The sequence below is a fragment of the Amphiura filiformis genome, chromosome 16, assembly GCF_039555335.1.
Source record: "Amphiura filiformis chromosome 16, Afil_fr2py, whole genome shotgun sequence".
Taxonomy (NCBI): Eukaryota; Metazoa; Echinodermata; class Ophiuroidea; order Amphilepidida; family Amphiuridae; genus Amphiura; species Amphiura filiformis.
This window is the reverse complement of record NC_092643.1, coordinates 18,459,003-18,603,181: the sequence shown is the minus strand read 5'-3', so window position 1 is coordinate 18,603,181 and position 144,179 is coordinate 18,459,003. Positions and strand designations below refer to the sequence as shown.

At 37.5% G+C, this 144,179-nt stretch overlaps 3 protein-coding genes across 4 annotated transcripts; 1 reads left to right on the top strand and 2 right to left on the bottom strand.

Moving 5' to 3' along the window:
- Positions 1 to 49,882: 49,882 nt before the first annotated feature.
- Positions 49,883 to 72,186, bottom strand: LOC140135674 (alpha-ketoglutarate-dependent dioxygenase FTO-like). Its single transcript, XM_072157258.1, has 8 exons — positions 72,001 to 72,186; positions 60,523 to 60,597; positions 56,726 to 57,599; positions 55,307 to 55,503; positions 54,256 to 54,399; positions 53,118 to 53,237; positions 51,405 to 51,523; positions 49,883 to 50,051 (listed from the first exon to the last, which is right to left on the bottom strand). The coding sequence occupies exons 1-8, from the start codon at positions 72,061 to 72,063 to the stop codon at positions 49,898 to 49,900; spliced, it is 1,746 nt and encodes a 581-aa protein (XP_072013359.1). The 5' UTR covers positions 72,064 to 72,186; the 3' UTR covers positions 49,883 to 49,897.
- An 18,368-nt stretch (positions 72,187 to 90,554) lies between these two features.
- LOC140135677 (solute carrier family 66 member 2-like) lies at positions 90,555 to 99,583 on the top strand. Of its 2 annotated transcripts, XM_072157260.1 has the most exons (5): positions 90,555 to 90,948; positions 91,952 to 92,085; positions 93,673 to 93,726; positions 97,414 to 97,630; positions 98,994 to 99,583. In XM_072157260.1, the coding sequence occupies exons 1-5, from the start codon at positions 90,686 to 90,688 to the stop codon at positions 99,205 to 99,207; spliced, it is 882 nt and encodes a 293-aa protein (XP_072013361.1). In that variant the 5' UTR covers positions 90,555 to 90,685; the 3' UTR covers positions 99,208 to 99,583. The 2 variants fall into 2 exon arrangements, with proteins under 2 accessions (XP_072013361.1, XP_072013362.1); XM_072157261.1 differs by lacking the exon at positions 93,673 to 93,726 and having other exon boundaries at positions 90,560 to 90,948.
- A 24,869-nt stretch (positions 99,584 to 124,452) lies between these two features.
- Positions 124,453 to 130,828, bottom strand: LOC140135673 (transmembrane protein 64-like). The gene is made up of 3 exons (XM_072157257.1): positions 130,269 to 130,828; positions 126,227 to 126,385; positions 124,453 to 124,904 (listed from the first exon to the last, which is right to left on the bottom strand). Exons 1-3 carry the CDS (start codon positions 130,797 to 130,799, stop codon positions 124,614 to 124,616), a joined length of 981 nt encoding a protein of 326 aa, XP_072013358.1. The 5' UTR covers positions 130,800 to 130,828; the 3' UTR covers positions 124,453 to 124,613.
- Positions 130,829 to 144,179: the final 13,351 nt, after the last annotated feature.

Here is a 144,179-nt window from a genome sequence, read left to right as displayed (position 1 = left end):
GGTGGTGTATTTATTCAATTCAAGTTCTAATCCACCATGAATTATTTTGTGAAAAGCACATAAACGTTGCTTTTCACGTCTCTGCTCCAAAGTGTTCCAATTTAAGGTTTGAAGCATATTGTTCACACTTGATTTTCTTCCATAGTCTCCTAAGACAAAGCGTGCAGCGCGTCTTTGCACCATTTCGAGGAGTTTTGTGTTTTCTTTTGTGACTGGATTACATGCTATCGAGGCATACTCGAGGTGTGGTCTAACCAAGGTTAGATACAGCTTCTCTTTAACACCTTTGGAGCAGTTATAAAAGTTCCTCCTGATGAAATTGAGCACTTTTGTTGCCTTAGTAGAAGCATGTTTTGTTTGCTTGTTCCATTTGAGATTGTTTTCAATATGCACGCCTAGATACTGATGATTTGTAACTTCTTGAAGATGTTCCCCCATCATGGTGTAGTTTGCACTCCCTGGAGTTCTTTGTCTTGATATTCTCATGACATTGCATTTTGCGGCATTGAACTTCATGCCCCATTTATCAGCCCAATTTACCAGGCTATTCAGGTCTTGTTGAAGAGACTCTTCATCCTTCTGGTCTGAGATGGTACGGTAGATAATGCAATCATCAGCGAATAATCTTGCCGTCGCTTTTACGGAGTCCGTGATGTCATTAATAAAGAGTATGAACAGGTGAGGCCCCAATACTGTGCCTTGTGGGATACCACTCAATACAGGCATCCAATCTGATGTTTTCCCATTCACAACAGTCCTTTGGTGACGGTTTGTGAGAAAAGATTCAATCCAGTTGAGCGTTTTATTTCTAACCCCATAGTAGTTTAGCTTCTGTAATAGCCTACGGTGCGGAACTACATCGAATGCTTTGCTAAAATCAAGTATAGCAATATCACAAGTCTTTTTGTCGTTGTGTGCTTCAGTCAGGTCGTGAATCGTGGCGATTAACTGCGTTTCGCACGATCTGCCACTTCTAAAAGCGTGTTGGAAATCAGTGATGATTGAGTTTGCTGTTAAATACTTCATAAGTTGGCTGTCCAGGATATGCTCCATCAATTTACAACACACGCAGGTTAGTGAAACCGGGCGGTAATTTGCAGGGTCACTCTTTGAGCCCTTTTTAAAGATGGAAGCTATATTTGCTCTGCGCCAGTCTTCTGGTAAAATACCCTGGTCGTATGATTGTCTAAAGATGAAGCTAAGAACAGGTGCAATTTGTTCAGCAGCCAGCTTTAAAGCTCTGTTTGGGATTTTGTCAGGTCCTGTGGCCTTTGAAATGTCTATGTCTTTTAGCAGTTTCGCGATTCCATTCACAGAAAAGTCAATATCAGGCATGTCCGGAAATGGGCTTTTTGCATACTAGGAATATCATTGTCCTCCTTGTGAAGACACTTTGGAATTGATTCGCTAAGGCTTCAGCTTTCCCTTGGTCGTCAGTCACAGTCTGGTTGTTAATCTTCAGGCTTTGAACACCAACATTATCTTTGCGACGGGTCTTGATGTATTTCCAAAATTCTTTGTTTCCTGCTTCAGAAATATCTGCGATATGTGCACGCTTGGCTTTCCTTAGTTCTTTGTTAACCTCGGTTTTGATTTTCTTGTATTTTTCCCATCTTCCAACACCTCCAAGTTTCTTTGCTTTATTATAATACCTCTCTTTCTTCCTACAAAGTTTTAGGAGTCTTGTTGTGAGCCATGGGACACGAGGATTGCCAGACACCATTTTAGTTGGAACATTTTCATCAATCAAGTTGCACATAAGAGTCTCTGAAGGAGCACCAATTTTCCTCAACGGACTTGGACTCTGGTTGAGAATTCAGAAATTTGTCTGCAAAGTCATGGGCGTCCTTCTGAAATTTTTCTTCATCCATTTTCTTCCACAGATGTATTTCTCTCGGTGGTTTTGATGGAATGGGTGCCTTAATATTGAATTCAGCAACAACTGCACCGTGGTCAGAAAAGCCAGAGTGCGGCTGAATATTCCTCACAAGTGACGGGTGCGTGGTGAAACAAAGATCTAAAATGTTTTCAGTTCCATTTGCAGCACGACGTGTGGGGAACATAACCAGTTGTTCTAATCCAAAATCATCAGCAATGTTTATGATCTCTTGTTGCAGAGAGTTGGTTGGAATGATGGGCGATTTCCATGTCATTTTGGGTAAATTGAAATCACCCCCTAAAATTATATGAGGGGATTTATTTTCTTCGTAAATCTTTACTAACGAGTCATTCAGGTTTTTAAAGTCAGTAGTCGCTGTCTGCGATCTATAATATGATCCAATGAACATACTGGTACCATCAACAAGCAATTGGCACCATGTTATTTCACCGTGACAGTTCTCTCCATTAAGATCTGGTCGTTCAAGTCTTGGTATGGTGTCTTTTGTTGCAATGAAAACTCCTCCACCCCTTGTGTTCTTTCTATCATTTCTGGTTACTTGGAAATGGCTGGGAAAAATTCTGCTGATGCAACACTGCCATCAAGCCATGACTCAGATCCCAGGATGATATCCGGGCTTTCAGAATTATCAAATGCAGCAAGGTCCGCGGTTTTGTTATTTATACTTTGAAAGTTAGCAATGACTATTTTAACAACATTACCAAATTTCTTTGGAGGTCTACGAGGATTTTGATTCACAGTACAATTGTCAGCATCACATGCGTTTTTTCTGTTTCCAGCATTACGCTTATTTTCAATGTCTTTTTGTTTAACTGTCTTCCTTGTCCTAGTCAGTTTAGGGCTCGAGGTTTTATTTGCAGAGACCGAGTTCGTCCCAGAAATTAATTTGGTATCAAACTCAGCTTCCTCCTCTAAGTCGCTCAAAATATCAAAAGGATTGTGGCTCAGGCTACATTCTAATGACACGTCTGGCAGAGCAATATTTAATAACTCACAGGTCGGGCAGAACCAAACTACCTCTGAATTGTTCATGTGGTATTCATAAGATGTATCAGTTACTCCCGTACAGCTGTTGTGAGACCAGTTATTACAATGGCTACAAAGCATTCCCTTGTCAGCATTTTTGACGGCACGATCACACATAGTACATGGGTACTTGGGCTTTCTTCCTCTTTTAGCTGGCCCTGGGTTTTGTTCAATATCACCTGCTAAAATGTTTACAATCAGAATGGCTGCATATGTGCCGTTTGGTAGTTTTGAGATAACATTTTTCGTGCGAAGACCCCTACCAAATCTCTGGTCGATAGCACAATAATATGAAATGTAATACTGGGTGGGTAGACTTATACTTGGTATTTCAACTTGGATAACATAATGGCTGGCGTCAATATCAATATAAAATGGAAAATTCCTACCGTGAAAGTGAGTTCCTACTTCATTCCTAGGGTTGGCAAGCTTTGAGGCAGTCAGTAAAAATCCAATGGCTGAATAAAATCCCGATGATAAAAACAACATGGCTTCCGGTAGTGCGTAAAATGGCGCGAAAATTTAAATGAGTGATCCTCCCAAGACTTTCAGATTTCCATCAAAATATAACCTCAATAACATCAAACAGTGCTCCACAATGTTCACAAAAGTAGATTTTACACGATAATTGTAAAAATAACGAAGATGTGCGAGTAAAAAGGGGAATTTAAGGCTGTGAAATTCGGATGATAAAACAACGCGACGTGACTTCCGGTAGTATGTGGTAGTGTGGCGCGAATTTCCGACGAATGATCCTCACAAAGTCTTTCCAATTTCCACCAAAATAGATTCTCAATAACATCAAAAAGTGCTCCACAGTGTTCACAAAAGTCAATTCCACGCGATAATTGTAAAACCAAACTAATAAATGCGAGTAAAAAGGGAAACTTAAAGGGGATAAAAGTCCAGCTCGGAGAGCTCTTTCAAAACACGTCCACTCTCGTCAGTGTCGCTCTCGTGATACGTAGGGCCTAAGCCACTGAAAACGTATAAAAATATAAAGAAAAAATGTTATAAAAAACAGTAAGCGTAGAAAGAAAGGTCCAAATAAATAAATAAATGGCCTACGAAGTAAAGCCTAAATAAGCATTTTTCAACGTGAGGGTAAAATACATCTTGCATAATAAGTACAACTTAGCCAACAATTTAACCTGCCCGTTTTGATCTTGACTTGCTTTTAACATGTTGCATTGTAAGGGCTCGGATAGCGATGTTTTTACGTATTTTTTTTTGTGGCACCTGAGAGCAAATCAGACACATCCTTCTGATATCAAATAATTTAGATTTTTATTAAGGGCTGGGGTATGAACGTTTGGACAGTATTTATTTTGGGACATTAGAGCACATCAGACATATCGAATTGCATTCTGAATATGAAGAATGTCATTCTGATATCAAATAATTTTGATTTTTGAAATTCGCAATTTAATACACATTTTATGGCAAATCATTAAAATTGATATTTTTGATATTTAACAGTACTTGAAGTAAACTTTATAAATCTGATGATTTATACTTTAAAGTGTATGTAGGTGGGATAAAAAGCCGACGATCAATTCAACATTTTGACCTTTCGTATTGAAGATATGGATTTTTTTCCCCAAAACACCCAAAAAAATTAGGTCTTTTGGGAAAAAATCCATATCTTCAATATGAAAGGTCAAAATTTTCAATTGACCGTCGGCTTTTCCTCCTGCTACATACACTTTAAGAATATATCATTAGATTTATATAATTTACTTCGAGGACTGTTATATATCAAAAATTTGAAAAATATCAAATTTTTATAATTTGTCATAAAATTTGTATTATATTGTGATTTAAAAAAATGAAAATTATTTGATATCAGAAAGACATGCTTCGTATTCAGAATGCAATTCGATAGGTCTGAGGTGCTCTCATGTCCCACAAAAAATACTGTCGAAACGCAATAAACGCTCATTTTGGATCCCTTAAATTCGCGATACTATACACATTTTATGGCAAATTATTAAAAATTGATATTTTTGAAATTTAACAGTCCTCAAAGTAAATTGTATAAATCTAACGATATGCAGTAAATAGTAGGAAGTTGGGTTGAACAGCCGTCAATCATATGAAAATTGTGACCTACATTATTAAAGATATAGATCCAAAACACTAAAAAATGTAGGTCTTTTTGGAAAAATTTTTTAAAGTTCAATATGAAAGGTTAAATTTTCAATTGAGTCGGCTTTTCATCCCAGCTACATAGGCCTATAGTTTAATTACATATCATTAGATTTATAAAGTTTACTTCGAGGACTGTTAAATTTGGAAAAATATAAAAATATGAAATTTTAATAATTTGTATTATATCGCAAATTTCACAACATCAAAATTATTATTATTATTAGATATAGGGACAATCCTCGTATTCAGCATGTAATTCGATATGTCTGATGTGCTCTCAGGTCCCATAACAATACTGTGCAAATGTTGCTATCCGCTTCCTCAATTTATTGTATTAATGAAAATCATTTTCTTCTTGTTTTTTCGTATCATTGTTTTGCATGAATGATAACAATACCGCACTTTTCGCAAATTTCAAAAGTGCAATTGATATTAACACTACATTCGTAAATGCCAGTACTTTTTCCCTGAAAAGTATTTGCTTTTCAGAGAAAAGAGAAAGGCATTTACGAATGGCGTGTTATTGTGATCATCGCTCCATTCGTGGAAAATAATGGAGCGGTGAAACAATAGCGCGACGTCATAGGTGTGTATTAACTACATGTGTTTGCTACTGGTATAGGTATTGATGAACTAAACATCTACTGCCGATATTGGAATTGCGGCGAAGTAGTAGCCATCTACTCCTGATATAGGTATTGATAAAGTAGCTATCTGCTACTGATATAGGTATTGACCAACTAGTCATCTACTTCTGATCTTGGTATCGATGAAGTAGTTATCCACTTTTGATATTGGTATTGAAAAAGTAGCTATCTACTGCTCACATTAGTTTTGGTAAAGTAGCTATCTGCTTCTGATATTGGTATTGACAAAGTAGTAATATACTGCTGATATTGGTATTGATGAAGTAGCTATCTACTGCTAACATTGGTATTGGTGAAGTCGCTATCTACTTCCGATGTTGGCATTGATGAAGTAGCTATCTGCTTTTGATATTGACAAAGTAGTAATATACTTCTGATATAGGTATTGATGAAGTAACCGTCTACTGCTGATATTGATTGGTATTGATGAAGTAGTTATCTTTTACTAATTATTGGTATTTGGGGAAGTAGATATATACTGTTAATATTGGTATTGATAAGTAGCTATTGACTTCTGATAATGTATTAATGAAGTAGCTATCTACTGTTGATATTGGTATTAATGAAGTAGCTATCTACTGTTGAGTTTAATATTGACGCTATCTACTGCTGATATTGGTTTTGATGAAGTAGCTATCTACTGCTGATATTGGTTTTGATGAAGTAGCTATCTACTGCTGATATTGGTTTTGATGAAGTAACTATCTACTGCTGATATTGGTTTTGATGAAGTAGCTATCTACTGCTGATATTGGATTTGATGAAGTAGCTATCTACTGCTGATATTGGCATTGATGAAGTAGCTATCTACTGCTGATATTGGTTTTGATGAAGTAGCTCTCTACTGCTGATTTTGGTATTGGTGAAGTAGTTATCTACTGTTGATATTGGTATTAATGAAGTAGCTATCTACTGTTGATATTAATATTGATGCTATCTACTGCTGATATTGGTTTTGATGAAGTAGGTATCTACTGTTGATATTGGCATTGATGAAGTAGCTATCCACTGTTGATATTGGTATTAATGAAGTAGCTATCTACTATTGATATTAATATTGATGAAGTAGCTATCTACTGCTGATATTGCTTTTAATGAAGTAGCTATCTACTGCTGATATTGGTATTGATGAAGTAGCAACATATATCTACTACTGATATACAGGATGTCCCTGAAAGGACTGTATTGTCGGAAACTTAATTTTGTGGGTATTTTAACGCTATAACCATAACTACATATAGTTGGCTTTTGCTATGAAAAAGGTGATAAATCCAGGCCCAATTACTGATAATTACCCCCTTTGGTCAATTACACTTCCAGCTAGACAAGCCCACCCCAATAATAAATCACAGCAGACAATCCAAAAGATAGGAAATTGTTATGTAATAATGTTATTATGATACCTGTTGGCACACTTTTTGATAGTTCTATAATGGGAAATCAGCAGGAGGTAATTGGAGGGATTAGTGGTTTTGATTTTTATTCCTTTTCATAGAGCAACCAGAGTATAACTGGTGTGGTTAAGGGAAAAAATCAGCAATCACACACTTTTTGAAGTTTGACAATCGACCACACCGTTCTTGAAATAAAAGAATTTTACAAAACTCCCTCAAAATATGAATTGATGATCTGTATTCGGAGTGCAAATCACTGCAAATCATCAGCGCACGAGTGGTCTATTGTCATTGATAGATATTTGATTCCGTGGGACTGATTGAAAATGAGGTAGTTTCATAAAATTCTTTTGTTTCAAAAATGGAGCAGTTAATTGTCAAAGTATGTGATAGCCGATATATTCCTCAACCGCATCAGTTATTTTTTTACACCCTTTGAAAATGTTACAAAATCATTTTGTGTTAACTTTATTATTATATGTAAATTCCTTTCTTTACTCTACAGATAATAAAACAGTTGCAATATTTGTAATTCTTGTAGTCTCTTTAGTCTTTATTGCACCATGTTCAATATGCATAAAAGTTACAAAGTATAATGCAGTTTATGAATTTAGCAAAGTGAGTAATATTTGTACATAAATAACTTAAAATTACATTTTTACATTTATACATCATGGATATAAGCAAATAAAGATGAGACTTTAGGACACTACAGACTTTTTAGTGGATGTAGAATATTTGATGTAACATATCTACGTTATTTAATATACTTCCATTCTATTTCCAGTAACAATTAAGTTCTAACGCATGTTTGATGATGTAAAATCAATAATATATTTCTACCAGATATTCTACGTAACATATTATCAATTTTACGCCATCAAACATTTGTTAGAACTTACATTACTGGTAATAGAATGGGGATAGATTAAATAACGTAAATATGTTACATCAAATATTCTCCGTTGAATAGTAAGAGTCTATAGCGTGTCGTACGCAAGGTACATTATGACAATAATCCCATCACCTTTTCAGTACCAAATCCCTAAGGTACGGTTTCCCTTAGGACAAAAAAAAATAGTTTGGTTGCCCTTCAAAGACAAAAATTTGAAGGGTCTATAGGTCGATGCCATGTATTTATCATGTTTACAATTGGACAATCAATGTCAACATTCAACACATTACATAAACATGCACAACCATGGCGGATCAAATAAGCTTTGGTTAGGAGCCCCCAAGGTCCGTAGGTACAAAAGAGTTAGACCTGGTCTAAAGTTAGACATGGTCTAAGTGGAATTTAGTTTCAGGAGAAAGGACATTTTCCTTTACATTTGCTTGAGTTATTTTGTATTATTTTTGAACTTTACATTAAAATCTTTAGAATTTGCTAGCTACTATTGGAAGGAAATAATAGTAAAGGACCATTCCTAATGGAACTAAATTCCACTTAGATTAGGTCTAAGTTTAGACCCGGTCTAACTCTTTTGTGCATACGGACCCAAGTGGTTACAAACTTGAACATCATAATAGCTACACTATAATTTCACCATTACACATGCCAGTTAGGGACCATTCACAAACACTTGTTGGGGCTGATGCAAAAAGGGGGGGGGGCCTTAAAAGTTTTGACCCTCCTAAGGGGGGCCTTGATAAAAATGACGACACATTTTCCTGGGAAAATTTAGTTTATATGATTTTTTATGGGATTGACCCATAATTTTCATGTCAATAAAGGGGAGGGGGCCTAAAATTATAGAGATCTAAAAGGGGGGGTGCCTGAAAAACTGTCACAATGAATTTTTTTTGCATCGGGCCCTCCCAACAAGTGTTTGTGAATGGTCCCTAAAGACACAAATACAATTTTTTAAATATTTATATTGATTTTAAAAGTGTATAATTGAATTGTACATTTTAATATCATCAAGAAGGGAGTTCCCAAGTAAGGGTGCAAAGGTTTTCACAGACTGATCTGAACAAACCGTATGATTCCTTGTTTGATTGTAGTTATCATTGAATATAGTTATCAATTCACCTTTTCGGTAAATCCCATAAGCCTTTGCGTGTACACCTGAGAACTTGTCATTTGATGTCACGCCGACTTGCAATGCGCAGTAACTATGTTCAATAAACGATGTGCGCATCGGTGCAGATCAGCGTGACGTCAAATGACGAGTTCTCAAGTGTACTCGTAAAGGCTTATGGGATTTACCGAAAAGATAAATTTCAGATCTTTTATAGTTTTTGGCAAGGTTCTTCAGTAGTCTGCCAATTTGGCACTGTTTACAGCGTAAGCATGCAAGTGAGGTTTTGATTGATTGAATCACATCATCATCACATCGGTACCTCATTCGCTGAACATCAATTTTCTTTTAATGCAACCATAAGGAAGAACAGTTGTGCACTACTGAAGGTCCTTGCCAAATACTATATTGAAAAAAAAAATCTAATTGCCCAAAATAATAAGGAACAGAATTAACACAAATATTATTGACCTCAACAATTACTGCATAGTGTGGCATAATTGATAATAACACAGGTACATAAAAAGAGGTTCCTCTCAATCAATGTGAACCAATTATTGTAACTGATACTTTGATCAAGGTCGGCAAATTACAAACATTCAAAACTATAAAAATAATCATTATCAATCCAATACTGAAAACACTGTTTTAGCAAATAAAAAACTTATTTAAAAACATTGCAATTAATTTTTCTAATTTAAAAACATTGTAATTAATTTCACAATACCAAAGACATATCATTGCATTACAAACAGGTACCCATTACAAATACATGACTAAGATCCATTTCACATTGTTAACATTTTATGCAAAAATGAGGAATACTGAAAAATGTTTCCCTGTTTCTTACAATTATTTCTGACTTCGGCAATTTTTATGACCATAAATGGGATTTTGCAATCTTGGCCCAACCGGATTGCTGGTTAAACACAAGTCTACCTTCAAGTTAAATTACCTTAATATTTCTTTAGGCCAGAGGGCATTTTTCGTTTTATTATTTCATTACACCAGTGGACAGTGTTTCCGTATTAGTTCTTTATATCCAAGGTACTTTTTCCCTGACATAGCCATATTTCCGGATACTACTATGCTCTTTCTCAAGCCTCAATATATACCCATCGTTTAATATAATCATTCTGTCCAACAGCGCCGATGCATTTCTAAGCATCGGACCTAGCCGTAAAATCTCTATCTGTTTATTTATTCGCGTATCAAACACGTACAAGAAATCATAGTTTCCGCTCATATCATGTGTACTCATTAATAAGTGTTGCTGATCGGGAGAAATTGCAATAGCACCGACAGTCAAGCCTTGTTTCACAGGATAGGTACCTTTGACTTTTCCAATTGAACTATCCACAACAGAGACTCCACGACTACCCTCGCTCACGTAAATCAATTCTTGAGTGTTGGTACAAATCTGCGCACAATTGTCCCATTTCTTGCGCATGCGCTGAACTTTGACATACCCAGCAGAGCATTCTTGAAATTCCAATTCCGATATCCCACATTTGTCTAAAACAAGCATATGACCATTTGGTTTTACCACAAAATCTACAGGTGTTCTCAAGTCGGCAGGCACGCCTAATTCAACACACACATTGTTAGTTGGCAAAACTTTAAAGAGTTTTTTTTGCTGCGGGAAGAAAATTAGCAAATTGTCTTGTTCATCACAGGTACATAGGGACACTCCCTTTAATGGCGTTGAGAATTTTCCAATAAAATTCCTACAAACGTCCAATTCTTTAACACATCCATTCACTTCCGTATCGGCTACATAGATCCGACCTGTACAACTCATAGTCATGTCACAAGGGTTTTTCAAGCCATTTTCATCTTGACTTGGGGGACTAAATTCTTCAAATTTGTGGACATGAATCTCCTCAAGTTTGTCCAATTTGGGACCCCAGTGTTCTGATAACATTAGGATTGTATGCTTTCCTTCTGTTCGTGGAACAAACTGGATTTTGAAAGCAAATTTCTGATTTGGGTCTTGACACACTTTGGCATGGAGGCAATGCTTATTTTTACTATACTTTGTAACACAAAACTGCCTTTTAAATTCACTCTCTTCACAAGCTGGAACCAAGAGTTTTGGAAATTCAACAGGCTCACAATTTTTATCTTCCATACTAACAGTTACGGTACAAACTCCCCCTATAACAGCTGTTTTTGTTTTAATAACATTCAATTTACAGCATGATATGACCGTGTAGCACTGCAGCGTACTTGTGTGTTTATCTCTGACAATTAAATGATAATCACCAAGACATTTTGGTGTAAACTGCAAGCCATACATCAATTGGTGTGATGATGAAGCTCTAGGTTTCACATCCACACGCTCCCACTCTGCTGGTCTTTTACCAGGATCAATTAGTGTTATAGTTACATCATCAAAGGGCATGCCATTAAGGGTAATAAAGCATGGGCGCTTACATATACATAAGCCTACATCAGCTTTGACCTTTCCCTCTGTTACCCAAACTACTTTCTGTATTTCTGCATCCCCTATTTTGACCTGAAGAACATGATCACCACTTTCCATGCTTACACCAGGGACAGATGTGACATGATAAGCATAAGTTTTCACATCAAACTTAACTTTACAATCGTACTCTATTTCTTGACCGGATCCCTTCAAGACGGCCTGTATCTTGTTTGCAAAGGGAAGCGAACCAGCATCTTTAATAATGAGTTTGGCACTCATGTTTTGTAGAGTAGAATTTACGATGGTAATTTCAGCATTTGCTACGTCTATTGCATACTCATACAATACTTTATCTGGGTAGTTACAATGAGTGAATTTCAGCACATATTTACCTGGCTCATGTGAGTAAAATGTCGCTGCAAGAGCAACTTTATGGGTTTCTGTTTTCCTAGTAAAATCACAATGAACTTCATTCAGACTAGGGTCATACACTTGCACTTTGATGCAATCTGAATCCTGAAGCCTGAAATCACCAATAGAATTGCAGAGTGCAAATTTCACTACGCACTTGCTGTCCCTGAAAAACACCTGTGAGGTCAAAGGTTGCACAGTCATGTCTACTACATGGCCAAGAGAAGAAAGGTGGTTACCAATAAGGCCATCGTTCCTCATTGATAGAAAGTGAAGGACGGTACTACATTCATGTTGGTCTACCTGAAAGTCTGTTTCTGCAATTTCCTGCAATATCGGCCCAAACTCTCTCTTAGCTTGTACAATTTCTAAAGAATTCCCTCCCTCGACAACGTTACTTACATACTCGGAGCATGTACCCATTTTCATGAAAGCAACCTCAACATTTTCTTTCCTTTCTTGGATCGGTGTTTTAATTTGTTTTTGTGCACTATCTAGGCTCCAATCTACTAACTTAAAGTGATCATCAAGTTCTGTTCGGCACTGTTCATACAATCTTTTGCTAGCCATTTTAGCGGTGTCCCTTTTCCTTTTGCAGTGCTCCTGTTGTTTCTTGATGGCTTGCAACAAGTTCATGATATCTTTTTGTTTCGATAATGCACTGTCAACTAAACAGTCAAGTTCTGCTTTGTCTTTTTCTGCTGCTACGGACAGATTGCATACGTCATGCCCCATGCCGTCATGTGACATTGAACATTTATCACAGATGAACTTATTACATGTCAAACAAACCTGAGTAAATTCTTCCTCATGATCCAAACATATTTTTTGCAATTCTCTCTGCTGCAATTGTTGTTCAAGATCCGGAGTTAAAAATTCATACTCGTGCCCCTCCACAAACTTCATTTTCTGTTTATGCGCTTTCAGACACACACGACATAAATATCCACATTCAGAATGGCACCATCCTTCAGCTGGTGCCCTGTCGCAACACGACTGGCATGTATGTGACGACGTCCGAGCCGTGCTTCTCGTAGGGGCGTAATTTCTCAAACGCTCTATGTGGAGACTAGTTTGTAATCCGGAAACACCATCTTCCGGTAGACTGTTAGTTGTCCTACATTCAGGACAAGGGAAAGTGTTTCTTTCTTCGGCATTCTCATCTTCTTCTCCTTCTTCTTCTTGTTGAAGTAATATGCCATTGATGCACTGTTCACAAACAGAGTGCTGACATTCTGGAAGATGTTTTGCTTTCCTGGCATCATCGTTAAAATGTTCCAAGCATACTGGGCATGTCAAAAGTGCTCTTAATTTGGTCCAATCAATGGAATCAGTTCCTCCTGCTGCCATTATTTATTTCACACTCATACTGCAAAATATGAAAAGCATAGTTTTATCACGCAGTGCCTAAAACCTGCTGCTTTAATTAGTGCACGTGGCAGTAATCCTGGTATCAACACTTTCACAAACTGCAGCCTGCTAGGTACTTGCACTATATGTCGATAAAGTCGATCACACACAATCAATCGCCCTTTCCTGCACATGCGAAATATTACTGTGAATATAAATAAATAATATTTGCTGCTCATACATGCATGTAACACAGATAATATGCTTATTACTAGGCAACCCAGTTCCACACGAAAATGTTCACAGCTGTAATTGTTCCTGTAGGCCTATACAGATGGCAAACCCGAGAGAAACACACAACATACCAACAGATATGTAACGACACAACAACCAAAATATAATAAAGCACAAAGAAAAAAACCCATTTCAGTTCATTCAAGCGATGTGAATAAAATCACAGCAGGTGCCGTCTCCGTCTATTCACTCATTTAACCTTGGTGTTTACTTTGACAAGTTTATACTTGTATTGGTGGGTGGATATTGTGAAATATTGTTTGTATTGCTAAACCTTTGTTCTATTCTTAGTTTTGGGATATTATGGGGATTCCCCACTCATGGGTACATAAATAACATCCATGCTAAATTTAGACCCTATATGCATATCAAGAGTTCACATGTCAAATACATTTTTCTCAACCTGAGATATAAGGAAACATAACTGATTAAATATAAAGAAAATAAAGAAATTACATTCTACTTTTATCACAATTTCAAAACGTACCCTTGGAATTTTTAAAGGAGAGTGTCAATTTGAAACTAGCATATAGGGCAGATATTGGTTGACTTAACCAAAAAACGTTTGAAAATGAGTTTTATTGGCTTTTACATCTGAACTCTTGTCATTTCAAATTATTGCAAGGCAATTTGTTAACTATCATTTACTTAAGCACCAATTATTAAACTGTTATTATATTTAGACAATAGTTGGGCTTTGCACAAAAGTCAACCAACAGGACAATGTGGTATTAATTTTTTTTCTTCGTCTTTTTACTGCTCAAATTAACCCAAACAAAAGAAAGCAAAGTGGTATGTACAATCAGAGTGGCATTTAGATTAGAACATTTTTTAAAATCTTTATTCTTTAAAGTTTATATTCCCTTGTTAGTTTTTCTTTGAAATTTTCAAGAAACCTTTTTTGAAACCTTAGAGAGGTCAGATTCTTCTTGAAACCTATCTTCATGCTTTTATGTATAATATTTTTTTAAATTTCCATTGCATCTTTAGGAAGTGACAACAAACAGAAAGTCACATTTCCTATAAACTCCAGCCCATTAAACTTCACGGAAAAAATTCGTCAGCAGTTCAACCTAGGTAGCAATTTGATTTACTCAGGTGTGTCCCTGCCAGTTTGAAGAGGACCCTACAGATGTTGCCAGAGCACGCAAACTGTCCCAGGGCCATACAAGCATGGAATGGCATGGGCAGGTCATGCCTTTACATTCGACCAAGGCATACGGTAAGTTTGACTAAGGATTGCTTAGAATTGGGTAATCTAACCATAAGAGATGCTTGCCCTCCTAGAGCTCACTAAAGCAATATTTAACAAGATTGCTCAGACAGCAGCAGGAGGCAACACCAGTGGATTAAAGTAGTTGGAAAGTGCTGAGACAAGAAACACAGAGCTCCAGCACTAAGGGATGCCAATGACCCCAGAATCCTACTAAGTCCAGATGAACAGATTTATTACTCGTATATCTTTCTTGTGCATATGGAGATGGCTCTGCTTATTTTCTTGGCCCAACATGTATGGGGTTCATCTTGCTGTCATATATTCAAAATGTTGTTCTTCTTAAAAATTATTATTGGCATATAATTAGATGTTTTTAATAGGAATTCTGCTAGCTCATTGAGTTGGTCCTCAGTAAGTTTGGCAGTTGTCTTATAAAATACTTGATGGTGATATTGATGGCTCAGTATATACTAGAGGGGTAGTACATCTGAGACACAGCAACAACAACAAAGCATCTATAGTAAAGCAATGCTTCTTAGAAGCTGTCCAAAATGGGGCCTACCATCTAGGGTAAGATCCCACTATGGAGGGGAAAACTGTGAAATTGTTCTACTGATGCTTCAACATCCACAGAGAGGCCCAGGTAGGGGCTCATTCATAACTGCATGGAAAAAGTGTCCACAACTAACAAACTGAATGGTTATGGACAGACGTTTATGGATGTGTTCTCAGACAATTTGCAGCCATTTTTCACTCTCTTGAGTGTAGAGATGTTGACAAAGCCTGGATGGTTTTTAGGACTATTTTGTTGCAATATAATTGATAACCTTGCTCCTTGATAACCTTGCTCCTATTAAGGAAGTCAGACTGAACCCTGGATGACCAATGAGATCCTGGATGCCATGGCCTCCAAAACATTAAGAGCAAAGATTGAGGTTGATCCATCTCTATCTATCAGGCATGCATATGATGCAGAATTGATGACTCTTCAGTTCTTGCTGCATCAGTTCTTGCATTAAAACTAATAATAGGTTCATACAGAAACTTTCCATTACCTGTAATGTTATACAATACTTGGTTGCATTTTTATTATCAAAATTGTATTAATGTTTACGGCATGTGTTTTCATACAGGTTCCTAGAAGTTCTTTTTTATCAATTATTATATCACCATTGTTTTCCATTATAGAAGACCAAGTTTCCTTTCTTCAAGTGCACAATATTTCTTGACTCCACTTGACATCCAAAGTAAAAGCAGATGACATCAATAGTAAGTTATAAGCCATAGAAGCCATACAGAGCTCGTACAAGACAACACCAAGCAAAGAAATTTTATTGAATCCTCAATTCCTCATCATTCATTAATTTATCCTTCCAGGTGGCCACGACAGTGATTTCAGCTGATCAATACATCAGCGCTTCCATCGTCAACCCTGTGATTAGAGGACTGATCCCCAAACACATGGCGGCATGCGATACAGATTCAGCAGTGATCGGCACTGATCGCTCGATTCAAGCGGGAAGTTACAGAAGATCTCCTTCGAAAATTTTGTGAGCCGGAACACAACCTTGGTCCATTGATGCTGGCACTTTATGGTAGTTCCCACTGTACATTGAATGTGCACAACATTGGCAGCCATGGACCACTATTCACACACTCTGCTTTTTCTTTTTTTAGTCACTCTGCAGAGACTTTGTTTGAATGGTGAAAGGAACATGTTTCGCAGTGAAACAGATCACTGAAGGTGTGGAAAATATGCATCAATTACGACAGGCAACTTTTCTAACAACGTCGAGGCAATCATCAAGAACAGGAAAATGAACTGCATCACCATGGAAGATGACGTAAACTGAGCTCAAAAAGAAACTTATAATTTTTTACAACTTGTGAATCACAAGGTCATATCTTAAAATAGTGTCAATCAAAATGAACCAAAATTACACACAGGATTATTTTAATACTCTACTCAAAACACATGTCAGTAACCAAGCAGTTGTCCAACTGACACAACAGCAAAATGCACTGTCATGGGACAGCTTCCTGGACTTCCTCCACTTTCACAGCCCAACATTTGGCACCCAGCACAAAAAATCTGTGAGAATGCACACAAGATCCTTGCACAGATGATAAAACGGTGCTGCTTTCTGCTTTTCATACACTTTTTTCATGAAACAGGGCTGCTGTGAATGCGGTCCAGGAAGCTGTTCCATGTCAGTGCATTTTGCTGTTGTGTCAGTTGGATAACTGCTTGGTTACTGACATGTGTTAAGACTAGAGTATTGAAGTAAACATGTGTGTAATTTTGGTTCAATTTGATGGACAGGATTTCAAGATATGACCTTGTGAAAGATTATAAGTTTCTTTTTGAGCTCAGTTTATTTACCTGTTCCAGGATGGATCCAAGCAACAGTGACTGGCTATTGACTGCTGTGAAGGCAAGCTGCCATGTAGAAATGACAAAAAGGGTAGAAAGATGGGGGGCAACATTTGAAGGAATCGGGCAGAAAAGGAACTAAGCTTCCCATGTGTCATACAGTTTCGATGGGGAGGTGTTGTATGGCACATTGGAATGTTTTTTGCACTACGACAACGTTTATCGGGCAGTTATCTTCCCTTTGGCATTCATCGGACAGAAGAAAGTATTGACACACAAGTTGCCAGTGAAATCTCAAAGGATGTTGTTACACATAATACCACTGAAAGACATCAAGAAGTTAGTGTTTTACCTGACCATGAGGATGACCATGCCAATATTGTCTAACTACCATCTTGGTTCGAGCACAACTAACTTTTTTTCATGTATATCTATGGAGAGAATTATAATCAGATATTAATTGTTAGGAAGAATTTGGATCTTGAAAAATGGGGCCAACCATTTAGGGTAAGATCCGACCATGGAGGGGAACTGTGAAATTGCTCTATCGATGCTTCAACATCCATAGAGAGGCCCTGGTAGGGGCTCATTCATAACTGGAAGTGTCCACACCAACAAATTGAACAGTTATGGAGAGACGTCTAGGAACATGCTCTCCTACAATTTGCAAGCATTTTTCACTTGATTGAAAATAAGGGAATCCTGAATCCAAACGATGAAAATCACATATTTCTCCTACATCATGTGTATCTTGCAATGATAAACAATCACTTGGAAGCATTTGTTGAAATGAGGAACATCCATAAGATATGCATAAAAGAAACAGAGAAGCCCTCTGCAACCTACTGTATCTGGCATGATTAATGTCCCGAAGACACAAGTTTTTTACTCTCTGGAAGAAGTATCCACAACTAAATTATACTGTTGATGCCTTGTTGTCTGTTATTTCATCCGCAGACTAGTCAAATGTTTATTGTAACAATGTTGACAGAGCTTGGATGGTTTTTAGGACTAATTTTTTACAATATAATGGATAATCTAATCTTGCTCCTATTAAGGAAGTCAGACTGAACCCTGGATGACCAATGAGATCCTGAATGCCATCAGGGAAAGGGATAGTCTTTTGTATAGATTTACAAGACATCATGAGTCTAATTTTTATACCGAGTTCTGTAAATCTACGAACAAAATTCACAGAGACATAAAAAACAATTGAAAATGGTTGGGTATACCTCTAAAAACATGGACCAGGCACGAGTTATACCCAGTGAAAGTCGTCAGGGAATCATTTTGGCTCACGATGGCTTTCGATATGAGAGGAATCAAACCATCCAAGGCTGAAGGATATACTGGAGATGTACAGAGCCTATGTGTCGGGAATCACTCCAGACAAATGACTTTCATCCGCAACCGGGGGTTAGCAGCAAATATTGTTATATTACGACAAAACCGTGCACTTAATCGCACCCATGACCCAGAGAGGGAAAGAATCAATAGGACTTTATTCCTCCAAAACATTAAAGCAAGGATTGAGGTTGATCCATCTCTACCCATCAGGCGTGCGTACGATGCAGAATTGATGGCTCTTCCAGGTAAGACAACACCTAGCTCATCAGGCAACAAGAATTCTGTGGCAAATCTGACCATACTTGCAACATATCAGCCTCCAATGCAAGTTGCAGATATATATAACATGATTACAATGAAATATATAATAATATTCAATGTTGTATTATCTTCATCTTTGACTTACGCGAGCATTAGCACTACTGTAAATTTACTAAACTGCACACTTCTTTATAGATTATCCCGAATGATGCTGAATTGGAAGCATTATCAGACACAGAAATAGAAGAGAGAAGACCAAACTTAGCGGAGGGCACACTCATAGGCATTGGAAATGCGCAAGAATATAACACCTGTCCCAATGGTCCGTGCTTCAACAAAAAGCTTGTAGACACTGAATGTCCATCCTGTCAAAAGGTTCCAACACCACCAGGAAAGGGGATGAAGTTTACAATATGAATTGAATGTCCATCCTGTCAAAAGGTTCCAACAACACCAGGAAAGGTGATGAAGTTTACAATATGAATTGAATGTCCATCCTGTCAAAAGGTTCCAACAACACCAGGAAAGGGGATGAAGTTTACAATAGGAATTGAATGTCCATCCTGTCAAAAGGTTCCAACAACACCAGGAAAGGGGATGAAGTTTACAATATGAATTGAATGTCCATCCTGTCAAAAGGTTCCAACAACACCAGGAAAGGGGATGAAGTTTACAATAGGAATTGAATGTCCATCCTGTCAAAAGGTTCCAACAACACCAGGAAAGGGGAAGAAGTTTACAATATGAATTGAATGTCCATCCTGTCAAAAGGTTCCAACAACACCAGGAAAGGGGATGAAGTTTACAATAGGAATTGACTGTCCATCCTGTCAAAAGGTTCCAACAACACCAGGAAAGGGGATGAAGTTTACAATAGGAATTGAATGTCCATCCTGTCAAAAGGTTCCAACAACACCAGGAAAGGGGATGAAGTTTACAATAGGAATTGAATGTCCATCCTGTCAAAAGGTTCCAACAACACCAGGAATGGGGATGAAGTTTACAATAGGAATCGAAAGTCCATCCTGTCAAAAGGTTCCAACACCACCAGGAAAGGGGATGAAGTTTACAATAGGAATTGAATGTCCATCCTGTCAAAAGGTTCCAACAACACCAGGAAAGGGGATGAAGTTTACAATAGGAATTGAATGTCCAAGCCACAACTTGTCTGCAGAACAGATGGAAGATGCCATTATGGACAACCTTCCAGTAGAAGGGCTGAAGTGTAAATTTGCTTAAACATGATTACAACGAAATATATAATAATATTCAATGTTGTATTATCTTCATTGACTTACGCGAGCATTAGCACTACTGTAAATTTACTAAACTGCACACTTCTTTATAGATTATCCCGAATGATGCTGAATTGGAAGCATTATCAGACACAGAAATAGAAGAGAGAAGACCAAACTTAGCGGAGGGCACACTCATAGGCATTGGAAATGCGCAAGAATATAACACCTGTCCCAATGGTCCGTGCTTCAGCAAACAGCTTGTGGACATTGAATGTCCATCCTGTCAAAAGGTTCCAACAACACCAGGAAAGGGGATGAAGTTTACAATAGGAATTGAATGTCCATCCTGTCAAAAGGTTCCAACAACACCAGGAAAGGGGATGAAGTTTACAATAGGAATTGAATGTCCATCCTGTCAAAAGGTTCCAACAACACCAGGAAAGGGGATGTGAAGTTTACAATAGGAATTGAAAGCGACAACAATCAAACTCTGCAACATTACACCATTTTTGTCTCTGCACTCGCAACCCTACTAGACTATTTCGCTATAAGCCACAACTTGTCTGCAGAACAGATGGAAGATGTCATTATGGACAACCTTCCAGTAGAAGGGCTGAAGTGTAAATTTGCTGCGGCATCCGCCAGCATAACACATTAACTATATTGAATTTTAAAGCCAACTGTTTATATCTTCTCCATTACATTGCACACAGTATTTTGATGCAATACCTGAATAGGTAGTTTCATAGACCTTCAACTTACTTTCCCTCTCTAGTGTGTATTATTACATGAAGGTAACACCAAATAGTCTAAACAATTTTTCTTGAGATCATTAAGACCAAACAGATTGGCTTTTGTGTGAGAACCTCCAATGTCACCCTGATTCCACCACAGTATGTTTTACTTTTGTATAAGTACTCAACCTGATGTTGTAATATTATGAGTGTAATTATTGTAAGCTGAGTACTTGGAAAACAATATAATTACAGGTATTGCAAACATTCAAAAGCCTTCCTTTGGCACAGGATACATATATGCCCGGCTTCACCACAAGATGAATGAAGAAATAGATGACAATGAAAGTCTTCAATTCTTGGACAACAGCCACAGCTAGACAGGAATTCAGCGCTTCAGGATTCTACCAGTTACGTAATCAGCAACATTTCAAGAAGCATGTTTCCGACTTCTGTGCAGCAATAACAGGTACTAATCCACGGGCTAATCCACCTCACATATTTGCGCAGGTGTATGCTCAACGGCTTTTTGACATCCTTGTCAAAAAACATGAGGAAGTAGACTTGCCAGGCCCAACATTAGAGACACATATTATGACAACCAAAGAAGTAAATGCTCTATGGTATGTTGCAGGTTACGTTGCTTCACCGCTTCCGCGGAAAATATTGAAAAAGCATGGCCAGGAGAGCATGAGCAAGGTGATCAAGAATATGACAAAGGACAGTCAAAAGGACACAGCTCTTAATTTCTCGAGATTGTGGGTTGAGGGGATTTCACGCAGAGGTATGTGCCTTGTAAATGACACTACTTACTTATTATTTAAAAGACTAGAAGCAATTGTGAAATCAAAATTCCCCTCAACTGCAGCCGCTCTAAGTAAACATGACCTGCATGAGGGAATTTGTGAAGTGGCTCTTGTAGATAATGACATTCTATCAAAATGGACACAACTGACTGCAGGAGCATCTATAACAGAGCACGCATCCCTTATTCTACTACAATTAATTATCAATTCTTTAGTGGTACTGGTGACATATTAATTATGCTAACCAAAGATGAGATGTGGCAGCAAAAAGATTTAGATTCAGGACCATCACTTACAAACAAACACCAATCCAAACAAGTTTGAGACGAAAGGGGAAATAGGCAAAGTAGAAGATACATATATTTGATGCAAATGCACCAAGAATATGAAGACGGAGTGCACAATTTCAACGACAAAATCTTGTTTACCTATGAATTTCTTTGAATGTTGGAACAAGGAGTGCAATTGCATATTTCAATTGGTGCGCAGGTAGAAATGCTCAAATGCACTTTCTTTGATACCAATATACGTGAGTCAATAGTCTTGTCGACGTATTTGCATTACGTTGCATTATCAAATCGTTCTTACGGGTTTAACTGTAAAATATGTGGAATACATCCTAAAACCATTATCATGGATTTGGACAAAAAAACCCTCAAAATTAGACCTAGGTAAATTAACCATACCGGATGAAACAAAATTAAACAACTTAATTTCCCCCGATGAGTTTTATGGCAGGATCAAATCAAACATGATTGATGAAGGTTTGATATAGACCAAAAAGAGACCACCCCTTTGAAATTCAGATAGATTACAACAGATGTCAATTGTTCACCATTTTATTGGTAAACGCACAAGAAAAGGTGAACAAGATTTTAACACTGAACACCGCAAAATATGTCGCGATAAAGATGGTTGAGGACGACGCTAGGGATCTGAGTTACGAGATGTTCATTGACAAATTGTACAATGCTACAACTAAAGAGGTACTAGGATGGGCAAGGTTAGTAGGGCTTGTGAAGACGAATAATAATAATGTCCAAAAACGATATGATACTTAAGTATAAATAGCGATTGGCTATAAAACCTTGATGCTTCAGATAGTAAGCCTACTTCTGGCATGTCTGAAACAAGTAAGCCTACTCCTGGCATGTCTGACATAATCAGTGAAAGTGACTCACGAAACAGTACACGAATAGGCGACATACAAGATACAAAAACAAGTATTTCTGGCATGTCTGAAACAAGTAGGCCTACTCCTGGCATGTCTGACATAATCAGTGAAAGTGACTCACCAAACCGTACACGAATAGGCGACATACAAGATACAAAAACAAGTATTTCTGGCATGTCTGAAACAAGTAGGCCTACTCCTGGCATGTCTGACATAATCAGTGAAAGTGACTCACGAAACAGTACACGAATAGGCGACATACAAGATACAAAAACAAGTATTTCTGGCATGTCTGAAACAAGTAGGCCTACTCCTGGCATGTCTGACATAATCAGTGAAAGTGACTCACTAAACAGTATTACGAATAGGCTTACATACAAGATACAAAAACAAGTATTTCTGGCATGTCTTTAACAAGTAGGCCTACTCCTGGCATGTCTGACATAATCAGTGAAAGTGACTCACGAAACAGTACACGAATAGGCGACATACAAGATACAAAAACAAGTATTTCTGGCATGTCTGAAACAAGTAGGCCTACTCCTGGCATGTCTGACATAATCAGTGAAAGTGACTCACTAAAACAGTACACGAATAGGCTTACATACAAGATACAAAAACAAGTATTTCTGGCATGTCTGAAACAAGTAGGCCTACTCCTGGCATGTCTGACATAATCAGTGAAAGTGACTCACTAAACAGTATACCTAATAGGCTTACATACAAGATACAAAAACAAGTATTTCTGGCATGTCTGAAACAAGTAGGCCTACTCCTGGCATGTCTGACATAATCAGTGAAAGTGACTCACGAAACAGTACACGAATAGGCGACATACAAGATACAAAAACAAGTAAGCCTACTTCTGGCATGTCTGAAACAAGTAGGCCTACTCCTGGCATGTCTGACATAATCAGTGGAAGTGACTCACGAAACAGTACACGAACCGGTGACATACAAGATACAAAAACAAGTAAGCCTACTTCTGGCATGTCTGAAACAAGTAGGCCTAATCCTGGCATGTCTGACATAATCAGTGGAAGTGACTCACGAAACAGTACACGAACCGGTGACATACAAGATACAAAACAAGTAAGCCTACTTCTGGCATGTCTGAAACAAGTAGGCCTAATCCTGGCATGTCTGACATAATCAGTGGAAGTGACTCACGAAACAGTACACGAACCGGTGACATACAAGATACAAAAACAAGTAAGCCTACTTCTGGCATGTCTGAAACAAGTAGGCCTAATCCTGGCATGTCTGACATAATCAGTGGAAGTGACTCACGAAACAGTACACGAACCGGTGACATACAAGATACAAAAACAAGTAAGCCTACTTCTGGCATGTCTGAAACAAGTAGGCCTAATCCTGGCATGTCTGACATAATCAGTGGAAGTGACTCACTAAACAGTTCACGAACCGGTGACATACAAGATACAAAAACAAGTATTTCTGGCATGTCCGACATGACCGGTGAAAGTGATTCCCACATTAGCAACAGTGCAGAAGACACACAAGGAAAAAAGAACATTACTTCTGGTGAAAGTGACCTTCAAATTAGCAGAAGTACAGACGAAACACAAAATAAAAACCTCGGTACTTCTGGTAAAAACCCCAATGGCATGACTGACGAAAATGACTCCAAAATCAGCACAAATACAGACAACACTCAAAAGAAAGCCACTACACATATTTACCCTCCAAGCGACGACTACTATGTTAAACTCATGGTTTCACATATAAGGAAACATAAAAAAATACCATGGCCGCTTTCTGATGATATTAGAATATTTAAAAACAATACCCGAAGAAATTTGTACCCAAAGAAGACAAGTGCTCATTTTGCTACGTTCTATTGTCAAAACCATCATTAGTAACAAATCAAGCAAAATTGGTATCTTCCCGTGCAGTGACAACGGGGGTGTGCACCTATGTCAAGCAGTGCCTGAAATGCAATGTGTTCTTTCGATATCAAGAATATGAAGACGGAATGCACAATTTCAACGACAGAATCTTGTTTACCTATGAATTTCTTCGAATGTTGGAACAAGGAGTGCAATTGCATATTTCAGTTGGTGCGCAGGTAGAACTGCTCAATCGCACTTTCTTTGATACCAATATACGCGAGTCAACAGTCTTGTCGGCGTATTTGCATTACGTTGCATTATCAAATCGTTCTTACGGGTTTAACTGTAAAATATGTGGAATACATCCTAAAACCGTTATCATGGATTTGGACAAAAAAACAAACTTTAAGTTAGACATAGGTAAATTAACCATACCAAATAAAACAAAATCAAACAACTTAATTTCCCCCGATGAGTTTTATGGCAGGATCAAATCAAACATGATTGCTGAAGGTTTGATATATATACTAATATGTCGACCAAAAGAGACAACCCCTTGAAGTTCAGATAGATTACAACAATTGTTCCGCCTTAATGGCAAACACACAAGAAAAGACGAACAAGTTTTTAACATGGAACAGCGCAAAGTATGTCGCGATAAAGATGCATGGTTCAGAAAGTTCGGAGGACGACGCTGGGGAAATGAGTGAGAGAAGTTTCTGGACAAATTACACAATGCTACCACTAAAGAGGTACAAGGATGGGCAAGGTCAGTCTAAAAACGATATGATACTTAACATAAGGAAAAAACATCTGACAATCAGAACAGGCCATGGGCACCCAAGGAGGAGCACCCAGGTGCCCAAACAGTATTAACCTGCTCCGCGACAGAAGATAGTAGAGAGGAGAATTGGCAGGAGAAGTCCCGTAAGCCCCTACCCCTGGATTAGTTGGAGAGTTACTAATCACCCCCATACTGTTAGATGGAAGACGGTGTGAGGGCCTACTGGACACCGGGTCACAGGTGACATGCGTGACGGAGTCATACCACGGATGTCATCTCTCCCATCGACAGATATTTCCTTTGAGTGATCTCCTCGTTATCGGCGCTGGTGGCCAGAGAGTACCATATATAGGGTACATCCACATAGACTTAGAGGTTATGAATGCAGAGGCTGGAGTAGACAAGTGCATGACAACACTTGCACTTGTATGTCCTACAACACAGGAAGAAGGCCAACCTGCAATTATAATCGGAACCAACTCTGGCGTCATTCGACACCTCATCCGATGCTGTCGTGGAGAAGGAGGCCCTCGCTTCATGAAAACACTCACCATGAGTGCGGCCTGGGCAGAGGCATACCATGCCTATGAAATGACCAAAATCCCAAAAGATGACCCTATGATAGTCAGACTCACTGGAAAGCACCTCACCACTATTCCAGCTGGACAGACAAGAACTGTCACCGGATTTGTGAGAAACAACCTGCTTAAAGACACTGATGTTCTGATGGACCATGACGTTATAATTAATGCCGGCCTTCCAGGGGGAATCAAGGTGCACCCAGGGGTAATAACCCTTACAGCGAGAAAGCGGTTTAAGGTCTGTCTCGTCGTGTAGAATACGTTGGAGCATGATGTCCTCCTGAAGGCCGGATCCCGCCTCGGGTCCCTGTACTTCACCAATTCAAATGTGCCTGCAAACTCAACAACAGCAGCCCTAGCTGTTATCAAACTTTAACGAAAGACCTGTTTCTAACCAACAGACTTAACATGATGGCCTTGACACAAGCTTAGCACATTATGCTTTATTTAAATTATTTTATAAGCCTATCATAATTATATATAGTGTCATGGTTTTGTAATGAGAATTTCTCAAAATTATTGTATTTTATTTTAGATTGAAGCTACACGTATAATACATTCTATAGTAAGTAAAACTGGTCAACTCATCAATTAACGGTGTTTAAATTTAAGTAAAAAAAATTAAGATTTTGAAAAAAAGCGTGTTTTTTTAATTTTTTTGCTCAAAAGGGGGAATTGACTGTTGATATACCCTGGTTGAAAGGTCATATCAGCTCTTTGTCTTCAGATAAATATGCAAATCTGGTCACTCATTCAAGGGATTATTACTGTCTCTTTGACAGGTTACATGAGTGATAGATAGAAGCAGATGTAGAAACTTTCATATCAATTTAAAGAGAGCTATTAGTTTGCTTTTGTAACAGCTATATGCCAGCATTTGGGCCCAGATTCCGTAGATTTTGACAACATAAATTATGGACATGGCTATATAATTGTTTGGTAAATAGAAATAAGGTGCCCATCGGCGAAGCACGTACATCACCAAGGGAAGAAGTAGCAACATTTAACATTCCACTCTACTGCTATTGTGGTATGTGCGATGATGGCTCGGAATTGGTGAATTGCGTTACATGCCCACAGAAATTTCACATTCGTTTTATAACTGGGTCGTCTTTGCAGGTGCCTAATCAATATTTCTCTCAAACTTGTAGAAAAAATGGTGCAAGAAAATCTGGGCAATTTTGATGAGGAGGAATTAGTCCAAGGGACTGGGGGGACCAGTCTATTTGCTAGAAAGTCCTCGCTACCAGGATGCTTCACCGGCACAATAGATAGCGGCAAAAGCACACATAATGGCGGAACTGATTCATCACAGGACGATGAACTCAAAAACTGATATTATGCAATACCTTGGCTACACAGCCAAGATTGGAGAGATGGTAGTCTGTCTTGCAATATGATAAGCAATACAGAGAGGCCCAATGCGCCTTCTAATGTTTGGGGCACAGGGAAGCAACAAACCCGCCCAAAACAGGGCCCTTCACTCAGGATGGTGCGGAAATTTGTTGCCTATTCAACATAGGCAACTGCATGTTCGGACGCAATTGTAAACATGCACATGTTTGCAGGATGTGCCAAGCCACGTACACCCAGCTATGGATCATCCAAAAAGGACCCTTGCAACAGTAGATAGAGAGTTGCATAATCCCTCTGAGAACTTTTCTATCCCTTTGCCGGTACGTACCTGGGACTCAAATTTGTTTTTATGACCCCGATCACGATATTACACACCATCATCCCTGAAATATTTGTTTTGATGAAAGTATCATAAATATTTAAATCAAGGTAAATATAATTTACTTTATTCAGGCTTTTCTCCATTTCATGTTTGATTCAGAAGTAAACACTATTAAAAAAAAAGTTGCTTGGCCCAAAAGAGTTGTATACTGAGGCATGTACCAATAACAATACAAATACACCATGGTCACCATGTATGGGATCAGGGATGAGTCAACTTTGTGATGAACTTATAAGGCACTTTATATCTTTTTATTTCATCTTTGGGACGATAGTACCTTGCACCGTGCCTCTAAAAAGGTCTCAAGTTCATACTTTGGCATCATGCCTGGAAGACAAGCTGGCTTTGGGCAAAAAGTATACAATCTTTGGGATGGACAATAGATATGCCCAAAGAAAATCTCACTCATTTCAACTGTCATGTTGTCATTAACAAGCCTGAAGTTGCGAAGATATCTGACTGCAACAGAGTAATAAATCAAACCTTGGTGTCAGCCATTCATGGGGATGGTTGATTGTAAAGCTGTCCTTTGTTTTAGTGGCAGAAACGAGGCCCCTTTGCCTGGGATGGAGGGTCACAAATTTACTAAAGATGTGTTACGTAACCCACAGCAAGCTGTGAAAAAATTAGCACGTGACCTCTTGGTGTCTGCCAATAAAGGTATGTTTGTTGTGCAAATACTTGGTGTAGAATACTCTTTTGTACTTAAATGTACTTATTTTGCATTCCAAATAATTAGTATACAATTTGAAAAGTGCAAAAAAGTAGAGTACTTTACTTGTATTTATTTTTGACCAGAGGAGTTGTGCCAAGGGGTAATCGGGATCTGACAGAAGACTAAAAACACCCAAGCTTTGACCGGGACAGGAAGATATTGCTAAGATCGTTTGTAGCTCTCCACCAGAGTCCATAGTGGAGAGCATGGGGGGCATCATTGAAAAGATCAGATAGGTTCAAAGGGGTTCCAAGACATCAACAAACAGACAAGATGTTGATATCCCAGGGAGGGAAGGGGGTACTCCCATACAAAAGGCATAAGGGATGTGCCACTCCAATGGGTCACTCTCTTGCAAAATTTTTTATTATGAAACCTCATTCAGGCTTGCATTCAAACCCCGGGATTTAGATCACAATAGCCCAGGTATAATATACTTTAATGATGCGAGGAAAGAGATTCTTGACCTCACAAAGACTATTCTATGAAGCCTCAACTTATTGGAAACAATTCAATTTGTTGGATGATCAATTTGTCTACAAGAAAACATAAAAACAGCTTTGTTGCAGCTGAGTTTGAGCCACTTATTGAAGGCTTTGTTGCAGCTGAGTTTGAGTCACTTATTGAAGGCTTTGTTACAGCTGAGTTTGAGTCACTTATTGAAGGCTTTGTTACAGCTGAGTTTGAGTCACTTATTGAAGGCTTTGTTGCAGCTGAGTTTGAGTCACTTATTGAAGGCTTTGTTACAGCTGAGTTTGAGTCATTTATTGAAGGCTTTGTTGCAGCTGAGTTTGAGTCACTTATTGAAGGCTTTGTTACAGCTGAGTTTGAGCCACTTATTGAAGGCTTTGTTACAGCTGAGTTTGAGCCACTTATTGAAGGCTTTGTTACAGCTGAGTTTGAGTCACTTATTGAAGGCTTTGTTACAGCTGAGTTTGAGTCACTTATTGAAGGCTTTGTTGCAGCTGAGTTTGAGTCACTTATTGAAGGCTTTGTTACAGCTGAGTTTGAGTCACTTATTGAAGGCTTTGTTGCAGCTGAGTTTGAGTCACTTATTGAAGGCTTTGTTACAGCTGAGTTTGAGTCACTTATTGAAGGCTTTGTTGCAGCTGAGTTTGAGTCATTTATTGAAGGCTTTGTTACAGCTGAGTTTGAGTCACTTATTGAAGGCTTTGTTGCAGCTGAGTTTGAGTCATTTATTGAAGGCTTTGTTACAGCTGAGTTTGAGCCACTTATTGAAGGCTTTGTTGCAGCTGAGTTTGAGTCATTTATTGAAGGCTTTGTTACAGCTGAGTTTGAGTCACTTATTGAAGGCTTTGTTACAGCTGAGTTTGAGTCACTTATTGAAAGCTTTGTTACAGCTGAGTTTGAGTCACTTATTGAAGGCTTTGCTGCAAATAAGTTTGAGTCTAACTACAGTTTGAACTCTACATCAGGTAAGAACCATAAAATTAAACTTTTTGTGAAAAAAGTGAACTATCACCAAAAAGATATCTGTGTAAATTCAAATTCTTCATCATTTTGATAAGCACCCCATTAAAAGTGACTGACTTGAGCACCCCAAGGTCAAATACTGGAGTGCCTGTACCACCAACAATTGACTATAATGTCAAGCTTATCTTCATTATATATTTGATTACACAAATGACGAATCAGATTTTTGATTATTTGTTATGCAAGATCTGATATTGTATATTATAATCTGATATGGTGCTATGCGTATCTTGTTACACAAGATCGGAAATTGTTACTAACGTGGCGGTTAAGACTACAAAAGATAATGCAACCACACCAGTAATATAACTTTGTCATAGGAGGAAGAAGTATATGACATGGTGCTATGCGTATCTTGTTACACAAGATCGGAAATTGTTACTAACGTGGCGGTTAAGACTACCAAAGAGGATGCAACAACACCAGTAATATAACTTTGTCATAGGAGGAAGAAGTATATGACATGGTGCTATGCGTATCTTGTTACACAAGATCGGAAATTGTTACTAACGTGGCGGTTAAGACTACAAAAGATAATGCAACAACACCAGTAATATAACTTTGTCATAGGAGGAAGAAGTATATGACATGGTGCTATGTGTTTCTTGTTACACAAGATCGGAAATTGTTACTAACGTGGCGGTTAAGACTACCAAAGGTTTTGAGATCACCTTGGGCCTATAATTTTAACCATGCCCCTCATAGCAGTCAATATTTGTATACTATGCGTATCTTGTTACCCAAGATCGGAAATTGTTACTAACGTGGCGGTTAAGACTACCAAAGGTGATGCAACCACACCGGTAATGTAACCATGCTGTATTAAAAAAAAGGAAAACTACTTTATAATCTGTATAACTTTGTCATAGGAGGAAGAAGTGTATGTCATGTTGCACCATGTGCTATGCGTACGTGTTGAGGTTCTATGCTGCGATCCAAGATAGAGACCTGGTGAAGGACATTTTGGGGGATGATAGCTGGTGAGAAGGGCCATGTTGACCAAGAAAATATCGAAGCATTCGCAACTTGCATGGAGAGTCTCAAACCAGCGTGGGAGAAGTTGGAGCGTGAATGGTTAGGAACAAATGACCCCCTGTTTTACCTCTGGTTTGTGCGCTTCCAGGCCGATGATATAAAGAAGTACATGCTTTTGCCTGTCAGGCGCCAAAGTAATTTAGGCAATGAGTTTTATTACAACAATGGGAATGAATGTATGAACAATTTGCTAAAATCTCGGCAGAAATACCAGACGTTTGATCATCATGACTGAAAAAACATGTCGCGCATAACTCGAGAAGTAATGATCAAGAACCGCTTGGCCTACTTAATTTCATGACATTGTAATTTTCTATTTTTGACTTCTTTAGACAATTGATACTTCTCCAAAAAACAATTAACATGCAGGTATGAATTGTTTGCATTCACATGACAAGATGTTCACATTTACTTTTGATATGTTCTTGATGCAGTGAAATGTACTTAGCCACTGAGTCCTCTTGTATTACGATCGACAAATCAATCTTCAAAGAACTTGGCAAGACAGAGGACGAGTTCGTAGAACTACTACCGGTACAGGTGCACCTCAGTTTCAACGATGACAGTCATCAACATTTCCATGGCCTGATATTTTACAGTTTTTCAACTTTGAAAACGTACGCCTAGGGCTCTATATGAAGATGTGAATGCTAAAGTCGGACAAGTCCATAATTAACATTTTGAGTAGCAGACATTAAGTTTTCAAAATATTGTGGAACACAACCACAGCGTTAGATTTGTGGTATAAGAACTGCTCAATTAATTGATTTTTGAACCTGCGGACTTATTCCGCTCACATTTTCATAAAATAAGTTTTGCTTTGTTACTTGTACGACTGACACTCATTAGACTTGGTGTAATCATTCTTACAGTATTGCAACTTCAACACTAAGGCTTATATAAAAAAATTTTGTAGAAATTTTAAGAAGTTTTTACCGTATTTGTTTGTAGCTATAGAACTGATGAGCGGACGGAAACCCATCCTTTATGATTACAATATGAATGGCACAACTCTCAGTAAAATTGATACCATCAAAGATTTGGGTGTCGACATATCAGCTAAACTTGTGGGGATAAACAATGTTGAAGAATTACTACAATGGGGTAAAACTCAGTGTACTATACACTCTTGTGTCATATGGAGACCAACAATGGCAAATGACCATCAACCTAATCCAGACACACCCTCAACTTCATCACACTCTCCATCCCAGCTCCATAAGCACAAAATCAATTGGATTCTCATGTTAAGGAGCATTGGCTCATAATATCTAGTGATTTAACTCATGATTACAACTTCGTGGATCACTGTTTAGCAAACGTGACCATGTCGGAATTGGTAGCCTTACGTACGGTGTAATGTTACAATACTACACCAGCGGACAGATGGCTGCGCCGGACAATACAAAAGCAAGCACTCAAAAAAAGTCGCTTAAATGTAAACCATGTTGCCAATTTAAGTGCTAGCAGACATGGTAAGGGGAAGTTGACCAAGCCGCTGGGTTTGTGAAGACGGCTGCAAAAAGAGCAGCCATAAATAGCAAACGTGGATATGGCAATACAAAACGCTCAAGAAATGTTTCAATTTGCAGAAACATATGTAACCATGCAAGAAATAAGCCCTAGCGATTTAGCGACATGTTCATTAAGGCCAGGACCTGGACAAAAAAGACAAGGAAATCAGTGAATTAAGAGATTTTTTGGCACAATATGACCACCAATGTTGAATTAGATGTAAGAACAATGATGTAATAGAAAAACTAAAAACTTTGTCAGCAGCTAATACAGCAAGATGGTTGGCTGAAAAATATGCCTATTCAGATGAACAAGTGAATTCTATCAGCACACAAGTGCAGCGTGCAGAGAATGAGTATAAAAAAAAAAAAAAAAATAGTCACAAAGGTGAAAGGGAACTTAATAGTATTTTAGACAAGGAATTTCAGTTGCCTGCTATGAAGATAAAATTGGAAAAACCAGTGCATAGTTCCAGGTCGTACACCGTAACTACACATGGAAAATTGAAAAGAATAGAAAGTCCATCAACAAGTCAGGCTATTGGGGAGACAGGTGCGAATAAAATAAGGGAGAGAGATGAAAAGATCAAGGAGAGAGATGAAAGAATAAAAGAATTGGAAGGGACAATGCAATTGCTTCAGCAGGAGGTGGAAGCGAGAACAAAGGCAGCTGATGTACTCAGAAAGAAAAATGTGGAGAAACAAGAAGAACTAAGTAGAACTAAACACAGAGAAAGCTATTAAATTCGGAACTCAAAATACACGATGAAGGGGGCGAATGCACATATTGGTACCCACAAGAGGGGACTTATTGCACCTGAAGATGGCGATCAATTCATTAGCCCTCTTGTAAAGAGAACGGTCAGAATATAATAAGCTACTGGATAGGAAAAGTTGCAAGACCCTTTGTGTCACAATTTAAGAGGTGTGTCTTCTTAAGGGGACTTATTGCACCTGAAGATGGCGATCAATTCATTAGCCCTCTTGTAAAGAGAACGGTCAGAATATAATAAGCTACTGGATAGGAAAAGTTACAAGACCCTTTGTGTCACAATTTAAGAGGTGTGTCTTCTTAAGGGGACTTATTGCACCTGAAGATGGCGATCAATTCATTAGCCCTCTTGTAAAGAGAACGGTCAGAATATAATAAGCTACTGGATGGGAAAAGTTGCAAGACCCTTTATGCCACAATTTAAAAGGTGTGGCTTCTGTAACCACCAAGACTCCTACTTGCAGAATTTGCATATTGGCTTTTCATTGGCGGGAAGTGTTCTTTCAGAAACAGGCATTAGAATTATACTAGGGAAGAGGCAGGATCTTTTTGTTTTGTACCAGGCCAAGAGGCGATGGGACACAATACAACAGAAAGCTGTAGAGTGACTCCTATGTCAACACTGGAGGGCATTTATAACATTGTTGATATTAAACAAAGCAAATCAGAAGGCCCTATAGTCCACACATTTGCTGCGAGGCTCAGAAGGAGAGAGAGGAGCTGGCTGATGCGGAAAGATCAAAGCTAAATCAAGAATGGACAAACATGGCAATAGGGAAGGACACAGATTTGACTGAGTGTATCTGCAATGACTTCAAGATTGAATCTTTTGCAACCAAGTGCTGCTTCACTACTCCACATCTTGGAGCAATCATTACACTGCTACACAAAAAGAAGGAAGACACGGGTAAAAAAGAGGATGATGATATATGTTGACATCCAAAAATCAACATGTCCAACAGAGATAGCTTTGACCACATATAAACGGGCAGAAGCTATAATGGTATATCTGGCCGATATGTGTGAAGGCCTGCTGACACCTGTCCAAAATTATTCAACAAAACAAAATTATTGTACAAAAATAATAGGGCCCTGGATCTGCCATTAATTATGTGATGTAGGATCAATCATTTATTAATAAAGTCAGAAGTTCTTAATTAGACTTTAATTCAAACCTCACTTAATTGATATCTATATACACACATTTTCAGACAATGAGGAACATTCTTTAGAGACGTGGTGTTGCTACCTAACCACACAAGCACCGTGGTACCTAGGCAATGAATGAAAATCTGGCTAACCAGAAACGGATACACAATGGACCAAGTCAGGTTTGAAAAAGAGTGGAAGGAGCGTCAGGTTAGAGCAAAGTTAAGCCAGTTCACTGCCTTGATATAAGGTAATTGCTCCATGTATAGAGACATTTTTACATGAGCTGCTCAGTAAGTTAGACTCGCTGTATGGCATTGTAGAGACTAGTTCCTCACTGTTGCAGGCAGCGTTTCTACAATAGTAGACAGGATAAAAATGAAAGTATCTCTTTGTATGCCAGCAGGTTGGAACACCTGCTCCTGTAAGTGCGGTTAAGTGGCATCCATGACTTGGACATGGATAAAACCATGAAAGTTGTCCTTTGGGCTGGCTTGCGTGACACTAACCTGAAGGCAATGGTACGTCACCATTACAAGGCTGATGCTCAGTTTGACGACCTGGTACGCACAGTGAGGGAGATTGAAAACGAAGATAGACACAGGGTACAGGTCTGATCAATGGTCCAGGTAAAGCAAATCACCAAGACATCCACCTCCCCCAAAACCACCACAGAACTAGGCTGATGAACTAACGGTGATGTGCGGGAGTAGCACATACCTGATGATTGAATCTAGAAACGGGAACATGTATAAATTTGCAACGGGCCTTTTTTTTAATCGGGAAGACAAGGTGCTACAGATGCTCGATGCACGGTTGTTTGATGTGATCATTTATTAGTTTTTCAAACAAAACATCATGTACAACCCAATTTTAGGCTTAAACAGTTTAAAGCGGTATCATGCTAATATACAGATGCTTTGAGTCATTTTCAACATTAATTTTCCCTTATTTGCAACATCATTCTCTTTTACAGCATGTTTTAAAGCTGTTTCAGATATAAAATATATCTATTTATGACAAGTTTGGTGGCGCTATTCAGATATTGGAAATTACTCTTTCAGGCTCTAAATACAAATAACTCCTTTTATATTTTGATGAAATATGTTTATAAAATTTATTTGTAGCTTTTTTTTACCAATTCCATCTGTTTTAATGCCAGTATTGATTACCTACCCCTTGCAAATTAAGAAATATGATTTATGATAAATAGCGCCACCTAGATAGTTTGCGTTTACTTAATAATGAAGCCAATTCTATATACATCAAACAACCGTGGATGGATACCACCGTCCTGGTGCTGCTAATACTTCATTTGACAACATTAACACTGGATACCAAACAGAACGGCCGGTTACCATCAGCGCAACTACCCAGACCAGCCATGCCAACAACATCCGCCCACTGGCACCAAGCCCAGCAAGAGCTTCTACAACCTTACAAAATACCGGCGAGTCCTGCAGGGGTGGATGTGGGATTACTATCGGATCCAAGCAAGATCACAAAATAGGGCCATGGGTCAAATGTACAACACAAGGGTGTCAGTACTGGATCCATCCCCGTTGTATGGGGTTTAGGGGATCGGAGGTGCAATTCAAAGGGATTCAATACCGATGCCCTAACCACAGGGAAAGAGGGAGACAAGACTTCTCACAGGGGGGCAGCTGCCCCCTTTGCCACCCCTGGCTACGCCACTGTTAACACTTATAGGCCTACATCTAGACATGCGAGTCTGAAAGTTGGTTAAAGTCGACTGGACAGCTAGTTGGTTTCACCAACATAGGGGATTTCCATAATGAGCTCCTGGACTTTGACAGTAAGTCAATGGTTCGGGGCTTATTTTGGAATGTTACATACCTACTAGCACATTTTCCTACATCCAGAACTTCGGCCGTGGAAATCTACAACCTGTTATGGAATGCTGTTGAAGTCCTAAAATTATCAGGTTTTTTAAGGTGATAGCTATCACATGTGACGGAGCAGCTACCAGCTGCAAATTTGCTGATGTACACTCCATGCAAAAGACATAAGACATAAGTTGTATATATGTAAATAGGAGTATCTCCAGAATCTCAAGCTACAGTGACTTTTGGAAACAAATCTTCACCAAAAAGCAGAAGAGGTATCTTGCTGCCATAGTGCTAGATTCAGTTTCAAATGCCAAATTGTGAAGAGCATTTTCAGCCATGAAGAGAGTGCTGACTGACTGGTGGAAGTCTCTATCCACAAGCGCCATTCTCCTGATTCAACAGGATGAGGCTATTGCTATGGTAGTACATCATCACTTCTACAGTGAATAGGTAATTGAATATAACCTCAATTATACCAATGATAGAGCATTTCTTATTTATTTTCTACACAATAACCTGAAAGAAAACTACAATGTATATCTGGTTTTTTTCAGATGCCTTTGCCATTCAAAGTAACTGCTCTATTGATACAAAGTAGTGTAACAAGTTGGTCATTTGAATGCATGACCGAAAAAGATGGAAGTTGAAATCATTTCTATAGAGAAGACTAGCAAAGGCCATAACTCTGCAATGCCTTGCCTCCAGTGATCCTGCAGTCGCAAATCCATTGGCTATAAAGGTGAATGCTGACAAAGCTGTAGCAGTTACTGATGAAATAATTGATAACATAATATCGGGAATAGAAGACTAGCGAAGGCCATAACTCTGCAATGCCTTGCCTCCAGTGATCCTGTAGTCACAACTCAAATGGCTATAAAGGTTAATGCTGACAAAGCTGTAGCAGTTACTGATGAAATAATTGATAACATAATATCGGGAATAGAAGACCAGCGAAGGCCATAACTCTGCAATGCCTTGCCTCCAGTGATCCTGTAGTCACAACTCAAATGGCTATAAAGGTTAATGCTGACAAAGCTGTAGCAGTTACTGATGAAATAATTGATAACATAATATCGGGAATAGAAGACTAGCGAAGGCCATAACTCTGCAATGCCTTGCCTCCAGTGATCCTGTAGTCACAACTCAAATGGCTATAAAGGTTAATGCTGACAAAGCTGTAGCAGTTACTGATGAAATAATTGATAACATAATATCGGGAATAGAAGACTAGCGAAGGCCATAACTCTGCAATGCCTTGCCTCCAGTGATCCTGTAGTCACAACTCAAATGGCTATAAAGGTTAATGCTGACAAAGCTGTAGCAGTTACTGATGAAATAATTGATAACATAATATCGGGAATAGAAGACTAGCGAAGGCCATAACTCTGCAATGCCTTGCCTCCAGTGATCCTGTAGTCACAACTCAAATGGCTATAAAGGTTAATGCTGACAAAGCTGTAGCAGTTACTGATGAAATAATCGATAACGTAATATCAGGAATAGAAGACCAGCGAAGGCCATAACTCTGCAATGCCTTGCCTCCAGTGATCCTGTAGTCACAACTCAAATGGCTATAAAGGTTAATGCTGACAAAGCTGTAGCAGTTACTGATGAAATAATTGATAACATAATATCGGGAATAGAAGACTAGCGAAGGCCATAACTCTGCAATGCCTTGCCTCCAGTGATCCTGTAGTCACAACTCAAATGGCTATAAAGGTTAATGCTGACAAAGCTGTAGCAGTTACTGATGAAATAATTGATAACGTAATATCAGGAATAGAAGACTAGCGAAGGCCATAACTCTGCAATGCCTTGCCTCCAGTGATCCTGTAGTCACAACTCAAATGGCTATAAAGGTTAATGCTGACAAAGCTGTAGCAGTTACTGATGAAATAATTGATAACGTAATATCAGGAATAGAAGACTAGTGCAGGCCATAACTCTTCAATACCTTGCTTCCAGACAGGCAAGACGTAGACAACAATACAGAAGGGGATCAAGACATGCAAGACATGCAAGACATAGACATGCAAGATGCAGACAACAACAATGAAGAAGGTGATCAAGAGGACCACCAACCTAAACTGTGCAAGAACTTTGACCCTCATGGCCATATTACATTAACAGCTCGCCTGGGGAAGGAGCGTTCAGACTCGTATCTCAAACGTTCCAACACCCTGAAAAGGGATGCATGCAACTGCATGCCATAACAAAGTGCCACGTTAAACTAAACCATACAGCTCTTATGGAAAGGCGGCAAAACCCACAGCTACCAATCACCCTGTATTCCAGAAGCTACACCACCAACTCCAAGTCGGCGCAGCTATTCCACCACAGCTGGGTGTAAAAAGGACACCTTGTTTTTAACTCACACCTTAAGGGCTGGGGTATGAACGTTTGGACAGTATTTATTTTGGGACATGAGAGCACATCAGACATATCGAATTGCATTCTGAATACGAAGAATGTCACTCTGATATCAAATAATTTTGATTTTTGAAATTCGCAATTTAATACACATTTTATGGCAAATTATTAAAATTGATATTTTGATATTTAACAGTACTTGAAGTAAACTTTATAAATCTGATGATTTATACTTAAAGTGTATGTAGGTGGGATGAAAAGCCGACGATCAATTGAAAATTTTGACCTTTCATTATTAAAGATATGGATTTTTTCCCAAAACACCAAAAAAAATTAGGTCTTTTTGGGAAAAAATCCATATCTTCAATATGAAAGGTCAACATTTTCAATTGACCGTCGGCTTTTCCTCCCTGCTACATACACTTTAAGAATATATCATTAGATTGATATAATTTACTTGAGGACTGTTATATATCAAAATTTGAAAAATGTCAAATTTTTATAATTTGTCATAAAATTTGTATTATATTGTGATTTTTTAAAAATGAAAATTATTTGATATCAGAAAGACATGCTTCAGTATTCAGAATGCAATTCGATAGGTCTGAGGTGCTCTCATGTCCCACAAAAATACTGTCGAACATAATAAACGCTCATTTTGGAACCCTTAACCTTAACAAGTATTTCAAAATATGTTCGAAATCGGACACTGGAAACATTCCCAGATATAACTGTTTACTGTTTGATTATTTGAGAGCGAGCGGAATCAAACTAACTGCCGCAAAGACTATATGAAACTCTGTTCTGTGTGGTATTTTAATTTATGATGGAATTCACTTTTCTTTTCAGGTCACCAACGATTCAATCACTCCAGTATTATTAAGAAACATGGCAACAGAAGGGTATGGACAATGGGTTGAGGAAGGCGGAAAGACAAGATTCATAAAAGCATTTCTGTTAGCACAGAAGTTGTTGGATTCGATCAATCTGGACGAAACTGCATACAGACGTGTCTGCAAAGGAGATTTGACAACCGCAAAGCTGTCTCTGTCGCTGAAAACTTGGTCAATGAAGAATGGTGGCGAGGAGGTGTTGAGCAGGTTGAATGGAAAGACAGGCCAGGAAACCACCAATGCAAGGCAGACCAGGAAATCGCCAGTGTACATGAATATCAGGAGATGCAAAGTGACCCGGAAGATATGGACGATGTGTTGCCTGAAGTAAAACAAACCACAAGGAGCAGAAATCATCGAGTAACACGCGCGGAAGTAGCCCACAATACAGCCATTGTGAGGGAGGTAAGACTAAGACCAACAAGACCCCTGCGATATTAAAGCTGGAAGAATCACAGGAGATAATGATATGGATGTAGAGGCCATTTCACATAATCGAAGTGAACCAAATGACTTTTATCCAAGAACACAGCATCAATTGTTAATGAAAGAATGTGGGGAACCCAAGGTTCTTGTGTCCAAGCATGTCGATGATGATGTAAGTATTTAATCCCTATACATTTTTCTGAAGATGAAAACAACACAATTGGAAAACTGAAAAAAGAATTACCACAACGCTGTTAAAAATGCTGTGGTGAAGATTTGAAAGACGAAGAGTACCATTACATGGAGAATGATTACATGAAAAAAGGTGAAAATGGCTTTTAGAAAAGGAAAACCTGTAATTAAGGATGGAAAAAGATGCAAAAGTGTAGAGGTATAGAGGAAACATTCATAATTGAATTGAACCTGTGAAAAACAATTCTGGCCTGGGAAGATCAACTAGGACCAAGCCTGTAATTTATATGATGACTTTGAGCAAGGCCAAATGTTCACAGGGCAGCAATTGTACTTTACCCATTTCTGGCACTGTGCAGTTATTATATTGATATCGCTACATTCGCCAATTTAAATAATGTATATCTCTTCTTTTAGCCTAAGTAAATGCAATGAATGGAAGATTCAAGCAACCTGCATGATTCAGAGAGACCTGATAACAGCGAAGACAATGATGATGAACAATTTTTATTTGGCATGGTTCTAATGCCTTTTCAAGCTTGGTATCTCTTCAAACTAGGTTAGATTGATCTTCACCGTTTATGCCAAATATTCATAGACATATTGCAAGAGGCACTCAACCATTGAAATGTTTTTCAGTACACAGAACTGTAATCGAAGCAGGGGAATTGTGCATTAAATAATAGGGCTAGTCAAATGCATGGTACCCCATACTCAACATTAAGAGATTGTGTAACTGGGTGAATAGAAGTCAATTCCAATCCCCACGCTGATACAGTACTCACTTTTGAAGAAGAGGTGAGGTTAAAAGAATATCTAATAGCTTGTTCAGAGTTAGGGGTTGGGAAAACAAGAGACCAAGTCAAGAGCTTGCTCACATGATCATTTATAGGGATCCCAGCAGAAGCCATCATGCAGAAACATGGTTGAAGGAGTGCTGGGAAAGATTGGTATTATGCATTTATGGCCAGACATAAGGAACTAGATTTGTGAACCTCCAAGAAATTAAGGGCCCGGATGAGTAACGAATCAGTTCTTGCTAACTTTTATAACGTGCTTGAACCACATTTGAAACATAAAGATCAGAACAAGTCGAGGGTTGACAAACAGAAGGCCTGAACTCACTTTTGGCCATTTGGAGATTTTGGTACCAAAATAATCTGTAATACCACAGATTCTTAAAATCATAAAGCCTTAACTCAATTCAACTTCCTATTGCATCTATAGCACAATAATACTTGGTCACATCTCATATGCAAAATATTATTTTACTCATTTTTCTCAAAAAGGCACTTTTTTGAGTTAAGGCCTTCTGTTTGTCAACCCTCAAGTAGAAAAAAGCTGTAGGCGTGTTTCTCAACTCCTCTAACAATGCAGAACAAGAAGCTCCTCTCCGCAAATCACGATCACACATAAAAAGAACTTAAATCCTTCTAAAGCAGCCATAGCTAGCTACCACATCTTCAAAAAAGAGATTTGTTATCTATCACCTGCTTAATGCTGTGACACCTGTCACATGTCAGGTATGACCTGTGATCTTTGCAAGCATTCGTAAACTGCCTTTCTTGGAATCACTTAACGCACATAGGTCGTTTTTTCTGAACATGTTTTGATGTCGATCTTTAGGTAGCGTTTGCCCATTTTCAACATGGGCCTGGTGTGTGTAGCCCATTCCAAAGATGCTTCATCAGCAACAAGGGTATCTACTAAACCCGTCAGTTCATCGAATGCATCCGACCCTTTTGTGGTGATGTAGTCTAGCCCTTGCAAATACTTTTGCGTAGAAGCTGAACACAAACACCGTATTAATTGGCATATTAATAGTCATTGGCGAAAGAGTTGACAGAAAATACACAGTGCAGTGTTTAGTGCACATCTTTGAGCTGTATGCAAAACTGGTTCGCTGTGGCATCAATCATTGAGGACGTCCTTGAGACTGTAAAAAGAGAAACTTTAAACATCACGAAAGTGCTGCTTAGATCAGATAATGCCGGATGTTACCATAACACCTCACTGATCCAAGAGTTGAAGAATATAAGTACCAGAACCGGTATTTGTGTAATCAGTTACGACTTTTCATATCCTCAGTCTGGGAAGGATGTCTGTGACGGGAAGATTGCTCCTATGAAGGCCCATATCACAGCCTATGTAGACGAGCGGCACAATGTCACTAACGCTGCCAAAATGAAACAGGCAATCGACTCACATGGTTGGGTGAAGACATCTTTAATGGTACAGACATGTATACACAGGGTACATTCGCTTTGTATCCATTTAACACCACAATAGACTATTATGAAGAACCTAACAAAGTACATATTGATTGTAAAATTTGAAAAGTTGAAGTATTATCGTTATAAGAGTCGTGGAAGGAATTGCCTTGAGATTTAACACAGGAACTAAGAAGACACATAAACCAACAAATTTGGTCCTTAAATAATCTCAAGACATTAATTTAGGATTGTTTTAAAAATCCCAAAATAAAGCTACAGTGGAAACTCGTTAATACGAGATCGCTTAATGCGAGAAACCGCTTACTACGAACAGAAACTTGTGGTCCTGATTTTCCCCTATTATTTACTGTACAAAATAAACTGTTTAATACGAGGTAAATAACACAAAATCCGCATAATACGAGCACTTGCTGTCAGCCAAAGCTTTTGTTTTCTATTGTTTTTATGATGGATAAAACGAGCTAATTTCCCAAGGTAAATTTATGGTGTAAATCATGTGAGAAGTTGACAAAATACTCGCTCGAGACATCACTTTTACGGCAAATGAGGATTCCCTTTCCTATTTTTAGATGTTATAAAATCAAGTCATGACGAAATTTGCCATATAAGGCCAATAATTGCTGACGACATATCAGATTAGCCAATCATAAGCAAACGGAAGTCCGTCCTTGGGATCGAAGTGGGAAACCCTTCCAGGCATGTTTACTAGCTGCTGGAAGTAGGGGAAAGCCCGATATCGCCGTATAATTGTTTTATTTGTTTACGATAATCAGCTTCAGAAAATCATCTGAATTTCATCAGAAAGCTGTGAGAAGAATGCCTCTTACCGAAAATCAAAAACAATTATTAGCCTATCATACCGATTGAGGGAATTTCAAATTGTGACATTGCTCGGAGGCTGCAAATCTAGTATAAAATAATGAAGACGGCTATGCAGACTCGACCAGTGAAGTTCTGCTTGTACAGCCCACTGAGCCGACTTTAGGCTTAAACACATGCAGTCTTCCGATACATATTTTGTACTTGACTTTTAAAACGAACTCCGCTTAATACGAGCTAAACATGCCGACCCCGGCGATCTCGTATTAACGAGTTTCCACTGTATAAAGGTCACAATAATTTTCATTTTATGTGAAGAGGGTAGAAGGGTTTGAGATACATCACAAATGAGAAGTCCAAATGAATTAAGGTATTTCTTGTTCACTCAGTAGCTCAATGTGATATGGAGCAATGCTGTTGCCAACAAAGTGTTACAATACCACTCCTTCATGATCCCCAGTTAGTACATCAAACAGCACAAAGATATCAACCCAAGAATCCCGGCAGCATATATGTTAAAACCATCAAAAGAGTTGAATTTAGTCCTGTAGAGAAAGGCTCACTAACTGTCTTACCAGTATCGTTTGCAAAATCCAGCCATTTTCCCAACAGTTTGCAGCATTCATGTATCAACTACAATAAGAAAGCATCTTTAAACATGCGGAACATGAATATCACAGAACACCTCACTTTGGTGCAAAAAAAAAAGTACCAAAAAACCACTTGCCAAAGAATTGGTTGATCACTTTCTTACCACTTATTTGTTGCACATTGGCAAACAAAACAGTGACATGATTTGGAAGTCCTGATTAAGTTTGGCGATGATGGTATGGGTGACACATCAGAGTTAAGAAAGGAACAAATTCAGAGCTAACTGACAAGTGCTTCAAGTGGTCATTCGTGATTGACCAGATAACATACAAATGCGGTGGCAAAGAGTTTACATTACTTCAGGAGGAGAATCCTGGTTCAGAGTTCTGTTGCCATCCTGTGTTACTTGCCAGAGCTGAGGAAACAGATCCTAATATTTCACTCATCACTCAGCCAATTTTTGAGGAAATGAATATTTTGACCAGCGAGGGGCGTATAATGGAAGTTGGGGGCAGGAGGTATAGCTTTAAGTTCATTGGCACTATGTATGATGGAAAACGTGTCAGAATAATCCAGGGGTTTGGAGCTGCTGGAAGTGACAACTTGTGTACTCTATGTGACTGTTCAAGAACCGAAGCCAAGGAAGCCGACCCCATTATGCTGTCACTAGGACATATGAAGTCAACCTTGCCAGATACGAAGAACCCTAGTACAACATGGAGGCAAGATCAACAGCCCAGGTGTACAAAGACTTGATTGGCTAAACAGGAAAGCCACAGGCAAAACTGCACCCAACCATCGATGCCACACACATGACTATCAATATGGGGGGTTCCATCTTCAAGCCCATCTTCATTCCCGAGGCGGCCAACTCAACAGCCAAGCTGACAGGTTCAAAACTGAAAGACGCATCAAAGAGCCTCAACAAATACTTAAAGCAAAAAATAGGCCTACAAACCCCCATGATGGCAGATGGCAACTACGCCCGAAGACTGGTTGAGGACCGCACTGTCAATGGTTTGTGACAAGGCGGCTAACTCAACAGCCAAGCTGACAGGTTCAAAACTGAAAGACGCATCATAGAGCCTCAACAAATACCTGAAGCAAAATATAGGCCTTCAAACCCCCATGATGGCAGATGGCAACTACGCCCGGAGACTGATTGAAGACCGCACTGTCAATGGTTTGTGACAAGGCGGCTAACTCAACAGCCAAGCTGACAGGTTCAAAACTGAAAGACGCATCAAAGAGCCTCAACAAATACTTAAAGCAAAAAATAGGCCTACAAACCCCCATGATGGCAGATGGCAACTACGCCCGAAGACTGGTTGAGGACCGCACTGTCAATGGTTTGTGACAAGGCGGCTAACTCAACAGCCAAGCTGACAGGTTCAAAACTGAAAGAGCGCATCATAGAGCCTCAACAAATACCTGAAGCAAAATATAGGCCTTCAAACCCCCATGATGGCAGATGGCAACTACGCCCGGAGACTGATTGAAGACCGCACTGTCAATGGTTTGTGACAAGGCGGCTAACTCAACAGCCAAGCTGACAGGTTCAAAACTGAAAGACGCATCATAGAGCCTCAACAAATACCTGAAGCAAAAAATAGAGTTACAAACCCCCATGATGGCAGATGGCAAAGTTCTACGTCCTGATGGCAACTACGTAGCTGACCCCTGTCCAATTCAAAAAGCAGGGCTGTTACCACCAGTTCCAGCATAATGAAGAAAAGAGAAATTGGAGGACGCAACTGTAAACATTGACGCCGGGAAATTCCAAAAGGTGGGAGATGTGTTAGCAGAAGGTATGAACATGCTCGGTAATAGCCTGAAAATAATCAAGATAGCTAATAATCATGGGTGGGACACCGTACAACGACTTTGCAAGTAATTCTGATGACGATAAGCGTCTATCTAAGGCTGTGTATCGGGCAGAGTACAAGCGACGCGATCATAAGTGTAGATGATCTACCAGTACCATGGAATGGGGCAATTTTTGCTCTTCAAGCATGTCAAGTTTCAATTCCAGTTCTTCCGCCACTATTACCAGACCTCAATTTCAGGGATTATCCGTTCGGGTCAACTGCAGTCACATATCATCCACCCAGAATATTTTGACTCTGTTATAAGAGAACTGACATCGCTTTATGCATCACCGGAAGACAAGGGCAAGCAACATGGTCTCATCTTTAGATGCTGTGAACTAGATGCCACCATCACTTGCTACCCTACCAAGTACAACATCTCTGTGCAAGGAATCCAGCATTCCACATGGATAACCTTGATTCTTCAAGACCACATTGGTAACCTACTTGACACTTACACTAATACCAGCAAGGTATCAAATGTCTCAGCAACTTCCAGTGACTCTGATGATGTAATCTCATTCACAGCAGGTTACCTCCACACCTGTAAGATATAATACTAGTACTAGTCTGCAGGAATATAAGTCAGTATCAAGCACTGCTCAAACTCAAGTGTCAACTAACTATACTGGAGTCCAAGCATCAGTTAAATTTGTTACAAAACATATCCAAACTACAGCTTCTGGGGACACTGATGCTAAACTACGTAAACAAAACACTGCCACTGAAACTGACATGTGCACTAAAATCAAGTGCTTAACAGACTCAAATAATGACCTGAAAAAGCAACTTGCAGAATTCAATTCAGAGAACTTAGGTCATCATAATTATGTAGAAGTGTTCTCTTTCTATAAGGAACTCTCTGACAGGAACGCGGTTTTGGAACCAAATCAAAATATCTGGAAATATGTCCAAGTCAGATATCAGCACCTCAACTGCAAATAGATTTAATGCTTTTGAGGTAGAGAACTGCAATGCAATTAACTATCAAGATACACCAACTCAAAGCAAAGTTCAATCTGGATCAGTAAGGCTGCCCACTAACCACAAAGTCACACAACTCCCTATCCATAACAGAAAAACATAGTGACTGACAAAACTTATTTGAAAGCAGCAATGTCAAAACCATCAACCCTAGCTAAACCTTCATCACCTGCACAACAGAAACCAACTCCTATCGCTCTAAGAAAAAAACAAGTTGCACTCATTATGGGCAATACCATCCCGAAAGGACTTTTTGGTAGGAGACTGTCAAGTCGCTACCGAGTTGTAAATTACAGTCTACCTTACAGCACCTTCCATTTTGAGTGAAATTCTGCCCAACATTGTCATTTTTCATTGTGGAACAAACAATAACCACCTTCAACAAACAGCATCTTGTATGAACACACTGCAACAACTTAATGAACTCATAATGAGAAGAGATGATGTTAATCTTGCCTTCTCTGGACTGGCCGTTCAGATGAAGATGATGAGACAATCATATGTTGCAAGCATCAACCGTGCAATCGCCCAACTATGCAAGATGAAGGGTTGGACATATTGCCAATGCATGATAACACTAATCTTCACCAATCCTGCAGCATGCATGGAACCAGCATGAACAACAGAGAAGAACTCTTGTCAACAAAGGTAATGGCGGTCAATTTAATCTAGACAACATACCAAAGGAAATTCGTTGTCGGAAACGTGGACGAGCAGGTGGGGTTAGGAAACGATTACATACTCGTAAAAGTAAGCCAGTTCTACCTTCTCTTATCATGGGAAATGTTCAGTCTTTGAGAAACAAGTGTGATGAACTGTCTGCAAATCTGAGTTATATTCAAGATTACTGAAACATCTCCATTATGTCATTCTCAGAATCATGGCTGACGGAACTTGATCGTAATGAACATGTTGCTTTTGATGGGTTTAAAATGATTTGGGGTGATAGAATTCTGGAAAATACTCAGAAAGTTAGCGGCGGTGGTGTGTGTGTTTATCAATGAACAATGGTGCCATCCAAACAATGCAGTTTTGAAACGTCATGCTTGTTCACCTAATCTAGAGATATTGACTGTGAGCTTGCACCCCTACTATTTACCAAGGGAATTCTCTCATGTCAATCACTCAACGATTTATATTCCAGACAAGGCAATGGCGAAATACGGAGAGAAAGAACTATATTCTGGAATTCAGGACATTGAACATGAATCACCGAGTAAGAAGCTGACTGATGTGATGGATGACTCTGGTCATCCACTCCACGATCGTTTCTCATGTCAGCTGATTCCCAGATCTGGTCGGATGCGCTTGTCCATTGCCTTGACAAACCGGTATCTTTCCACCTTCATTCCACAAGCTATTAGATTTCACAACTCTAACTACACACTGGGCGCCATTCTTAGTAACATGTAATTGGCAGAGATTCATCTTTTATACTGTGTTTTTGATATTTTGTGGTGTGACACCTAAATCAGGAACATTTTAACTTTTTTTTTATTAGATTACTTACTTGAAGTAAAAAGTTTTCAAACACAAATTGATGCATAAAAAGTATTTAAAGCCTACATAGAAATATGCAACTTTTTTTGGCCAAAAATTTCATAAATGGCAGTATTTTTCAGTGAAGATGATTAAAGGTAGCAACAAAAACCCGCTCAACATAGGAAAGCAGGATTTTCTCCACAGTGTAAAGATAATGCCCATATCATACTAGGCAATTGCAAGGAGCGTAGCTTTTTTTTGTGATGTAACTTTGTTGTTTATGTCGTTACACTTTGTCGTTTATGAGTACCATCTTTGTGCCTGCAAGTTTCTCGGATGGAAAATAAACGGAAAGGCACTAAACATTTTCAAACAGAAATCTGATAGATTTTATACTGGAAGAAACATTTTTTCTTGCACATGATATGAGCTAACTTAGAAATCTGAAAACATTACGGATATGCTAGATAGTACTGATACAATATGAATTGATATGTGATAAAGCGGATATTTCGCGATACATTCATTTTTGCACCCCATTTCAAACTAATGGATCAATTAAGTACCCTGTTTTGAGACATAGCTTGTTCAATATAACATTTATAATAGTATAGGCAAGCTATCGTGGACATTATTCACTAGTTTCTTATATGAATACACCTGTTTAAAAAACAATTTATATAAACAACGATGAGGTAACATTTTGTTGAAGTAGTTTTACTACAAATGCTTGCAGCGAAGTACGGCATTTGTTTTTACCTTTCAAGCATGCACGCAGGTTAAACACAAAAGTCACTAGGTGACAAAAATCTGTGATCAGTTGAAAAATCTGTAATCCAAAACAGATTTTTCACAGAAAATGTCTCCTAGTTAGTGGGGTTCTGATTGGCTATGGCAATCATCCCACTATCATAACAATAGACTGGTAAATCTGATTAGCTGATGTGATGAATCACAAAAGGAGTACAAAGGCTGCCCCTATGTTGCTCATTAACAGGGAATGCGTGTTGATCACAGGGCCATACTTCTCTGGAAGCTATAATCAAATTAAGTATTTCTTGGCCAAACTGGAACACTGTGAACGCTAGTGGCACCGCGATATACACACACGAATATAGTGCGGTACAGAAGAAAGTATACACGCGCCATCCACTGCGTAGAAGCTTAGTACACTACATGGGCGCAACGCGCATGTTCCAGTTTGGCCAAGAAATACTTAATTTGATTATAGTGTAGAGTGCACACCAGTAAATAGGAATCTCCTATACCCTTGTTGGAAAAGTCACAGTATTTCAAACGAGAAAAATGTAATGTGACTGAATGTAATACATTAGAAAAGGCTTAAAAACAAACAATTAGGACCTGATCATATTTAATCCTCATTTATTACTGGGTAATAGATTGTCCATGAAAAATAAGCAGGATCCGACTTTTTATGAAGATTTGGCTAAGCTTTCAAAATGTGTTACATTTCAGAAACACCAAGCTATTTATTTATGAGCTGGCGTAAGCTGTATGGGCTATAGGGTGATCTAGTCGAGTTGACAATTTTCTGGAAAAAGTTGCTTTACTCCGTATGATTTCTCCTCACTGGATGTCTTCATCTGACCTTCAACTTGCAGAAAGTGTTGAAGAGCTGAGTCGCTCTGAAGTCAAAAAAATGATGTTTTCCCAACCCTGTTTGTACAGAAAGTCAAAGGAGACTATTTACCGGTGTGCACCCTGTAGGTCATCATCATTAAATACCCTGGATAAATAAAGTCATGTACACAAATCCAAACCTATGTGTAATCAGCATCAATGTGACAAATCAACCTGTGTATGATGTCATCGAGGTCAAAGGGCAATGGATGATTGGCATCTGTCGCTTGCCAGGATGGTCTGTAGCTTGGCATCTCATCTGATGGCATGGTTACCAAGGCCTTTCCACCAAATCTGTTGACAAAAACACACAGATCCACATTTTGATGTTAAACCGGGTCGGAGGGGAGCATGACCTACACTTTGATCAGCTCGTAATGGGCTATTCCAGATGTATTCCGCACCCCCTATGGAAGACACTTCCGAATTCGGGGCTAAATTGTCAGCGAATTCACATGTCAGGAAAAATCCATGGAAGACACTGCCGGAATTGTGGTAATATGTCTAATATGGCCAGCCGGAATTCACATAAATGGAAATGTCTTCCATAGGCACATCATGGCCTTTCACAATCCCCACTCTTGTTTTTTCGTTTATTTCAGCAGCCGGAATTTCACCTAATCTCAATGTCTTCCATACCCTCCAGCCGGAATCTTTGCTAAAAATGACTGCTGGAATTCTAGATACATCTCAATTCCAGCTGGAATTGTATTTTTTTTTAATGTCTTCCAGGGGGGGGGGGGGGTGCGGAATACATCTGGAATAGCCCAATCGGCGGGCCTTATAACATCACAGATTAATATCTATAGGCCTATATTTTATTTCGAGAATTGTCTTGTGACATTTCGCCAGATGCATCACGAATTATTAATGCAAGTCCCATACGTTGTCTATTTTCTTTAACATGCACAATATAGGTCAGATAGGTAAGCTATATCACTCTTAACATGGATCTACTTTTCGGCATAGTGGTAAAAGCCTAACAATTCCCGCCGATTATGAGCTGATTAAACTACAGGCCTTCATTTTGGAAAATTGCAGGAGCTCTGTTAATCACTCACATGAGTTTACTTAGGTGCTCAACAAGGAGCTCAATCTTTTAATATCTGTATTAAAACATAGGGATTTAAGTAGTGAGGAGCTCAGTAAATCATACTCCTGAAATGTTGTTAAGGAGAGCTGTAGGAGCTCTGGTGCAATTGAGCTCCTAAAAACGAAGATGTGACACTATAGGGGCGTTTCATTCAAATATTTCTCTGGCATGGGAAAATGATCAAAACCTTTATTTTTGAAAGAAAGATCGCAGCTGCAGTAACAAAATCTTGCTACAAGTTGGCTATTTTTTACCATAATGTGTATGATTTTTCCCATTGTTCAACTGATTTTTAAAGAATCTTGAGCCTCCATAGTTCCGAAATATTATAACAATGCATGTTATTACCATTTATTAATTGTTCATTCATTCTGTGTTTTTCCATCTCTGTGTTTGTCATCCAGCCAAATAGGTAAATTGCATGTAGTTTGCTGCTAATATGCACCCCAACTTTTGGAAATTGGGCCCCAAAATAATACATCATTACATTTTGGGCTACTTAAGAGGTCCTTCTGCAACCTGATACTGAAAACTTATGGCAACACTGCTCTTACCTGTTGACATGTTCTTGTCGTAACCTATTCCTGCGACTGAGGTAATCAATCAAACTCTCACACAGGACATGGTGATCTCTACTACTACCTTCCATTGCAGCACCAATAGCAAGCTTTGTCTGTAACAGAGAATGATTACGTCTATAGTATGATCAGCTCATAATCGGCAGGCCTTATAACATCGCGGATTAATATCAATGTATTTTATTTCAAGAATTGTCTTGTGACATCTCACCAGAAACATCAAAAATAATTAATTTGCTGTCGCAGTGCACGTTAGAATATGACCATTGCTAGGTCAACTGGCAGATAAATGTTGGTGTTGCTGTAATGTATTTTATCTTCTGCTATGTATGATTTTTTGTATTCCATTATTTTTCATTTTTTTTTAAATATTGACTGTTCAGCGCTTTGAGATTTGTTTATAAGGCATTTTAGAAATCTCTTTTATTATAGAGTACCTGTTTGGAACCAGGCCAATTTACACTGATTTCAATGGGACTAATTAGGTATTCATGCGGCCATATCTAGGGCCCTCATGATCCAATTCCCACCAAATTTGGACTGTGGATGTTTTTCATCATGTTCTACTGAAATATGGTCATGAAAATGCAAAAAAAGATAATTTTATGACGTCACACTTCGGTACTCTATACCTTCACTGGTTGTCCTTTTTATGTTCCAATAATACTTACTAACCGATTATCAGATTGGATATCGTATCGGCCAAATATGATACAAAATTGGATCGATTGAGCCCATATTTATTGGTCGAGCTATGAGTTTTGAAATATTGGACGAGGCGTAGTCGAGTCCAAAATTTTAAAACTCATAGCGAGACCAATAAATATTGGGGTGTAAAGCATCCAATTTTATCATTATTATGTTTTGGATCCAATATTTTCATACACTTGGATTCATCAAAACATAATAATGTACAATATCGGTATCGGATCAGATATCGGCAAAAAAAAAAAGTTTTTGGCGACTGTGGAGAACTACTCTGGACCTATTCTGAAGTGCTAGGATCATTCACAGTTAATTTGAAAAAAACAGTGCATCTATAATATGTGATGCATGAAGAGGTAACCATTAGTTAATGGTTTACATATTAAGGATAACAAACTGTAATTTTTTCGTACTTAAAAAAAAAAAAAAAAAATTTCTTCAAATTAACTGTAAATGATACCAGCACTTCAGAATAGGTCCAGTAGTTCTCCAAAGTCGCCAAAAACTTAGAATTTTTTTTTTTTTGATTGTTTTTTGGCGATATCGGATCGGATATCGGCCGATATTACAACATCAATATCAGATATCAGATCAGAAGTCAAATGCCATATCGGTTGAGCCCTAACAAAGCGTAGTGATTTATAGTGCGCTACGCACAGGCACAATGCCTAGATGTTGATCCACAAGCCTCAACACACTTTACAGGCTGTCGCTGACCACTATGGCACCACATCATTCCATAAACCATTAAACAACAATTCAGGGACTTTGCTGCTTCAAGAGCGCACACCCTAGACATTCCACAAATAACCTTCGCAACCAGGATCAGCTCCCGAGTTTAAGACGGGTTACAACGAGACAAATTAGCAGTAAGTTCCTTGTCCAGGGGAATTTCAAGCTTACTCAATTATTTCCACAAGAGCGTACTAGGCACCGCCAGGGTTCGAACCCGCAAACTCTCGCACCATAGTCAATAACACTTACCATCAACTCCATTTGTTTCCACATTCCTTCCAAACCTTCCATGTGTTGTCTCCAGAAATCTCTTTCATTTGCTCTTGTATTGCCTTGCATCCAAAACTGACGTAGCCACTCAAATTCCAACTGAAACATCACAATATAATTAACAAAAAGATTAGTATGCTACCCCATGCACAATTTAAAAATATCAAAATCTGGTATGTACAGTTGTTCATGTTGCACAGGATTGTTGTGTTTTATTGCACAAAAATTCAGCAGCCTGGCCGACTCACATAAATGCTGAAGGAAAAACGATCCCTATGTGCACTCAGCCAGATCCAAAACCAGTAATCTTTGGATTTGTAGTTTCAATTTTTAAAGTAAATTATGGAAACAACATTATTTACTCAAGTTGATATAATCCCTCCAGCTCCAATTAAGTGAGGCCAATGGGCTATTCCAGTTGAAAACCACACTACCCCTGTGGAAGAATCTGGAAATATCTTCCACAGGGGGAGTATTTTTTTAATGTAATTTTTTATGTAATTGGTCAGAGTAAATCATTTTGAAACCCATACTCCCCTCGTATAATGGCTTTACCTAAATCTTCAAATGGAAGTTACCCAATTGTCTATTCTATTTGAAATTTATACTCCCTCTGTAGAAGACTCTAGCTAAATCTTCCACAGGGGTAGTGTGGATTTTAAATGGAATAGCCCAATTTGTGCTCTCACTCCTTACATCTGGGACTCAGTTATAAATTTGTGATTCTACAATTGTACACCACAGAATTGAAGAAAGAGATCACGACTCGTCCGCCATCTTGACAGAGGCATGGAGCAAAAATATGGGGTATTCGGTTTCCCTCGGAATGCACTCAAGGCATTTGTTGCCATGCAAGCGCGACATGGATGAAGGGCGCACTTGAGAGACACACTTGATGCGACCTGCACGCGAGTACCAAGACGCTTCAGATGAGACGCAGAATTGTGTTTGTTGGTCTCCGGCAAGGACCTGAATACCCCTAATTTTCTCCCCACAGCTGACGGTGCGATTGTATGGGCGGTATAGGAAGTCCCGGCTCTCCTTCTCCAATTCAGTAGTGTACACAAAACATAACATGCACCATCTATTACAAAAGTGTAGTCACATGTACACATACCTCTATGTGTATATCTTCAGTGAATGAGATGACATCTATGCTAGTTGATTTTAGGCTTGGACCTACGTCATCACCTCCCATCTCCAAGTTCTCTAAAGCTTGACGACAGCGGCCTTGGATGTAACTCAGAGTCCCTGTTGAGCACTGATGCCATGGATGAAGGAAAGAACAGAAAACACTTTCATATTAAATGACTTTGCTATGGTACATAATGAGGAATAAAGATTGCTTTGTTTTCAAGGATAATGTATACAGCAAAAAGCTGGAAGATGCTGGCCTTGCATGCAGATCATGTACATCAAATATAGGCTGTTCTAGTTTAAAATTCATACCCCCTATGGAAGACATGACTTTAATCTCCCACAGAGGTGGTGTAGATTTCAAATGGAGTCAACCTTTCAGGTAACCCCATTTAAAATTCACACCCCCTGTGAGGAAGATTACGGTCATGTCTTCCACAGAGGGTATATGGATTTTAACTGGAACAGGCCTATATAACCTTATTGGAAAAGGTATGAACAAATCATTGCAGTATTAACTATTATCCATTAGATCTCTAGACAATAGTGTACATTGTACATAGACCTAAACAGCCAAGGTAAATTTTTACTCCCTTGCCAATGTGTATGATGATGCAAATTTGAGCCCTGACACAGTCCCTGTTTGTTCTTGTGAAATTGATATTCCCAGGGCAAGGAACTATTTCTTGTCTTGGTTATCCGATCCGTACAAGAATTCAGCTGATCCTGGTTGTGATGATATAGGGTGTGCTTCTTCTTAGCTGCAAGTCCCTGTTTGTTGAAAAATCGTTTATATGTGGTGCCTTGGGCCACAGTGGTAAATAAATTACTTGGAAGTACACCAAGGCTTGTGGATTTATGCTTGCATATAGTGCACTTTTTTCTCCAATAGCTTCTGTTTATGACTGCATTCACATCGTACACTGAGTGAACTCAAAGGTCAAAGGAAATCATATAGAGATACCTCCTTCCATTGCTGAACCATTGATTTATAATTCTCAAGAAATGCACTGAATCTAATTCATACATACCTCTGCTACCCTGTGAGTTGAGCTATATCTTGGATGACTACCAACCACCACACAATGTTGATGTGTATCATTGAGATCGGATAGCATATAATACGCGTCTCCAGTGTTCAGTGGTACAGCTAAGGCTGGTGTGTCAACGTCCCACTGCACTTTCACCCCTATGCACCATTTATTGCAGTCATCCCGCTCACAGTCTTCTGCAAGGTAACAAGTCACAATCAAGATCCTTTTATCAAACCAAAAAACTAAAATATGATAAAGGTAGTAATATTTTGTTTAACCTCGTGTTTGGTGACTTCATTGCGTGAACCTGGTTGCACCGCAAGCGTGCCAACAAAACGGCATTGTACTAATGCGCACACACTCTGCGTAATCAGTAGCACGTCACTGAACTGCAAGTTGAGTGAAATACGCCTACATCACTACTAAGCTCAAGGTGAAAAAAGGTATAGTGTATTTGTATCCAGCCCAGAGTTTCATGACTCCAAGTTAACTCTGTCCATGAAGGGGTAAGGCATAATACCTCATATGACCCTATTATTTTTTTCATGCAACTGTTTTTTTATTGGAAGCACCCAGAACTATTACAGAAGTAAAAAAAACTTGAATGATTATCAATTTTCCAAAATGACTATTGAAAACTTGGGACACCAGGGATCTTTAATTATGTCAATACCCAACACCTTTATAAATCATCAGCGAAGTGTTTAATGGGTGTAATCCGATTATCACTATGTCAACTGGATCACGCTTTTGAGTTCTGTACCACGATCGAAACGATCACAACACAAAGTCTATGACACACACTACCAATTCCAAAAGGTGTGTGATCCAGTTACCAGGGAGTTATGTAACCACTTTGCTGGTGAATACATGTTGGGTCACACTAGGCTATTTCAGTTCAAACCCATTCACCCCAAAATCTCCTACACAGGAAGTGTGGATTTTAAATGGGGTCACCTGTAGACTGCTGCCCTCAGTCGTCAACCGTCTGGATCGACGACTGAGAAAACTACGTGGAAAAAAAGTGACAGATTTTGCAACAGGATTCCTGTGGCATAGAGCATGCGCAGTTGTGTCCAAACTGACCTTTTGACCGAGTTTGTTGTTTTTAGAAGTTCAGAGCGCGATCTTGTCACAGCGGCGCGGTACAGCGACGCTGCACGCTGGCGCCGCTAGTCAGTCGCGCTTACTGGCGCACAACTGAAGTCGCATTGAATAGTTTTCAGAAGTCCGTCATGATATTGGCTGTAAGATAATCAGTCGTCACTACGAAGCATGCACAGTACATGCGAAGTGTAGACGGCTGATTGGAATTAGTCTAGGTCACCTGATGGTTGACTCTATTTGAATATCTACACCCTTTGTGTGGAAGATTAAGGTCATGTATGGATTTCAACAGGAACAACCCATATTTACCTGTCTCTGTATGACTGTACACAGCTACAGTTGAGCCTTTCTCCAGTCCCGTATCCATATGCCAACTAACAGCCAACTCTCCCATCCCATAATAAGGCTCTTCTTTCAGTCTTAAAGTATGGTCACTTGGGTCCATGTAATTCAACAAGGCAACATTAAAATCTGTCCCTTCTTCTAGTGACAGAGGTGGTCGGTCATCGGTGTCTGGTGGTCGTGGATTTACTAAAGGCAAATTGCATGCGGCATGTGCAACTCTCGAGTTTGTACTTGTGTCTGACCCTGAGGTATCCTTAGAACTTGTTGACGATGAGTTTGATTCTTTGCTCTCTGCAGCAGCTTTTGATGGATCACTTTCTAGTTCAACATGGTCCCTACTTTTAATTGCACATTTATTCTCAGCTTCTGTTGTTTCAGCACCCGTACTTGCATCCGGTTCTGTAACATCTTTTGTTTCAATAGGTTCTTGGTTACCATTTACTAATGTGCCTTCATCATTTGAAGACGTACACACACCGGTCCTGACATCAGTAACCCTTTTCTCAGTAATAAATTTTCTAGACATTTCTTTAAAGTGTGCATTCAACTCTCCTATAATACTACAAGCTTCCTCTATGTCATTTTGAGGCGACCTTCCCGGGAACGTCCACGGCAGTGGAAATAACCGCAAACCAAGGTACTTGTAGGTGACTCCAGGATCGCCGATTAGTAATCTGGAGACATAGGTAGGGAATGATCGACCTTTGACACGGACCCAATCTCGGTGAAAGAAACCCTCAGCTTGGAGAGTGTTGAATGCCCATGCCAGCTTTTCCTGCAGTCTTTCTGGGAACTCTTGGCTTTGCTGAAGAACAAAATTTGAATACTTTGAGGCCACCTGGAAAAGGGAAGCAAAACACACAAAAGTTGAAACTTTATGGCATCTATCTCACCAGAATCTTCTGGCAGTTAACCCCCTGAGCACTACCTGCCGATCTAACATTGCCTCTGATTGGTCAATTACATGATATCTTTATGCAATCACCAATCAGTATTGAGCTTTGCAAATAATTCACCCCAATTTTTTGTGTGGTGAAATTATTCTAACAATATTGCTGATTGGTCCAACTGATAATGAAAACTCCATTTTGGCCAATCGGCAGGTAGTTCTCATGGGGTTAAAAGAGGCAGTGAATAACTCTATATAATTATATGCCTACCTTGATCTTGATTGATCACTCTCATTGCATAGTGATATTTGAGAAGCCATGTTATGTGCATGAGAAGAGCCCTTGCACAACATGGTAAAGCCCAAATAATACTAGTTCAGTTCCTGTAGCCTCAGTCACTCGGTATAACAAACGCCCCAAATTTAAGTTATTTATAGTCTGAGCAACCTCGGACTAGAATAATACACATAGGAAACTGTTTTTTTTTCACATTTCCTGAGGAATGTACACATAGCAGTGAGGAGGAAATGAAGCTCTCCAGTTCACATTGTAAGGCTTGGTGACCAATAGAGTGTAACAAATTGTATTTTATATAGCAGAAAGAAACTTTGGAATCCAAAAATATTTACTGGAGTTAAAATGACACATATTCATGAGTATCATAAGTATTGGGATACTGTATGCATGTACGGTATTTCCTTGTCTTTAATTTTTTTTCCTTTTTGCATATTACCTGACTTATCCAATGTATGTGTACTCTGCACCAAGTGCAAGTTTTCTTGGTTTTGTGCACTACATAAATTTCAGGAATTGCTTGACTGATATTATTGTCAGAGCATTAGAATGTCTAAAATGATTCTGCTAACAGTATACAGGGGAGCGCAGAAGAATTTAAGGTACCATACCAGTTATGTTGATCCCAAACAAAGATAAATATGCCAAAGATAGATGCCAAATAAGCAGCAGCCAATACCTGTATACCTGTTAGCTGATTTTAAAAGACCTCGTTTGTTGAAATCAGTTGAAAATTAAAGAAATGGTGATCTAAAACAGTTGCATGTTCTAATCAATGGAAAGCACAGCGCTACATGTAGTTCTCTAATATTCGAGAACACTTTTTGTGTACAAATAGGGCATCCATTGGAGTAAACTGCCAGTTTTGAATTTGCATCTTCCTTGGGATTTGGGATCACCACGTCTTTATTCCTTGACCGATTTCAACGAATGAGGTCTTAAATCTGAGCTCTTAAGGGGGTACTACACCCATGAACAATTTTGTGCCTATTTTTGCATTTCTCTCAAAAATTATAGCGCATTGGGGACAAGTAAGATATGTACAGGGTGTCCCAGAATGATCTATACCGGAAAAGATGGAATTGTTTAGGTATGAAGGGCATGTTAAATGTTCATATTGTTTTACATTTTAAGTTTTACATATATTTAGCTTTCTCAGATTTTTAGATTTTAAAATTGGACGTTTCTAGTAGAAGTTATAGAAGATTGCGTAAAAATAGTGAATTCTAAGTTTTGACAACGCAACCTATTTTGAAAATCTGTAACATTACTAACCGTTCAGCACAAAGTTATTTGGAAAAAGTTATGCAGGTATTTTAGTTATGCCCTGTTCATATTTCCACTAAATAGCCGATATCTATCTATTATTTATGACGTTACGAAGCAATCATTACATGGAATTAAGGATTTGCGGCCTAATCCCATTCTCTCTTTGGCGGTAGTTTTAGTTATTGTGGTGTGAGGTCCATGTCATTTGAAATGCTTGCAGAGGTCGAACTGGTTGTGGTACAGAAAAGATGGCTCCTCAATTTATTGTGCAGCAGCGTAGATTTCTTTCAAAAACTTACTGGCAAACCGGCAGCTATGTTGAGACGCAAAGAAGATTCATTAGACGATTTTTCATGAGCACGCGTTCCAGTCAAAGGAGCGATAGTGTATAACGTAAAGAAGTTTGACGAGCACAGAACTGTCAGGAATCGGCAGAGTGAAGCTTCAGGTGCTCGTAAGACTGCAAGAACTAGAGCTTAACATTGCAGCTGTCTGGCAAGCTTTAAGGCCCAACCCCAACAGTAGTTGTCGTCGAAATGCTGTGCCAAACATCCCACGTTCTTTATTTAATCGTATCGTGCCATTTTCAAGGGTATGCGAAGTCGTTTATGCTGAAAATGAAAAGCAGTTTTTCATTGATTTTACATTATTGCATGCCACGCCAAAACAAATAAAGGTAGCGTGCTGAAATTAACAGAATAAGTAGGAGACATGTCCAGCATTATAATGCATGTATCAAAAATAGATACACTGCCCGTCTTCTATTTTTAGTTATTTTTGCAAACACGGTACAAATCATTCTGGGACACCCTGTATATTATAGGGGCAAGGACTACAACTACTGCACTGGAAATTTTATTTCAGCACAGACAACAGTTGTGGAGTTACAGTCAAAAATGAGGGAAAACCAATATTTGATCAATAAATCAATAACTACTTGCTTTGAGTTGCTGAATTTTCAGTACAGTAGTTGTAGTCCTTGCCCTATAATATACATATCGCACCTGTCATCACTAATGTGCTATAATTTTTGAGAAAAATGCAAAAATAGGTACAAAATTGGCCAGGGGTGTAGTACCCCCTTAAAAAAGATGCAGCTACTGGCTGCTGCATGGTTTTAATTTGGACATGTACTTATCTTTGTTTAGGAACCTGGCCGGGGAACATGGTACCTTAATTCATTTGTGGTCTGTATATTAAGGGATTGGATCTCAACTGTCGTAGACCAAGTGAAATAATCAGATCCAAGCCAACACAACACAAACCAGCCTTATAACTAGTGAATTAGTATGTATAACGAACTCTTACCAACTGAGAATATCCCTCATCCTCAGGTGTCAAATAGGAAACATGCTGGTTTTCAACTGCTTCTAACAACTGCTTCTGGAAACAAAAAAAAACAAAATCATAAGATTTGGTATAATTTCTTGATACACAAAACATGTAGATTCCCCATCCAAAATGATTTTTTTGTTTGTTCTAGTACCCAAATATAAGGTGCATGTATGAGAAAGGGTCGGTTGGGTGGCTGGCAACACACAAATATTTTTGTTCCGCATATATATGTAAGGCTAATTAATGAAAGTCAATTTCCCATAACCCTTGTGGCCCGGCATTTAGATTGTTCGGACACGTTCTAGAGATATTTTTTTATAAACTGTGGCAAACTTTCCTAGACCAAATGTTTTCAGATGTGAGAGATACCATACCTGCCTGGCACTGTAGGGCTACTTGTATGTTACCTAAAGGTAATCTGCACCACAGGTAGCAAATGTGCATACTCAGCATGCAGATCCCTTATCAGTGGCGTAGCTGCCGGGGGGCAAAAAGTGCCTATTTGGGCCCCGCACCCTAGTGCAGGGAAAAAAGACGAAAAGGGATGAAGAGAGGAAAAAAGAGAGGAGAGGGAGAGGAGGGGAAGAGAGGGGGGGGGGAATCCATACGATATGCAATACTATACGATTATTATATAAGCTACGCCACTGTCCCTTATCTCAATCCAACACACAGAACATAATGCAGACAGGGTATTCTCACTTAAGTATTATCCGGAGGAAACTCTTGGCCGGAACAAACCATGGATATGGGAACTATGCATGTTTCTGCACACATGGTCTATGTGTAATCAGGAAAGTGCCTGTTATTGAATTCAAACATGTTCAAAATGATGCCAATGATGAAAAATGGATCAATTTAGTACTATTACTAGTACTACAGAAAAGCCTGAGGACTTGTAGCAAGTCTAGGTCTTTAATTACCGGGCTTGATAATAAAAGTACCGCCCGAGGTATCGCCATCATCCGCCATGTTCAATCAAGAAGGCATCAGGTCGTCCTCTCTCCGGAAGTAAGTCAAAGGTCCTTCCCTTTTGGTGATCATCAATAGGATTGTACAATACATGCAATTACAATAACTTTATTTAGAGGTTCATTCATATATTTTCATGACTAACGATTGTTTATGCCGGAGGACATAAACAATTTGTTTAGTCATGAAAATTTAGGGATTCAATCATGTTTCACCCTTGTTCATCACCGATTAACAACGATGCGTCTGTGTCGTCTGAGTGGTTTACTTCGCAAGGCGAGCGAAGTAAACCACGCAGACGCGCCGGACGCATAATTCACATGATTATTTCATGAGGAATGTCAGTTAATCATTGACAGTCAGCCTTACAAAAAGATCAGTGATTTCTGTTGATATCAGCAATAAAACTGAATGAAACGGCAATCTTTATCCGATACTTCCAAAATACTTAATTCAACTTGTAAGCGTGATACGCACACAGATTCCAGACATGACCAATTTTATGCGCTCATGCGTAACGCAGATGTGCGCTGGCGTTCGCGTATACGCTATAAGCTTCCTGCAAAAGTGTGGATTCATCACACGGATTAACAACGGTTGGCTCCTGTACAAAAGCATAGGAAGAGTTGTTGAAAACCATATTTTGGTCCAGCTTCTAGTAGTTTTGGCAATCAGTCTCTTTTCATGGCTATTACGGTTCAGGCTATAGTTCGGCAGTAAGATCTGGTTATGGGAGAGCTGGAGGTTATGTCAGTTCAGGTCCGAAGCCCTCTGACACATGTTTTAAGTGTGGAGGAGTCGGGCACTTGAGGAGGGAGTGTGGAGATTACAAACAAACATCCAACATGGTGGTTCCCATCAGTTCAGGTCCGAAGCCCTCTGACACATGTTTTAAGTGTGGAGGAGTCGGGCACTTGAGGAGGGAGTGTGGAGATTACAAACAAACATCCAACATGGTGGTTCCCATCAGTGGTGTTGGTAAATTGAATACATGATTCTAAAAGCCACCTAAGTCCATATTTTGGCTAAATTGAGTTAAGCACGGGAAATAGTTACTTATACATAGGCCTATCATATGTATAAAAGAACAACTCAAATTGACCCTCTCAAGTCCGTCTATTGAGCATGTGAAATCAAGCATGTACGGAATAACCACCCAACATATTATAGTACCCTTGCAAACCAAGTCAAGATGACTGACACCATGGACACGCTAAATGGAGGTGATAACAGTGGTGATGAAATACATGGTAAACTAGAATCAACAGACGCTGAATAAAAGCCGCAATTTGACCCCTATAACTTGACCCCTGGGTTACGGATGGGGTCAACTGCTCTTGCATTGTGCTTAGGATGTCATAAGAAATATTCCTGGTGAATTTCAGCTTAATCGGAACTTATACATGGATTTTGATTTTTTGAAAATTTTTGATTGACCTTTTGACCCCCTTAATGACCTTTGACCTCAATGAAAAAAAACCTTACATTACACCGACAAAATGCATTGTTCCAATTTTAATTAAAAATTCTAACATGTTTAGTTCTCGAGATAAAAATTCTTAAAGTTATTCAGCTAAAAACAGGAAGTGACCCTTAATGACCTTTGACCCCCAAAATAAAAATACCATGCATACACCAGGAACACTGATTCATGTATGATGGTTATATTATTCTGGTCTGTTTACATTAAGAGATAAAAATTTTTTGAACATTTTTGATAATTTTAGTTTTTGACCGGAAGTAACCCCTTAATGACCTTTGACCCCAAAACTGTAGGCATCCTAAAGACCCTGGCTAGTAGCGATGCATGTGTGTTAATGGCAACTCTCTGCTATATAATTTGCAAAGACAGTGATTTTTTGAATATTTTTTACAAATTTTTCAGACTTTTTCCGGAAATGACCCCTTAATGACCTTTGACCTCAAATCTGTTTACAAGTTTTGAGCACTGGTTAACGTTGATTCATATGCATGAGTCACATGATCATTGCATGTAATTTGTGGAAGGAGTAGCATTTTTTGTGAAATCAACATTTTTGACCATAAGGTCAAGGTCAAAGGTCACAGTCAGGTCAAAGTCAAATGTAAGGTTTGGCCTAGTCCAGTGGTCATTTGGCTCAAGTATGGTTGAAATCTGTCGAAGCATAAGAGAGCTAGGGCGAAACGTGGCAAGTCACGCAAAATGTCACGAGTTGCCAGAAGAAAGAAGAAGAAGAAGAAAGAATTGAGAAGAGACAGCACAAGCCGACGTTTGACGTCGGCTTGTAAAAACGCAGAAATGAAGCTGAATGGACACAGAACAAGAGAAAAGGCTTGAAAGCAACGGGTAAAGAATACACTACTGCGAGGGGCAAGAAAGTTGCAGCAAGAAAAACTGGAGATAAATGCAAGTAAGTGTGTGTTGTGCTATAAAGCTTTCAACCTAAAAGTTACTGTAAACTTGCTGGCTAGTAAGGCGTGCAACCGTAAGTGACACGCACATTTATGTGTGATTTGTGTCGAAATATGTGTCGAAGTTACTGTTTCCCTGAAGTAAAATTAATATAGCTCAACTTGCATAGGCCTACTGTTGAAATGGTGGAGGAAAGTTTTGAAGTGGTGCGAGTTCAGCAGGATCTCATTAGTGATTACCGTGGGCATCTTCAGCAGTTTTTTAAGAAGTCAATAAAGCGAGGTGAAGAGACATACAAGTTGTCTGAATACAAAGTATTTGTGTTCAGCAAGACGCATCCGAACCAGGTTGAAGTGTCACCCAACATGATGGCACTGAATAGAATGCGGTTTTCTCTGCTACAACCAAATGTAACTCCAAGTCTTCCATCCAGGCCCTGTTATTCTGCTCCTCTGCCTGTGAAGCCAGGCAAAAAGAATGACATTGTAAAACTCAAAAAGTATCTGCAAGAGGCAACCAGAGATTTCGTGGATCAACTAAAAACCTGTAATGATGAAGACTCTGACAATGACAACTCGGACTATGAGGATTAGGACTTTAGAAGACATTCATTGCTGAAGAGTGACTTTTGAAACAAAGGGTTTAATCAAGAAAAGTGTAGTTTATATTACATGCCAGTGTGCTAATCAACATACATTCCTGTGTGCTTTATTTTGTATTATGTTAATAGTGGTACTCCCATAATGACAACTCGGACTCGGAGGATTATGACTTTAGAAGACTTGTAACACATTCATTGCTGGAGAGTGACTTTTGAAACAAAGGGGTTTAATCAAGAAAAGTGTGGTTTATATTACATGCCAGTGTGCTAATCAACATACATTCATGTGTGCTTTATTTTGTATTATGTTACTAGTTGTACTCCGATAATGATAACTCGGACTCGGAGGATTAGGTATTTAGAAGACTTGTAACACATTCATTGCTGGAGGGTGACTTTTGAAATAAAAATGGGTTTGATCAAGGAAATTGTGTGGTTTATAAAACATAGCAGTGTGCTTCATCAACATTCATACATGTGTGCTTTATTTTTTATTAGCTTACTAGTGGTATTCCTATTCCAACAATGTTGTCTTTGTATGTGATTCAAACAACCACCCAAGTCCAGCATATAAAATTACCCCTCACGAAGACCCCGAAATGCAAATCGCCATACCTAATACAGTTTGACCAACTCATTAGCATGTAAAACATGCCCTATTGACCAGGTAAATCTAACTGAAGGAATTAAAATGATATACAGTTTTTTTTAGTTTTCTCAAAATCACTCCCTATGGACTTTTGTATTCATATTCAATTGTATGATAAAGATGTTGTGCCAAGTATTGTATGAGCTAAATCTGTCAGATATCCTTTCGTTGCTCTGCAGTGCTCCTTCATACCTAGCGACATAGTCAGTATATAGTATTGTCTCAACACTGACAGTGTCACTCATTGCTCAGCGTTATGATAATGTTAAATGAATGTGTACACATCCACAGGGCATGATGTATGTTTTTTATGTTATTGACAAATTGGTATGTTGCATTTATAAGTTTTTTTCCGGTCTTAATATGGTGTTATTGGTAGTACTCCCAAAAAATTGTTTTCCTAGACGCAGGAGCGGATGGTCACTGTGTGCATTCACAGATTCAGAAGTTATTTCAGGTCCAGAAAAGACAGGGTACAAATTATACAATACAAAAGGCATGAAAACCCCTTTTTTTTTTTTTTTTGGGGGGGTCAAAAGGGGACTTTTGGGGTGATTTGGGGCATCCCAATATGAGCAAGGTTCCGTTTTTAAAAGCTTCAATTGACTTTTGGGAAGATACCATTCACACATATCCTGAAGTTTTAGATGTGATAAAATTCAGTTATAAGCTGCCTTTTGTGGATACTCCTCCCACCGCCTTTTTTAAGAACAATCGATCTGCTTTGAAGAACTCAAGACTTTGTTGCCGAAGCTATAGAGCTAAAAAATTTGAATAGCGAGTCATCTGTACCTTCGTATATTGTTAATCCGTTAACTGTGACAGTGCAACGTTCCGGGAAGAAAAGGCTAATTTTAGACCTGCGTTTTGTCAATCAATATCTTTGGAAAGACAAAATTAAATTTGAGGATTGGTCCGATGCATTAAAATATTTTAAGGAAGGTGATTTTATGTTCGCTTATGATTTCAAATCAGGGTACCATCATCGATATTTTTGATGCTCATACAAAGTATTTGGGTTTTGCCAGGGAATTCTCAGGCAGAGTTAGATATTTTTCTTTTCTAGTTTTGCCATTTGGTTTGACAACTGCGCCTTATATTTTTTCAAAATGCTTAAGGCCATTCGCATTGGTGAGGTATTTTCACAGAGGTCGGCAACCAATCACACATGCATTTGCCCTGAAGTCGGCCGTGAAGTTCTTTTTATCTCGTGACTTTCACTATATCAAGATAAAGGAGGCTTACGGATATACCAATAAGGTCATTGTTAAATCATCCCAGTACACACTGCAGAAGCATTCAAATGTCTTGCAGTACAATACCAATAACCTGTTAAACAGATGATGGTATTGTTCTCTTATATCCCGCAAGCCTCCTATATCTTGATATATTAAGTGAAAGTCACGACTCACTGGGCGTCTATTCTTCCGTTAATCGCCCCAAAGGGGAGGAATAATTTTACCCCTTTGGGGAAGAATTTTGCATTTTGAAAAAGAAAAAAAAAAAAGGGGAAAAACAGAAGAAAGTCAACAGGATTCAAGGAAGATTAAAAATAAAATAAACTTATTTTGGGGAAAATACATTGTATAATTGGAACATGAATAATGTTTGATGGTTATTTTTGGAATGAAATAGATGGTCACTGGCTGGCAGTGACTGTTCTAGAGGGTAGACCTGTGAATTCATCAAGTGTCATTTAGGGAAGAATTATAATGGGTACATAGCATTTATAGCATACATGTAGTGGCAGTGCTGTACGGTGCGACCAATTTAGGCGCATTGGCGACTAGATTTTTTCTGATGCGACTAAACCTTCAATCCTTGGCGCCAATGGCGACCAACTGTTGAAGCTTTTATTAAGCCAGCAAATGCAAAACGATGTAAATAATGTAGTGTTAGTACAAATGTACGGCTATGAATATCATGACATCTCAATGGGGACTTTCTGGAAAACACATGAACATATCTATAGGCCTACACTGTACATGCTGTGTATGGAGTATGTAGATTGAGTACAGCAGCTATGATTCATTCAATGCAACATGTGGCTGTGACAGGGAAACCCCCTTAAAATAGAACATAAACATTGTGGCAGAATGACTTCGAGAAAAGTTGGAATACGGTGCGTTGGCGCCTCAGTTTTTTTACTTGGGAGCAAAATTTGGGCGCCTAAATTTATAAAGTTAGGAGCCATTGGCTCCTCAATCAGTTTTTGCACCGTACAGCACTGTGTAGTGGTCCCTTGGCTTTTACTCATTCCCATCCCAAAAATAATTATTTTGAGGGAAACCATGGACTCATAAAACAGGGAAAAGTTGAGTCAGTAATTCTTCCCTGCCTGGGCAATAGTGACTAGTGGTCATACTATAGATAATAATGCACACAAAGATTAAGGGAGCTCTGCTTTGCATTTCATACAAAATCCATTTTCTTTTTAGTTTGGACATCTGCCTATCTAGAGAAGCATTTGGGATTCTAAGGGAAGACAGAACCATCTATTAGTTAACAGCTCTATTGTCCAAGTTTATCTTCCCTTTTAAACCTCACCGGGTGTCCCAAAAAAAAGGGTATGTATATTTGTGAAAACAATCTAAGTTAATGTAAGCAAATATAAATGTCCTTTTCATGACATAATCTATGCACCCTCTACTAGTATCCCTGTGAATGTCAAGTTCACAACCTGCGTATTTAGCCCGCATTCCTGAGCAAGCTGTTTACCAAGTTTATGTGACATAATGCAACACGAGGTTCGCTGCCCGCACACTGCGTACAGTGCATTGGCGGGTCGTTTGAGTAGGTCCAGCCATAGCATGACAGGTGCAGTATATTATTTTGTTGAACAGATAATTAAACTTGTTCAGTTTTACACTGTATTTCGAGAGTTCGGTCAGAAAATAGACAATATTCTTACAGTTTATAACACAGCAGCGATTTCAACTCAACAAAACCCAAACAAAGCCTAAATGCAACTTGTTATTAATTTGATTATGTTGATGGCAGGAGATGCAGCGTGCAGAAATGCCTTCACCAAAAAGTGTTCCTCTCTAATGACCATCTTTATTTTTACTAAAAGAGTCAAGAAGCTCTAATAAGAGATGTGCAATATTTAATTGTCAATGTGGTTCTTTAGTGAAAAAAGTTTTTAACAATGAAAAAAAGAGATAGAGAAAGTAATTAAAAAATAGAGCACAAAGATGTGTTTGTGTTTAACTTTCGTTGTGCGATATTTTGATGATTAGTCACTCTTGACACCTCTGTCATCTTACACTCACAAGGTAAGTTGCTTTAACGATACGGAGTTGAAACCTAGCAGACAATTACAAGAAGGATGAATAAATAATACGTGAAAACATGACAGTGTTTTGTTGTACCATCGCAAAATGTGGTTCATTTTCTACATGTAACCTTTTTATGGGACACCTTGTAGATAGCAACCAGCCTAAAATTTTCCCTTTCGGGCAGGCTTCCCGTTAGTGTGCGTCATCGCGTCCAGACGCGTATATTTTGCAAATTTGGACGCAAGTTCACATGGCTAATCAAGTATTTTGCGTCCATGTTACATGCATCTGGACGCAGAAAAAACTTCGAAATGTTATCATTAATTGATGATAAAAATAAGAAATTTGTATTCTTTTATATTTTTAAGATAATAAAAGCCCCAAAATTTTGACCCACCTGCTAAGGATTGAAGTAAATTCTGCAATATTTGTAAATGCAACGTCAGGAAATCGTGCACTTTTTTTTTTTTTTTCTAACGATCGCTGTATGATTGCCTGAGCTGGGGAAGTCCCGACTGATTTGTTTACAAGCTGTGCCGATAACGTGCGGTTAATGTTTAATTATTTATCACAACCTGACAATATTCAATTTTTAATATTTTATGTTTATTTTCTCATAAATAATCTAGGTTTCCTTTATTAGTATTATTGTTACGATGAATAAAAGCAATTTTAAAGACAAAATCCAAATGATAACCCTTTTTTTTTTTTTTTTTGGCAGCGCGTGTTTTAGCTTTGTAGCATCAACACCACGTTAATTTAAAAAAAGAAATGCGGAAGTAAAATTACGAACGAAAATTTGCTCAAGATTGACAGACTTTGCTCATGTTTATGCACCTGTTTTTGACCACGTTTCGGACCAAAACTGACACAGAAATGAGAAAAATTATCATAGCGAATGGAGATGGAATATCACGGCGAAAAATCAGGGTTCGGTTTTTGCCGGCAAAAACCTGTTTTTGCCAGCAAAGTGGAAAAAACTGGCAAAAACCTGTTTTTGCCAGTTTTTGCCCGGTTTAAACCGGCAAAAATGGCAGAAACTGGCAAAAACTCACATATAGTCAGTTAGTCACTCAAATATTAAAAAAGTAACACAGAAAGCTCATAAACAGTAACACACAACTTTTAATGAATCATTTAACATATTTTTTGTCTCATCAAGTCCTTAAAATGAAAAAGTTTTGAATTTGGTATACGCCACATTTCGGTTAAATGCATTTGAGCAATGAAAACACATGAATTGAATTTCTTAATATGTTACTCATAATTACAAAATCTGGTCTTGTAACACTCAGGAAATTATTTTTGGAACTTTTAAGTTCCAAAGATAATTATTAAAATAAATATTATAATTATTAAAATAATATTATTAAAATAATTTGTTTTGAGATGAAAAAACTGAATTATAAATCACTTTTTTAGTTTTTGCCATTTTTGCCGGCAAAAACTGGCAAAAACTGTTTTTGCTAGCGGTTAAAACCGTGGTTAAAACCGCGGTTTTTTCCACCTGCGGCAAAAACCTGCGAACCCTGGCGAAAATGCACTTTTATTTTTTTTTAACAATCAACATTTGGCGAGGTGTAGACCCGGGGTACGTGTGTATCGTAATAAATCGTGAATTTCAGATGGACGCTTTAAAATCTGTCTGGACGCAAGTTTTTGCAAGCTCGTCAGCAAACTTGCGTCATTACGGACGACTTACATTTTTAAAACCTTAACTTGGGAACCCTGCTTTCGGGTGATTGATCAAAGTAATTCTTTTGTACTCCATGCATAATTTGCATGTCTTCTGGAGCCTGACAGTGTAACTGTGTTCGATTTACTAGAAAAAAGCCGGGGGAAAAATGTAAGGGTGTGAGTGAGTCCCAGGAATTTGAGTCCCGCCCGAGAATCCTACCCGGGCAGGAAATTCCCTGCCTGGGTACCCGAAATTAAAAAAAAAATTCAATGCATTTTGATATCGGTACAATTACCGAATAGGGTGCAACTTGCTAGACTTGAGTCCAGTCCTCGTTTACGGAGTTTAGGGTTAGGGTTTAGGGTAGGGTTAGGGCAGTCTTGTAATAAGACTAGTATAGTTGCATCCTATTCGGCAGAGTATGACATGAATACAAATTATCAATTTTCATATTAAAAACACAAAACATTGTGCAATTTTTTAGGTCAACCATGAATGATCCTAGCATTTAGGTCTAGGTCCAGGGACACTACAAAACCAGAAAAAAAATAACTTAAATTAAAAAAAAAAAAAAATTGCAATTTCGGGTACCGAACACACACGTCTATGCGATGCCTTCGCGCTTCTGTGATTGGTAGCGCTTGTTGTGGGCGCAAATGTTAAATTTGCCTGGTCGATTTTTTTCAATTTTTATACGGTAGGTAATAACAATAATTAAAACTGGTTATATTTTAAACAGCATTTTATGACATAAAATGTCATTTTGATTTGTTCAAAATATCAGATACGACGGTAATGAATGACAATAATAATTTTTTGCAACATCTATTTTGAGTTGTTTGAAATTGTCAGGTAGACATGATCACATTTTGAACATGTGAGGGCGGGCTTCATTAAGCTTACTTGAAAATTTGGATTTTGACCCTTAAAACTCCAACCTAGCATGATTTTTAGAAAATCTGCATTTGAATAATATTTGATACTATCAAGTAATAAAAGCCACATTTCATGAAACATTTGCGAAAGTTTTGTAAAATGGCCCTTCGTGCTCATAAATTTAGCCGTAAAATACATACACACATGTTAGTCCGAATAATCAGACCCAGAACAAAATATTATTTCTGACATGATCGTGTACTGGGTCTGAACTGTTTCCATATGAAATCTTGATGGCAAATTGGACAATAGAAGCACATGGTTCTACGTGACAGCTTTTTAATCCCTATTCATGTTACGTGAATCACGCTATTGTGGACCATCCTTCTGATACTTGAGTGTTTGGACAAGCGGAACGGTTTTTTGTCTACCTCTCTGTTTGTAAACAAACCAGGAGGTCGAAATAAATCCTCCTCGCCGAATCACGAAAGTCAGCGTAATAGTACGGCACTGCACACATGTTATGACATAGCCTAGGAAGCCATTGATAATGCTGGGACACACAATTTGGCCCATTTTGGGACATTCAGGCGAGCATACTTTTCCTCATAACATTGCCAATTATAGGTCTACATACATGATTGACCCCTCATTTTTTAAGTTAAATAAAATGATTCTCTTTTTAATGAAAGCAATTTTAGATGAATTTATTAAATTTCAAAATTTTATGAACATGCCTATGACGTCAGGTTTTGTTTTGGGCCGAGGTATTTCTCCGAGGGAGCTACCGCTCGGAAGCTACCGCTCCCTCGGCCTCGGAAAAATACCTCGGCCCAAAACAAAACCTGACGATTTCTATTATTTCACACAATGACCTCAAAACAAAATCGCATGATGACGATGTGTCGATGTCGATGCCTATCATGCATGGCGGAACACACTTGGCACGCAATGCACGGTCAAAAAAGTTTACTTTTTATTTTATTTTTAAGCTTACTCCCTTACTTTAGTTTTGCGAGAAATGTCTTCATCAAACGGTCTTTTAACAGGTGCATTTTCAAGCGACATGTTGAATTTACGTTGCAACTTTACTATTGCTGCACCTTTATGTTGGCACTGTCCTGTAAAAACGTCAAAATAACATCTACTTTTCAGTATCAAAAATGCCACTAAACTTGGAAAACCACGCGCAGTACGCTGGTACGTTTCTGAATGATTGAATCGATTCATCGAAAACATCAGCTGTTGCAATTAGTGATGGGCGTAGTGTGATTGGTAATTGTCCACACCGCCAAAGCATTTTACATAATTCATCTAAAAAATCCCTAAATCGATTCGAACATTGTTGCATGGGAAGGGGGGGGCTTGGATCTCTAAAACAAGGGGTCAAAATATTTTCTTGTCTAAAGGGGGGTCAAAATCTTCGTTTTAGCATGAAATTACAAATTTGTTGTGCACATTTTTAAAATATAGGTTTTCTCAGTTCATTTAACACATTTTTTTTATAATTAATATCCCGTAGTAAGTTTGAATTCATCCATAAAATTAGGAGGTGTCTGTTTGTAAACTTAAATTTCGTCTTTGGTCAAATATATTCATATTTTGATCAAAAAGATTCATATAATGTTCATTTAATTTCGTCCAAATGTACTTAAATTTCGTCCAATGCAGGGATTATCAACTTAATGTGTAAATATATTTCGTCTTTGAACAAATCTTTTCATATTCATGTTATTTAATTTCGTCTTTATTATAAAGCATGTAGATGTAGGCCTACATATTTTCTTACCCTTTCTGCCTTTCTTTCTGCATCTTTCTTTCTATTTATATATTTCATATTTCTTTCTTTTGTTTTCATTCTTTTGTTATCTCCTTTTCTTTCTCATTTCTATATCATTACATGCATATCATCATAATAATCATAAACGTGTCATTCAATGACTGGATGGGACCTTGGACATTTTGGACAATTAAAAAAAAACGTTGTTCTTATTAAAATGCATCAATTATACGGTTTCTATCTCATGATTTCAAACGTCAGTGAGGGCCTTCGTTATCTCGCTGCCATTTTATTAAACTGTTATTTGGTCAGAATAAAGTAGACACGTCTGTTCGGATCTAAATTTATATATTAGCAACGTAAAATAACTCAAGCCCAGTGGTTCAAATGCTGTGACAATCAAGCCCAAAGACTTGTAGGCCTACTAAGATTAATTTCAATTTATGCATTCTAAATTTGGGAAAAGACAATGTTTCATTCTTATAACCAACTATTTAATTAGAGTAACACAAAAATGTGAAAATTATAGCAAAATTTTGGCATACCGTACTCAAGATTTTGAATGCTTAGACTTGTTCCAAGTCTGTGATTTTTGTGACTCTATTGTCAGAAAACATGCCGAAAATGCATGTTTTGGCTCTTTTTTTTCAAGAAATTAGTAAAATATTGAACTTTTTCTTTTATCTTCAGTTAGGACTAAATGAATGATTAGGATTGAGCTATGTTTCATTTGGCAGAACTTGAAAATATATTTTTTTACATCAAAAAATTAGTGCTGTATTTTTCTGGAATGGGGAGTAGCACCTATAGGCCTATACACGTTTTTGTCTTGCTTCAACATCAAAGACATTTTCAAAACTTGTGACCCAGGGTTGCACCATGACCATGCTGATCGACCTGGCCGAAAATAACCTTTTGGTCGATTTCACTCCAAAATTTAAACACACTATCATACCCCAAACACGATAACCCCCGCGGCTATAACCTGAACACCTGAACCACCATGACCACCGCTCGCGCTCCCCCGAAAAAATAAACGGGTGGAGCGGTCTCTGTTTTTTTTGGTATACCAGGTTTTAAATAAATAAATAATAGGCTAAATAAACAAAAAATGAAATGAAAAAAAGGTGAAAAAACCCTGCAGTTTTCAAACTTTGATGAGCTTTAAGACAGACTAAAGTCCCATTCAGTGATCCCAGCGAAAGTGTAAAAAAAAAAGTTTATAAATTGCTTAAAATTGAAGGATACGTCATTCAAATTGTCGTTTGGTATTTGTGAAATGAAAAATTTGGCAAAGCAGCAAGTAGGCCTATTGACAAAGTTGAAGCCTCATTCATACATGTATATAGGGCTTAGCAATATATTTGTTTATTTGTCGTCTTGTTTAATTTGTAACACTTTGGCTTGGTAAACTGTTCTTTCTTTCTTATTAATTATATTCAGTTTCCTCTTGTTGTTTGTTCTCGTTTATTTTGGGACCTGTTTATGTGCAGTAGTCCTACCGCATAGGGCCTATGCGGCAATGCGGCATTATGCGCTACTGCACTATTCCGCATGCGGAACTGAGAAAAATACAGGCATACAGCACTAAATTTCTTGGATTAAAAATATTATCTTGTTTTGCCCAATGAACCCTAGCTCAATCCTAATCCTTTGGTTAGTTCTCCTAACTGGAATTTGATATTTGGTCAATTTTTGGAAACAAGTGCCAAATTTACGTATGCTGTATAACAATCAAGCCAAAAGACTTGTAAAACTATAAATTTCAGCAGATATAGGCCTATGCATTCAAATTTTTGGAAAACACATTTTCTAATATCTTTCTATCATCAAAATTGAGCAAATTCAAAGCCTACTAAACGCTTAGACTTGTGCCAAGTCTTGGATTTTGTGACTGCAATTGCAAGAAGAAAATAAAACAGGCAAAATTGCAGTTTTGGCCCATTTTTCCTCAAATTGCACAGTATTAAATTTGGACTTTTATCGCCAGTTAGAAGTAGGATTAGCTATGTTTTATTTGGCAAAGCAGGATAATATTTTTACCTCCCCCAAATAGTGCTGTATTTTTCTGGAGTAGGGAGTACATGTTGCCAAAAAGGGCAAATTTTTAAAAATGTCAAATTTAGCGCTGGTGGTGTGCCGCTTCAACCAATGAAACTATCGATTTGCTCGTCTCTAAATTTAAACGTCATCGTATCGATCTGTCATCCCATATCGGGAATCAAATCAAAACAACGACATAAAGAGTGCGCTGACGAATAATTATTTTGTGTTTATTTGCTAGGTAAGTAAGGATTCTAATCTATATTGTCCCAATTTAAAAATGTTGAAAGAAGTTTCTTATTGCATTATGAACGATCATGGAGTCGATTCAGTCGAACTGCTGAAAACCTGGACCCTAAACAACTCAACAAAATACAGCTGTTTTTGTGTAACTGTAAATGTGTAATCTGTATGCGTGGGAAATACAATCAATACAAGATACAACAGAAGTTGCTCGAGAACTCTAGCCAAGAATTTGCTCACCGATAGCTTCACATTCTAGGCTAGAGACCTTTGCATTCAAAATCTAGTCGGATTTGCTGAAGCATGCATGCATGACACCGTGTAAAGCAATGGAAGTTCAGAAGTATACACGGCCGATCACGACAGGCGATTGCATCGAAAATGTTGCTAAAATTACACTTCAGCAAAATTTTAAACTGTCCAAAATACGCACATGTTGCTCAAAAGATACAGTTGACTCATCGAAATAACTTTCATCCAACTTTCAACATTAACAGAATAAATAACCTCCGGTGTAAAAAATTGCACCGCTGTCCGACCGAAAAACCATAGTAAAGTACTCTAGCATCGACAAAGGAACTGTTGTCTGCTTAGCTGGAGACTTTAATTTTCCTGACATCCTTTGGGATACTCTTTCCTTGAAAAAAGGAGCTAAGTACCCAAATGTCTCCAGAAGGTTCATAGAGATCATCCAGGACCACTCGTTGGAGCAACTAGTTACTGAACCCACTAGAGGACGCAACATACTGGACCTTTTCCTTACCACCCACCCCACTCTTGTTTTAAAACAAAGTTACAATGACGCCTGGAATCAGCGACCATGACGGCATACCAATGATCGACCTCAGCACCAAACCAAAAGTTAACAGACCTCCACCAAGAAAGATCTACCAATTCCACAAAGCCAACGACGAAAGCATCAAGCAAGACCTTAGGAACCTGACTGAGACTATGACCAACCGTGACAACTCTGAGACTACATCCACCAGCCTATGGAACGAATTCAAAGATGGTGTCTTCAAAGCGATGGACGATCATATTCCAACCAAGATCATCAAGAAGAGAGACCAAACACCATGGATAAACTCCACTGTTAGGAGTGGCTTACGCCGCAAACAACGCGCGTATAACCGGGCTAGAGATTCCAACAAAGACTCCGACTGGGAGAAGTTTAGAACAGTCAGGAAGGAAGTCCAGAAAGACACCAAAAGGGCTTATTGGAGTTACGTCCGCAACACCTGCCTCGAATCTCCTAATAGTGAGGGAGTGAGAGCCCTAGATAGGGTGTCTGCTGGAATTAATTCCTCAATCGACAATTTTTGTACTGGTAGACGTGGCTTTAAATATTCAATCACATATCCAAAATCCACCCTGGGCAAAAAAATCTACAGGCATTTGAAAATCACTATTTTACAGTAAAATACACAAATCACTTAACGTTTCCGACTATTAAGCCGCATTTATTTAAACATGGTTAACGCGTCCACGCTTACTGTTTTGTATTTGCGTTCAGCGCAACAAGTGAGCGTGTTGGCGTTGCATACTGCGTAAACCAGAGCGTCACATCACACAACACGCGAAGGCAGTGTGTCTAATTGATCGCCACCTTGTGCAATAATTTCTCGCTCGGATGACATAGTGGTGTATCACCAAAATGGCCATTTTGAGATAATTAAAGTTTTTGCAACTTTTACCCTTTTGTCATACCTGAATCAAAATGTCCCCATTTGTTGAATGGATACGAAAAAATAAATATTTAAGTACTACATTTTATGTATAAAATACATCGATGTCATTCACCAATTAATTACAATTAGGCCTGGTCATTAAGCCTATGCCTATATACGTCATTATAGTATAGGCGTACTAAACGTCTAATCAATTTAGACCTTACATGTCTATAAATAAGCCCATAGCCATTAACACTAATACGGCCTAAATAAATACGAACTTATCAGAACGGTCGACAAGAATGTCAAAAAGTGTAGGACTTTGTTATGAAAAAGTTATTAGGTCTACAACTACATGGTAGAGGCCAGACTAGATCGGTAGGCCTATCAGACATTACAAGAAGCCTTCAACGGAAATTAATAGTTATCTAGACCTAAGTATCTCGTGGATTGGCTTTCTCTCATATCCCCTCTTTTTTGCATTCTTTCCGTGCACCTTTATTCCGTTTTTTAACCAGTTGGTTCGATAACCATTTAGCATGTTTAGTTTAAGGGGTTGTTTGGAATGACAGGTGAGTCAGGGGTCAAAAACTAAATTTTTACCTTTTTGACCTCAGCACATGTGTATGTATGATCTGCCATACAAAAATTAAAAAACAATACCTCAAAGTATAATTTTTAATGTTTTTGTCATAATCACGCTTTTCTACAAATTTCATCTGTTTGTACTGGGGCGTGTCTGTTGCCAGGTAGGCCTACATGACAGCATAGACACGCGTTACAACCTTGAATAATAATACAGAATTGTGACGTTATATTCTTCTTAACCTATCTTAGAACTGCCTATTATTTCAATTGTTATACTGTTCTGGTTGGTTTATTGCATATACTGTATAGAAATTATGCAATATGACGCCGAGCATGACAGAGTCATCTTCATTCAAATAAAATTCAGGTACCCGTAAGGTACCACGGAACAATTCGCACGATAATATAATAAAACAGATGAAAGGTATGAATGGTTGTGGAATCGAATTGCAGACCTGTCCCTCTGTCACCTTAGAACTGCATCTAAGTAGGCAATGGTAGGTAATAAACCAACCGGAACGGTATAACAATAGAAATAACAGCATGTCTTGGTCTCAATTCAAGATGTGCAATTTGGACACACCTACTCGTTGGCTGATTTATACTTCAACAGTTCCTCAAAGCTATATCAGAAAAGCCACTATCTCATTGTTCATTGGCCCCGCAGTATGATCGCCCCGGGGCACTCAACTTTAGAATTAATGGGTATAATGTGCCTACAAGCGTCGCGAAGTAGAGCATATCAGTACAAAACGTTGGGTTTTTTTTTAAAATAAAAAAAAAGGGTCATTATGTACAATCAAAATGAAAAAGGGGTCATTGGGTATAATATTTTGAAAACTGAAGGTGCCTGGTCATCGGGTATAGTCGGCTTCAAAAGAGGGGCATATATTGACAGGCATATACCGTCACCTCTAAAGTTGATGCCCCCGGTGCTCGCATTATATTTTGTTCATGGCTCGGCTTTTAAAACTCCCACACGTCACAATAAGGCTATTGAAAAGCGTATAGAATAGCTAATGATAGACCGGTACCGCGATTAGTCGCGGACCCGAAAGCGACAATATAGTAAACACATCGAGTTTATAACACAAGTGAAAGAAGTCGTGAATTATGGAGGGTTTCATTGAACTTCTACCAGCAAAATATGGAATAATACTAACTCAAGACACCAATCGAGATGATGATACCAGCCATAATGGAAGGCTTGTATTTGACCTTCTTATGAATCCAATTTCGTGGCGAGAAGTTAAAAAGGTAATGTATATTTCAAGAAATGTGGGTTCAAAAATTCCGTATCAGCTCGTATCATCAATTCCGTAAATATGGCGTATAGAGGCACAACTTGACAATAAACTGAACTATTTAAACGTAAAGGACGACTGGATACACATAAATTTGTGTTTCCTTGCTGGCGGAATAGTTGCAAAACTCTTTTTTTGTCAAAAAAGTTGGACAATTTATGAATTATGATTGGCAAAATAGCTTAAAGGAAATAGACTTTTCCAACCATGTAAAACTACACTGGGTTGTTGACATGGTCGACATACATTAAAGCATATGCATGTTCCTAAAGTAGGAGGTAAGTACTATAATTAATTGTTCAAAGTGCTCAACATACCAGCAAAAGGTCATAGGGTCATCAGAGTACAGGGACTTTGTGAAATACTGGGTAAAAAAAAAAGTGCGTGAGCCGATATGCAACATCAAATATAAAAGCCGATTTACATAATTTCCCATGACCTTACAGAAGTGATCGTGCTCAAATATAAAACTATAGAGTTTGGTCCTTGATATGCACCATCAATTGTGTACTTGTGATCAATATTGCTAGGCAAACAATCACAGCAAACATGCCAAAATCCTCCCATTTCTCCTCCATTTACACACATATAAACCCATCCCTTAATACCTAATAAGTCTAAAACCATTGGTCTAATAAATTATAACCCATTTCGTCTACAAACCACTTGGTCTACAAACCATTTGGTCCAACAAGCATTTAGTCTGCTAACAGTTTGGTCTAGGCCTAGGCCCTACGGTTAGTCTATAAGCCTATATGCAATTTGCTAATGCAGTAGATTTATCGTGTTTTTATTTTGCTAATGTATAATATAACTGACGGCCAAATAGTATAGGACTATAGGCCTACGTATTTACCTGCTGGCACACTACACGCTTATAGCCTACACCTGTGATAGGCCTATCGCGTGTGTTTGATACTAATTAGGCCTATACCATAATCTATGATTATACAATAGGCCTAAATGTTGATCTGTTGATTAAAATAATTGTTGGCAATATTATCCGTTATCAGTTTAATAGGTCCTTATGGTAATTTAATGTCATTTTGTTTTCGGGAAGAAATGTAAGCAAGAGTTATTAAACGTGAACACAGGGCCTAGGCCGTCGCTAGAATAATATGATTGGGGTGTACAGCATGTTTTGCCGACGGAAATATATGTGAATTGTACACCCAATTTTTTTTAGTGTGGGGGGTGTTAGCGGTCCAATTTGTTTCCGACATTTTTTAATTAGTAACTACTATAACCATGATAACATTAACAATAGGCCTACGTTAACAATAGCACAAAAATTCGTAACACATTATACACATTAATCTTTTACATGACTCTGCCGACAAACACATAGCTTTGACTACATTTGCTGACAATCGCATGGTTTTGACAGCACAGTCCATTTTTGCCGACAAAAATTGTGTATTGGGAGGGGGGTATCACACCACATACCCCCTTCTAGCGTCGCCTCTGCGTGAACGTAGCCTATGAGGCCCTATCATATTGATTTGATTGAAATGTTATCGCTCCATGAAATTGAGTCACTGACAATCGATGGCGGTTAAAACAACCTTGCATGCTCAAATATTATTTCTAAGCGAAAGTTGACGGAACTTAGTTTAACCTATAGCTTTAATAGATTTATTTGTAGGCCTACAAGGACAGATTTGTAGTAGGATTGAAGTAAAAAACGACTAGATTTTTATGATTGACAAATCCAGTTTCTACTCTACTTCTTCTAGACTTTAACCATCTTGGCAGTTCATGCTTTACGAGGGAAAAAGTGGTCAATCTGGACACGGGCTCCCGGGGTACCGTACTACACGCTACCCTGATAGGCCCTACGATCCACTTAAAAGAACCAAACATCATGGAAGGTTTTGTGATCAGCCTACTTAGAGGGGCCCTACCCTCCCAGACAGAACAACAAAATAACTAAGCCCTTGTCTTTTTTTAGACATAAATTATTGTATAGGCCTACGCTAAAACAGCCCTAAGTTTATTTGTATTTGCACCAATTTTGCGATCATTTATAAGAAATAAAAAAAGCAACTCTTCCTTTTTTTGTTTTTAAAGACCCGGACTAGAGCCGAGGACGAGAGACATGTTTTGTTTTGTTTTTGTTTTTTTTAATATTAGACCTAGTGGGCTATAGCAGGCAGCGTATAGGTGCATAATATAATATTATTTAGACTAACACGACACCTTGAAATATCTTTTAAGCTATTATGCTAAAATTCCCAATTAATAATCCGCAAATCTAAGCTAATCTATTGGCAAAACAAACGTAAACAGTCCGCCGTCAATGAATGGCAAAATATATGCAATCGATGCTGCGAACCACACTGGCTGCGAACCGTGTGTCAGCGGAAGGATAATTATAATTAATGTGAGTCAGCGCGGAACACGGTGTATGCGCAATATACGCAATTTGACGCTCATGTATTGAGCGCGTAATGCCGGGCGCGATAGCCGATGCGACCACGCTTTGCAAAAGTATTTTTATTTACCTCTTGAATTAAACTTGCTCAAAGTTAGAATAAGTGCAATTTTCAAAGGCTTGTAATTTTTTTTGCCCAAAGTAGATTTTAGTCGATTTTTGTTATACAATACTACAATGTATTCTACACCCACTGGTACAAAAATCGTCGATTGAGGAATTAATTCTACCTAAACTGCCTTCACTCCCTGACTATAAGCAGTTCTGGGGTTTTATCAAACGGCTGAAGAATGACACTTGTGGCATCCAAAGCCTTAGAGAGAACGGGAAGCTCTTTTCAGATAGTACCACCAAGGCTAACGTCCTAAACAGGCAGTTTGAGTCGGTTTTCACCGAGGAAGAGTCCATGTCCAAGATCGATGACCCTGATGCATCATCATATCCAGGTATGCCAGGCTTCAACATCACGCCTCAGGGAGTAGCTAAACTCCTGAAAGATCTTCAGCCTAACAAAGCTACTGGACCGGACGGAATCCCAGGTAGACTTCTCAGACTCGCAGCCGATTTAAATAGCTCCTTCCCTCGCTCTCATCTTCAATAAATCCATCTCCACCGGACTTGTACCTGACGACTGGTTGACCGCGAATATTTCCCCCATATATGGTCGAATCCAACCAAAAGTGTACACGGCATGTTCAGGGCCATAACTTAAAAGTATTAATCAATTGGCATTCGTTTTTATATTGTATTTATTCGCCTTGATCATACGCTTCGCGCCATATATAATAAGACCCCCTTCTGTGAAAAATTTAGACACAGAGACCCCAAAACATGCTATTTTTACCCATTTTTTCAAAATATTTCTTAAGGTATTTTTAAAAACATCTAAATCAGTTATGAAAAGAAGTCATTGGATTGAATCTAAATTGATTTCCTGAAAGGTGTGTATTCACATATTTGTACATAATTATGAAATTTGTGTGATAATTTTTTGAGTTGTATTTTTTACATTACCTACTGAATACAATTTTTCATAGCACTAGATGTATCTTTAAAAAATGGAAATCACTAATAAATGCACAATTGATACAAGCTTTGATATGTCCAATACTGAAATGCATTGCATTCGGACATCTTTATTATTGTGTTTAGCTGCCAGAAATTCTAAATGGCACAAAGGTAGGTTTGGTAAAAAATATGCATTACCTCCGAATACATGTTAAAAGCTGTGTCATTTCCACAAAGTGAGAGAATAGTAAACAATATTTAAGCAATAGGTGCAGGGTAATACACTCTTTATTTCTACCAAGTTTCAATAGCCTGCGTTTAAATATTTCTGAGATGTCAACAATAAAAGCAAGTATTCAGTAGGTAAATTTCGGTAACCGAATGTTACCTACGAATACAATTTGACATCATGACAGTATTGTGAAACACCGCCATTCATGCCAATGCCCATATTGGTACATAACGAAGGCCTGTATGTTTGCTATCAAATCATATGTCAATGAAAGTTGCGAATTCACATACATGCCCACCATGCAAAACTGAATACGGCTTAATTTTTGAAAAATATGTACTGAAATAGACGACGGTCTGCTCATTTGAAAGAAAAATCAGATTCAAAGAAGATTAGAAGGGGATAAATACTTGGATTTGTCAACTGTCATGTGTGCTTCATTTTAAATGTTTACCGACCTTCTGGTTTCTGAGTAATTTGTGTCCAAATTCATTTATTCGAAGGTAACTTTTGACGTTTTCGCCAAGGTTACCCACGAATACCATGGAAAAAACGACTGTTCTCATTGTCTCATGATCTAGACAACACAGTGATGGACCCTGGTATAAAGCTAATTGTAGTTGCCCTCAAATGAAATGCCACAAGACGTAACTGACTCCAAGATGGAATTCACAAGTCTGCAATAACGGTTTTAAGCGATTTGTGTGCAATTAATGAAATTAAAGTCACTTTAGTGCCTTTGTTTCTTACTTCAATCCTCTTTCAACCGCTGTGAACCGACATTATTAATACATGATAGGGTCTTAAGTATCAATAAACGCACATAAAGAAAATAATACATTCAAAGTGCTTTATAAAATGAAGTTTTGATTGCGATATCCACCAAAAGTCTAATTCTTACCTACAAATACTGAAATGTTACTTACGAATACAGCATAATACATGACATGTGTAATGAAGTGTCCCTACCAATGGAAATTAATTGTCAAAAGCTTTAAGCGGTACCCCAGGACACTATTATTACCCATATACGGATTCATTCAACAATTATTTATTATGTAAAATTGCTGATTAACTACTTGTATATCAAAATGAAGTGGTCAACATCTTGCTAAAAGCATCAAAAATTTTTGATCTAAGGTAATAGCATTTATTCATTTGGACGTACCATCTGAAAGAGATCTAAAAACTACCATTTTATTAATTCATTATCATAATAGCAAAATTTAAACCTCTAAACTCAATATAGATATTGTTAAATCGCTCATGTTACCTACGAATACCGGGTTTCTTCACCTTTTCATTGTATAAAAGCGTTAGGTGTACGCAGTATAATTCCTAATATTCTTAAAAACATATATGGTCATTTTCACGGTAAAGGGTGTAACTTTGGATTTTTAACATTTTGATCCGTAGTTTTCTAATAAAGCCACAGAATTCCATGATTTTTGGCCACATAAGTCATCTAGTTAGCAGCTACCTTGGGTAGCATAATCATCTTCGGGAGTTACTGCGTTCAGTTTTAGCAGGCTTAAATGTACCTAATATTGCCATTTTGAAAAACTGTAAAAAACAGTAACATTTTTGTAAAACCCTGTGTTTTCTTCAGTTAGTTCATGGATAATTTTTCTTATCCTGAAAGTACAGTCATATGTTCAGTAAACACTGCCACATTAGATTTAATTGTGAACAGCCCTGTATTTTTGAGAACCGGACTTGATATTTGTCGCTTCGAGGCTTCATTTTCCGTTAACAATTGTTAACAAACTTTGTGGGTATAGCTTTGGTTCATAATTCTTGGTTATTTCTTCACTTCTTCTTGATTCATAACAGTTGATATCTTAACTTGAAATGGGTAACAAAAATTAGTTGATTTGCAAGCTTTTAAAATTTTTATAAAATCTTGACTTCAAAGAGCCGATTTTCCGTTAACTTTTTTGAAGCCTTCGAAACAAACTGTTCAGCAAGCTTGGGCAAATATAAATAAAAGAGCTCATCCAATCTATTGATCAAAATGTAGCAAAGTAGATCCTCAAGTCACTTGTTTTTAAATCATGGAGATATATATCACCGTTTGAAAATGGGACCCAATACAAACTTTCCGTTAACAATTGAAGCCTCCGAAACAAATGAAGCCTCCGAAACAACAGTAAACTTAATTATCATCCATGCATATCTAAATTGGTATGTTCCATATTGATATCTGCATTGTAATTGTTGCATGATATGTGCAGAATGTCATAAATTAAAAAAAAAATTGATATTATGGTTAATGCTTGAAAAATATACTGATATCCAAGAAAGCCCGTTGGAGGCTTCACATGCAAATAACACCATACTTAACAAATGGGTGAAAAATTATCATGTTATAAATCTGCAATATCTGCCGATAGAATCATTGATTCAATACACACAAGAAAATAACAGCTTAGATGATCCCAACAGTGTTGTTTAAAAAAAAACTACATCTGCAATGTTTAACCATTGTAAACATGAAGCCTACGAAAAAAAAAAAATGACTTGCTGTGATAATTTAATTTTTGTCACAACTGAAATTCAATACTTAGAAGCAAAGCATGAAAATTGGTAATTGTGATATTTTTACCTATTTTTTCATGTCAACTTGTAGTAGTTAGCCAAATATTTTACTTTTATGATCACCTGTGTTGTTAACTGAAGCCTCCGAAACACAAATCGCTTGAATTGCCAATTCTAAAAAATAACTCCAATTTCTGTGAAACTTGGCTGGGAGGTTCCTTTCATCAAGTAGTATTTGTACATGAAGTTAGACATTTAAATTATTTTAGGAACCCAATTAAAACTTTAAAAATATGTTTAAGGTTGGGAAATTTCCATTGCAAATGACCCTTGATGTTAAAAATTTTCAAAATTGCAATTACAAACATAGCAAAACATGGTATAAAATTTAACTTATATCTGTTGACTTACTTTGGAATGGGATTTCACATGTATTCCAGCTTTCATGTCATAATTTTCTGAGCTTATGTAAAATACATTTTTTTTTTTTTTTTAATCAAAATGTTATGGAAATGTCAAATTTTTTATCAGAAATCAAAAGGTTTAAGCCTTGAAACACTATTTTACTGGAATTTAAGTTGCTTCTATGCATGATTACAGTAAACAGAAACATATTTAAGTGGTTTGAAATTTTGACCCTAAAAATCAAAAGTTACACCCTTTACTGTGAAAATGACCATATCCTACTCGTTCTTATACAATGTGTCAATTGATTCATACTCATTTTGATAAATAAAATACAGAAACTGACCTAAACTTCATTTTCAAAAATAAACTAGCATAAATTGACAAAGATCATATTGATCGCGTTATAAAAATAAAAACAAATATTTGCTGGTTGAGCTAGCATTTTCCTGACACCCTGTGGTCTACATTACACGAAAAAAACGTTAATGGGAATATTCCATATGTTTTAGGTTGATTAGTATTGCGATAGTGAAAGCATCCTAGTGGTATTCAGTAGGTAACATTGCGTTTTGATATCACATTTACTATCACACGTCCTGGATTTATTTTTCAAGATTAGTAATGGCACTTTTGGTTCCTATAAGGCCAATATGTCATCAATCAATGGGCAAAAGGAAAAAATTGTGGAGACATTTTTATTTCGGACTTTTATTTTTGCCCGTGGACACTTTTGGTTGGATTCGACCATATAAGAAAGGCGACAAGACCACCCCTGGCAATTATAGACCCGTATCCCTGACCTCCATTTGCTCCAAAATCATGGAACACATCATACACAGCAACATCATGAGACATCTTGACCGACACAACATACTCACAGACAAACAACATGGCTTTCGTACAAAACACTCATGTGAATCTCAACTGCTCCTCACCACACACGACCTTTTACGCTCACTTGACAACAGCACACAGACTGACATCATAATAATGGACTTCAGTAAAGCTTTTGACACGGTACCCCACAACAGACTCTTATACAAACTTGACAAATACGGCATCACTGGCAACTTAAATACATGGATTTCAAACTTCCTCACCAAACGTAAACAGAGGGTGGTCGTTGATGGAGAGCACTCAGACTGGACCAATGTTCGGTCGGGCGTGCCACAGGGCACAGTTTTAGGCCCACTCCTCTTTTTGCTCTACATCAACGACCTCCCTCACGGCATCTCATCCACAGTCAGACTGTTCGCTTGAGATGACTGCGCCATGTACCACACCATCAAAAATGACTCCGATGCAGCAGACCTTACAACACGACCTTGACACACTCACCAAATGGCAAGACAACTGGCAAATGACATTCAACACTGACAAATGGTCCACTCTCAAAGTCACTCGTTCCAAAACACCCAAACAACATAAATACAAACTTAGTAACAGAACACTCCAAGAGACCAACTCTCACACATACCTAGGGGTAGAGCTTTCCCACGATCTTAGATGGACCAATCATATCAATAAAACCACTGCCAAGGCCAACAAGGTTTTGGGTTTCATCAGACGCAATCTACATTCCTGTACCCGTGACTTGAAAGCTTCAGCCTTCAAGGCCCTTGTACGCCCCACCTCGAGTATTGTTCGACGGTGTGGGACCCTCATGTTGGAGACCTAGTGGATAAAATTGAATCCATACAGCGCAGAGGCGCCGGTTTTGTCTACAAGGACTATAGAAAGACCAGCAGCGTAACATCAATGCTCTCCAACTTGGGATGGGATCCACTACAAGACCGAAGGAAGATAGCAAGACTAACTATGCTCCAGAAGATTCGTCAGGGTCAGGTAGCCATCCCGCAGGATCGTTCCTACAACCGGCCTGATCACGCCGTTCAGCAAGCCATTTAAATCATACACACAGTTACATCAAACCAACCGGCAGAAGTGACTACTATCTTCAATCATATTTTCCACGCACCATAAATGACTGGAACTCACTCCCCGAACACATCGTCAATATCAACGACACACTACTTTTCAAGTCAGCAGTGACAAACTACATCTCACCGTCTACTGCATCAAGCAACCAACAAGATTAAATAGCACATGCGCACACCCATCCCTCTCGTCTGGCTTCAATCAGGAAGCGTTGGGAGTATTTTCCAGATCCAGAATGCGTAACTATCGTGTGCAAATTCGAAGCTAGAGTTCTCGAGCAAAACAGAAGAGGCTTTTCTATACAGTGAACAATAAACAAGAAATGGAATCCAATGTTAACATATATCTGCACAATCGACTGATGGCCTATCTTTAGTATTGATGCTTTCAGGCTTTAAATGATAGCAATTAAGAAATGGAAATCGCCCCAAAGGAAAGATTTAAATCGTGAAATTGATCGCCACATCTTAATGAATTCACATCCTCCGTCGGAAATGTCAAACTGTCAATTACAACGTCTACTATAGAAAAATTATCAAATTCGTGTACATCGTGGAACATACTCTTTGCGTGGCTGTGCGTAATAAGCAGTTGTACGCAGATAGCCTCGCTAATATGGACGCGTAGAGTAGCGTTGTACTCGCGTGTAGTTAGCATGATTAGTCGCGGAGTAACAAGCGTAGTTGAATGTTCCACGATGCGATGTACACGAATTTAATATTTTTTCTATAGTGGACTGGTTTTTAAATCCACTCTCATCAAACTAATCAAAACTATAAACTACAATTTTATCGACGAAATTAAAAGAAGAAATACTAAAAGTAAATATTGCTTAGTTTCAATGATGCTTACCGATCGAGTTGCCTTGATGGTGTATTTCCGATCATTTTGCAATGTGGTTGAAAAATATTTCCAAGACTCGAGTATCGCCATTAGGCATGGCCCGGTAACCTGGATAAGATTAACGCAATCGATCGTCCAATCACCTGAGTGATCATGTGGTTGGCCGAATGAATGGCAGCGGTGTCGGAACAAGGATTGTTACTTGTAAACAAATCTTTTCGCCGGCACGTTCAAGAAATTAAATTTACGATCTTTTGATAATTAGTTAGGGATCGTTTTATTTTAACCTCTAGCATGAGAGATTGAGAATGTGGGTTAAAGATAAGCCACTCTGTGTTCTCATTTTGCAACTAAAATAGGCTTCTCATAAAGCTTAAATTTGCGGGCCATGATGCTGGCCATCCATGTATTTGAAACATGGCGGATATACCAAGCACCCTCACTACATTCTGGTCTGTGAGGGTGCTCGACCAGGCATACTCAATCTGTAAACTTATCAACTTCACGTTGGCCTCAGTTAATTTGTAGTAACTATTAGTTGTAGTAACTACAAATTTCGAACGTTTGAGGACTTGTTCTGAAGTTGTAGCAGGTTCCATAGGGTGTCTTCAGTGTTAATTGTTTTCATTATAAATGTTGCAAAATATTAATATTGACAGTAACTAATAACCTGTTTGACCTCTCCATATATTAGGTATGCCAGGGCAGGTGAATTCTTGTATATTTAGGTAGTAAAATGAATTGAGATGTACACATGTTTAATCAATCAAATTACACAACTAAACACCATATATTAAAACGAAATACCATCATTTTTATTAGCCAAGAAAAACAAAGCACACAAATTGTTGAAAAATCCTTCAAAATGCCCCTTCTGACACAAAATTAGTCCTGCCAGCAAGACTTCAGTCTTTAACATTTAAACATAATGACATCTACGGACCTGAATCAGTAATCAGATAATGTCATAATGTTAAATAAAGATTACTGAGTTACATTTACTGGAACTAACACAAAATAACATGGCAGAGTGATGCCGCGTGCACACATGCATTGACATTACATTAGGCAATGTCTATGGGGTTCCGGATGGGGTTATCATAGATTTTGGGGTCAAAGGTCATTAAGGGATCACAACACTGCTGTGTTTGTGGTCTTAGACCACAGCTAAGTCTAGTGTTGGTTTGTGTCTTAGCCAACTGTGCTCACTACTTGTATTAATTTTTAGCTCCTGAGTCAAGTCACTTGTCAAATTCAGATTTCAATGGTAAAGAGTTACCGATCTCTTTGCATTTAAGTGCAAGGTTCCATCGTATTGCACCCATTGTATGTGTGAGTTACCGTACGGCTTTTGACAATTGGACAAGCCTTATGGTTTATATAGCGGCTCCATACATTCAATGTATGTACCATCGTATGGATAATCTCATTTTGACCCATTTCAGCATAAAATTGCAAATGTTCACATGCATTTTTCACGGTAAAGTCATTATGGGAGCCAGTCAGCAGGACAAAAAAGTTTGGGAAGCCCTGACCTGAATGTGAATGCAAAAGACAAACAATCACACACTTTCAATCAAAGCTTGCCGGGCGCATAGCAAAATAATTCACAGGTACCGCATGTTAAGGGCTGTACGACATATGAGGCTTTTTTAGTAGTCGACTAATTGCCATCCAAATAGTCGCGACTACGACTATTGGCGATTATCAAAGGTCAAAATTTGCTTGAAGTTCAAGCTTACTTTTTTTGTTCAGAATACACTTAAAAACATACACTAATCCTTCAGTTCTAACTGGCAATAAAAGTAAGGTAAAGTTATACCTAACTTTCACAAAGATTTTCAAGGCGGTAGCACAAGTTCTTAGACAATTTTTATCACGTTTAGAACCTGTCTTTACTTCAGTTTAGTTGCTGGTTGAACTTTCAGGAATAGTCGCCAATTGGCAATTATTAGTTGTAGTCACGACTATTGCCAAAAACGACTTGGACTATTGGCGACTTAATAGTCGTGCAGCCCTAGTTGCCTCCATGAGAGACACACACTCATGCATGGCTGAGTTAGTACTATACCTCATTGGATTTTAATGAATCTAGATTTGGGGCTGTAAATTCTAATATTTGCTTTCTGTTACAGTTACAGAGTTAGTGTTGGAGAATCAACTTGAAGAATTGAGACAACACCAGTCTTCATCCTGATTCTATTGCTTCACCTAACTTTCACAAAGATTTTCAAGGCGGTAGCACAAGTTCTTAGACAATTTTTATCATGTTTTAATAGAACCCGTCTTTACTTCAGTTTAGTTGCTTGTTGAACTTTCAGGAATAGTCGCCAATTGGCAATTATCACGACTATTGCCAAAAACGACTTCGACTATTGGCGACTTAATAGTCGTGCAGCCCTAGTTACCTCCATGAGAGATACACACCCATGCATGGCGGAGTCAGTACTACCTCATTGGATTTTAATGAATCTAGATTTGTTGCCGTAAATTCTAATTTTTGCTTTCTGTTACAGAGTTAGTGTTGGAGAATCAACTTGAGGAATTGAGACAACACCAGCTACAACGTCTTCATCCTGATTCTTTTGCTTCACCTACCACCACACCCAAAGTAATCCATGCAGTCCTCCAAGCTGCTACAACAAGTTGCTGTCATCCTCCATGCTGTGTGTGGTAGAAAATATTGAAGATAGCAAAATGGCTCGTGACATCATAGATGGGATATTGAAATTTCAATTTGTAAACCCTCAAATAACGTTTGGTAATCTGGTATCATGGATTGCGTCCGGAGCTATGATATTTGGAGGTATCGTACCTTACATACCACAGTATCTAGAGATTAAAAGAACTGATAATGCAGATGGTTTTTCAACATATGTGTGCTTGGCATTACTAGTGGCCAACACGCTTAGGATACTATTTTGGTAAGTCGTGGTTTGTGCGTACATTTACAGACTAATTGTATGCCAGTGAAAAATGTGCAACCAAGTATGTACACATACGTAAATTAGAATGTGAGCTCCAAAATGCATCTTAATTCATCCATTCATTCATTTTTGTTTCATTCAAATATTTAAGCAGCTTTCCTGCTGGTTCAACAAAAAGTTTCTGTCCTTTTAAATTGCATACACAAGTGATAGAAAGAGAAATAAAATCCATCAAAAAATGCAGTTGGGGTTTACAAATCTGGATTTTCTTTGCTTGTATTTATAAAAAAAACTTTACGAAGTGCATTAAAAAAAGCTTATTTCCTCAAAAGAAACAAGTCGATGTTTGACTTGGAGACATATATTAAGAGTTTGTAGATGTGTGATGTTTGGGAAGTATTGCAAGAACTAATTATAACATGGATCCCTCTCTTCCACGGTTCGATTTACTTTGAAAAATGTGTGTAGCAATTTTTTAGCGAAAACGTTATTTAGGTGATGTTCTTATAATAGCATATATGTTTACATTGTAAAAAATTGCTATACAAGCTGAAATTTGTGTAGCAGGTTGTCCAAAATGGGGAGCATTTTGCTCTATGACACAAGTTAAATCGAACCTTGCTCTCTTCTTGTCATGTGGAAAGTCAGTGACTGATCATGGGTGGGAAAATGAGAGATTGATGTATTTAAAGAGTGTGTGCTATACCCGGATGTGGCAGTGATGTCAATGCGTTGAACTTGAGGCAGCTGTTTTGCGCATGCATCTAAGTGGCGTGTTTAAGCATGTGTGTATGTACGCCACCAATTTAAGCGAACGCTAGCGATTTAAAGCTGCGTCCAATGTAATGCGTACTGACCTCACTGCCACATCAGGGTGAGTGTTACTTGGGTAATTGCTTCCTACCAAGCATGAATTTTGTGGATCCATGCATGCATCACAGATTGGCCAGTTACTCATCATTGTAATCATCATCTGATAGTACCATATTTTGTTGTACAGGTTTGGGCATCCATTTGAACTTCCGCTGCTACTACAAAGTATTATAATGATTGCTACAATGATGGCTATGTTACAATTGTGCACCAGAGTTAACATACTACATGATATATCAACAAAGAAAAAGAGATTTGTAGGTAAGCAGCTTGTTAGTGCAGAAATTGCATGAGGATTGAGAGAGAGAGAGAGAGAGAGAGAAAGAGAGAGAGGGGAGTATGATCAAATGATAGATGAATTAGTATAACATCTGCATGCTTATAAAGAGATTGTGATTTGCTGATGCAGGGGTAGCGCTAGGTTGCTTTTTGGGGTCCCGGACCCACCATTAAAATAGAGTTCGGACCCCCTGTTTTTAAATTTTCTGCAAGTTCAGGGTTCCTGCAGACCCCCATTTTTTTTTTCAATCTAGCACTATTGCAGACATACTATTTATGCTACATTTGTGCAACTCGGACTCACCAAACTTTACTCCGGACCCCCTACTTTTTAATTTTCTGCAAGTTCAGGGTTCTCTGCCGACCTCCATTTTTTTTTCAATCTAGCACTATTGCAGACATACTATTTATGCTGCATTTGTGCAACTCGGACTCACCAAACTTTACTCCGGACTCCCTACTTTTGAATTTTCTGCAAGTTTGGGGGTCCCTGCGGACACTGGAGTGTTTAGTTCTAGCGCTACCCCTGTGCTGATGGCTTATGCCCTATGGCTTGTGCTTATAATTATGTTATTTTGAAAGTTACTATGCTGCTCCTGATTTTTTAAAGGAATATCACTATCAGGGTAAAAGCAAAGACATAAGCTGTATCAAATTGCAATGGTATAATCTTTCAAGTCACTTTCATATAATGTATATACTGTATCTATATCTGTGCATGTGCATGACTGGATACAAAGCTCTTAGATCCATAGCGGACTTCTGTGAACTGAATGTATGGTAATTGGTTAAACTATAGAAGATAATTACATCTGGCCAGTTGAGTTTACTAGTCAAAATTTGACAGGATGAAGAAGCTGTGGCAGTGCTACTGCTCTCTGTCGGCGGTCAATGATCACATCCTCTGTTTTGGAAGAATTATATCCATAATTCAGCACTGCTTGATATTTTAATCAGTACTGCTTGATATTTTAATCAGTATTTGAACTCTTACTACAAGTTATATGTGCACAACAAGCAGCAAAGTTATATGTGCACAACAAGCAGCAAAGTTTCAATAAGTACATGTCGTTGGATTGAAAAAACGTTGGCAAGTGTTTGTCAAGCGTGGCTGTGATCCACACCTGACGAAAGCTTGACAATCTTTGACAGCGTACACATTGAAACTTTGTTGGTAGTTACGGATGCCTACTGTGAAGGCCTCTTTGTTTGTTAAATAAAATAGAACCAAATTATACAGGTACATTGTATAAGTATCAGTTTGGTGATAAGATACACAAAGGAGAGTTACATTGAGACTCTTAAAAGATGACTGCACAGTGTTGTAGCCACAATGAATAACTACAATTTGTGCAGTGAGATGGCTTGATTTTGTTGCTTTGGAAAGAATTTTTCTTTTCATTGGTCAAAAATCAGTTACTCCTTGCTAGCAGCGGACAGAGGCAGTTAATTCAGCTTTAAGTTACACAAGCAAAGATAAGTCTGATATTCTTTTTTCCCATACTGTCAAGAAGACCAAAAGTATAATGCATGTGGGTTGACCATGTTTCAATTTCCACAATTTGGCAGATTCAACCGAGACAAATGCCAGTTATAGTCCATGTATAGGACCAAGTTTTACAGGTCAGTGCATAGTCTTTGCTTTGACACTGTGTTACGAGTGGGTCAGGTGTGATGCCATCTTAGTAAGCCAGCTAGGAAATTTGTTTTGACGTAACTGCAGATGAAATTGATTTCACAAGGGTATGCAACCAGGGTTTGCTAGGTGTACCTGTCTGGAAGGTGACACACCCAAATATTACAGAGCCATAACAGCAGCCAATGATAGCCATATCAATACTGCTTTTCATCCTCCAAAGGGTAAATGGTTGGAGCTTGCCAACTTTTGCCTCCCTCCCACTTAAGTAATCTTGGGACAGGGTTGCATTTTGTTAACTATCCCTATTCATGATTGGCTGTTGTTGGATAGGTAACTGGCTGAATCCTTGGTTGCAATCAAATTGTAAGTGTGCAAATGCATCATACATTTATATCTATGACTCATTGGCACAAAGAGATACCCATCATCCATTTGCAGATAGGTGTTTGTGCTGCTGAGCTCCACACGTATATGCAAAGTAGCTAATGGGGATTTGTATCTAACCAATGAGTCCTTCGCTATATATGCAAATGCAATGTAGACACAATCATTCATACGGCAGATAAAGAACATATAATCGTTATGCTGCTAAGCCATCTACATGTATTGTAAACCTTCATATCTCACACAAAAGTCATGGTTAGAGCCTAGGATGCATTTGAATGTTTATAATAACAGGTCTTTGTGAAATCGGCATGAATAATTTCCACTATGACTTCAACCAGATGACACCATTATGCTACAGGTGTATCTGATTGGTGATTTAATCACTTGTTTACTAAATATAGCTGGCCTAATTTGCTGGCACACTGACTATCTCTATACATATTCTGGCATGACATTGCAACAAGCTTTTCATCAGCGGATTGACAGCAATTATAGTGAAGAAAATGATGCTTACAAGCAGATCAGTTTTGTCAGTCTTATCTTAGCTCAGCAGAGATTTGGGTTAGATTTTAGGGTTAAGGTTATAATGGTTAGGTATTAAGGTTATGATATAGGCCTGGGGATATGTTTTAAAGTTAGGGTTAAGGTTAGTAGACATTGTTGAGTTGGTGGTGACCACTATTCTATTCTAAAGTGTTTCCTACATGTATATTTCAATCAGCTCTGCAGGTCTTGGGAGTATGTGGAGCATGTCATCATTTTAGGGACAGATAATTGTAGAATAATAATTAATCTTGTCCCAAGTGATTAAGATTACCATTTGGGACGTTCAACATGTTTGCCATTTTCCCATACACATGTATGAGGGCTGATTGAGGGGAGGAGGGTGTAAAAATTACCATCCCTGGCAATAAGTGGCTGCTTCACAGTCATGTGTGCAAAGGACATTATGATCAGAGGAACTGCTTGCCCTGTCATGCAGGCTCAAGTGGAATTTTCTTTGCAGCCATGCATTGATGGCATCGTGATCAGCGGAACTGAACCAGTTCTAGCACATATGAAAGGGTTAGGATAAGGATGGGGTTTTAGGTACTATTCCAAACTTAGATTTCTTTTTGGTGTAAAAAGAAATTATCCATTTTATATGAGCCTGGGAAAACTGATTTGCATTAATTTTCTTCAATTTAACAGCATGGCGTAATAATGATGAGTGCTTCATAGCTCTTCATCTCACCAATCGCATATTTACATACAGTGCAACAACATAACCATGCAGATTTACAGAATTAATTGCATGCATGCATAAATTTACCATTTTGTGAACAACAATGGTGATGGTTTCAAAGCGTTATTTTCAAAGACATTTGCTGTGTGTACAAATATATTAAAACCCAATCCAATTCAAACTGAAATTTTAATTCAACAATATAATTTCAATGAGAGGGAGGGACAATGGAAAGGGAGAAGTGAATAAAATGTTCACCCAAGTTATATTCAGTTTTACGAGTGGAGTGTCAGTTCTGACTAGTACAGTTTCAGAGTTAACTAAAACATAATTATTGGCATTTTAAAAGTGTAAGAATAAATATTAAAAAAACGCTTTCTTATTAACACAAAGCCTAATTCACATAATTGCGCAAGCAATTATTGTTCTTTGATATTTTCTTTTGCATAATATGAACCGCCCGTCATTATGAAGCATGCTGTATCCTGCTGTCCTGCAAAGCTGCAGGGACATAACTAGGGTGTGTGTGGGGGCTGTTTATGAAATAATGAAAATTATTGTTGAATTAATTCAATCAGGCCAAATTATCCACTCACTGGCCCTAGTTTGATTTACTCCGTGCAATGACCAGTCTATTTACACTCCCTCATAGCTGTCTAAAATTGTGGACAATCATTCCACATTCCTGTTTTGATTTTTTTTAAATATGAACAAATTGAGATTTTTAAATATTTAAAATCAGATTTGAAATGTTTTCTCTCCCCAACCACATAACATTATGCTCAAGTAAAAGTGGCTCAACATAATTGGCTTAAGAGTTGGCAATTCCAATTATGAAATAAAATAAAACAAATTGTCACTCAAATGCAAAATATTGTTGATGTAACCTCTTGAATAAATAATTTAAAAATTAGAGATAAATCAAGTCAAATTCCATTGAAAAAATCCTGACTGATAAAAGACCTAAAGTTATCTTGGTGTAGATTATTCATCCAATAGTTTTTTTTTAATAGGTTAAATCATAATGAAAATAACAAATAGGCTATAATATAGATGAGTATTTAACCAAAACAGCATTGAACTGTCTATAATTAATAAATCAGTCATTAAATCAGTGATTTTTGTGATTAAAAAAAATCATGATTTTAATCAAGCAACCCTACTTCAAGGAAAGAGGAGGTATGCATGCTGTATTAGACATTTCTGCTTTTATCTTTGCTGTTTTAAAGCAAGCTTTGCTTCACTGCAGCTTTCTGATTCATTCTGCTTCTAAAGCAATGATTCATCAAAACATATTCATTTCTTATTCATTGATACACAAATGTATTGATGACATTTATAAGGAAGAATTGCACCAATTAAGCATGTAAACTTGCAGTAATAAGCATGTGCCAATTTGTAAAGGGAAACAATCTCTCCTTTGATCAGCAGTATTAAAAATTATGTTTAACCAAAAAGTCACCACAGGTTTACTGCAGGCCTTGGCAGTGTACCCACAAACACTAACTGCGCTTCACCTCAAGTTCGATAGTGACATTGGTGAGTATTTTGCTAGTCACAGAATCGAATCGGGTGCTTAAAGTTAATCGTGTAATAGGGTGATTTGTCAGCGCGCTTGCGGCTCAACCGCAAAAAAACTTTGGCGTCACTACCGAAGTTGAGGTGAACAGAGTATAGTCTAACTCATGAATATCTTGCACCAGGAAGAATACACTGGTTTTTTTTACCACACTGCAACAAATAAATGTTATAAGGCCAAAAAAAAAAAGTTTGTCTTAAAGCTCATGATGGTTTGAAAACAAATGCGAAATGCGATTTTTTTTTATTCCCGACTTTTTTCATGGTATTTGGAGAAAAAAATCTGATTTTCGCCGAAATTTTCTGGAAAAACTAAAACTAAAAAAAAAAATTGAAATAAAAAAAATTCTGCATTTCTTTTTTTCCAAATCTCACGATTTTAAAAATGTGCGCGCGATCTTTGAGACAAACCTTTTTTTGGCCTAAGTATACAATCATTAAATTCTGATCTATACATACTTGAAACATTTTGTCATTACAGATTTTGATAGAAAGCATTTCTGGCAGTGGAGTCACTTTGTGGATTACTGCTTCTTCATGGGTACATTTTCTCTTGTGTGTGGGTTCATCACCTTCCTGTTCTCTGGTAATTCCATCTACGTGGAGGCACTAGGCTTCATGGCAGTCTTCACTGAGGCAATGCTCGGTGTGCCTCAATTCTATAGAAATTATCAGAATAAATCAACTCATGGTATGAGGTAGGTAATTTGGCCACATCCCAATGGCATAGTTCAATAACCTTAATAAAACAATTAAAGTTCAAAATTTGACCTCAAGTTGCAGAGTATGAGTTTTTGTACCCAAATTTTCAAAGGTCATTCAATGAATGTACAAATGTATTGGGGTTAAAGAATTGTGCCCTAATAGATGAGCATGTTGTGGGTCCTAGTGATACATGTATATGGTCACATGTTTGTGCAGTGTAGTGTTGAGAGCAAAGGATGTTGTGTCAGCCCTCGAATTAGGATCTGAAGGGGCACTGCAACTTTTTTAGGGCAAGTTGATAATTGCCTTGGATTTTCACTGAAAAGGCAAGGCAGCATGGCAGTTTGTAATATTTCAAGAGGGCATCATGGCAACTGTTGAAAATTTGAGAAGGGCACCAAGGCAATTTCTCAAAAGTGAAGGAAACACACACAAACAGTCTGATAGATGATTTTTAAAAGAAGGGGCAGGGCTGGGGCACAGACGACAACTTCATTAGAGGGCACGGCAAGTGACTGCCGTCGGTAAAGGCATAACGACAGTGGGGATGGGCACCCATGGCATTATGCCGTGGGTTAATTTGAGGGCTGTGTTGTGTGTGTGTCAATTTTCACAGTGAACCGTGGACACACTTATGAATAAAAGTACAGTTGACGTAGACAAAATGCATAGATTGTCCATTGATGCGATAAGGGAATCCCAATGTTCTAGGTCATTGCGTAAACCAGAGCCGAGAATATAGTCAATACTTCGTAACATAACACAATTAATTCTAATAGCTATTGCACAGATAATAAGAAGTATTCCATGTAGTAGCATGATGAAAAGTCAATATCAGGTATTCACAATTTAAAATAAATGCAGATATTTGTGTAAAAAAGTCCGGGCTTCTGCATATGTTAAAACACCAGGCTGACATCCACATGTAGCAACACAAGATGTGTAGTCTGCTATTCCTTGTGATCAATAATGTCAACTTAATAATAGTGTATGTGGCTTGTGAAAGGAGTCGAATTTGGCAGAGATGTAACAAGTACAACATCTTGTAGATTACAAGAAAATTTGCAAATGTTTATAACACTTTCATAATATATTCAGTGTAGAATGAATGACAAAAACACTATGATGCAGCAAGTTACCAAAACGATGATTAAAAACATTGAAAAATCACACGAAAAAGCTGAAATGAAGCAGCAAAATATAATCACAACTGACTTGCCCCAAACGCCCTCTGTCAGTTTTACACTGGAAAATATGGGTTTATTACTTCAGTTTTGTGAATTTATGAAGTGGAAAACAAATGCTACATGTACACAAGTGAGCCACTAATTGTATTTTGCATTTTTCTCTTTGCAGCGTGAAAATGGTGTTGTGCTGGCTCTCGGGTGATACTTTCAAAACGGGTTATTTTATGGTCAACAAAGCTCCAGTCCAATTCTGGGTGTGCGGTATGTTACAGATTAGCATAGACATCGCCATTTTACTACAGGTGTGTTACTATGGCGACAAGCCATATAAAAAGATCCAGAGGGCGGTACCTACTACCCCAACTGCAGAACATATATCATGACGATATTTGTATTTATTCAATATATAGGTAATGCTATTTTGTATTGTATTTATATATAAATGGATTGAATGAAATTGAATATTTTTTACTCAATGAAATGATTATATATCTGTGATATGTTTCATATGAATATTTGAGGGTGGCTAAGTAGTATAAGACATCAGCTTGGTCAAGTTCTTAACCCCATGAGAACTACCTGCCAATTGTCCAAAAATAAGTTTTCATTATCAATTGGACCAATCAGCAACATTGTTAGAATAATTTCACCACACAAAAAAATTGGGATGAATTATTGGCAAAGCTCCATTCTGATTGGTGATTAAAGTGAAAATATCATGTAATTGACCAATCAAGAGGCAATGTTAGATCAGCAGGTAGTGCTCAGGGGGTTAAAGTTGAATACATTCATTGATTTCAATAAGAGAAAGAAACTATTGATATACTTTCAAGGGAGCTTGAACCAGGGATAGAATTTCATAAAAATCAGTCAGACTATAAATAGGGTAATATAATCCAATGTAACTGCCACTAAAGACCCTAAATACAGGGATATCCAACAGCGGCACTTCCTCTGAAGCGTTGTCTATTTTGCTGTTATACAATTGAAGGAGTTACATATCCCTGTATTTAATGTCTTTGCTGCCACCTGTGCAGGATCACACAAAGCGGATTTACCGTTGTAAACTATGCAGATTTCCCAAGACTTCTTCATATTTGCAAATAGAGTAAGACTTTCACCGATATATATCGGTAGCAAACCCCGGGATGTCCAAATATTTTCAGTTGAGGTCCGTGACCCTCCTGAGGAAGTGCTTGCAACTCAAATTTGGGTTGTAGGAAGCCCTGGGAGTATAGAATTATAGAATTTTAGACATTTATAGATTATAGAATTTTAGACGTTTGTTTGGATGTTTTGGACTGATTAGAGTATAGTTTCACTTTTAATTTGAAATAAATACAGTGTGTGTATTGGACTGGTTAAAGCCATATTATAACATTTGCTGAGGAGGACCAGTGGCGTAGCCAGTGGGGAGCCAGGGCGGGTGCCCCCCCCCGCTTCGTCATGGGCGCCGGTTCATGTAAGGCCGTCGGTAGACAGAAGGCGTTGTTGAAAAAAAAAACTGGGTTAACAATAGACTATTTTCCACCCAGGGTGACAGAAAAATGAGGAGAATTATAACGAAAATGATGAAAAATTGACAATTGCACATAAAAAGTATGTGTTAGTAGCGTTTATCTTTTTTTTTTTTTTTTTTTTTTTTTTGCTCTTCACTTTTTCAAACCATGCTAAAACATTTTGGGTCAACAAATCACAACTCCCGTCAGTAAAAAATATTTCCGTCGGTACATTTACAAGTTGTGCCCCCTCGGTTCCAAAATCCTGGCTACGCCACTGAGGAGGACGCCCTCACTGATTTCTTAAAATTCATTTGTACACAATTATATTGTACTTTATGAAACCAATAAATCAAGACTTTAGGTGTTGTAGTTTGGTCAAAATCCGAGATTTTGAATAAAACGATGGAACCGGCGTTTTATTATTACGATGGAATTATTAGTCGAACGCATACACAATGTTTATAACACACAGTACGTACACGGCGTGCGGGACAGTGATCTACACAACAAAGGGTCGTACCATAACATGACCGATGGAGTGGTATGTATTGGCGACATATGCGTTGGTAGTAAATTCCAATTTTCTTTGCTTTGCCGTAGTTGTTCGGCTCAAAAATGAAAGGGGATATATCTGACAGTAAAAACTAACATTTTATGGCAAAGAAATGCTAAATCTATTTTGTATGAAAATGTTATAATATGGCTTTAAAGAGGCACTTTTAGTTTTGGGGAAAATATTGTGTGTATTGAACGGGGTTTAGACTAATGTACTCTTACTAATAAATGGACAAGAAATGCTGCTCAGTTTACTAACCAAGGATTATGATGACTCGTATGATGCCTGGTGCTGAAGCGTATTATAGTTAATGACATGTATATATGTGTGCTAGAACATTTTTTTACTTTGACTTCATTTGATATCTTAATTATTTATATTCTATTTTGCCAAGGTAGAAGTACAAAATCATGATGAACCAACAGGTCATCGGATTGAAATTTATAACTTGGGTCGCACAAGGTTTTTTCCCAATCTTATACGTTCAGTGGCTTTGGAAGATTTCAACATGGAGGGGGGGGGGCTGTCAAAACCAAATTTTGTTGATGACATGTTCTGGGTGTAAATTTGGCAAAAAAGAAGTCAACTTTTTTTTTGTATCTGATCACAATATTTTACTTCACCTGGAATTATTGGGGCTGAAGGGTATTTTAGTTCCGACACCTAAATTATTGAGGGAGCTGAGTCCCCACTAGGTTCCCCGTTTCGACACCTCATGCTGCTCACTATTTGACAATGTGTTACAATCATAACCGAAATTTTTGAGGTTGTTGTACATTATTATTAGTAGCAGCGTGGGTAAATTTATGATCATGTTATCATCTGTGAGTGATTAAAATGATCATATTTGTGGTTCAGTTGATAGCATGATCCTGTTTTAATTAAGTACACTGTACATGTACGTATACAAATCTTGTGTGTCTACATTTCAATGTTGCAATAATGTTACTCAGTGAACCATGATATAGACCTCATCCTGGTCAACCAGAATTGATTGTAACACACTGATGATGTACATTGTATTACTATGTGTCTGCTACCATCATTCATTAATTACAATCATTTCTATAACAAATAATATAAAACTTGATGTGACCCCAGTCTATGATAGGACTCAATATAAACCGAAGCTCAATAAGGCTGTATTAAAAATTCCTTTGTCTCAAAGCTCCCGCGCGCGTTAGTAAAAATTGTGGCCATTAGGTTAATATGAAGTCGTAATTTATTTTTATTTCCTTTTTTTAAAATTTGTTCTTCAACAAAACCCAAAAAATAAAGAGCTCAAAGTTCATTATGTTCATCTCGAGATTGTGAGTTTTACGCAAAATAAAACGGAGCAACTCAAGATATGGGCTGTATTTGTGATTTATTTCTTTATAACAGTCATACAGCACATTGTATATGGATATCACAGTACCAAAATGCATAACGGTCACCTTGACAAGCATTTCAAAATTCTATATTTTTAAAAAAATATTAAAAATTAAAAAATAAAAATTGCATTCCGCATTAGGTTTTTAGAAGCTAAAGAGCTTTGAGACAAAGGATTTTTTAAATATAGCCTAACATGGATGATATATCTCATTTATTGGGGTGAAACATGATTATTTGATGGAATCATATTTAAATATTTTCAGAATGAATTTGCTTTCACAAGTACAATGCAATAATGCTTGTTTTTTTTAATAATTTGATGATTATCCTTTCTTTGTAAATGTATGTATATAATTTGAAAAATACGACTTGAATTTAAAACAAGTAATGCTTGTGTGTATAATATCAATAACCAAACATACTTAAGGTTAGCAACTATTTTAAACTGTTGCGATTTGGTAGTTCACATCATCTTGAGAATGGTAGTGAGCTTTGGCAAAAATTGCATTGATCATTTCATAGCGAGTGTGTAGAAGACTTCAAATATCACAGATATACTTTTGTAAGTCTTGCAAAGAGGGCTGAAACAACAACACCTTTGTAAAACGTACATATCTTATTCACAACAATAAATCAAGCAAGTTGTCAAAGTATATGATATGTAGAATTGACTTTTGTAAAACATTTAAGTGTTATTTTTCAATAATATATTGATTTTGATAATTAAAATTTTTTTTTTTTACTGCTTTGACCAACAATAGATTGTGTAGCCTTTAACTAGGTTTCTCTCTTCTCTCACCATATACTGAAACCTTACTTGGGGCATTATTATGAAGTCAACTGTATTGGACTTCTTCACTTGAAATCCATACAATCTCAATGGAAGACATGACCTTAATTTTCCAACCAGGGAGTTGTGGCTTTCTACACCTGTGTGGGAGATTAGGGTCATGTCTTCCATATGGGGTGTTGTGGAAATTTACACCCCCTGTGTTGGAGATAAGGTCATGTCTTCCATATGGGGTGTTGTGGAAATCTACACCCCTGTATGGGAGATTAAGGTCATGTCTTCTGGGGGGAGGGAGTGTATGGATTTCAACTGGAATAGCCCATTTTGTCTTTTGGATCTAGGCATTCATATACCATAGACCATTGACCTCTAATTACAGGGTCATCTCAAAATAAGATTCTACTCACAGCGTGCATGTTGTTATTGTGAACCCTTTCATATGCAGTGCTTTCATGAGCATTTACGCTTTATATGATTTCAATAAAAAATACACCATTGCTCATGTGTTTGCATGGAGAACCTTGTTTTGGTAGCAAGCTGGCATATTCATGCCAGTATGTGGCAAGTGTTGACAAAATATTTTGCAAAAATGGTTGCCCAAAATATTTTTCTATAACGTTTCAAAAACGTTTTCATGAGCTCTATATAACCCGACAGGGGTATTGCAGATTAAAAATGGTATAGCCTAATGCTCTCCAAGACCGTGGTCAGTGCAGGTTCTTACTAATCAAGAATATATGAAATATGAAGACTAAACATGTAAACCAAGTCATTAAAGGAGTATTTTGTGATCCTAGCATCCTCCATGAAAAAAGCTTATTCCCAAAATTTCAGTTGATTTTGATCTTGCGTTTGCGAGTTACATGTATGCATGATTATGTGTATTACATTGCTCCATATAGGCTACTGTGTTGCGTAATTCAAATTTGACGATATTTATGTTAAACAAATTAATCTGCAAGAAATTTTTTGTACATAAACATGTAACCAGAGCAGGAGCTAGAGGTTGACAGTGGTATAAAAATCTCAAATTGTTTTGAGAAAAGTGGGGGAATGAGGCTGTGGATCATGAAATGCCCCTTTAATAACAATGTTGATAGCATGGATGAAAGAGATAACAGACAAACTCCAAACAGTCAAAGTCTCAGCATCATCTGATAATGAGGGCGATTGTTCCATGAAAATGCGACAGGCGAAACTGCTACACACATACTGCATATTTTTACGATCTTTCACATAAACAAGAAGACATGCAAAGCTCTATCGCGTATATGCGAAGGCACACAACACTGGCGTGATTGTTAGACACAGCACATTCAAACAATTGGCCCTCATGAATATGTGATAATTCACAGCATACAAAACACAGGGACTTTGACTGGTTGTGAATAGTTGATAGTAACACAAAACAGAACAGGGTATGTGTCATGCTTTATGCCTGAACTCTCCAAATGCTAGCCGTAAGTCTATTGCATATTTTCAAAATAAAGGAATGTGATGTACTTCCTAGATAGTGAGAGCAAAATTACTGAAAGTTAATGATTGTATTGATTGTTCCATCCATGTATTCTTTTAAAAATGCTAACACTGTGTGTGCCTAATTTTCTTCCAATAAAAATGCCTTGAAACTACCCACCAATGTTCTCCTGTTAAGTAGTGAAGCTGAGTGGAACTCTTAGTAATACCGGTATAATCAACATATATAACATCTTAGCAGGCAGCAATGTGCAAACAGTGCTTTAATGTGTAAATATTTGAATGAAAGTTGTTCCGATGTAAACCAGTTTTTATACTTGTATATTTTCTGTTAATCCAGCTGAGATTGGATAGAGAATTTACTTTCTCTGAACCTAGAGGCTGACAGTGAAATTGTTCACCTGATTGTTTGAAGTGACCTTCTTTTCCGAAATCTGTTTTTCTTTTTTCTTTCCATATAATAGGCCAGTATGCTAAAGGGGCTCAGCATTTTGTTTGAGCCTGGTCCCATCAGGACCCTAGTGTATGTTAAAAGAGGCTGAGCATTTTGTTTGCGCCTGGTCCCATCAGGACCCAAGCATGTCTCTGCGCAGAGCAGTCATTTGTTGTTTAAACAATAATTTGTGTATTAAAGTTTCATCAAAATCCATATATCAAAATTTGGGGATAGCTGACCATGTGAAAGCATGTTATTGGGCTCTGTCTATGTTGCACTATATTTTCCACAATAGTAAAATGATGGGTTTCCCAGACCCAAATCTGTTTCGAAACAATTTGCAATTCTTAATTGAAGAAAAAGTCATCTCATAAAACACAAATGCACAATCATGAAATGGGGATAATAATTTGCAGCTGGTGATATCAGTATCAGTAACAAGCATGAGATCTATGGTATTAATTCTGATTGAATATGTATATAATAAGATATATAAAATCATGTTGAATATTTATGGATGAATACCGTAACTATTATTATTATTATTAATATATTTTGTTGGGGTGGGAGATGTTGTGCTATTGAGGTTGTTCATAATTCTTGGAAATAGCCCAAACCATGAAATTATGAATATTCCCAGTACTATAATGTGAGGATGTTTTGGTGTATGCAAATTCCTAGCATTGCTCAACATTTCCCAGGATTATAATTGTGCATGATTTTCACTTTCTCCAGTTTTGTATCCTTGGATTTTGTTAGAACTTATACTTGAAACATTTGGCAATGCAAACTTTTATTATTCGAAATGAAATACATTTGACATAATGCCCTTGTGATAATTATTGTTTGAGAAAATCTTATTTTCATTTTTTGTTTGACACCCTGTAAATGTTTTCTTTTTCATAATGTTATGAAATGTAAATTAAATGCATCAGACATTAAATCTAGATTCAAAGATATATTTTCAGAGTTGTCTGTGTGATTATTTTTTCTGTTAGTTTTGATTACCAAGAGAAACCTGGGTCAATTGTGTTGAAGTGTCATTACTATGATATTGATGTATGGGAAATACTACAAGTACGTCTTTTGACCCTCTTTTTGTGACTCGACACCCTTTTAGAACTAAGGACCTCAATTGTTAAAACAATTGAGGTCCCTAGTTCTAAAAGGGGTAAAGTCACAAAGTTATTGATATGTGTCAGTTTCTGCTTCAAGGAGGTTCTCTACACCCTCTATTCAAGGTTTCAGAGGTGCAGCCTGAAGGAGTCAAGTCCACCCACACACATGGACATCATCCCCTTCTTGCATTGAAACTACATGAACATGACAACCCACCTTTCATTTGAACTACATGGACATAACCAGCTTCTTGCATTGGATTTTTTTAATATTTTAAAATAAAGATGGCATCATTAGACGCTTAATTTCTTTCTGCAACTATAATGGGCCTCAATACCACCATTACTTGAGGTTTAGCGTATTGCAGCCCATTATGGTTGTATAAAATACACATGTCCTGGATGTGGCTTCCTTAGGGACCGATCGTTATTTACGGCAGGGGGGTAATGGGCGTTTTGGAAAAAATATTTAAAAAATTTGCGTTCCCCCCTCGCGCCCGCTCAAAATGTTTGGATTCCCCTTGTTTTCCGGAATTTCTCCATTTAAAACTTAACATTCCTCCCTCCTGATTCAACGAAGAATTTCGCGTTCCCCCCTCAAAACGCCCATCCCCCCTGTCGTAAATAATGATCGCTCCCTTAGATGAACATGATGTGTTGAACATAAAACCACCTTTATTTTAGATAAAGATGGCAGTATGTTCAACACATTGTGTGTTAATCTAAGAAGTAGGAAATCCAATTGGACATGTCCCCTTTCTTAGATCTGCCAGTACTTGAAAATGACAAAAAGAAAACCCTTTTTACGACAGTCTGGGTAATGCACCCACTTGTCAATTGAGAAACACTAAAACAACATTTTAAAAATGTTAATGGAAATCAACACTTAATAACATTATGTTGGAATGTTTTAAATAAAGTTTTCCCAAATGTTTTCTGAATGTTTTTAAACGTTTTATACCCCTATGTAACCCGACATATAAACGTTTTTATATAACATTGTGTGTTTGCTGGGATATACTGTAGTAAATTTGTCATCAAGAAGACCTAATATTTTGCAATTATGTACCGTATGGAAAAACAATAAAATAAATTATGAAGTACTGCAAGGCAAACATCGGTGAAAACCTCATAAAATCTGAGGATGAATAGTTGAGTGCATTGTAAATTTTATGTCTGCAATTTTATATTGTTTTGAAAGTTTTATTATAATACAGGGTGTATCAAAATGATTGGTACCGGGCTATGTGACATTTTCAAAAATATGTAAAAAATATATAATTGCTAATTAATATAATTTTTGTACTATAAATAGAAAGGGGCATATGTTATCTTGTTGATCTATTAATCTGAAGGGTTTAGGTTGATGCATCTGGGAGCTGTTGTCATTTAAACGAAGATCGACATAATCATGATTTGACTTACACAACACAAGATGAATATGTTCACTGCCTGAACCATTTATTGCATACATACTCTTCAATTCATAAAATTACTTTACACATGCTTTTAGAAAGATAGTTCCTGAAGTCCCTGCCTTACGACTCTGGCAGTGTGAGGTGAAGCCCTATCTTGAAAGAACTTAACACCTGGGATGGGTCCATTATGTAACTGCCCATATCAAATTTGGAAGCATTGCAAGTTATTGCATGTTTGCATGGGATACGCCTTGCTCTTAGAAACTGTCTCCTAAATTTCTCTGCACTTCTCCTTAGCTTCGTGTCGACCAGTAATTCATAACTATGAATGCACACTGAAGTGTGGAATACTGTGGAGCCATTCCAATAACTTTTACCAGGTCTATACTAACCTACACTGTCTACAGTCTATAGCCATTCTGACACACCATCAACTTAGTAATCTCAATAATACAACTTAAATTACCGCCCTGGATGGTGTTGATACACAAACTTCTTCCACCCCACCTAAATTATTCAAATCAATAATATTACTCTCAAGCAATAAATATTGATTATAACATTCATATATATTATGAAAGAAGAAATAGGCAAAGAAAATATTAAACATTTCCATGATTTTCAACTTATCATCCTCACAAGGTATTTGCAGTAAAATAGAGCTTTGAAAATGGTGCGCTACTGATCCAGCGTTACGATGAAAAGTGTCAAAACACCTACTTTCCTTTAGAATCTTGTAACTTCTAAATTGAATGTGCTATCTTTATTATCTAAAATTCTTAGAGAAGATAAAACTATTATAATTACAAATATTTAAACAACTAACCCCAAAATGACACAAAAAATAGTAAAAAAATTCGGCTAAAAATGAGAAGTCTTCGGTACCAATCATTTTGATACACCCTGTACAGAGATATTTGCATTGCACACACCACAACGCAAGGTTATATAAATATAATTATGTAAACTGATTTGATGATTATTATGGCCTACTGTTTTGAACATGACATGGCATGACAAGTTATATTAACAATGTTGTTAGCAATTCCGGTACACTAGACCTACTTGCAAAATATATTTATTAATCTTTAATACTTTTGGTTTAACATTGTAACTTTGTACCACACAACCCCATCTTGACACACACCCCAAGCCGAGTTCATATACCAACCCATTCCTCACACACCCCACCCCTACAAACACAATATTAAAGCAGATTTACTAACAATGTAAGTTGCCAGATTAATTACTGCGATTGCTTTGAACGTTATTCATTTGATTAGCAACGTTGTTAGCAATGTAGTTTTTCCAGTTTCAGGATCGCCTTTGCAAAATACTATGGTTTATATATCACAAATAACAAAATCGCCTCATTTTCACACCCCTGTTTGTAAATACGTTCAAACGAGGACCTCGACTTTAGTAGGATCTAACCGAGGACTTACACACCCGTTTTTAATCGACACACCGTGGACCTCACGCAAACACACCAGACAACTTACTATCCAACTGAGACCCGTCCTATACCCGCTATGGGGGACCTATATAATATGCTATCTTATATGCATATTTGCATCATTTACGTCATCCTGGGCATAGTTTCAAACCGAGGACGTCCTCGTTTGGAGGTGTGTCCTCGTTTTACGGTGTGTATCCATATGTAGGTCCTCGTTTGACGGCATTTACAAACGCACACAAATAGGTATACACATAAACCTTAACACCCCACACCCACACACCACGCCCACACACCCCCACATCAAGTAGATTGACTAAATAGTTGAAGTTGCCAGATCGAAGTAACTGTGATTGTTTTGAACATGTTGCAAATTATACATTTTATTAGTAATGTTATAGCAATGTAGTTTTCCAGTACCTGAATCTTCCAGTGCACTGAATCTCCTTGCAAAAATAATATACATTTTTATAGCAATGTTGTTAGCAATGTATAGTTTTACCGTACACTGGATCTCCTTATCTTTGACACTTTTAATGAGTTCAACTTGGTAACTTTATATCACACAGCTCCATCCTCACATATAAGGCCCTTCACAATTGATTCTTAGTTTCCTGTTTCATGATTGAAAACAAGGGATGAGGCGACTTTTAATTATTAATTATCTATTATTTTCTTTATTTTAAAACAAGTGGTCGCAACCTACATCAACCCGTTTTGACTTGGACCATGCATTTAATTATTTGTTCCGCAGGAACATATTGGCCCACACTGATCAAAACACCCAGTACCAGTTCTAAGCATATCCTCTGTTTGTAAAACTTGCTTGAAGCATGAATTATATGTCTGAGAAAGATATTGATATGAGTTAAATGATGTCTCTTGTTTTACAAGTATGTTTGATTTTATACATAAGTAATGGTAGAGTTTAATGTTCTTTGTTTATTCATCATTATAGTTGATATGAGTAAAGTCAGAAAGAGCAAATGGAAGTCATTAAAAGTTATTTTAAAAGAGAAAATCCAAAATAAAAATAAAATAATTAAATATTTTGAAATTCTCTACTTTGGACGCGGGCGGGAAACAGGAAACTAAGAATTAATTGTAAAGGGCCTAAACAGATATACATATAAATCCCATCCAAACAAACACACCCTCTAACCCCCACCCTTACATCCATAGCAAGACATACTACAACAGAATTACTAAACAATTCAAGTTGCCAGATTAATTACTGTGATTGTTTTGAACATGTTGTACTTTTAATCAACTGTATTTAAAAATACAGTTTATTAGCGACGTAGTTTTTCCAGTACACTGAACCTCCTTGCAAAAATAGTTTATTGGTCTTTAATAACACACAAACACATTCCTATAAACAGATTTAATAAATAATTAAAATTGCCATATTAATTACTGTGATTGTTTTGAACACGTAGCAAATTATACATTTTATTAGTAATGTAGTTTTCCAGTGCACTGAACCTCCTTGTAAAAATAATATACATTTTATTATAGCAATGTTATTAGTAATGTAGTTTTACCGTACACTGGATCTCCTTTCAAAATTGGTTTTATTTATCTTTGCAACTTTTAATGAGTTTAACTCAGTACATTTGTACCACACAACCTCATCCTCACATGCACACACCCCTGACACACAAACCCTCTCCATACACACCCCACCTCCACCCACCCCTAACTACACACCCTCCACGCACCTGACCCCCCCACCTTGAGCAAGGACATTTACGCAGATTTACTAAACAAATAAAGTTGCCAGATCGTTTCGAACATGTTGTACATTATACCTATTTTATTAGCAATTTTATCAAAATGTATATAGTACACTCGGCCTCACGGCAAGATAATGTTATCTCCATCGCACGCACCCCAACTCCCACACACTTACCACACCCACCCCTGTTTGTAAATACGTTCAAACGAGGACCTCGACTTTAGAAGGATCTAACCGAGGACTTACACACCCGTTTTTAATCGACACACCGTGGACCTCACGCAAACACACCAGGCAACTTACTATCCAACTGAGACCCGTCCTATACCCGCTATGGGGGACCTATCTTATATGCTATCTTATATGCATATTTGCATCATTTACGTCATCCTGGGCATAGTTTCAAAACGAGGACGTCCTCGTTTGGAGGTGTGTCCTCGTTTTACGGTGTGTATCCATATGTAGGTCCTCGTTAGACGGCATTTACAAACGCCCCGCCCACCACACACACCTAACACACACCAAACAGATTACTCACCTTTGTTTCAGAAGGACATTTTATTGTGAAAAGACCCAATATAATTTATTTCATTGTACAAGCAATAATTTAAAATAAAATCCGTTTAGCTCCCGAATGAAAAGTATTTAATTATCTTTATAATCACTTAAAAAGTATTTTGTGTGTTACATTCGAACTAAATTCTATTCAATATTATGGGTCCTTATTTATTTTACATGTAAAGTCTACGGGGGTGAGGATTAGAAATGGACGGCAATATTGAAAAACTCTCACTTCGGGCCATTTTAGAAACTATAAAAGAACAGAATAGAATTGTCATAAAATTCACACACAATGCTGCTGAGTGAGTACGAACCATAACTAAATGCATTTCATTCGGGGCTATTATAATTATAGTAAAACAATTTTTGAAAGTTGCCAAATTAATTACTCGGGACTGTTTTTAAGTGCAACATGTTTAAAAATACAGTTTATTAACAATGTTATTAGCGACGTAGTTTTTCCTTAGCGACGTAGTTTTTCCCGTACACTGGATATCCTTGCAAAAATAGTTTTATTAATATTTCATACTTTTAATGGGATCTCGTCGGGTACTGTTGAAATATCACAATTCATCTAATTATTAAACAGATGTATTTTAATTGCAATACGTTCATATGGTTCGTTTGGAATCGAACTAATGAGCCATAATTACTCTTTTGTGAAACAAATGCATGTTCTGGGAACTCATGGGATTCAACTGTTGATTTCATTAAGAGCTCGGATAGCGACGTTTTCAAGCTTTTCACGTATTTTTTTGTGGGACCTGAGAGCACATCAGACATATCAAATTGCATTTTGAAAACGAGGAATGTCCTTCTGATATTAAGTAATTTTGATTTTTTGAAATTCGCAATAATATACACCTCATACACATACAAATAATAATTGATATTTTTGAAATTTAACAGTCATTGAAGTAAATTGTATAAATCTAATGATATGTACTTAAAGAGTATGTATCTGGGATGAAAAGCAGTCCATCATATGAAAAATTTGACCCTTCGTATTGAAGATATAGAAACACCAAAATAATGTAGGTATTTTTGGGAAAAATGTATATCTTCAGCATGAAAGGTCAAGATTTTCAATTGATGGTCGGATTTTTATCCCAGTTACATACACTTTAAGTACACATCATTGGTTATAAAGTTATAAATAAATAATATCAAATTGGCAAATAAAATGTGTATTATACATGTATATATCGCGAATTAAAAAACAATCAAAATTATTTGATATCAAAAGGACATTCCTTGTATTCAGAATGCAATTCGATATGTCTGATGTGCTCTCAGTTCCCGCCAAAAATACTGTGCAAACGTTGCTATCCGATTCCTTAACAAGCATGGCTGGCTTTAGATCAGGTCGCAGCTGTGCTCAGCAAATACACATTTTGAGGAGGATCATGGAAGGAGTAGGCCTACCAACTTCCCTTGACAGTCACTTTTGTAGACTTCAAAAAAGCCTTCGACTCCATCAACAGGTCCGTCATGTTTTCAGTGCTGCGGCATTATGGAATACCAAAGCCATCCAGGTGCTCTACAAGGACTCCAATAGTGCTGTCATGGTAGATGGAAGTATCTCAGAGTCTTTCCAAGTAACAACTGGAATGCTTCAGGGTTACGTGTGAGCACCATTCCTGTTCATTATCCTGGTAGATTACCTTCTGAAGAAATCAACTTCTAGGATTCTGAATACCTGGATTTTGCTATGATATCGCCCTGTTGGAATCTTCCATAGCCCGGGCCCAGTCGCAGCTTACTAGGACTGCATCTGCAGCAGCAGATCTAGGCCTTGTCATTAGCGCACCTAAGACAGAATATATGGCTGCAAACTGTAACGCCCAACCAGCACTTGAAGTCTATGGTATTACCATCAACCATTTTGTCAACCATGTCACAGACTTCAAGTTCCAAGATGGGCTCTAGTGCTGGAGGCATAAAAAGAAGAAAAGCACTAGCCTGGGCAGCTTTATGTAAACTGGAACGCCTCTGGAGAAGTCCATCCCTGCCAATCGAAACAAAAATCAAGCTGTTTGAGACAACTTGTGTTACTGTCTTTCTGTACGGGTGTGAGTCATGGGTAATCACCAAGGACATGAAGGACATGGCAAACAAGATCAACGCCTTTGCAACATCTTGCTACAAAGTCATGTTAAACATCAAGCGTGTGGATCGGATTCCAAATGAAACCGTCTACAATCTGACCAACACCACTCCACTGGTTGCCAGAGTCAAGATTCATCAACTCAAATTTCTTGGCCATATACTGCGTCTTGAAGATGACGAGCCTGTGAAAGAATATGCCCTTTATATTCCACCACACGGGGAAGAGGAAACCGGGACGGCCGCGCACACTGTACTTACAGTATGTCCAGCACCTCCTGGGAGATGCTGAAGGGATGCTGCAGCCAAACAAAATTGTTTCGCTTGCCCAAGATCGCAATAGTTGGAGAAAGCTTGTAGTCGTCTGCTCTGCAGCCGACTGATGATGATGAACAATCATGAGATTTTTATCAGTATAAATTCTCGACTTTGGCATAGGCCTTTTGAGAAACATGTGCACTCAATTTTGATGGTATAAAGTTGAGGCCGTCAAATCGGGTGATCCAGCTTTAAACCTTTTTTGTGGAGCTTCATGCAGTCCGAATCTTAAGCAGAAACCTGGGGCAGAAACATCCGTGGTTTTCATTCAAAACTGACATATCTATATAAATTTATACTCAAAATCAGCAATAAATACACAAACAATCCAATCAAAATAATAATTTTCCTTTAATGTTTTCCAATTTCATTTACTAGATAAATCTGTGGATGACCCAGATTGAATACATTATGTAAGCTGCGTCATTAAACATAAGCACTTTCTCACATTATTTGCATGCACTTATTATAATTGCATATACCCGGTGGAAAAATATAAAATGTAAATTTTGATTAATATAGGGTACATTATGTATCATAATATAGTTTGTTAAAACATACAAAGGAAATTCCGAAGTGTGGTTACATACATTATTTTAATGCACTAAGAACAAGCCAAACCCAGATAAATTAAACATTTGTTTTGATATTGCAAGTCACTCAAAATGATGTACATGTAAACATTTCTCCTAGTTTGATATTAAATATTTTGACAAAATTAAATTCTAAACATTATGGCAAATGTAACTGATACTTCATCATGACCAAAATTATATAAGAACCATTCCCGATTCTAGAAAATGCACACTTATTTTTTGGAATTAAAAAAAAAAATCCTGGAAAACTTTTGAGCCTCATTTCATAACTGCTAATAATAAACATGATAAAATTACACATATTTAGAATGGTCAACTCTTGACAAATCCATTTGTGAGGTCACATTTGGGCAACAATGCTGAGTTTTGGAGAAACTTCCTAAAAACGGATTTTTTAGATATTTACTCGTATATCTAGTTTTTGTAAAATTTAAATAAAAACTCCTTTAAAAAAGGAATGGGGCGCCCAATGTGAGCTTGGACTTGATATGGTGAATTCCATGGCATGGTGTTTAGATTTGATATTATAATGATTTTTTCTAGGGAAGAGTAGAAGATGATCAAATGCAAATGTGTTTGATTGGGGAAGGTGTATCACAGGACCGTTTTGGATGAAATAAATTGAATTGGAATGAAGCTGTCGTATCAATTTGCGTTATGTGTGGTGGGGGAGTTCTGTTTTTGGGGCATATTGTAGTGATGGTATTGTTTGAATATTGAATATTGTTGAATTTCGTTATGCATGGGGGTATATGATGGATAGTATAGAAGACACAAGTAAGTAAGCTCCCCCTGGCAAAATATGGGGGGGGGGGGGGGTTATCCCCCACCCTGGATCTACGCCTATGTTGACCAAAAGAAAAGTTTTTATGAATGTATAACGTCTGTGATACATATACATTATCTACTTGCTAATACACTGAAAATCTAATAGAGATGAAGGATAAAAAAACAATTACAGAACATTCATTCTTCATAAAAGTAGCTATGGGTATACAATGTTTACAAGATAAGAATGTTAATGTTTTGTACATGAACGTAACGTCTTTGATACATAGTTGTTAACACACTGAAACTCTGACTAGAGATTTACAATTTGATGATATCCAAAAGAATACTTAGCATTGAAGAATTTAAAAAAGTTACAGAACTTTCATTTGTTAACATACACGTAGCAACAAATTGAAAATACAAACGTAACGCCTTGTTCATAAACGTAACATCCTCGACACATCTAGGATCCGCATAATTTGTTGATTAATGTCATAAACAGTCACAAAAGATTTATGGTCTGATCATTTTATCATTTTAAGGGGGACCCGATATTGCATTTGGAAGAACCAGCCTTTTCAATAACTATCAAAACTGCTGGGTACCAAACTTTTTGATACAGCTTGTACATGTTGTATAGTAATTTCAATTAGACCATGCAGATAGATAAGACCTTGGTAAGATAAGCATGTTAATTGTTATGTCACTATCCTATCACTATCTTGATCTTGATAAGATGCCTACTCATACACTGTACTCTGCTGCCTGCTTATTAAACAGGGACAACTATACAACATACATGTGTACATTCATTGAATGACTTTGAAACTTTGGGTACAAAAACTCATACTCTGCAAGTTAGGTCAACTTTTGCACTATGATTGTTTATTTGAGGTTATTGGACTATGCCATTGAGATTAGGCTATTGTGGTCCATTGTGTTGGTCACCGTCTATCGGCTTCTAAGAGGCGGTAAACTGGTTTAAGCCCGTACAAAGGTCACGGGTTATTTGGTGTTTTTATAAGTCCATTAATTTTGTATTTTAAACAAAGAATATACGCACAAGATTTTATCCCATGCATATCAGAAAACAATAATAAAATCAAATCCAAGCAAATTGTGGTTTTATTTCTGAGCTGGGCATAATTTTAGCAAAACAATTGCGAAGTAAATCTAGCAAGACTGAAATTAGAAGCTTTTTGCAAAGTCAAGCCTAATAATGGGGCCGCCGCCGTAGCGGGCGCCCAGCGCCCAAAAACAAACTTGTACTCAAAAAAAAAAATTCTAATCCTTTAGTTCTAAATGGCAATAAAAGTCAATAGACGACAACCGTCAATTTTTGCCGGGTCACACCCCTATACCCCCCGGCCCCTGCGACTGCCCTGGCTGTGACAACAATCAAGCCCCGAAACTTGTACTTGATAAGACTAATTTCTGTACTCTATTTCTGTAATGAGGCATTACTGCATGGTAGGAAACCCGAGCAGTGGTCAATTCTCAATCTCATCCCAATTCCAAAAAGTGGTGATCTCAGAGAGGGAAGGAATTACAGAGGCATCTGTTTAAATATCATCCATAGTGGCAAAGACCTATACAACAGACTACTACTCAACAGAATTCGTCCCTTCCTGGATCCTGTGCTACGAATGAACCAAAATGGCTTCCGCCCTGGAAGGTCAACAGTGTCACAAATACTGGCCTTGAGAAGATTATTGAAGAGATAAACAACAACAATCTGCAAGCAGCACTGGTCTTCATCGATTTTTAAAATGCATTTGACACCATCCATCAAAGGAAAATGCTAGACATTCTAAGAGCATATGGAATACCAGAGAAACTTGTGGCGGCTATTGGAAACACCTATGAGAACACTGTTGCCCATGTAACCACACCAGATGGAATCACCAACGACTTCATAATTCAGGCTGGAGTATTGCAGGGGGACACACTTGCACCATATCTATTTGTAACATGATGCAGTCATGTCTACAGTAGAATTCATCTCGACCTTTGCAGGACTTAAACCCCATTAAAAGCTATTAAACCAAGATAACACTCATTGAAACAGCTCAACTAATTAAATCGGATATTCTCTGGTTGTGCACATGTGTCTGTTTTATATGTGCGGTATCGCTATGAGGTGCTATAATACAGCTTCAGTTGGGTAACTGATTATAAAGGAAACACAAGGAAACAATGGTATGTGGACCTTTGTTCACGAAATGAGACAATGGCCTGCTTTTTGTTAACCAGCATTCTTAAAAATGAGCAACATAATGATTGTTGACTTAACACGGTTTGGAAATAATTTCTTCATATTTTTGGTGTTATCTGTCGTTTACATATCCTTCCTAAAACACAAAAGTGCGACTATTTCCAAACACCTAAATTAGCTAAAAATTTAGGACATGTTACAAAACTATATTTTCTAGAATTTCATAGAATAGATTAAATGTAGCTTGTACCGTTTTTTTGTGGCATCCTTCAGAACGGAGCGGTCCGTTACCAATATAGCTCAATATTTTCGGTCAAATCTCCATTCAATTAACACGGGGAGTTGGCTAGCTATGAGCTAGCTATGCTTTGCCCTCACTCATATTCTACGAAAGTGCGACTATTTCTGAACATCTAACCTAGCTGTAATTTTAGGTCGTGTTAGAGAAATATATTTGCTAGAAGTTTGGAGAATAGTTTAAATATTGGCCGGTTATTTTTCACACAGTGATGTTAACTAGGCAAATGCAATATACTTCTAACATACACTATTTGTAAAGGTCGCACGTCAATGGTGAGAGCACTGTGTATTGTGTATAGGAAAACGGACAGTAACTGCAGTATGACAGTCCTCGACTATGCTCTCAGGAAAGCACTACATGGGAATGAAGATCGTCTAGGACTCACACTGAAAACAAGGAAAAGTCGTAGGATAGGCCCGCAAACAATTACAGATCTCGACTTCGCTGACGACAGCACAAGTTGGCCAACAGTCTCAGTGACGCTGAAGAACTACTCCATCTTGTTGAGACTGCAGCACTAACAGTCGGTCTCAGCATGAACGCCAAGAAAACCAAGGCAATGGTTTACAATATGGCTGCATCCCCAATCCGAACACTTGATGGAAGCGATCTTGAAGTAGTTGACGATTTCAAATACCTTGGGGCTTGGATTGGCAGTAGTGAAAAGGATTTTAACATCAGGAAAGCCCAGGCATGGAGTGCCTGCAACAGCATGAACAGGATATGGAAGAGCAGCCTGCCTAGAAATCTTAAAACCAAGCTTTTCACCACCACAGTCGAATCAGTTCTGATGTATGGTGCAGAAACCTGGACAATTACATCAAAGTTTAGGAAGGCGCTTGATGGTTGTTATACAAGACTACTGAGAAAAGCACTTAATGTTACCTGGCAGTCGCACACCACCAATAAGGAGCTGTACGGCAATCTCTCCCCAATCTCCGAAAGGCTGAAGACAAAAAGGCTGAGATTTGCTGGACACTGTGCCAGAAGTGAAACAGAGGCAGCTTCCAGAGTTTTGCTGTGGCAGCCTACGTATGGTAAAAGATCAAGAGGACAACCAAGGAAGGACTACATTAAGCAACTAATCGAGGATACTGGACTAGAGAAGGCTTAGAGAGACCAGACATTAGGAACTGCATGCAGAACAGAGTTGTGTGGAGAGCCATCAGCGGAGTCCGACTAGACAAGTCGACATAAGCAAAAGCAAGTAAGTAAGCAAGACTAATTTCAGGTTATGCATTCTAATTTTGGGAAAACACATTTTTTCTAACAGTCATCTTTTACAACCAACAGTGACCAAGTATCAAAATTCACATAAAAAAACTAAGTTTATGAGCAAACACATAGCCTATTATACTGCACATTTGGAATGCATAGACTTGTGCCAAGTCTTTGAATTTTGTGACTGCAATTCATGCAAAATTTTATGTTTTCGGCTCATTTTTCTTCAAATTGCAAAAACATTAACATTTGACTTTTATTGCCAGTTAGAACTAACTAAAGGATTGGGATTTAGCTGTGTTTCATTTCAAAATAAGATAATATTTTTTTAATTCCAAAAAATAAGTGCTGTAAGGAAGTAACAACCACTTGATCATAAGAGGAAATAACGAGAGAAAAAACAAAATACAGGAAAATGCATACTTTTATCATGTTTATACATTTTCAGTGGTTCAATATCTCGTTGCATATGACATGACATGAAAAGGGATTTGTCAAAATACTGCGAAAACGGTTTCGTAATGTTGATAATGTTACTGTAAAATAATTTTGCAAAACAGTTTGAAAAAAAAAGCAAGTTTTGGAAACTTTTAAACAACATTTTGCGCAAATGTTTTGTGGCAACATTTGATAGTGGTTTGAAAATGTCCTTAATAATTTGTGTGCTGGCCCCAGGCTTCAACATGAAAGTCCAAGTTTTGAGATATTTCCTCAAAATATCAAGAGCTATCTCAAGAACCACTGGACCAATACAGGGCTTGTTTGTACTCATACAGCTTGTCAGTTGCTAGGGCCATTTCCTATTGCGGACGTGATTTTTAAAATTTTGAATGACAAGCTCTTAGAAAACCGTTATACGATGTAAAACTGATCAAGGTCGTTTTCGTTTTTTTGTAATCTCTGGCTTAAATTTCATCGATTTTTTCCAGTTTTTTTTTCAGATTAGATTTGGTTTCATATAGGTGAAATATCCTGTAAATTTACCTCAAACGGTTGTCAGCATTGTACAATTATTTGGGGGTTCACGCCACGTGAATAAAATGGGAGATAAAATTACTGCTTTGTGTTTATCATTTTCAAAAGATATGTGTATTGTGGAAAAATAATTCAAAGAAATATTTGCAATAGCTCACTTAATATCAGAAAGACGATAATGCCAAATTTTAACACTTTTGTGTGAACGTAACCAGACCCAGTTAACAAGTGTAGCACAACCCCCTGAAATTTACTTCGTGAGTTCGAATTTTACTGGCTTTCGCTCATAAATACGTGTCGTCCTGCAATTTTCTGTGAATGTCTTGAAAACATGTCTCAACCTAAATCTGAAATCTGGAGGTTTATGATTGAATAAAAATGTATTTTTGACCCTTGTTTGCGCCACGATTTCTGTGCCGAATTGAACAGTTTATGTACAAAACGTATTAGCATGCATAGGCACTCGTTGTATTTCCCACTGTATTGAGATCGAATGTTAGATTTTCCATAGCGAAAGTAAAAAGTGCTTCTCTTTCGCTCACAATACGTGTCGTCCTGCAATTTTCTGTGAATGTCTTGAAAACATGTCTCAACCTAAATATGAAATCTGGAGGTTTATGATTGAATAAAAAGGTATTTTTGACCCTTGTTTTCGCCACGATTTCTGTGCCGAATTGAACAGTTTATGTACAAAACGTATTAGATTTTCCATAGCGAAAGTAAAAAGTGCTTCTCTTTCGCTCACAAATACGTGCCGTCTTCTTCTTCTTCTTCGGTTGAGTCGGCATACTCGGACTAGTTGTTGTATGTTCGCCAACTTTCAGAGGAATTGGATTGTCAGAGATACACGATTCTTACTAGATGTTTGTTCTGTTTTCTGAGTCTTCGCTTTTCTTGGTTGCTTTGGTTTCAGTTTGGTTTGTCTTGGTTACTTCAGTTACTTTGGTTTCTTCTTTGCTTGTTACTTCAGTTGCTTTGGTCCTGCAATTTTCTGTGAGTTTCTAAAACATATCTCAACCTAAATCTGAAATTTAGAGGTTCATGATTAAATAAAAAGGTGTTTTTGACCCTTTGACTTCTCTTCAACAGATATCTCAGTTACTGTATGTATAGTGAAGTCGGAAGCAATTTGGATATATTTATGGCTTTTATTTATAGAATTACAGTGGGCGTGGATCTGTGTTCCTATCGAACCACAAACATTAATTACAATGTACATGTACATTCATATTTGCCCACACGATGTTAATTTTACTGGACAGAAAAACACCTAACATTACATGGTGACCAGTAGAAAGACTGAATTAAGGGGTACTACACCCTGGCCAATGTTGTGCCTATTTTTGCATTTTTCTCAGAAATTATAGCACCTTGGTGACAAGTAAAATATGTATATTATAGGGGCAAGGACTACAACTACTGCACGGAAAATTCAGCAACTCAAGGCAAGTAGTTATTGATTTATTGATCAAATACTGGTTTTCCTCATTTTTGACTGTAACTCCACAACTGTTGTCTGTGTTGAAATAAAATTTCCAGTGCAGTAGTTGTAGTCCTTGCCCCTATAATATACAGATCTTACTTGTCACCTATGCGCTATAATTTTTGAGAAAAATGCAAAAATAGGCACAAATTTGGGCAGGGGTGTAGTACCCCCTTAAACAAAAAGTTCAATCTCAAATTCATTCTCGAGTTGCGTCTTTCATGACATGAAAAGTACAATGTACTAAAATGTACCAAAATTACAAAAATGTACATGACATGAAATACGTTTTAATGTTCTTTCGTATCTCTAAAGCTTCGTAAGTTTGACCACCCCTGAAAATAATCATACATGTTGTATCAAAATAAAGTAAACAGTTTCCCACTAGATTAAAAAGTATGAGATATTTGGTCACAATATTTGAGTTGCTAGTTGAATCAATATCTTGTTCTCCCACAACTGTAAAGTCACTGGCGTGGGACCGTTAATATTGCTCGGTGGCTGCTTTTGTGAGCTGAGTAAAAACGAAGTTGCACAAAGTCAATTAAAATCTAAGCGACATGAAAATCATATGTTTGACCACTTTCTTCACAGTAATTGACAGTCTTTCTTCCACATGGCCACCCAGGCATGGCCAACATTCCTCTGTATGCAGATTTGAGCTCTCCTCAACATGGCATTCATACCACGTCTTAAGAAAGGTATGTCCTGCCCGAGGATTTCAATTTGTGCAATTATGTGTCTCTTGAGTTCATCAAGGTCTGCAGGAGAACTTGTGCAAACCTTTGATATCAGATATCACATAAGAAGAAGAAATCCAGAGGTGTAAGATCAGGAAATCTTAGGGGCCATTCCACTTGGTGCTTGAAAGGAATCACACGATGGCCAAATAATTCTGCAAGGTGTTCTGTCAATTACTGTAAAGAAAGTGGTCAAACATTGTGATTTTCATGTTATTCTAATTGACTTTGCGCAACTGCATTTTTACACGAATCACAAAAGTAGCCACTGAGTCCTTATTAATTATTACGCCAGTGACTTTCCAGTTGTGGGAGGACTAGATGTTGATTCAGTTATCTACAAAAGCATTGTGACAATTACTATATATTTTTCTAATCTAGTGGCATTTTTCAAACTGTTTGCTTTATTTCGATATGTGTAGCTTATCATAAGTTACTGTTTTAAAACCTCAGATTTCGGAACATGATTCGGTAAAGGCACATTAACATAATTGAACACTAAAAGGCACATGATAACATACCATTAGAGAATGAATTTGGAGAAAACCTTCTGATAATTACAAACACTCGCTGAGCAGCAAGACCTTTCCTCTAAGCTTTTAATCCGATAAGCTGATTATATATTTGTTTTCATGAATTGGAAGACATTCTTTGATGTATTACTGAGCTCAATCATCTGAATATGTTGTATTAGGTTCATCTGGATTGTCAATTATAACTGTTTGATGGGAATTCATACTATCAAATCCAATTTTTGGTGACATACCTTGTTACAGTTTCATGCTGCTACGCAGCACTTCATCAGACTGGCAACCTTGCTTCTTCTTCTTTCCTGACGTTGCTGCCGGTGGCGGCGTCAGAAGCTGGTCGAAAATATTCGGTAAGAAATAGTTCCCTTCATCTCTGTTCATGGTGTTTCGCCCTCGTCGCCTGATCCAAATTGCCTCTCTAATCTGTCTTTTGTTCCTGTTGGTCTCCCTTGATCTAATATCAGCGTCCTCCCAACCTATCACATGGTTGTTTTGCGCAACGTGGTCTGTAATAGGAGACTTATTTACTTCTGTGAGTGAATGTTTTCTCTGTGACCGGGTGTGTACACCCGCGTGCTGCCTTCTCCGCTTCTCCTTGATGTTCCTTGAGACGTGTACCAAACAAGCGTGAAGTTTCGCCAATGTAGGTTTTGTTACAATTCTTGCATGGGATTTCATAGACGCAGTCCGAGGTTTGTGATATGTCCCGTTTGTCCTTAGGGTGAACTAAGATATTGCGAATTGTTTTATGTGGTTTGAAAGCTGTCGCTACATCGTCCTTGTTGAAAATCCTCCTAACTTTGTGTGATAATCCTTCCACAAAAGGAACCACGACCAACCGACTTTTCCTGTTCGTATCGCTTTTCTTTTTAGACTTTTTCTGCTGACTGGTCTTGTCCTTGCGTGTCTTGTTGAACGCCCAATCAGGGTATCCGCATTGTTTCAGCGCATGTTTAATTTTGTCCGCTGGTTCTGTGACTACTTTTTCTTTCCTGTCCATGAGCGTATTCACAACACTGATTTTATGTTCTAATGGATGGTGAGATGTGAAATGCAAGTACTGGTCCGTATGCGTCTTTTTCCGGTACACAAGTAACTTGATTGAGCCGTCTTCTTTGCGAGTAATGAGGGTATCTACGAAGGGAATTTGACCTCTTTCTTCTGTCTCATGAGTAATCTTGATGTTCCCTGTAATGTCAATTTGATTGATGTGGTCTGTTAATTCGGGCGCGGCCCCCTTGATGATAATTTCTAACACGTCGTCGACGTAACGTTTCCACAGTCTAGGCTTGCATGTGATGAGGGCTGTAGAAGGAAGCTTTTGTGGAAGGATTATCACACAAAGTTAGGAGGATTTTCAACAAGCACGATGTAGCGACAGCTTTCAAACCACATAAAACAATTCGCAATATCTTAGTTCACCCTAAGGACAAACGGGACATATCACAAACCTCGGACTGCGTCTATGAAATCCCATGCAAGAATTGTAACAAGACCTACATTGGTGAAACTTCACGCTTGTTTGGTACACGTCTCAAGGAACATCAAGGAGAAGCGGAGAAGGCAGCACGCAGGGTACACACCCGGTCACAGAGAAAACATTCACTCACAGAAGTAAATAAGTCTGCTATTACAGACCACGTTGCGCAAAACAACCATGTCATAGGTTGGGAGGACGCTAATATTAGATCAAGGGAGACCAACAGGAACAAAAGACAGATTAGAGAGGCAATTAGGATCAGGCGACGAGGGCGAAACACCATGAACAGAGATGAAGGGAACTATTTCTTACCGAATATTTTCGACCAGCTTCTGGCGCCGCCACCGGCAGCAACTTCAGGAAAGAAGAAGAAGCAAGGTTGCCAGTCTGATGAAGTGCTGCGTAGCAGCATGAAACTGTAACAAGGTATGTCACCAAAAATTGGATTTGATAGTATGAATTCCCATCAAATAGTCAATCATCTGAAATTATTGGAGCGTGAGCCACCCAGGCTGGTGGCTCAGCATAGTATTTTATTAACAGAAGGTTTTCTCCAAATTCGTTTCCTAATGATTATAATGCATAAGTGTTCTAGTCACTATTACCAAAATATGTGCAAGGCTATAGATCAAGTTGGCATTACTAGTAAGGCAGAACCGATGTTATTGTCAACCTTTCGGCCCGTGAAGTTACACCATGACGAAGAGCTTTGTTTACTAGGTGTTCCTGGTGGTAAATCAGCCTCTGAATTCTCTTCAAGGGATATCTCCGATGTAGACGGTAAAGTCAGAGGTAATTGAGATATAGTTCTGCCTTCTTCTAAACATTTCATGGAATTACGGTGAGAATGGATTGTTTCTTGGAGATGACCCTGAGCTTTCTGAACTACGTAGACGGACAGTGTTACACTCACGCAAACCTGTGAAATAGAACAGATTGGACCGAGGTAAAATAAAATGTGAACACTGCATTTAAACATGTTCAATATATTAAAAGAGCAAAGGCAGTATAAAGGGGAGTGGTCAAGCAAGCACTTTAACTTTATCTTCTCAAGGTTTGGTAGACATCCCTATATTAGCCTTTTCGAAGTATGGCGCACACAAAAAATCTGTTGGTCCATTGGTTAAATTAATCAATGAACACAATTCAAGAAACATTTAATTCACAACTTCAAAAATACATGATATAATGACAAATGCCATAATTTGCAAACCAATTACATAAAAAAACAAAGTAGTGTATCCGATCACACACCCACTGATGACAGTCAAATGCGACCACGTTAAAACAAACAACATATTGAAAGGCAAGAGACAGGACAAACGTGGGCCTGAGACAAGATTAAGAGGGGCATCAATGAAAAACCTGAAAAAAGTTGTGGGGCAACACGCGGGGAGCAAGCTCGTGGGTGCAGGTTGCCGGCAAACAGTACAAAACGAAAATACAAATTAATACAAACAGGAAAAGACAAGACATTACAATAAAAATAAGATGTGAACAAGGGTCAAAGAATAATTACTATATACATCTAATTAGAGATGGCCAGCCTTACTACGAGGAAATGTTGTAAGTCAACCTTCTTTACGCTAAAATGAACTCCAAGGATATAGGGCCACAATTAGCCGGAGTTACTTGCTGGTTTATGTATTTTCTAAACACACTCATTGAATCAAAGTTAAAAAATAATATCATTATAGTTTGATCAGCTCGTAATCGGCGGGTAATGTTAGGCTTTAACCACTACGCCAAAAAGTAGACCCGCGATAAGAGTCAATATATTTGACATGTCTGGTCTATATTGTGCGTGTTAAAGAAAGTAGACAAAGTATAGGACTTCAATTATTAATTTGTAATGCTTCTGGCGAGATGTTACAAGGCAATTCTCAAAATAAAATGTATTGATAAACAATATGTGTTGTTGATTAAAGAGTTTAACTTCAACACTACACTATTTTTCGATCACCTGGAACGTTTTCACTATAGTTCGACTAGCGTCTTCAGCAGATGGTGATGCTGTGATGGTATCTTGTCTACGATCGGGATAACCTTCACTGATGAGCGAAAACTAGTGTAGTGTTGAAGTTAAATTCTTTAATCATTTTATCTACCACTACGTATGAATATCCACTCGTATAATATGTGTTGTTGTTTTTTGTCTCAAACAAAATGGCATTGTTCACTCAACATGTGTAATTGACATGTTAATATTATTAAGTGAATGCATGGTGAATGTAACTTTACCTGTGCAATTACAACTAATACAGATCCTATGTTCCAGGACTGGTTACTGAAACCAGCCAAGTCATGCATCGTTGAACCCATATAAGCATTGATAACTTGATTCGGAAATGATCCAACTGCTGAAGCTATAATGAACGTACTGGCAGGAATCTTTGAAATCTGAAAGAAAAAACAATTAAAGACACTCATCCTTTAACAGTTCGTTAAAAGTTAATTAGTGGAAGAATGGCTGCAAAAGCTATTATAAACACACTGAACGATATGCTAAGATGTAGCGCATCTTCCATATTGAAAGTATAGTGGGTGCTCATATAACAGCATTTTGATAATGGACATATCGAGGGTCATTGAAACAATGACGTAACTCTTTTTTTTAAACGAAAATGGAGCAAAATATTCAGAAACGTGAACACTTTCCAATAAACACATAGAAGTAACTCCATTTAGCATGCATTGAAATCAATGGCCAGTGAAACACAAACATAACTACATAAGTCATCAATGTGGACCATTATCTTTAAACTCATTTGTCTCAGAATGGCCAAAATGGAGTTACGTCTTTGTGTTACTGACCCCTCAATATTACCGGTGCTATTTTTTGGCTGATTTTGCAGATTTGACAGGGAGGAAGGGGGAGGGGGTCGTCCCTACAAGGCATCAAACATTATCACGACAACATAGTATAGTTATTTCAGTATCATTTAAATGTTGCTCCAATACAGCTCTTTGTAGCTCAAAACATCTGCGAAGAATGGCCATGTAAGAGACTGTAAGAAACTGAAAGATTAATACTGCCTGAATGAAACAATAGGATCAGTTTCATTATCTGTTGAATTGAAGCAACGTCTAAACATTGTGACTCAGTGTTTATCGAGATGAATCACAAGTCACAAAATACTATTGTTGGTATCATTTACAAGCCAGAATATGTGATTTTTGACGATTTTAGGAACCAACTTTCCAAGACTTTGGACATTATCACCAGGGAAAAGAAAAAATGTTATCTTTTAGGAGACTTCAACATCGACTTCTTAAAATACGATCAATGTCCATCACATTACCAGTCTTTCTCCTGACTTGTCAGCCATGGTTGACTTCTTAACTCTCTTTAGTCTTCCAGTTGTCTCACAAAATGGCAGAGTAATTAAAACTACTCTGTTGCATCTTAATCATCAATTTAGAGCATTCTCACTGGTGACCATTACACCAGTGATGACAAATATACTCAATCGGACCTGTCCTAACATATCGAGTACTCAATAAAATTCCCTCTAAAAGGAAAGCCAGCCTCAATGTAGAAGAGGTCTTGTAATTAGTTTTGGTCAATGTGAAAGGCATTTTTAGGATCACGGCTTACTACATCCATGTTACATGACAGTCCACCAAACCATCAACGGTGAGAAGATGTACACTGAAACTGCAGAAAACATTAACTCCTAATCTCCTGTCAACTCTTTAATTCATTATTGTTCATTATTATTAATTCATTATTGTTCTCTAAATTGTTCTGTTCTGGTTTTATTTGTCTTTTCAGCTTTTTACCCACGATATTTCAATTTCCAATTTTTAATACCATAACTTACGAACTCAATTTCTTCGCTTAGGAATGTCCGATTTTATTGGGGAAAACGGCGTTGTGGAGCAAAATAGCTCTTTATGTGAAAGCCTCCAAATTTGAGCATCGTTAAATTGGACATCAGTAGATGTTCTATTTTCATCATCAGTTAATCTACAGCTAACAAAACTTAGAAATGAAATTTCAAGCTTAACCATAGCATGACAAAAGTGATATAACTTTCTGCCAGTCATCAGCTGTTGGATCATCACAACAACAACAAGGTTTGATAAAGTCAGTGGTTCACTGACGAAACTGCACGATGCACTGACAGATAAATTAAAGCGTCCCATATTCCATACCTGCGCATACCCACACCCCCAAATGGGTTCAAATAAAGCGCTATTACTTCAGCTCCTGGGTTTATCATTCTTGAAATAAATTGGGTAGAACAAGCACCAAGCTAACATGTTAAATGCGAATGATTGAACATTTGATGGCTGCAAATCTGCAGAATGACATCCACATGCTTGATCAGGGTTGAATATGCCCATGAATCTGATCCCTAATTCCATCGTTTGATCACAAATATGTCGAGTTCAGAGGGGAAGCTTTATTTTATCAGATGTATCTGGCTAGGAACGCCGTTATTTTAAGCTATCTTAATGTTTATATTAATATTAGATCAATATTACGAGTACTGCTTTATATCATGGAAGGTTGATGAACGTAAGAAACTCATGTCACTTTATTTTATTCTTGACATGGTATTATTTTTAGTTTTCAGGTGTACATGTTGTTCTCTCAATTTTTGCCTACTACTCTCTAAATGTAAAAGAGTGAAATTTTCACTCCCTGTCAAGAGTGAACTGATTTTCACTCTTATCGAGTAAAATTGGCTCATATTCGAGTGACAAGAGAGTAATATAATTCACTCTAAAAAGATTGATTAGTTTTCACTCAATTAAGAGTGAATTACCACTTTTTTTGGAGTGAGAGTCATTTCATTTCCACTCTTTTGAGAGTGGGTTTCAGTCTTTTTAAGAGTGAGAAAGCACTCTTTTGAGAGTGAAATATTTTCACTCTTTACAAAGAGTGATTTTCACTCTTCAAGGACTGGTCCCTATAGAGTCACTCTTTGTAAGAGTGAAAATTCACTCTAAAATTTCACTCTTTTACATTTCACTTATGATTTGAGAGTAGTTTATTATTTTTGTAAGTAAATTACCAATTAGAATGGATTTAAAATTCTTGGGGTAAATTTGCTGACATTGTTTAAACTTGGTTTCTTATGATGATGAACAAATTATTCAAACAGGTTTGATTTTAGTATTATTATCTTCTATACAGTAATACTATAAGTAATAACATGTATCTCGAAAGCTTCATCATCATTAACACATTTATGTTTCCTAAAAGATAGTTGCAAGCGAAGATGTTACATATTATCGGCATGATGAATACACTGCAGAGCACAAACACATTATGCCATAACGTACTCGAGATGTGGCATGGATTGGCAGGTTTTCTAATTAATAATGAGTTAATTATTAATTGAAGAAAGTTTGATTTAAGGTGGTACTACACCCCTTGGTAAATTTGTGACTATTTTTGCATTTTTCTCAAAAAATAATAACACACCAGTAACAAAAGTTATGTATTTTGTAGGGGCAAGGAATCCAGTTACTACACTGGAGTAACTCAAGACAAGCGGTACGTTGAGAAAAATGCAAAATTAGTGACAAAATTTATCAGGGGGTGTATATACGGTACCTAATTAAAGTCTATAATGCACATTTCAATCTAGACTAAGTGTGGCTCACGCATGCAATACGTAGTATTAAATCTAGACCAAAACTTTTACCAGAATAGAAAAGGTCTATTTAAAAATATTTATGGTGTCCCAATGATGACATTATTGCAAATTCCAATATTTTTGAAACATTATAGGAATTCAACAAAATTCAAATACTATGTCAAAACAGCAAGAGCAAGTACAACAAGAACAACAACAATAACAACAACAACATTAATTCAACGTGGCATGTGATTATTGCATTTGCAGAACGTCAATTTGCAATGCCACAAACGTTACTGCGTTTTGTTTTTTCATCTCTCTATTTTTTCAACTCTTAGTTATACGCTGGCGAAGTTACGTAATAATCGGATTACCTATACCATAGCAATAGGTGAAAACAATTTTTGAATATACCGCGCTGCACTGATACGTTCACGCGGTACCTCTGCATTGAACCATATCATGCTGATCAGTTGCACCTGTAAGATTAGTGTCTTTGAAAAGACCAGTATTGTATTCAATCTATGATTGCAGACATAAACAGGTGATGAGTGTAACCTGCTTGTAGTGCAGCGCGATATGTTCAAAATTGTTTTCACCTATTGCTATGGTAATTAATCCGATTAATTACGTAACTTCGCCAGCGTATTAAACATGTTAAAGTTAATTGTTTTAATTTTTGTACTCACTGCAAAAATTCCATTCTGAATCCCAAATGGAATTGGAGTAAGCCTCGTAACAGCAACCACTCGGAAGGCATGTGTGCCTTCTACCACTTGTATGATGGCTTGAAAGTACCCATTGGGTGGAATCTTTGCAGCAATCCATGTCGACAACAGTACCTTACAGATTAAGAAGGCTAAAGTCGAACCAATAATCACACATAAAACAACTACGGCGGTACCAAGAAGAAATCCGTACCTGAACCCTGCAGCCATATTGAGAAATAAATACCCTGGTATAACAACTGGTAGTGAAAATAACATGAACAGAGCCATGAAGAGTACAAAACACAGTGTGTCATCTGTGTTTGTTAACCATTCCATTAAAGTTTCCATATATTCGTGGAATAGAAAAAATGTCGTACAGGTTAATGCGCCGAGAACGGAACAAGTCGTAAGTCGCCATATTCTTGTATGAATACATATGAGTCGATTTCGAAAGACACATGGTACGCAATACTGACTTATAGTTAACGCTGTTCCCTTACAGCACACCATGTTTTTGTCGTCTCGCTATTTAAGCTTAGTGATTTGGACGCTCCAGCTGTTAAACAATAGAATATAAGCTAATATACACTATAGTACTGTTGCATCATTATCATATCAAAACAAAACCATTTAGAATGTAAATGGTGACATTTATCTCCAGTTGTAGAGAAAATAAATGCTGAAATTGAGGTAACTGTTTTTGACAGCTGAACTTTGAGCCGGCTTTTCATCATTCATTTGTTAAAGAGATACACGTAGATAAATGAAAATGTGATAAACGGAATCCCGTGATTACGATATGGTGATATGAACGCGTGTTCGATACGGTAGGCTCGGTAGCTGCATGCACAAATGGTCTAAATATATGATCAGCTATAAAAGCATCTATTTTAAAGTAACGCCAGATGAAAATTGATGCTACTAAGAGATGCATTAATACATAGCAGGTTATATTTCCCATTCTAATAAACGTCGCGATCAAGTATATTGTTATAATATAGGCCTATGTTCGCTTTATGCCGCTGAGTGTCCCGGCTGAGTGTTTAAAGCTGAATGCACTCCAGAAAGTCTAATAAAAATGTCGGTTAAAATGTATAAAAAGAGGCATTTGGTAAGGTCTGCATCCGCTTAAGATCCACTGGACCTTCCGCCAGTCCTGTTAAGGTCCGCTAATACTATTAAGGTCCACTAGTAGTCCTATTAAGGTTAGCTAGTCTCTAGTTCGAGAGTTCGCTAGTAGGCATACTCTAACCCATACACCATACACCTAGCCTTAAATTAACCCTAGCCCTAACTTTCGGACTTCCGAACCTTTTTTTCTTTCTTTTTTTCGGAATACTGAACTTTTTTTTTGACCATTGAACCTTATTTTTGGTGTAGAGAACCGTAGGACTATATGAACCTTTAATGATATAAAAAAACTATATTTTGACATTCGGGCTTCCCTGCACCATTAGATCAAAGTGTTATCATATTATCATTGTTTCAGGATAAGAGCAGATAAGTAAATAATGTTTGTACTATAACTAGGCCTACAACAATTGTCATTATGCGATAAATGTAGAGTGAAGGCCAATTGTATGGTATTATCAAATTCTCATTTAGTTTCAATGTTTCCCCTTTTAATTACACACGCGCACACCTAGAAAACTTGTTATAGTCGTATTAAAATAAAACATAATATTGGTATGCACCTAACCCATTATATTCGTAGTATGCCAACAAAGTCATTTGGCACATTAACCCCTGAGCACTACCTGCCGATCTAACATTGCCTCTGATTGGTCAATAACGTGATATCTTCATTTTAATCACCAATCAGAATGGAGCTTTGCAAATAATTCACCCCAATCTTTTGCGTGGTGAAATTGTTTTAACAATGTTGCTGATTGGTCCAATTGATAATGAAAACTTGTTTTTGACCAATCGGCAGGTAGTTCTCAAAAAAAAAAAGAAAAAAAAAAGAATTAAAGCATCTTTTGCATGTAAGCATGGTAAGCGCCAGAGAACCACATAAAAGGTACTGTACATCAAACAAAGACTTCTACATGCACAATATACCTTATTAAGTGCAATTTATGTCTTTCTTTATTGCCCAGTAATTATTATAATTAATTTCTTAATTTATCTATTTATCTTAGATTGTGCGTATGATATATGCCTACGTAATATTGTGACAATCGTACCCCCGTGGCGCTATTTTCTGCTTCAACATGTGCCAGACCAAAACATGCACAAATGACAGAATCACCAGTGTTTGTGAAACAAATTTGTTTTGTGCGGCTATTAGTTACTAGCAAATTATATTGTATACAGTACGATGATTGGAGAAAATGTGAATTTGGTAGAGATTCCATCATTCGGAAAGAAACGAACAAACGAATTACCATCATATAAAACATAACAGAAACACCCTTATACAAAGAAAACTGATAGAATGTGAGTGTCAGAATCAAAATTTGTAAAACATAATATGAATCTTGTCTAGCAAACTGCAATCCCGGAATGGTGTGTGCTGTGCACAATGCAGCAGACGAGTGACTCTAATATTTATATTGCGCGGTTAACCAGCACACGGTAAGTGCACGCTACCACCAACTTTTCCAATATTGAACATAAAATGATAGAATCGTAAGCAAAAAGGAAAATTCTCAAAAGTCCTTTAAAGGATACAGGGTGTATCAAAATGATTGGTACCCATCAATTTTAATGTGTATCGAAAAGCCTGCCTCTTCCAAATACAACAGTGGATAATCTTGAAATGTCCAGAATATATAGTTTATGAGTTGTTTTACAATAAATCAACAAATTAGTTGGATCTAATGTTGCATTTTGATGCCTCATGCTCATCCATTATCAGTGAAAACTGATGGGTACCAATCATTTTGATACAGCTTGTAGATAGATATTATTGTATCATAAACCAACGATCACATTTTATTCGTTTAATCTGATTTTTGAAATAAAGATTATACATTAAATTCACCATGTTTTTCAATTGCCATACCTCTTTTTCATCTCAGTTCTCGTCCATGCTTTTAAGATGTTTACATAAAGGGAAATAATATCTATATATACTCGTATTGTGTGCTTTGATATAATAAAATCTTTTAAATGTGTTGAAATGTTTTTTAAATTTTAAATCACATGTAACTTGGCCTTTGGTCGCGATTTTGTGAATTTAAAATTAAACAAACAAATTAATAAATAAACACCCCACCTACAAATAAATAAACAAGCACTCCATCACCCCAACAAACAAAAAGCAAAAGTAAACAAATAAATGTAGTATTGCTTAACTGGTTTACTACCGATTCCGAAAAGATACAGCACTAATTTTTGTAATTATATGCAAATATGCATTTATGGAATAAAATGAGTGAATACCAAATATAAAAATATGTCCTTGATACTATCAAAATTTAAGCAAAAAACCCGACCCAAGATTTTTATTTTTTCCGGTTGGTCACGGAGGGCAACCAAACATAATTTGTTTGTGGCGTAATGCTGTTGATTAAATAAATAATAAATAAATAGAGCAAGAGGTATCACGAGAGACGAGTAAATACGAATGTTCTCAAAATGCTCCGAGATAGATTTAAAAAACAAACAAACGAGCTCCAAACAAACAAACAAAATAAAATAACAAGAAAAATGACAAAGAACAAAATGGAGTGGGAGTTAATGTCACTTTAAAATACTTAGCTATTTATAAGATTTATAACAATAATGTTTGAAAAATCTAGTAAATTACTGTGGCAAGCAAACAAATACATAAAACAAGCAAACAAACAAACAAACAAAAATAACTAAATAAATAATAGAAACATAAAAATATAAAATATATAGTTAGGAAAGAAACATCTCGTATTTAAAAAAACGACGAAGCAACAAATTTGTTTGTATAACATGAAGAATATGCTAAGTCGTAACACACACCTTATATATTTACAAGGTTTGTCTTGTGCGGCGCACCGGAAACTGTAAGTGCACGTTAATTTAATGCATCGACCCGCAATCTTCTCATGTTTCTCCACATCTAAAGTATAAGCCGATTGGGACTTTCCTTGTCATTATTACAGTTAAATAGAAAATAATTTATATTAAAACTAAGCATGTTGGTTCTTGATAGTTAGTGATTATAATAAAATTGAAAGTAGGGCCTACGTGGAAGAGTTCACTGGAAACCTGTATTTTTGCATGTCTTTTTAACAGAATATATATTTTTTCATTTGGAGGCTTTTTCACGAGCATGTAAGTTCCACCATCAAGCTAATAACGAGTATCCCGAATCAAAAGATTTTTTTTTAATTTCAAGGCAAAGAACCGCCTCAAGCACAACTTAATACATTTGAGTCATTTTTTTTTAATTTGGCGCATTTTCATATCATTTTGTATTGTTAAATGTTAGTAATTAAATGTTAGAATTGTGAACTTTTGTGGTAAGATAACAAGCCATACAACCTTTGTATGAAGTCGGCGCTAGCTAATAGAAATAGAAGATTGCTTGCGTTTTTGAAGTAGGTCCTATACCTTATACCGGGCTATAAACTGTCCCGCGTAAAAGTCGATCTCTATATGTGTTTGTCAGTCCGAAACAAAGATTATTTTAAGAACAATTGTAATCAAATAATATTATACATGTATATCATAGCCAATTTAAAACACACACACACACACGTTGCTATTTGGTGTAAGAGCCAATAATGTTTTACTTACCTTTGTGTATTTATTTTCCATTTAAATTTTCCTTACATTATAATGTATTACATTTATACAAAGATTATTCTTGCATTATCTTCGCACTGAGTAAAGTTAGTAGGCCTACTCTTTCCGTTTGCAGAGATCTAAGGCCAAGCGATTACGTGGGAAAATGCAAATATTGTGGAAATAAAGTTTATTTTTATATCGTAAAAATTTGATGCAGACGACATCCACGTGGTAGCCATTTTTAAATGCCTCTTCCCAAAATGGTCTATTAAGGGTACTTGCCCATCAATTTCATTCAGGGGCGTGTTTGAAAAACGGCACAGCGCATTAGTAAAAAGAATAAAAAATACTAAAATTTTCACCAGGGTTCGAACCACTGCCACCAAGGCACTATGAATGCTAAAGATGCCTACCGTGCCACGGTGACCGTGGTTAACATTCGGCGATTTTCAAAGATATACATATCAACACGTTTCTAGTGTATTGAAAATCAGATTTTGGTAGGAATACAGTCATAGAAAGACATATGACTTTACTTGTCTGTTTGTTTTTCATTTAATACAAATTGATTTTGATGAATTGAACTGGTACGACTCTTAGGACTCGTGATAAACGACGATTAATTTTGTAATAATAAAATGAAAACGCTGGGTCATTCACGACGTCATTTGTAATTCATGTCAAAACCTGGGGAGTGACCATACACATCCGTGTAGGCCTACGTGCGCAATCGATACTCAATGATCCAGACAATACCGTTTGAATATACCGCCCTTGTGTATGCACCTGCTTGACACACTTGCGGGAAGATATACTATAGGCCTATACCCTAATAGCTTACAATAGATACCCCACCGTAAATAGCTCTCTTCATGACCTCGCTGTGCCAGTATATACGCGTAGTGTACGCACTTTTGAACCATATTTTGTTCAAAAATGATAGGAAGGGACTGTTTTCAGCTAAAATGTTGGCTATCAGCTGATGCTCAATGATACCGGGAAGTGTTGCAGAAAGGTAAGCGTACTCTTTATTTATTAAAATATCACATATCAATGAATTTAAATTGGAAATCCAAAAAGGAAATGTCAGGTCAAAATTCTCACCTTAGAATTATTGTGAAATAAAATCAAACCAAATTTAGGCTCCGCAAACAACGTCCAATTATTCCCATTGGTGTTTGCTACACGTGCATATAATAAATTATGATTTGGGGCCAATTTGAGAGAGTTAATGCCTCGAGTTTCAAAATACACGAGTGATGTTTTTGATCAAAACATCGACAATTCAAGACTCTGTAAAACAAATCAAGAATTATCTGGGATAATTGCAACTAAGTATAATGAAAGTTATGATGTAAGCTACCAGATGCATCATTAATTTCCTGACTATGATATTTAGTTTTGGGAAAAGATTACTTTAATGTTTTGGCGGGATTATTTCCCGCCAAAAATTTCAACCAAAAAGAGCATGTAGCCTTAATAAGTATTATGTCTCTTCCAAAAACAATTTATTATGTGTTTATTAATATATGCATTAATACGCTTTATTATACAAAGGCGCTCTTTCCGTTTTCAGGTTAACCACGCAAAATGCGCGAAGGAAAATGATTTGAGCGGAATTGTCCGGAAATTATCAAATTGTGCAGAACCACGTGAAGAAGTAGCATATTTCGTATGGGTTGCTAGGAAAATGGTTTATTACGGTGCAGAGAGACCCAGGCTAAAGCTTGATTTTAAGAAACATAATTTTGAATGTAAAATTTGAAATATCGGAGAACAAATAAATAAAGGGCTCATATGGTTTATATTTTTATTTTAAAGGAGTGTTTTGTCATTCTAACATCCTCTTTTTGTGGTATGTCTGAGCGGATATCCATGAAAAAAAAATCCCAAAATGTCAGTTGATTTCGATTTTGCGATTGCTGCAGGTAGAGGTTTCCGGTAGCTAAATAATCCCAACTTTTATCTATGGATCATGAAGTGTTGCGCGCGAAAAAAACACGATTCGTGTTGCGTCGCGGGATTCCTCGCAGTGAAAATCTTCAGGCCTTACTTGTATAACACAATAATGGGTAATAATGTGCCGCATCGTGCAACATATTATCCCGACGTAACACTTTTATGAGACAGTCTGTAGTTTGGATCGTTAATGGAGCCTGAAGAAGGAAATCTAATCTCGGGAACCAAGTATAAGATGGCGAACCTTTTGGTTTGGGCTTATCTGATTACCACCTCGCATATTGGCTATTCCTGTTCACATCCATACACCCGCTACATGGAAGACATGCCCTATTAATCTTCCACACAGGGAGTGTGAAATTCAAATGGGATTACCTGAATGGGTACCCCCCCCCCCTTGTGTGAAAGATTAAGGTTATGGTCTCCCATAGGGGGTGCATGGGTTTCAACTAGAATAGCCTCACGTTTGCAGGTGACATTTCTTGTATTTCATGTACAGGATATGCAAGAAAGGTAGTGAACCGGGCGTTGAACGTGATCGTCGAAATACCAACCACTGTAATTATGATCTGTTAATATACACTTAGTAGATCTACTGCAATAACACGGTACAAAATCATACAAGTCATTTTATTGTTTTAGTAGAGAATATTACTTCTCGTTTTTATTAAATTTTCAGTTTTAATTTTCACAGGTTTGTCTTTTTTTACTTGGGTGAATACAACATTCATTTTTAATATTCTGTCACAGTTACATGAGTTTACACACTCTAAATTTCAGGATTTAAAATAAATCCTTAAGGATTGTGATTAGGGACCAATCAAGTATTAGATTTAAAATTAAATCTTACAGATTTAAAATTAAATCTTACATTAAATTTTTAATATTTAAAATTCAATTCTATAAGGTTAATTTTAAATCTAAAATTGATTGGGCCCTAATTACAATCCTTAAGGATTTATTTTTAAATCCTTGGAATTTAGAGTGCAGGTTGTTCAATATGCTGCAAAATATTACATTTGGATAGAAAATTGCAGCAAATTGCAATTTAAGCTTTCACGATCAATTGGCAGGTGTGCCAATGGCAATATCTCTGATTTGAAGATGTAAACGCTGAAATAAGCTGGATAGAAATGGACTAACTCAACTCTGCGAGGTATTAAATAAACTGCAATAGTCGGTAGTACGGTAGTTTACAGGAAAGTAGGGAAAATGTCTAAACAGGGCATACGCTACAATTATATCAATATACGGCATGCAATTATACCGAGTTATAAATAGGTAATACTCTATCAACGTTGGCTCAAATATCAAGTCAAATTATCAAAACCGTAATCAAAATTAGTGAGAAAATTGTAATCCAACAATTGGTTACATTTCCCACAATAAAACATGCATTTAAAGAAACAACTGTTAAATTTCGACCGATTCTTTATTGATAATGGATCCAACGTTATATTAAGCAAAGTTGTTTATTGCCGTGTAATAGCGCCGTATTTTATTCACGATGCAATTCCCCAAATTGTGGTACTTTTAAAATCCGAACTACCAAGCTTTTGCCCAATTTGGGAATAATACCTTAAATGTATGTTTTAGCAACTATTGGCTGCTCGTGTTTATAACACTTAAATTTGGACAAAATGTCACCCGTGTTTTATTCCAGTTTGCTACTTATATAGTCATAGAGTGCTAAGGAAAAGTCAGTGCTAAAAAGCTGCTTTATTTGGATTTTATGTTGTGTCCAAAAATAATAGACCCTTTACATAATGTAGGCAGTACCGTCTGATACTAAACACGGGTTATTGGTTATTCTGTCTGGGGTAACACATCCCATGTATAACACGATATTATTGTTCCCAGAGAATACGGTAAGATACTATCGCATGATTCTAAACATGTCTGGGATGTTGTCAAAATGGCCTATTTCAGTTGAAATCCATGACCTCAATCTTTCACACAGGGTGTGTGAATGGGGTTACCTGAATGGGTCACCCCCTTGAAATCTACACCTCCATAGGGGTGTATGGATTTCAACTGGAATAGCGCAATCACACGAGATTGTGAAAGTTTTACTATACCTTGTTCTTAGTGCATGTATTGTTATTTTATGAGCAAAGCTTTTCGCGAAGACGCGAACCACTGACCCAAGATGTAGCCTAATATTTGACCATTTTATTATATATCTTGCAAAAATATCCCAACAAAAGGCAGCCATGGAGAGACAGTGCGTTGTTGCACGGACATAACCGTCTGGTTCAGTGTATAATTTCAACTTGAAGCACCTGCCTTAGGACTATATGAAGTTAGCAGCGACTGTGTTCTCTCCTCAATTTACCATGCATATAAGTACATTACATGAATAACAATGAGGACTGGACATTAAGATTTCAAAATGCTCATTTGTCAAGACACAGTTCGTTAACTCCAACATGTTTGTACATTCATTTGCATGACACTGAATATGTTGGGTACGAAACCTCATATCCCGCAACTTGGCGTTAACCTTTCGAAGTATATGCTTGTTAATGTACTGAGGTTATTGACCTATGCGATTGGAAACGAGACCATTTTTCGTTTAAAATGGAGGATAGCATTTCACCACCCTATACCTTTCGTTAAACACCACATACAGGGTGTCCAAAAACATTTAACACTCGGACGGTGAATAATTGTAGAAAAACGGTGAAACATATGGGTTCAATTTGGGATTTTTCCTTTTTCCATTGTGTGTTCCAGAATATTGAGGGCAAAAATTGTATTTTTTTTGTGTGTGATTTTCTCCAAACTATTTAGATTCCGTAACTAATTTCTTTTCCAAAAATGTATACCGTACTTACAATCTTGCATAAATAATAAAGTTACAGCACTTTTAAAATACCCCAGGTTTCGCCGTTTTTCTCAAATTGTTCGCTATCCGAGTTTAATATCGTTAGGGGACAACCCTATATGTCCAGTTTATCCTGAAAAGAGTTTAGCTTTAATAGAACTACAAAAAGGAAGTTTTTAAGTTATAATTCGTAATTCAAAACATGCCGGAAGACTACCTGTCCTCTTTTTTGCTCACGTAAATTTGAAGAAAAAAAAATCACCAATATGTAAGGTTAAAATAAATCTCGCTATTATAGTGCTCATGAAAATGTACGTTTGGATTTACCTCACTGTGGATTTACCGATTGTAATTAGAAAATGGAAACGGGTATTATACGTATTATTCCTGAAATGGAGTACCTATCAAGACTGATTGGCATACTAATGAGCAACAACTAACTATTTACAGATTTCCATTATCAAAATGGCAGTGCCTCGTTACCATTAATTGCGAGCAATTTTCCTGGGTAATTTGATTTCAACTATCCTCAATCACTCGATAATTATTAACATCAGACATATTGCTGCAGCATGTTTATTTTTATTTTTCTTGTTGCTGTGAAATGATACTTTTATGACGTAATAAGCGATATAAGCAGTAAATTCCTTAGGCATTGTGGAATCGTTTTGGTACATTTGAACTATGACCTATCGGGAAAACAGTTTTTTTGTGCTTTACAAAATAATGTTTAAATTATTTTAATAAAATTTGAAAAAGCAACAAATATATTTTGATTGAGCTTCTAATATTTTTGTGTTTTTTAAATTTAGTAAAACTTTTAAACAATATTTTGTAAGCAAAAAACCAAACCAAAACAAAAAAACAATCAATTCCCGATAGGTCATAGTTCAGTTGTACCCACATTTGCAAAAAACATCCCACCGTGCATCAGGAATTTGTAATGCCGATATTGCTGATTTATAATTGAAGACCGAATTAAAAAGACTAGTTTGCGTATGACGTCCTGTCAACCAGACCAAAAATACCGTACTGCGCAGGTCAGTAACCAATCACGTCGCTCGTTTGCCATGACGTCAGGCGCAAACTAATCTTTTTAATTCGGTCTTCAATTATAACACTGTTGAACTCACCCAAGTAAAATACAGAAATCAAAAGAACAATTTACAAACGTCTTTGCACATACAGTTGAGAGTCTATTTAGTATCCAATTCTGGCATACGAGCTACAGTTTTAGATCGAAATTTATAACAAAGATGACTACTCTCTACATTATTACTCTGGTTATTTCAAAACAAAATAACCATACAGTGTAAAAATAACTTAACAAAATGTGCAAAAAGGACCGGTACTGTTTTATTTTATAAACCAATCTTCTGTTGCTTACTTAAAAGGGAATACACTGTGCTTAATAATTGCACTATATTTCAATAATAAACACATGTCCATATTTTCAAAGAGGTCGTATCTTTACCAAAACCAGGAGAGTAGACATTGAGAATCTTTGAGAATACGTAAGAGTGTTTGTAAAATCTTTGCTATCCCCACTTAGTGGGTACAAAATGAAACACTAATAGCTGATAATACCATTATAAAAATTCTTGCAAAGAATTGCAGCGGTGGATCACAAAGGTATAGGATTCCAATCCCGTATCTAAAGTTTTGTCCCAGTTTATTGCCAGAACGAATGTTCAACTACAATCTCTACTGACTACACACAGGGATCACAGCTTATAGGACTCTTTCGCAAGATTGAGATCCTTAAGGGGGTACTACACCCCTGGCCAATTTTATGCCTATTTTTGCATTTTTCTCAAAAATTATAGCACATTGGTGACAAGTAAGATATGTATATTATAGGGGCAAGGACTACAACTACTGTACTGAAAATTCAGCAACTCAAAGCAAGTAGTTATTGATTTATTGATCAAATATTGGTTTTCCCTCATTTTTGACTGTAACCACACAACTGTTGTCTGTGCTGAAATAAAATTTATAGTGCAGTAGTTGTAGTCCTTGCCCCTATAATACACATATCTTACTTGTCCCCAATGCGGTATAATTTTTAAGAAAAATGCAAAAATAGGCATAAATTTTGGCAGGGGTGTAGTACCCCCTTAATTATTTCATATTGTGTTTGGCAAGAACTTTCGATGGGACTTTATTTTTGGGCAATTTAATACAAAAGTGTTAACTTGTAAGAACAATTATCATAGTTAATATATACTTATAAGTTATTTTCCCCCTCGAATTATCAATATGCTACAAATTTTAAGATGAAGATTTCATATTTTGTACTTGTTGTATTCAAAAAGGTTATTCTTTAATATAAAGTTAAATTCGTACCTCCATGAATCTAAATATCACTATTCATAAACGAGTCAATGTTCATTTGATGAATTTCTGTTTTCTCGGTGGTTGAAAAAAAGGGTGTAAATCATAATTATGTCACAAAACTGTTGGGAAAGCGTGGAAAGTTCGGGTCGCTTTCATTTTTAATTCCAAAATACATTTCTATAATAACGAAACACGCAGGAAGATCACATAATACAATAAGTGAATAGAGACATTGTTTTTGGCAAAATTATTTTCAGTAGTCCCACCTGATAAAAGAAATGTAGCCTAAGTATCAAAATACAAAATATGGTACATCTGATCACACACACCGTGCAATGATGATAGTGTTGTTAATATGGATAAATCGATGCAACATCAAGGAACGTATGGGTGGCCAAAACGCTCATAACACGCCTAAGATTATACGCCTAACATGACATGATTAGGCATATAATCTTATGCGTGTTTTGAGTCTCTTGGCCTTCCATACTATGGCCAAGAGCCCTGTGAAATTCATGGGCGTCCAAGATTGCAGCTTGAACAATCTTGAAAATCCAAGATTGCAGCTTGAACAATCTTGAAAATCCAAGATTGCAGCTTGAACAATCTTGAAAATCCAAGATTGCAGCTTGAACAATCTTGAAAATCCAAGATTGCATCTTGAATGTTCAAGATAGCATCTTCGACGTCCATGGATATGCGTATAATCTTAGGCGTGTTTTGACCCTCATGGCCTTCCATAGGAACACGCATGCCGACGCTTACGATATTTTCCTGACACAGTCCAGTATATTGGAGAAGTTTCATCACGGTTTTACAGAACAAATACAAAATTAGCGCCCTATTAATACAGCAGAACCAAGCAGACCAAATGTCAGGACAAGATCCAGCCATTAAAATTTCACCTTATACACTTTACCACGGACATTTTGTTGTAAAAACTGTCTGTCTGCAATATTTTAAATAAAACAAAATATAATCCGTTATAGTTCAACATGATGAGGTACCTGCGCTGATTTTACTTATATATACAGCGCTTCTATAAAAGGCGCACTTACTGATTTGATTCGTTAAAATACCGAATACGTTACATTTAAAAATGCTTATTGATAAAACCAACTCGTTTCTTTTGGACAAAAAATCTGACATACGAATCAAGATTTGTTTTCTTCTGGTAAACACAATCACGCCCTTTATAAGCAAAATGACAAATTATAATTAATCTTATATTTCAGCATCTATGCCCCTAGATCAGTAGATACATTGATTAACTACCATATATCAGCAGTAGATATAGGACATTGATGGTTTACCTGATACCGGCACTAGATATAGGGCATTGATGAACTACCTTAATATATCGGCAGTAGATAGAGGGCATTGATTAACTACCTTATATCTGCAGTAGATCTAAGGCATTGATGAACTACCTTATATCAGCAGTAGATGTAGGGCATTGATGAACTACCTTAAATCATGTCAGTAGTAGATATAGGACATTGATGGTTTACCAGATACCAGCACTAGATAGGGCATTGATGAACTACCTTAATATATCTACAGTAGATATAGGGCATTGATGAACTACCTTAATATATCTGCAGTAGATATCATAGGGCATTGATTAACTACCTTATATCTGAAGTAGATATAGGGCATTGATGAACTACCTGATATCAGCAGTAGATATAGGGCATTGATGAACTACCTGATATCAGCAGTAGATATAGGGCATTGATGAACTACCTTATATCAGCAGTAGATATGGCATTGATGAACTACCTTATATAAGCAGTAGATATAGGGCATTGATGAACTACCTGATATCAGCAGTAGATATAGGGCATTGATGAACTACCTAATATCAGCAGTAGATAGGGCATTGATGAACTACCTTATATCAGTAGTAGATATAGGGCATTGATGAACTACCTGATATCAGCAGTAGATGTAGGGCATTGATGAACTAACTTATATCAGTAGTAGATATAGGCATTGATGAACTACCCGATACCCAATCGGTTTGACCAAATGCGTGGGCGCAAAATGTTGCTGCA

Excerpts from the sequence above, each read along its gene's own strand:
- LOC140135674 (XM_072157258.1), bottom strand. The coding sequence starts at position 72,063 with ATGTCGCTTGAAAATGCACCTGTTAAAAGACCGTTTGATGAAGACATT. Across the intron at positions 51,524-53,117 it reads GGAAACAAATGGAGTTGATG|ACAAAGCTTGCTATTGGTGC; the intron begins GTAAGTGTTATT and ends TCTCTGTTACAG. Across the intron at positions 50,052-51,404 it reads CGACAAGAACATGTCAACAG|ATTTGGTGGAAAGGCCTTGG; the intron begins GTAAGAGCAGTG and ends TTTTGTCAACAG.
- LOC140135677 (XM_072157260.1), top strand. The coding sequence starts at position 90,686 with ATGCTGTGTGTGGTAGAAAATATTGAAGATAGCAAAATGGCTCGTGAC. Across the intron at positions 90,949-91,951 it reads ACGCTTAGGATACTATTTTG|GTTTGGGCATCCATTTGAAC; the intron begins GTAAGTCGTGGT and ends TTTGTTGTACAG. Across the intron at positions 92,086-93,672 it reads AAAGAAAAAGAGATTTGTAG|ATTCAACCGAGACAAATGCC; the intron begins GTAAGCAGCTTG and ends ACAATTTGGCAG.
- LOC140135673 (XM_072157257.1), bottom strand. The coding sequence starts at position 130,799 with ATGGTGTGCTGTAAGGGAACAGCGTTAACTATAAGTCAGTATTGCGTA. Across the intron at positions 126,386-130,268 it reads TTCAGAATGGAATTTTTGCA|ATTTCAAAGATTCCTGCCAG; the intron begins GTGAGTACAAAA and ends TTTTTCTTTCAG. Across the intron at positions 124,905-126,226 it reads TATTAGTTGTAATTGCACAG|GTTTGCGTGAGTGTAACACT; the intron begins GTAAAGTTACAT and ends TCTATTTCACAG.